This window comes from Mauremys mutica, chromosome 4 (assembly GCF_020497125.1).
Source record: "Mauremys mutica isolate MM-2020 ecotype Southern chromosome 4, ASM2049712v1, whole genome shotgun sequence".
Lineage (NCBI taxonomy): Eukaryota > Metazoa > Chordata > Testudines > Geoemydidae > Mauremys > Mauremys mutica.
In genome coordinates, this window is record NC_059075.1 from 61,962,400 (window position 1) to 62,082,643 (window position 120,244).

Consider the following 120,244-nt stretch of genomic DNA (forward strand, 5'->3'; position numbering starts at 1 on the left):
CCTCCTTGTAACAACCTTTTATGTAATTGAAAACTGTTATCATGGCCCCTCTCAGTCTTCTCTTCTCTAGACTAAACAAACCCTCCCCTGCCCCAATCTTCCCTCATTGGTTAATGAGAAACTGCAACCTCAAAAGGTAAAATGTTTATGCCATTTCCACTGAATAATCCCACCTGAGAATATTCAAAGAGGGAGGGAGAAGAAAACTAAATAACTTAAGACAGACTGAATAATCATTTACCTGGACTACCTAGGAAGAAGTGAGACCCCAGCATGTGGAATAATCCACCCCCAGGAGAGTGCAGAACCTCATGATATTAAGCAGCAATAAAATCTCCTAGAGAGTCACAGCCTAATTTACAGAAGACATCATATGCAGAGGCCCAGCTAAGAAGCACTGTGGAGATTAGGCACCACTAGAAGTACTACCCAAAGGGTCCAAAGTGACAGCACCCTGTGGCCCTCTGATTGGCCTGTGCTCAGTGTTTAGCTAGGTAGGGTAGCTCAGGAAGTTGTTTGAGCAATGACACAGACTTCGGGTCTGCTGCGACTCCAGACTTCACCGCACCTTGCTCTCTGATCTCCAGCCTCCAACCCCAGCCTGACTCTGATCCCAACTCTTGCCTCCCTGATTCCAGCCCGGTACCACCTCTGATCTCCAGTCTCTGACCCCTGCCTGAATCTGATCCTGGCTCTTACTTATGGATCTTGGCTCTAGCGACTACTCTGATCCTTGCTTGCTGTCTACTGCCACGTGGCCATCGCTGATCTGTGGACATCAGGCCAGCTCTGACCGCTAGGCCAGAATTCCTATGCCACAGTCCCTCACACCATGTGCATTTTGCGGGGACTCCTCTGCAATCAGCACATTATTCTCTCTAGTGTCTTATGGATGGTGCCTCCACCACCTCCCTTGGAGGTCGCTTTCACTGCCAAGTTGCTCTGACTGTGAAGGAACAGTTCTTAATGTGGAAGCTTAATTTTTTTTCCCCTTAACTTCAAGCCATTGCTCTTATCCTAGGGTCTTCTGCAGCTGCTTGCTTTGACTGCTCCTAAGGCTGGCTGCAGATGGAAGGCATATTCAATAGGCTGTTCCAGCCAACTGCACCAAATCAGTAGCTCAAAGCTCGTGCAGACACTTTCTTACTGGTTGCTGTAAGTTAGACTTTCCTGGGTGTCTTTTTGGCATGTTTTCTTTGCCAGTCTTTGTAGCACCCTGTCAATTTCATTTCACTCCTTGCATGAAATGGACCAGGAAGACTCAGCATGAAATCATCCTACCTGAGTTGGGTTCCCCTAGCCTGCAAAAGGAGGATGGAATTTCTACCAAAGAGTCCCATAGGAAAAAATAAGTGTCCTGGTGAAGTCCAAATGTTCTAGTCCTACATATACTTTACTAAACAAGTTTCAAATTGGTAAACAGCGTCGTTTTTGAATCCCTTTTGCTAAGCTACTCTTGGCTCTCCTGGCTTTCCTCTAGCCCATGTCAGAAATGGCTCTATAATTTGGACAGTAAATGGACAAGAATCTGTCCTATTATTATTCTCTGTGTGGCTTGATCTTGCTCCCAGGGAGTCAATGACAAAACTCCCATAGGCTACAACTGGAATTAGGGTGACCAGGGGACCGCGCAGGGGGTGCGTTTTTTACACTCACCCATCTGGGAGTTCGGCGGCAATTCGGCAGAGAGCCCTTCAGTTGCGGACAGTCTTCAGCAGTATTTCAGCGGCGGGTAGTAAACCTTGCCACCAAAGGCAGAAGCACCTGCTGCTGAAATACCGCCGAAGACTGAAGGACTCTCTGCCGAAGACCAGGAAAGAAAATATTGGGACAAATGGCATCCCGACCGTATTCTGGTCGGGACGTGGGACAAACTCCTTAAAATCAGAACATATGATGTAAGCACCTAAAGGATAATAGTCAGAATGGATTTATCGAGAACAAATCATGCCAAACTAACCTAATTGTCTTTTTTGACAGAATTATGGGCCTGTGGATGGGGGGAAAGCAGTAGATGTGATATATCTTGATTTTAGTAAGGCTTCTGACACTGTCCCACATGACATTCCCATAAGCAAACGAGGGAAATGTGGTCTAGCTTAAATTACTATAAGGTTGGTGTACAACTGGTTGAAAGATCATACTCAAAAAGTAGTTATCAGTGGTTCACTGTTAAACTGGGAGGGTGCATCTAGTAGGCTCCCACAGGAGTCAGTCCTGGGTCAGGTACTATTCAATATTTTCATTGATGACTTGGATAATGGCGTGGAGAGTGTGCTTATAAAATCAGTAGATGACACCAAGCTGGGAGGGGTATCAAGCACTTCAGAGGACAGGATTAGAATTCAAAACAACCTTGACAAATTGGACAATTGGTCTGAAATCAACAAGAAAAAAAAAATTCAGTAAGACAAGTGCAAAGTACTACACTTTGGAAGAAAAACTCAAAAGCACAGCTACAAAATGGGGAATAACTGCCTAGGCAATAGTATTGCTGAAAAGCATCTGGGGTTACAGTGGATCACAAATTGAATATGAGCAACATTGTGATACAGTTGCAAAAAGGCAAATATCTTTCTGGTGTGTATTAACAGGAGTGTCGTTTGTAAGACACGGGAGGTAATGGTCCCAGTCTACATGGCACACATGGTGAGGCCTCAGCTGGAATAATGTGTCCGATTCTGGGCACCACACTTTGGGAATGAGCAGCATAAATTGGAGATCGTCCAGGGGTGAACAATAAAAACAATGAAAAGTTTAGAAAACCTGACTTAGGAGGAAAGACTTAAAAAAATTAGGCATGTTTAGTCTTGAGAAAAGAAGACTGAGGAGGGACCTGGTAATAGTATTCAACTATGTTAAGAGCTGTAATAAAGAGGGCAGTGATCAATTGTTCTCCAGTCCACTGAAGGTAGGATAAGAAGCAATGGGTTTAATCTCCAGAAAGGGAGATTTGGGTTAGATATTAGGAAAATCTAACTCTAAGGATGGTTAAGCACTGGGCGGTTGTGGAATCCCTAGCACTGGACATTTTTAAGAACAGGTTGGACAAACACCTCTTGGGGATGGTTTAGGTTTATACTTGGTCCTGCCTCAGTGCTGGGGCCTGAATTAGATGATCTCTTGAGGTCCCTTCCAGACCTACATTTCTATTATTCTGGGAGCTTGTGGTATCAAGGGCGCTCCCTGCATGCAACTCTCCATCCCTGATCCCCCATGTGGGGGCCTGTAGGGAGTGGTCACCTGCTCCTGCCTTAAAAGGCTTAAATCAGCCCTGGGAGAGGGCTGAGGCTGCAACACTCTCTCTCTAGATGTGGAGAGGGATGGGCCTGGCTGCTAGGAGCTAAGCAGGGCTGGGGGAAAGCCAGAGGAGCGAGGGAGCTCCGGCCTAGAATCCCCCCTACCCCAAGCTGCAGGCCTTGTTAAAGGCCAAAGAAAGGTACTGGGGTTGCAGAGGGCAGCCCAAGGGTAGGCAGAGGCAGTAGGTCCAAACTCTCCTTGCCAGTGATGAGTGGCACTTACACTGCAGTCTGCCCCAGGGAACGGGGGCTAGTTGATGACTGGCAGTGACCATAGACTGAGGCGAGGTGGGGATAGAGGGTGGGGGTTCCCCAGGGAGGGGAGACCCAGATTTGTGGGGGGTACTGCCAGGGGGAGCAACCCAGCCTGAAAGGGGCACCGGGGTCCAGGAGGGACTCAGGCCCAGTGGCAACGGGACACTGGCCTGCAAAGGGTGCTCCAGAGGCTGGAAACTAATTCCCTGGATGACCCGTAGAAGGTGCTGCATCAGTGAGTCCCACCCCATGACAGGGCCCTTCCCATTATCTTGCGACCACAAACAGGGCCAAGTATCCAACCTCAGGTGCCCTACTTTTACCTCAGAACTTTTTTTCTGTTTTTGCTGAGCTTTGCATACCATTTGAAAGCATGTGAGTTGCTGATAAGATTTCATTGCAAGCATGGTCAGCAAGCCAAGCTTCCCTGTATAAATATTTTAAATATATGAGATATTAAACAAACACAATATTCAATCTTCACACTCCATCACATCTTCCCCTTTTCTTGCACCGCTTTTAAGAGCGAACAGAAAGCAGGGAAACAATGTCAGCTCTTCTCCAAATGGCTCCAGTCACCTGAGCATGATGAAACTGTGGGGGCCTATTGACATCCATGCTAGTGGAAGAGGACCAGCAAAGATGATAAAAACTAGAGTTGCCCCCTGTAGTGTGTTCCTGCTGCAAGGATAGCCTCCATTTTTTAAAGACTAACTTGCTCTGTCAACTCTGAGGGGAGATATATGGTGTTTTCTCAGGGTATGTCTACACTGCAGTCAGAATTGTAACTGTAGCTCAGGTACATCTACATGTGCTAGCTTTGACTTCGCTAAATCAAGTAACAGCAGCAGCGAAGAGGCAGCATGGGGGGCAGAGCAGACCGGCTGCTCGCGTACATACGGTCCCGTGCAGGGAAAGAAAAGCAACTTTTGAGAACCAGGGCAAAGGCTGAGAAATTTCCATAGCACTATTTGCACGAGGAGTATCGGAGGACCAGCTCTGTGAATGGAGAGTTTATGAGAGCTTCTGTGGGGCTGAAGAGAAACAGGTTTTGCCCTAAAAATGGATGAGGTTGGAGCACTTCCTTTATGATAAATTTGTGGATAGGGCTCTCAAAAACTGGGGGAAAGCAAGAGCCCCTCTGCTCAATTTCTAGAAATGTGTTTCATATCTGACAGTGGAGAGGAATATGCAGGGTAATTATTTCCCCAGCTTGCATGGCCTGTGTTATTTGCACATCACTTCACAAACAACATGTGTCTTGGACTATTTTCATATTAAATATCAAGCTGGAATGACAACATGTGACTGTAGAGAATCAGTATGCATCTCTCAACTAACTGCCCCAGTCCAGCATATGGGTCACTAGATACAATGTCATATAAGCATTGACAATGCCCAATATGTAAATTCTTGCAATGAAATTCTGATTTTTAGACTTTTCACATTTTGAACCCTCCATGACTTTCTGCCATGCTAAGTCCAGGCATGTGGCATAGACCTGCCACCAGCTCAGATGGGCACTTCTGCCCTCACTGGGAACTGCCACTCATGCAAATGAAGGATTGTGATTCACCGAGGTAGATTCTACCCTTGGGAATTACAGGGGGACTGAAATGGGTGCTCTGTGGAGAAGGTCAGCATCTGCCACGCATGCTGCAGAGGTAGGAGATGAGTAATGACAAAAAAAGGAGAGAAGCAGACTTTTCCCAACACATGAGAGCTTATTTTCACCCTTACAGAAATGCTAACATCAACATTCACTATCCAAAAACTCCTCCTGAGTCCTTAAGGTTGCACAACCAGCCCTGTGGGTTTACTTTACGATATACAGCTGTATACCTGTTATAGAGGGTCTCTTAGCCCCAGTCAGTTGAGCTGGTCAGTTACAAAGCAGAGTGTATGCTGCAAACTCTTAAAGGTCACCTGCAAAGAATTTTGGAAAAAACTGGATTTTTCCCCATTTTTTATGCTGAAAAATTAAAGCCTGAAAATTTTGTTTCTCTCTTCACCCTTTGCGTGCTTCTTACCTTAGCAATATCAGCAAATCTGGTCTTCCCAAGTTTGTGTTTTTTCAGGACTTACTGAAAGTCTCAGGAATGTTTATTAGGAACTTTAACACTTTAACTGAAGGAGCAAAAGTGCTGAATCTTTAAGAAGTTCTTCCTTTATTCAAAAGCTTAGAATTTAACTAAATAGGTGGTAACAATAAAAACTAAGCCCCCAGTTTTACATGTTTAACGAAAATCCCTGCTCCTCAACTTTCTCTTTTCTACCTCCTCTGCTGACATCTCTTCACTAGCTCTCCAGTAATGAGTCTTCTGGCCTCACCAGAACCAGGATTTCCTAATAGGAAACAAAGTTTTTAAAATGTCAGGCCTTCTTTCTAGAATCTCATATAGAAGCAAAAATAAGCATTAGCCTCATTTCCCCCCCTCACCTTCATTTAAGGTATTTTAACCATCTTTGCTGCTGTCTACATCAAGAGCCACACCTCACCACTCCCAGGATTGGCTCTTACTGCTCTTATGAGACATAAGCACTGGGATGACCCCAAGTAACTTCCAGCCAGCCTCGGCCAGAAGGTGTTTTTATCCTCCCCTGGAAGTAGAAGGTAGCACTAGTTTTTCCCTTTGTCCTCTGATCAGAATTACCAAGCAACATACAGTGCTTGGGTTAGAATGACTTCAACCCCAAAAACGTGATCTGAAATTAAGGCCTTGTTTTAGATGTATAAGCAGAAGCATCAAGATGACCCTCTTTTTGGAGCACCTTTAAACCTCTGGTAAAAACTATGTGTAGAAGGAGTTAAAATATCAAGCCTTGCCCAGTGGTTGACTTGTTTGTTTTTACTTTGTATACTGACCCAACGAAAGACGCCAACACAATAACCAAACCCCTCTAACATGTTATTTTGATGAGGATTAAACTGGATTACCATAACTAGCACATTTCGTCCCTGCTTAAAATGGCAATTTACATTTCAATTTCCATTTACTGTACCAATGGGTACTTCAGAAGTGTTCTCTCTCTCTCTCTCTCTGCTGGCAAAACATTGATTGATCCTTAGCAACCACTCAAAAACTAAAACCAAACACAAAAGCTTTCAAAGACTTTTAAAGAAAACGTAGTGAAAGTTTGCAGCAACCCAAGAAGCAGAAATAATTTTAAACCACCTTCCCCAAACCCAGAATATGCAGCTGCCCAGAAAGATTGGATTTGAAGTAGGTTAAGCAGTGCCCTCTGGTGCTTTGCAGAGGGAATACAGCTACCCAAAGCCTTATAAAATTGAAGCTGTGAAGTTTTGTTACATTTGTGCCATGGCCAATGCCAAGGCATGGTCAAACTTTTTACAGTTATGTAGAGTTGCAGATTGTCAGCATATTCTGTAACACAATGTTGCCTCTGAAGCCATCTACTGTTTCCCACTTCATGGTTGCTACTTGCAATCCAGATCCCCATAAAAAGATGAAGGTGAGCAGGGTGGGAGGGAGAGAGGCAGCAATCACTGGTGATTTAAGGAACCATTGGAGGCAGAGGAAGCCAAAAAATAGGCTGATCCACTTTTTGCAACAAGGACCACTGGAAGACTTCAAGCATGTTTGTGAGTACACCAATACATGCCACCCAACCTCTTCCACCATCATTCACATGTCGCCTCAGTGGTATCATTTCACTGCACACTGTAAGTGGGGAACCTCTTCCAGTGGGGCAAACATTGTGATTTGGATTCAAAACACCTAAACACCTGTTGTTAAAGGCATGAAAGTAAAGCTAGTGCACTAAAAACAGAAGTGTAGCTGCTACAGTGTGAGCAGCGGACTGGGCTAGCAGCTCTGATTATATTCCTAGGGTCTCAGACAGGATTGTACTCGGGGTGGCTAGCCCCCTCCTATGGCTTCCATCATGGTGGCTACACTTCCATTTTTAGTATGCTAACTAGATCAGAGCTAGTGTAGGTATGTCTGCTTGAGTTGGAAATTACACCTTCAAACTCCAATGTAGACATACCTACAGATGACATATTCTAGCAGCTATTCTCTCACACAAACATCACTATTACTGGCTCTTGGAATGGCGAGAGAAGGTCAGTAGAACAAGCAGTGCTTCCCAGAAATAAGTCATGGTCTTCCAGCGAGTCATATGTACACAACCCTCCACTGTATGTGCACCCAAGGTTCAGTACCCAGGTTTCTGAGTACCAGGATTCAAACTCCCCACCTGTAGGCAAGGCAAGCCCCATATACCAGCACAGGGGACTCCAAACCTCTGACTTGAAGAGGAACCCACAGAGTGTTGCTCCATGGCCACCATCATTTCCCATATTGTACGGTATTCCCAATGTATTAACCATCTGCCCGTGACAGGGCCACCCAACCCCATGTAAGAGGTTAAATAAAAAGAGGGAATGAGCATCCCCTTAGTTCCAAAAAAGCTACAGAACTATAAATGTTTATTTATAATTTGTGTATATTCCAAAACTCCACTTTGCATAGAACAAAGGACTGGAAGGGTTTTGGCAAAGGAGGTTGTGCCATCAAGTTATGTGATTAGCTAACTCAATTATCTAATGGGCAACTAGCAGCCCATTAGATAAATTAATCTAATCTTTCTCTTAAATCTTTCTCCATATTTTTCCTGGAAGAGTATGGCTGGGTCTCTTGTCATGGTGAGACACAGAAAGTGGAAAGTGCAAACTCTGTCTGCGTATCTATTCAAGGGACACCATCATAGGACTAACCACATCAGCCACACCATCAGGGGCTCGTTCACCTGCACATCTACCAATGTGATATATGCCATTGTGTGCCAGCAATGCCCCTCTACCATGTACATTGGCCAAACCGGACAGTCTCTACACAAAAGAATAAATGGACACAAATCAGACATCAAGAATTGTAACATTCAAAAACCAATAGGAGAGCACTTCCATCTCCTTGGATACTCCATAACAGACTGAAAAGCAGCCATTCTTCAACAAAAAGAACTTCAAAAACAGATTTCAAAGAGAAACTGCAGAACTAGAATTAATTTGCAAACTTGACACCATCAAATTAGGCCTGAATAAAGACTGGGAGTGACTGCGTCACTACAAAAAATTGTTTTTCCTGTTGATACTCACACCTTCTTGTCAACTGTTGGGAATGGGCCACATCCACCATGGTTGAATTGGCCTCGTTAGCACTGACCCCTCACTTGGTAAGGCAACTCCCATCTTTTCACCTGCTGTATATTTATACCTGCCTACTGTATTTTCAACTCTATGCATCTGATGAAGTGGGTTATAGCCCACGAAAGCTTATGCCCAAATAAATTTGTTAGTCTCTAAGGTGCCACAAGGACTCCTCGTTTGTTTTTTTTTAAAGTGGAAAAGGTTTCAGTAAAAGTTTTATCATAGCTAGCACCTTTAAAAGAAAAAAATCAATACTGACTACTTCTTGCATGTCTGGCTTTATGAGCTATTGATTTTCAGCTGTGAAAGACCTCAGATCAGAAACTGCAACCGAAAAAGGATAAGAATAGAAAAAGGATTAAAAAAGAAACACTAGCACTGCCCAGATCCTGCTTGAAATAAAAGAGGGGGAAACTGCTGCAGGAGAATCTGAGATTTTTACCCTTCTGGGGACTTGGAACTGGGAAGAGAGGCGTACGTATAGGTTACTAGTTCAAATTCAGTCCAGGCTGGCAGCAAGTTACAAAGTCATTACCATCTCACAGCAGCTCAGTGGCCTACACGAAACAAGTTAGTTGCCGCAAGGGAGTGGATTGTTCAGAGCAGTAAGCACAGACTCCAGTGTGACTGCTCATGGTAGTAAGTGCTGTGCCTGGCAATGGGCTCAGTTATTTTTGTCATGACACTGCTAGCCCTGGTAGCTAAGGTTAAAATATAGGATTAGAATAGGGAAGCTAGTCAAAGGTTGGGAGTTTTATTATTAAACATATTGCTCCTTTAGCCTAGTAATTTCCACTTTAAACCTTAGATTCCTTTCACCAAAAGTCGATCAATGCACATTCTAGTCAAACAATCAGATACTTATTTTTTCTTATGGGGAGTGGTAGAAGCTGCTAAACATCTTGCCCTGCAGAGAGATAATTTTGTTAAATCTAGTAAGATTAAAAAATAAGGGGAGAAAAAGCTTCTCTCAGCCCATTCAAGAGAGCGCCACAGGAGGATCTGCGCAGAGCCCAGGTTTCTAGCATAGCTTCCTTAGAAGTTTGACAGAGTACAACTGTGTGGCTTACTGAGTGCATGCAGCACTTTCTGAGAGAGACTGCTGGAGAAAAGGACACTTCCACAGAACCAGCTTCTTCCTTCCCTCATATTGCCAGCATACAGATAAAACCCTGCAAAGCTCAGGATCCAGAAAAGCGAGGGAGAGGCTAGCATTCAGAAAGTGGGGATGGCCATGGAAATCACATTAAGAAAATCAGACTTCCATCAGAAAGGATTGAACTTTATTTCACTTAATTTAGTTTATTAAATCAGTCTGCACTCACATTCCACTACACAGGCATGTTTCTTTCGCACTCTCCAGCCCCAAGCAGCAGCAAGTCAGACAGAATCCAAAAGGATGTTCCAGCACTAGACATACCTAGGCCACGTACAGGTCATCCACATCCTTAGAAGCCATGTGATGTGCCACAGTGCTGAAAGGGTTTATTTGCCTTTCCCTTTGCCAATATGGCAAGGATGCCCAGGCAACATTGCACCCCATGGAGTTCACTTAAATTTTTTCCATCAGCTTGTCTAAAATGACCTTTCCCAGCCCTCAGTCCTCCTGTTGCTGAGATGCTTCATTCTGGATCCGACATCTGCATGTTCTCCTTGGGCTCTTTCTTGGTCACCATTTGCAGGTACTTCAGTCGAATGGGAGGGAGCTGCTCATAAAGGTCGACGCCTATCGGGCTCTCTGGGTTGGGCACTTTGTAGTAGAGAAGATGCTTTTTCAATACCTGAAGAAAGAAGCAGCCATGAAGCGTGGTGGGAGCAAGTGAGATTCTAAAATTCTACCCACTCACGACAGCTAGAAGCCCAGATGTAACTACTACCCCACACCCAACACAAGAGAAAAATCTGTGGAGTGTTAGCTCTTTCTGAGGAAGATTCACTTCCTTCCTCTATGCTCTATTTGCCTGAGGTTACCCTATTTGCATACAACCACCATGCCCACCCCACATCCTAGCTCTCATCAGCACCCAGAGATGGGGTCTGACTGAGTCACAGGGAGCCCACCTTAGACAATGGGTACTAACATTTTATACATTTATCATCTGTGTAATACAAAATATAGCACCACGAACTGGCATCGTGCTTCATGACAAGTCGGGCTGAGAAGGAAGAAGTTTTGTTTCTTTGAAAAGATGACTTCTGATAAGGGGGAAGAACATGTGAACTTATTTTATAAGTCTAGTTTAGAAGGTTAGCAGAGGAGAGTGGGCCATGAAAACCTGTGCTGGCTCCCTGCTCATGGCTGGGCTAGAATGGAACCTCCCCTCAGATCTCGAGGTATCCAGATAGAATAGTGCTCAAGCCAGTTTCATGGAATGAGAGAACAGGAAACCCATCTCACTCCCCCAAAGGCATCTATGCCATTCATTCATTCGTAGGGGGGTCAGTATAGTGCTGTCAGAGCTCAGGTTTAGGCATTAGAAGCCAAAATCCTGTCACTAAATTGTCACTTGCTCAAGACAACAGTGACTCATATTTAATCTGCCAAGGGTGGATAAATGGGGAGTCCAAGAGCTAAAGCTGAATCTATGATGATTCAACACCAGTACAATTCTGCTCCGAGTACAAGAGCTGGGTGCCGAGGAGCCTACCTCATCCACCAACAGCCAGGTCCTCCGCAGCATGCTTTTCCGAGCAGCATCAGCCTCCTGGGAGCAAAAGAGAGATGCTCAGCTCAACGCAGCACTTCAGACTGTGCAGCACTCCTGAGGGAGTCCTGCCTATTATGCTGCATCAGACAACAATTTGTTCTAGAGCAGAACAGCTGAATATGCAGTAGCTGTGACCTGGCCCCACCCCACCTCTCCTCTCCTTCCCCAAGCGAGGAAGATTTTGGAGGCAGTGGGGTCAATAGGGTTGCTCTCAAATTGCCACAGCTGAAACTCTACTCTTGCCTCTTGGAACTTCAACTCTCAGGTCTCATGCATTATATAATAGAGAGGAGCAATCTAGTGCATAGAGCAAGGGACCACGAGCATGGACTGCCCAGCTCCTAGCCCTGTAGCTGAACCCCAAGATTATCTGTGACATACCTCTGTTGTGCTATCCTGAGAGAAAATGAAGCTATTCACATGAGCCACAGCCACAGCATAAAGAACGGGGCACCAGGCATGACGCAGCGCACCAGTGACCAGTGTTCGGAAATACTGTCTCAAGAGGTTCAGGTTGTCCTCGGGAGGCAAGGTGTACCGCTCCAGCGGCACAGGAAACTGCAATAAAGCCAAAACAGCACCATCACCCTTCCCGAAGGGTTTGTGTCACTGACCGACAGGAAAAGCTCCCCTGCAGAGCATCCTCAAATACCTCCTCTGCTTACAGACAAAATAGTCAGATTCCAAGAAGAGAAAGGGCCATTGTGATCATTTAGTCTGACCTTGTGTCTAAGACAGGCCATAGAACTTCCCCAAAATAATTCGTAGAGCAGGTCTTTTAGAAAAACATCCAGTCTTGATTTAAAAATTGCCAGGGATGGAGAATCCAGCACAATTCCAGTTGTTTCAATGGTTAATTAACTTCACTGTTAAAAATGTATCCCTTATATCCAGCCTCAATTCATTAGCTTCAAGTTCTAGCTATTGGATCATGTTATACCTTTGCCTGCTAGGCTGAAGAACATTCTATTGGATACAAAATTTTGGTTGCCTTTATGCTCAGGGATAGTGAATGAAACAGTGAGGAGCTGGCAGGTGAAGCACATTCAAGTTATGAAGGAGAGTCACTTTAGCATCACTGCATCCCGCTAATGTGCCAGTGAGTTAATACATTGATAGATGCATCTAACCAGAAAGGGGCAAGCAGACAATGGGGAAGAGTCTACACTACTGTTGGAAGCTTCAACTTTGCATTTCCTGACTTAACTGTCCACCTTAAAAAAAGCATTAACAAAGCTTCTTGACCTAACTTCCTAGGGTCTTCGAAAATATAATTTTCAGCTGATTTTCCTCAACTATGCAGGGTTAGGAGGGTCATCTCTGTTAAATCAATTCCAATTACTTTTTAAATCAAGTAAAGGCAACAGTCCTCACTGACAAAAAGGGTGTCTGTGCCAAGTTTCAAACTTCAGTCTTTGTTGTGGCAACAGTGTCACTGGAATTTTTCCCCTTGTTTAAAGTATTTTTTCCACCACTCTCCTATAACTTAAAAAAAGGAGGGATTTTGTTCAAACTTTCCAAAACAAAATTAATTTTCGAGCAGTGACAAAGCATGGAAAATATCAACCTAAATATTTAATGCTCCATAAATGTATGAGCATATGAAAACAAGGGATCAGAATTGAAATTTTTCTGTAACCTTTGCTAGTCAGAAGCCCCTGTATTCCATAGTTTTGTGGCTGTGGAATCCATGCCAGACATAGCATTGTGCTCCAAAATTAAAGCCTCCATTTAAAATGGATGACAACTTACATGCCAACATGTTGCTATTGCACTCCTAATCATTTTATTAAAAGAACCAGCGTGTGTGCTCAGGCCACAATCCTAACACGTTTCCAGCTCCTCCCTATTGCTGTAAGCCCCAAACAATCCCTCCCTAGTGGCTAAAACCTCCAGCAGCCCTCAATAAACTTAATCATAGAAGTGGAGTTGTCAATAGAAAAATCTGTGGCATATAATATACCGAAGATATACAGAGTGTAAAATACACTGAAATTAATACAGGTTGTATTGTATTAATGCAACCCTCTATGCAGGTTGTATTATTCAATTTCCCACTGAATTCGGTAAAAACCTCTGATTTGGTTATTTAACTGAAGTTGCTGCAGAATTTCCAGCACTCCAGCAACAGAGTGCCACAGAATCCAGGAACCAGCCCTCCACCCACCTTGAGGTTAGGTTCAGTTTGGCAGAGAGTACCGAGGACCTTGACTACAGCAGGCACCACCGGCAACTGCTACAATAGCCCTGAACTGAAGGAATATCACCTTCAGTCCACGTGACATTTAATGTTCTACATATTGGATTTCTTCAGCAGGAACAAAACTTGCCAACTAAGAAAGTGTAACTGCCACACAGGAAAGAGACAGCTAGACTGCCCAATGCAGAAAGGGAAGAATAATGATAGTGACAATATCCCAGTTTGGGGAATAAAGTGACTGCCAAGTAGTGTGCCTAGAGGTTACCTGTTTGAGTGGCACTCCCAGGGCTCTCAAAGTGCTCACATGTTCCCCGAAAACTGCCAGCCGCAGCTGAACACTGAACCGCCTCTGCAAAGGGAGGAGAACAAAGGCTCCAAAAAGGGGGTCACCGAAGGAGACTCCTTCAAACTGCTCCAGGACACTTATATAGAGGTCATGGAATGATGCCAAGCCAGGGAGAGGAGCATCCAATTCCAGGGAGTCCAGGACCTTGGGTTGGCAATAGAGAGCGAGAAGGGCAGCTGTGTAGCAATGAACAGGTCCTTCCAGGAACAGGTCACCACCTGTGAGGAACACACACATAAGCCGTGCCAGTTTGGCAGCAGCTGGGATGTTCTGAAGTACTCTGGCACGCCACGTTTCCAGGAGCAGGACCCACTGCAGATTCCGGGTCACAGTGTTCACTAGATCAGGTGGAAGAGTGTTCAGTACAGCCCCCCGTGTCTCTGCACCGGTCACTTTGTTGTAGAGGCTGATAAGAGGAAGGAATGGCCAATCAGAAGGTAGGATGGGCCCTTTGACTTCAGGAAGCAGCAACGATTGGACGAGGTAAGTTCGTCCTTGGTAGGCTACCTGGGAACGGGCAAGAGCAGGCTCCAAGTGAACAAACTGAGAGAGGTAACAGGCACGAATGAAAGGGAGATGCTGGTATGATTCTCCCAGCAACACACCGCGGCGGGGTTTGGGGAAACCTGCAGCCACTGAGCCAGGCTGTGCCAGCTTTATGCTTGTGCCCAGATGTAGGATATCGGAGAAATCAACTGCTTCTGGCCCTCCAGTTTTCCCTTCTCTGTAAAATAAAGACAAACAAATATTGGTATTTAGCCCCTGCACACAAAAATCAGACTGTGCGCCTCTATATTTCCTTTCCAAAGTCAGGAACAATGGAGTACCCAGCATCACTGAACCCATCTATGGCTCCCAGCTAGCATGAAATGACACTTCTGGCATAACATGACACTTCTGGCATCCCAGATGCCATTGGCAGGTCGCTGCTGTGAGGAAGATCACACGCTCTCAGCTGGCAAGAGCACAGCCCATTGCCATAAAGAAACACACACACCGGTAGACTTCTTGCTACTCTTAAGGGAAGCAATGATCTTTGGAAACTTGCAGTGCCGGATGACGTGCCAGCAGGTGTTATCTGTCTAGAGAGATAACACGCTTGGCTACGCAGTGCTGTCAGGGCACTGATGTGAGAAAACACACACCGCAGGAGCCCCATTTGCATTGACAGGGCAATACTCTGCTCATTTTGCAGCTGGCTTTGATAAGGGATTGAGAGAGAGAGATGTGCTCTTGTGCTTAGACTACAGGACAGAGAAATCAACCCCCCCCAAGGTCTAATCTCAGATCAGTCCCTGATTCCAACTACAGCTTCCTTAACTGTTAGATGGAGACTACTGGGACGGCTGTTGTGGAGGATTAGATAGTGTTTGTAAAGCACTTTGAACACGAAAAGAACCAGAGAAATCCGAAGTATTTTTAAGGTGGGTTCATCTAGCCTCTTCCAGGGATGTACCATTGTTCCACGGCAAGCTACAAGGAGACACTCAGAAGCAATACAAGGCCCAACTATACCCACTGCCAAACACTGAAAGCCTCACATCTGTGATGCTCAGTCTCCACTAGTTTGAGGTAAAAAATATCAGTGGTTACCTCTTAAACCTTCAGCTTTACCATACTGGAGCAAACTGTGCAGGCAGCCAAACATTAAGGGTGAAAGGGAGATTTAGAAAGGTCTTCCAATGGGGGGCAGAGAACAGTAGTGGGCAAGATTTCCATCTGCTTCACAGATCTTACCAAATCTTGACTCAGCATTGGTGCCTCGCTGCTGTAAGGAAGGTGAGACCACTAGATGGGGATGGAAGGACACCTGCCACTAAGAGGAGGGGGAAAGCAAACCATCATGTCTCTCTCATTACCAGTGTGCTGGGGAGAAACCTGAAGGTCATGCCTCCAGCCTTCACCAACAGGTCCCATTGCAGAGGAACACACTTCGGTGTTTGTCTTCACTCAGGCCATACATGTCTACACTGCAATTAGACATCCAGGGCTACTCCCTGCCAGCCAACTTGGGCTCGTGGGGATCAGGCTAAGGCTGTTTGGGCTTCGGTTGTAGCCCAAACTCTGGGACCTTCCCACCTAGAGATTGGGTGCCAGCCCAAGCCTGAATGTGTACACTGCAATTCAACAGCCCCTTAGCTGGAGTCAGCTGGCACGGGCTGTGGGTTTTTAAACTGCACTGTAGTCACACCCATAAAGGCAGAAAATCATAACTACGATCAAATGTAAAAATCCATTTTTTCCCCTTCTTTTCCAAGATATTTCCCACATCCCAACTACAGGCAGGAATGAGGTTCTTAAGGAAAAAAATGCAAAGCTTACGGAATGAATTCTGGATTAAAGGCGAGACCCAAAAGGAGCTCATGAGCCAGATGCTCACTCCCTGGCAACAGACGGCTTAACAATGCCATGGCAACACAGTGATGGAGCGAGGCATGCTGGGCGTAATCCGGACAAATACCTGCCTGCACAGGAAACAAAAACCCAACAGATGAGGACGTTGCAGCGCGTCTCAAGGAGGCAGTTACAATGAGTCAGGGGCAGTTAGCTGGCCTGGGAGCATCAGTGGAACATCAATTAGATGTTGAGTCAGAGCACGGGAACAGACAGTTTTCATATGGAGGTAGTTTTCCTTCCCTTTTTGTCCTAGACCTTTAGGTAGTGTTTCTATACATTAAACAAACAGTCTCTGTGTTCAAGTCCAGAGGCAGCAGCCTTTCAATAGTAGGTGAAAGGATTCCTGTAGTTACAGTCTGCAAAGTGATTTGGGATCTAAGGCTCTGTATAAGTAACTGTAAAACGATGATACTTTTGGCTAGTAGGTGAGTTGGGCCGTCAGAGGCAAGACAAAGACCAGCTGATTCAATAATTAGTTGCCTGCCTGGTATGTTAGCTGGTAAGGGAGCCAAGGGTGAGGCTAGTTGTCGGGGTAAGAATGATTAAGGTGCTGAGGGGGTTACCATTTTCTGAGCCAAGGCTAGCACAAAGTATTGCAGATGGTATTCATGCCGCAGGATCCAGGTAGATGAAGAGGTTATGGAGGGAGGTCCGGTGGGCCAGCTCTGGAGCAGATAGTCCTTCAGACCTTTGAAGTCTAGCACAGGGGTGTACTGTAGAACCAGAAATGGAGGCAAATACCATCAACACCACCCCGCTCAGGGAGAGAATCCTCTCCCGTATCTGTCACCTCGTCCCCCACGGAGAATAGCTGTAGGCTACTTCAGACAAGGGTATTCATATGCACTCGGATGACCTGATGAAACCTCCCTCCTCTCCACTGCAGAAAGAGGCTCTACTTCAGAGATTCCCAGTCTTTTGACTTCTTTACCTTGCATACATCCAATCACAACTAGGCCTCCTTGTATGAGCATCAGAATCATCTGTACCAGATCCCATAGTGCTTCAAAAGAAGGCACATGGGGAAAATCAGCATAATAGTTTACATGGCTTCTGTTGTTATATGAGGAGGATGCAGCTGCAAAGTCACTTGTGAGCAGAAGACCAGAAAGCAGATTTGAGGTGGGCCTGTACCATAATTTTTTCTCCAGCAAAGTACAGAGTATGGTTTGGGGGATGTCTTCACCTGCTCACATGCATCTGAATTTACTCACTGCCACTATCTTTTCATTCACGGAAATCAGAGTTAGAAGAAACCTATTAGGTCACACAGTTCATCCCCAGGGAGCTAATATAGAGTAAATCTCAACACAATATATTCTCCAGTGCTTTAGGCTACTTTTAGATGTCTCTGGCCATGAACTGCTGCTTCTTTAAGGAGATTATTCCACAAATTAGTGGCTTAGCTGGAAGAAAGGTTTTCTTGATACCCATCCTAAGTCTCTCTTTAATTTCTTCCCTTACTCCAGTTATATCTCCTTTGACAACCTTAAACAATTATTCTCTATCCCTACTCCACACTGTTTAGATTATTCAAATATTCAGGTATATCCTGCACCTTAGCCATCACTTAGCTGAACTACAAATGTTTATCTGTTCTGATCTTTTCCTATAAATCAATCCTTTGAGCACTGTGATCATTTTTTCGCTAAGTTATTTCCAGCATCTCTAAGTCCTTCGGGTACTGAGGATCCCACGACTGAACATGCTATTTGAGGTGTCGTCTCACAGGATCTGAATAGAGAGGGGACTCCTTGCCACTAACTACTTTGTTTTCTCTTCAGCAAAACGAAACTATTGTTCAGCCTAAGTTACTTGACACTATTACCCTTGAATCACGTGTGCAGTTCCTACCCCTTGCTGGGCTATCACTTATTCAGCATTCATAGCCAGAAGCCACTACTCACCTTGCTGACCAGCCCTTTGTGGATATGGGTGACGTTGTTGATGAGGAAGAGGAGGGCAGTGAGGAAGGGGAAGGGTGACTTGGAGCCAACTAAACTCATCTGGGGTTTCCCTCCAGTGCAACTCAAAGACACAATGCTGGGGACAGACTCTGGTCCTGGGCAACAGGACAGGGGATTGCATAGAGCAGAGCACGGCCTGTGTGAAGAGAGACAGGGAGATCAAGTCATGGGCATTCATTTCACTGACAGCTTTGGTAGTAAGTTGCAGATAGAATCCCACATCTCAGAAACACCCATACAATAAACTGTAGCCAAATGGAGTATCCCAGGGATTGCGTGCATGTACAATACCCAGCAATATGGGGCATTAATTGGAGCTGTTAGGCAGTACTGCAATACCAAATAATGTAACATGTTGGTTCTAATGGATTCCAATCTTTTGCTGAACTGTTCACAGAGTCAAGGAACACGGAGCACAAAACCGCATCTCTTATGTTGTGCATTCAGAACTACTAGCCATAGGTACCCAAACAGACTAACATTTTTCCATAGGTAAGCGTGACCCAGATTGCCAAAGAAAATCCTACCCACAAAGACTGAGGAAGCCAGCCCCAACCTAGAACACAGGAATTGGAAAATATGCTGGATTTTTCAGAGTGCCTCCTCACACATCTCTGGTGTGCAAGAAGTAAGCGCTTCAGCATTCTCTCATTCCTTTAAAATAAATCTTCATCGTAGAATTTTGTTTAAGAAGGCTGTTTGCACATCACCCACCTTCCAAACTAATGGATCACAAGGGTATACTCATGACACAAAATTGCTAAGCTCTGCACTTTCAGCAGAGTAGGAATTTGTAACCCTCTTAAAACTACACTTTTCACATATTCAAGGCACATGCTAGGGGGTTTCTTTATTTTTATAAGAAATGTTGTCAGTCACACAACTGCGCCTCTCCCTGCACTGTTGCTCAAACAGGTCAGAAATGAGATTGCACCTAACTTCTCAAGCTGTAGCAGCAGTCTGGCTTAGAGTGGTTTTACCTGAGCAGATCCCACATTCTGTGCATGGCAGGCTGGCTGAGGAGAGGCAGCAGCACCTCAGATGTCAAATGCTCTACTTCCTCCAGGCAGTCAATTGGATTGAGTGACGGCTGAAGAAATCATTGAAAAAAGGGCATATCTGAAGACATTCAAATGAAGTGAACAAACTATTCTTGGGGAAGAGACAGCTAGATTTCTACCCCCACCACCCACCTTTTGTTTAAAATAGCTCTTTGCCCTATACACACAGATTTTTGCTTAGCGATAATACCATGGGTTACAGTAAGTTGCTACAGGTGGATAAGCCTCCCACTACACCAATGAGAGACCCCAATGTGCTGACCTTTCCATTAAACACACCGATACAAAACTATGTTGCCTGTTTCAGGACTGAAGGACTGCAATTACAACACAAGAGCTAATGTAACTGCCTTGTTATTTAAAGGTGGGTAGCTCTAGTGCAGTGTTATCAAAGACTTCAAGAGAATCAGCAGCACACAAGGAGATCAGTTTAGCCACGGAGGCTGAATAGTTCCCAGTATGGCCAAACATCATCCTAGATGAGCAATGCACATGATAACATTTTACATTCCCAACGCAGGGCCTTTAGGGGACCTTTCCATTTCTCCTGCCCTCAAGAAGGAACACTTGAGATTAAAGAAGCATTGCAGAGAATTTTGCATCTCCTTCACCTCATCAGAATGCAGTCACCCCACAAAGAACAAACTAAATCCCTCTCAAGAAAGAGACTCAGCTGATTATTTAGTGAAGTGGAGATGCACACCTCAGTTCTGCGCCTTCTAATGGGCATGGCATAAGGAAGCCATGATAGTCAGCACTGTATCATTGCTACTAAGACAGATATGACAATATCCTTCAATATCCCAGACAAACCTTATGGAATTAAGTATTTGAAGAGTCCATTGTATTAAAAATGAAAATATTTTTGTACTATTGTGGACTATACAGAACTTCTTAAGGAGGAACACAGGATTCATACAATTTCAGGGAAGTACTGGGGACTTCAAAGGACTTTTGTGGACAATTCATGTGAAGTGGATTGCCTAGAAAACACTTGGGGTCAGGGGAATGTAAATGATTCACCTTGAAATCCATCCTTTCGAAGCTGCACCTTGAGCAGAAAACCATTGTTTAGCTGATTACCTATTCACGGTGTCTTCAAAGGCCCAAATCAGATAACTGAGTAACTCTCGGAGTCATGAGGGTTCTTATTCTGAGCAAAGGGTCTTACGAACTTGAAGCTACAGGAAAACTTCTGCACGGGGGTTTGAAGCACTGCTGACCTGTCAGAAGACTTGTTCTTGGAGTGATCTGTGGTAAGCTTATTAGCATGCGTATAGGTTCTTTTATTGTTTTCTGTATGTTTTCTCTGTAATGCTTTTACCTTAAGAGTAAAATGTGCTTGCTTATACAGAGCCTGTGTGGTAACTGATAACTAGCAATTACATGGTCTACTGTCTCTAAAGAGAAGGCAAAAGAAGTCTGCATAAGCAGCCTGTCTTTTGTGGGGGATATCATAGTATAGTCAGGGGACTGCGCAGCCTGGAAATACCCTCGTCAGAAGGGAGAAAGAGACATGTCTCCCTCCAAGAGAGGGAATGTCTGGGGAGCTAGATGAGGTGCCCTTGCTACACCACAGAAGGGGAAAATAAAGGTGCAACTGCCGTGAACTGTGACTATAACAGAGACAGATTTTCATACCAGCCAATTACTGTTTTGCGTATTTTTTCATCTCATGTAACCACAAGAACATTATTGGGGGTAAGTAATCTTTGTACTGGCAGGGTCTTACACACAATTTTCTTTCTTTCTAGAATTAGAATTCAAGAGTCTAAAAAAAAATATTTTTAAATATCCCAGGACTGGATGGCATAAATGTCTGACAATGAGTGCTGGAGATGTCAAAAACACTAATGCCACCAATTCAAATCCAAACCCAAGTTTGTAGTGACTGACAGTCATTAGCATCTTTTGGCTATTTGGTGGCCTATTTGAAGTGAGCTTCCAAGGTCTCCATCCACTTCCTAGTGGATAAGTCTCCACACCACTTGAACAGGCACTACAGTAGCAAAGACTGAATGGCCAGAGATACCAAATTATCCCACACTCTTAAGAGATATTTCTTCCAGGCCAGGGTTGAGGCCTTTTGGCGGGACAGTGCAGAGGATGCTTACACTGTGGTTGCCTGATACATTTTCTGTGAATAAATGTAAGATGTCAGGCTGATGTATTTTGGGGCTTGACATGTTTCAGAAAATTCACTTTAAAGATGGTCATACACCATGTCAGTTATTGGGTTCCTCTCCCTGTCTTTACAGAACTTTACCTCAAATGCCCTTTGGGCAGCAAATACACTAATCTTCATTGTTCCTATACTCCAAATACTGATGGGCTGACACTCAGTCACAGGGCAAACAGGATTGTGGGCACTGCTGAATGTGAAGGACAATGGCAGTTCAGCCAATGGTTGCCTGCAGTTTAAAGACTGGCCAACCTGGATTTAAGGACTGGCGATCAGTGTATAGTCCTGAACATGCTGTCAGCTACATTTCCTTCCAACTTGCTCTCGTTTCAAGGCTTGCTTGGAATTCAGGAGTTAGGAAGAAAACACACAGGCAGGTAACATGGAAGGATGTCCTGGCTCTTTAACAGGCCTTACCTGTTGGCTGCAAACGCTGTAGTAAACCCCCAAGTAGATGATGTATGTTGTTGTAAGAGGCTGGAGAGCTTGCCAGGTCTCCAGCCGGGATATTTCCTGGACAGACCTCCTCAGATTGGTCTCCAGGAAGGGTCTCAGGCCTGACACCTGATTCCAGGTGACTGGTGGAGGAGGAATCTGTTCTCCATCTCCTGGACCACTGCTGCAATGTAACAGAAGGATGATAGCAAAGGGGAATTTCTCAGCAAGAATCTTATCCTTGAACCATCACAGCTAAAAATAGACTTTCCAGTTATGTGCAGTCTTAAAGACTGGCAGATACTAGGGAAAGGTACCAGCTCAGAGCCACCACAAACCTGCCCAATCTGCTTCATGGATGTACACAGTGCCAGCATTATGTGTGTCTGCTCCTTTACTAGCAGCTTTTTAACTGCTGGTGTGCCTTGAGCAGATGCCTTCGTGGAATGATCTGTAACAACTTCAGATCTCTCTTAAGGGGCTCCAGCTAATTCAGAACGTACCCTTCTACTTATCTACTTTAAATTTATCTGCCATGCTGACCCAATCATCCAATTTGGATAGATCATTCTGGAGCTCCTGGCTCTCTTCCAACCAACCACCTTCAGGAAATTCTACTACTTCACTGTCTACTCTTCCGCTATGAGACACTGGACTCAATATTGATTCCCTGGGGGAACCCATTATTAATTTTTTTCCGCTATGAGATTTAGCTATTTACTCCCACTCATCCTCATAGAAATAAGGGGAAGGAGATAGACAGTAATAGTCTGGTATTCAGTCAAATAAGGGAGAGCTGTGGAGAATACACACAGCAGAATGCATTGCCAGCTCATGGAACAATACTCATTGCAAAAAATTGAGATGGGCAGGAGGCAGATTTGTAGCAGTGGTGAGGAATGTAGTAAAAGGTTTAGCTCATTCCCCCTGAGGAACTTTGATATGGTCTTGAAATGAGGTGTTTTATCCCTATGGAATTTGCAAACAAGAATACTCATGTCATTGTCAAAGTTAAAATTCATATACCTTTTTCTCACATCTCTGTCACTCAGATTCTGAAAGGTGAAGGAATTTCTAAAATTTAATTTGCTTTCCACCGTTCACTTTCTGCACCTCACTCAGTTTGGACCAGTGATTCTCAACCTGTGGCCCGCGGGCTGCTTGTGGCCCAATCAGCAAAGAGCTGCGGCCCATGTGACATCCTCAGGGCCATAGAGATAGTAGTGGATGCATCCCATAATGGTAAGTTGAGAATCACAGGTTTGGACAATAAAATGAGACAGGTCAGTTTCACTTTGTTACTGCTCATCAAGTGCCTGGTTCTCACATACACTAATGCAAGCTGTTGCAGCTGAATCTCCAACCCTTACAGGGAGCAATCGAAGGGAATCCAAAAGAGACATAAAAATCTTGCTTTTCATTAAAAACAAAACCACCATGGAAGGACCAAATGCTGCTTTATTAATGATGCCCATTTCCCCTCATGAGTCCTCAGGTATTACTTTTTAAACTACAGCTGACCAGCACCACCATGGGAATTCACTTAAGAACATAAGAACAGTCATACTGGGTCAGACCAAAGGTCCATCTAGCCCAGTATCCTGTCTTCCAACAGGCCAATGCCAGGTGCCCCGGAGGGAACAGGTAATCATCAAGTGATCCACTCCCTGTCACTCATTCCCAGCTTCTGGCAAACAGAAGCTAGAGGACACCATCCCTGCCCATCCTGGTTAATAGCCATTGCTGCACCTATCTTCCAGGAATTTATCTAGTTCTTTTTTGAACCCTGTTATAGTCTTGGCCTTCACAACATCCTCTAGCAAAGAGTTCTTGAGGTTGACTGTGCATTGTATGAAGAAATACTTACTTCTGTTTGTTTTAAACCTGCTGCATATTAATTTCATTTGGTGCCCTCTAGTTCTTGTGTTATGAGGAGTAAATAACACTTCCTTATTTACTTTCTCCACACCAATCATGATTTTATAGACCTCAATCATATCCCCCTTAGTCATCTCTTTTCCAAGTTGAAAAGTCCCAATCTTATTAATCTCTCCTCATATGGAAGCCGTTCCATCCCTCTAATCATTTTTGTTGCCCTTTTCTGAACCTTTTCCAATTCCAATACATCTTTTTTGAGATGGGGCAACCACATCTGCACACAGTATTCAAGATGTGGGCGTACCATGGATTTATATAGAGGCAATGTGATATTTTCTCTCTTCTTAATGACTCCCAACATTCTGTTAGCTTTTTTGACTGCTGCTACACATTGAGGGGATGTTTTCAGAAAACTATCCACAATGGCTCCAAGATCTCTTTCTTAATTGGTAATAACTAATTTAGACCCCATCATTTTATGTGTATAGTTGGGATTATGTTTTCCAATATGCATTACTTTGCATTTATCAACATTGAATTTCATCTGCCATTTTGTTGCCCAGTTTGAGAGATCCTTTAGTAGCTCTTCGCAGTCTGCCTGGGATTTAACTATCCTGAGTAGTTTTATATCAGCTGCAAATTTTTTCCCCTCACTGTTTACCCCTTTTTTCTAAATCATTTATGAATAATGTTGAACAGGACTGGTCCCAGTACAGACCCCTGGGGGACACCACTATTTACCTCTCCCCATTCTGAAAACTGACCATTTATTCCAACCCTTTGTTTCCTATCTTAACTACTCCTGCACAGGTGACCTTCAGTATGCATAAGCAGCACTCTCACCTGTGGAGTGATGGGAGGACAATAACCAGGTCCTCAATGGGAGAAACTACTGTTCCTGGGAAAGTGCTTCGATGATGCACTTTTTAAATTCAGTTGACTACAACTTTCATTACACAGAAGTACCAGGTACAGGACAGATCAACTCTGTCTCTAATCTCCACATACATCCCCATCTCTAGTTACTGTCTTGTTCCTCCTTATGTCACACCCAATGCACTAGATAACCTACTTCAGCTACTCTCAAAACATGTGTCCTTTTGCAGAATTTCTGCAAAACCCAGTAACATCTTTGGGACAGGGATCCTGCTTTCTTCTATGTACTACACACTTTTGAGCACACTGATGGTACCTCTGGAAAACATGACTGTTAAGAGGACACTGTCACATAGTTTAGGCTCCAAACATGACCTATCTAAAGTGAAGGTTAAACAAAGTGGGAGGGTAGGCCATTCTACATCCATGCTTCTGCGATGGTACTGCACACAATGCCCTGGAGAGAACTGGACAGTGTCCCTTTCAAAACCACAGCTGACAGAAAGTGACAGGCCTACCTGCTGAGCCGGGCCTGCAGCTCTGCCGTGCAGCCTGCAGTTTGAGTCACGTGGGTCAGCAGGGTGATCACAGCTGTAGCTCGCTGGATGGAAAGTGGAAATGTGGGGTTTTCCTGGCAATCACTAAGCAAGTGGGGCAGGGACTGGAGAATCTTCACCAGCACGGGGTAGAGATCCCTGCAGTTTGTGATGGGGAGGATGAGTAAAAGAACAAAACCAGGAGAATGTCATTCCAAGCTCAGCAGAATGGGAATGTTCAATTAATGCAAAGCTCTTCCTGATAGATAGGGCAGTGTCCTAGCATAACGAAGTATTTATGCCACACTCACTGCTCTAACATTCAATCACCTGCCCAAAGTAACATACGTACAGACATGCAGCTTTAAGGAATCCTCTTCGGTTTCTCACCCCACTCCGCCTTTAAAGATAATCCTAAACTTCCTGATCTTAGTCTGTGGGTTTGGAGTATTGGGGGATGGATGTTGTGGAAGCATTATTATGAAGCAGCAAGTCCCCCACCAGGGCTTGAAGACCGTGAAATTTCCTATTATCCTAATCTCTTCTGAAAGGGAGCTCCACAGCAAAGCCCTGCCACTGAAAAAGCTCTGTCCTCCACTCCTACCAACTGCATTCCTCTGGGCTGCAGGATAGCACAGTTATCAGAAGAAGACTGTAGATGAAGAGGAAGAGTTGATCCCTGAGGTAGACTGGACCCAGCCCATTAATGACCTTGAAGGTCAGGTACAAGGACAGAGAATTTGACCCTCTAGTGGATTGAGAGCAGAATGCAGTCAGCAGAGCACCAATTTGCATTGGCCTGTGTCATTTAGCAGGCATGCTGCTGCTTGTTGGACCATTCAGAGCTTTCTTACAGATGTCAGGTTCATTCCTAGGTGTGTTGCAACAACTGAGCCTGGAGGTAATGAATGCATAGGCCACCCATGTTACATGAAAGAGCTGAATCCAGTTGTGAACTGCTGGGAGAGTGGGAATTTCTTGTCGTGTGGAGAAGGAGCAGCATGATGCTGGTGCTAATACTCATTTAAATGAGGGAAATCATGAAAGGACAGAAGAAGTTGAGGTCACAACAGAGAAATCAATGGAAGCTAGGTTTTACAGCACCCTGGGGAGGCTCCACAGATCCCTGCAATTACCTGCTGTGGAACAGGCAGCTCATTTCTTCATTACACAAACACTGAGTCCCCATTTCTCCAGGTTTGGGCCATACCTGTAGAGATCACAGGACTGACCGTAGCCAGCAGCCACAGCCCACAGCCGGAAAGCCTCAGTGCTCAGCCTTATGGCTTCCTCCCTGTGCAGAGGCAGGTCCTGGGGATCTTCAGCTATAAACCGACTCAGTCGACTCTTCAGCTCAAATTTATTAAGCTGGAAAGAAGAAGCATACAAATAAAGTAGTAAGATGTGTCTCGTCTTTGGGTCTTATCACTAGAGCGTCATGCACTGAGACAGCTGCAGCCTCCATTCATAGATTCAAAGGGCATAAGGGACTATTGTGATCATCTAGTCTGATGTCCCATATAACAGAAGCCATAGAACTTCCCAAAAATAATTCTGAGAGTGACCTTTTCAAAAAACATGCAATCTTGATTTAAAAGTTATTGGTGATGGGGAATCTACCAAGACACTCTGGTCCAATGGTTAATTACCCTCACCATTAAAAATGTATGCCTCATTACCAGTCTGAATTTGTCTAGCTTCAACTTCCAGCCACAGGACCACGTTATACCTTTCTCTGCTTCATTGAAGAGCCCATTATCAAATATTTGTTCCTCACCTACATAGTTACAGACTGTAATCAAATTACCCATTAATCTCCTTTTTAAGATAAATAGATCCACTTCCTTGAGTCTGTCACTATAAGACACGTTTTCTAATCCTTTGATCTTTCTCGGGCATCTTCTGTACCCTCTCCAATTTATCAACATCCTCCTTGAATTGCAGGCACCAGAACTGGACACAGTATTCGAGCAGATGCACCAGTGCCAAATACAAAGGTAAAATAACCTCTCTCTTACTCGATTTGCCCGTTTACATATCCAAGGACTGCATTAGTCCTTGTTGGCCACAGAGGCACACTGGGAGCTCACATTCAGCTGATTATCCACCATGATCTCAAAATCTTTTTCAGAGTCACTGCTTCTTGGGTCCCCCATTCTGTAAAGATGGCCCCCAATCTTGGTTCCTAGATGTATACATTTACATTTAGCCATATTAAAACACACATTGTTTGCTTGTGCCCAGGTTACCATACAGTGATGTAGATCACTCTGTATCAGTGGCCTGTCCTCTTCATTATTTCCCAGTCCTCCAATTTGTGTGTCATCGGCAAATATTCTCAGTGATTATTTTGTGGTTTTTTCCAGGTCACTGATCAAAATGTTAAATAGCATAGGGCCAACAACCGATCCCTGTGGAACCCTATTAAGAATACCTCATTCTATGATGATTCCCTGTTTACAATTACATTTTGAGACCTATCAGTTCGCCAGTTTCTTATTCATTTAATGAGTGCAATGCTAATTTTAATTCAACCCATTCTAAACTCCCCTTTATAATCACACAGCTCATTGTAACATTCAAAGCTATCGGTTTAGTTTGTGTTACATTAAGGCTCCATTTATAAGGGGTTAATAAATGATCAACAGATGTTACAAACATGTTATAGATGTCATAAGCAACCCACTGTGGGACACTAACATTCTATAACAACCGATTAACCTTTTATTAAAAGCCTACTAATCCTTTATAAGCCATTTATAAATGAAACCTTAATATAAAAGAGTGACTTACTTTTTGATATTTGGTGCTTGTTCAATAGGTTTTCCTCTTTCAAAATAGGGTATCTCGTGTCTGTTCAGGTGCTTTATTTGATAATGGGCTCTTGCTCTCTTGGAAACATTCAGGTTTTAATTTAGTTTCTTGGATCTCAATCTACTAGGAGCCTCTATAAATACTGAATTGAAAACTCCAAGAGGTGCCTGCTGTATTATGATGGATACCTGCCAGCCATGCTGACTTCACATGCTGCCTTGCATAACTGACTTCATTTGTTTTCTGATTGGTTGTTGGAAGTGAGGTCATCAGTTTAATAGGCAGGGATAGCATAAGGGAAGAATGACTATTTCTGAAGGCAGATTACCTGCCAAGTATCCAGTCCCCTTCATCCTCTTTATGTGGTTTCATTAAGTAATGGACTCAAGGAGGAATGCGAGAAAGCACCTGGTACCTTCTTGGGTGGGACACAGAGATGGACCCAACACACGTCCCCACACACACACTCTTGGCCTCCTATGAGGATTGTCTGACCTTCAGAGACATCTCTTAACAGTCAATCAAATTATGTAGAACATATGCATTTGGCAGCATACAACTGAGAGACACAGAGATGGAGGGGCTGGGAGTTACACTGCTAATGTTTAAGTGTTTGGAAGCCAGCTGCTTTTCTTCATTCCAGAGATGGATCCAAATCAGAACCCAGATCCAACCTTCCCTCCACATGAACTCTGGGTCCAACTCTACAGCTCAGACCCATCCCTAGTTAATTCCCTTCCTTTATTTAGAAAACAAGGCATATTAAACCAGTGCTACCACTTCTGCCCCTTGTGAGCAGAAAGGCCATGCTGAATCATACTGCTTACCAGTCTGGCTGTTGCATTCCTCCCCCCAGATGCCAGGACTCTGATTAACTTCATGGCGGTGGCACACGCAACGCCATGGAGGCTGGTGAGCAAGTGGCCTGGTTCAGCTACCCGGGGATCCCACTGAATAGGGAGAAACTCTCTAACGATGGTCTCAATCAGCCGAGGACAGGCCAGGAGCTGTACAAAAGCAAACAACACAGACATTGACTCTCAGGGCAGGAAAGCAACTCTGGCAGTTTGATTGTCAGCAGGAGCAAGTAGCACAACAATACCAACAGTCACCCCATCCCCTCTCCATTTCTCCATCTTCTTCCTCACCGTTCCCCCTCCTCACCCGTGGCCCCCTTCTCTCTAACGATCTGCATAGGTGGGTACCTGACTGCATGCTTCAGAGGAGTGCCTTGCTACCCGGGTGAGAATATCCAGGATGTCCAGAACTACAGCAGGGACTGGTCGCACCACCTCAAGGATGTACCTCAGTCGATGAAGAAACTGTGTCTTCAGAAGCCCCTGCAAGACAAAGAAAACAAAAACAAACCCATCACATTCCTAACATTAGCTCTACACACAATGTTCATGCTACAGCTGCTGGAGAGAAAGTCCTGTGAAATAGGCGCCTATTTATAAGAACAGGATTTAAAACCATCCTTTGTTTTAAAGGGAGAACTCTCCGCTAAGAGCAGCCAGTGTGAAGACAAACAAGTATAAGTTGGGATAGAGAGAGAAAGAGCAACTGGACTTTCATATGGGATCAGACCAGTGCACAAGGGATTCAAACCCACATGCTTCAGCGCATAAGCCAACTACTGACTGATGGGGGATAGGAAGACATTTCCACCATAACAATTATGAAATAATGTGCCTGTACAGGTTCTCCCACCTTTTTTTGACATAGCTGAAACTGGCCATTGATCCCCGTCTAGTCCAGTGTCCTGTCTCTGACAATGGCCAGTACCAGAAACTGAGAATGGACAATTAATCCCATTTTATAGGTAGGAAAATGAAGGCACAGAAAGATTAGGTGACCTTTTTAGGGTTAAACAGTGGGAGATCAGAGTCAGTGTCAAAGGCAGGAACAGAATCTGAAGTTCAAGTGACATTTATTCATTTTTGGACCTGGAAAGCAGGCATTTCTAAAAACATGTGGATTTACTACTCCTGTTTATGGTAACATCTTGGCGATCTGTTCTGGCATTTAATATAAAATGCACTTGCAATAAAAACAGAGGGAACTGAATTTCAAAGAAGCAGCAGATTCATATGTAGGTGCTTAGAATGGACTTGTATCTTGAAAGATCCCTTACAAATCATCTTCCTTTGGTAAGAGTCAGTATGGGAGGATGCAGGCTTCTTAAATCCCTCAAAATTGCACCTTCCAACCTCATTCATGGTCATCCTCATGCTCTACTTCTTGTGACTGCAGCTCTATAAATGTTCTGTAAAAGCATACCACCATCTTACGCACATTGGACATGACCCTACCACTGCAGTCGTCTTGTTCCCAACTAGTGCAAGTCTGCAACTTGCTGGGATTGTCTAAGTATCTCCTAGTTTGTTACAAAAATCAAATCAACAGATGTTAAGAAGCTGCCGTAATTTTTGGCACTGAAAACAGTTTAATTTCCTCTCCTCAGCTATTTTTAACAGCCATGTTTCTGCTCATCAGTTGTCATCAGTATCATGTTGAACACTCCTATCTCAGTTGTCACAAAGACATGCATCCAGCCAAGCAGACCTCTGAAGATGCTAAAATGCCACTGACAAGACCAATCAAACGTATGACTTCTTTGGCTATAGAACCTCCTGCTATCAACCGACAACTCGGATAGATAAAACAATTTAACCATTCAATGTCACTGCCATCTACATACAGTATCGGCAGGTCATTCATTTCTGTTTTACAGGAGGCATGCATAGCTTTGGTTTTATCACCATTGGTCTTAAATCCAGAGTTTTTCGCCGCTCTTTCAGCATTAACTGTGGTTGGCCAGTACTCTCTCCATGTAAGGCAACTTCATCCACATACGAGATCTTCTAAAGATGAATCTTTAAAATTTCAGACCTCCTACTTTGGCCTCAACCAGCTTTGTCATCAGACAGTCTATTAGAACAGTAAATAACACCGGGGAGCGAACGCACACCTGGCACATCCCTGATTCTACCGAAAAATCAAACTAATACAACTGTTGACACTCAAACCTCTAAACATACTGTGGTACAACTCCACCACTAGGCACACTAAAACCTCAGGCATCCCATACTAGCATAGCAGTACCCTCAGTGCTGATTGATGCACTGAGTCAAGAATGGCCGCAGAGTCTATAAACACAATCCGAACTTTCTCTTGTCACTCTAGTCGTTTGTCAATAACATTCCACAAAGCATATATAGCATGGATTGACCTGTACGGAAACCACACTGGTTGTCTCTCATTTTGTACAAACTGATTGCTGTCCTTTTTTTAAAAGGGGATGAAGCAGCCCTTTTTCCAATCTTCTGGAATGTGACTGGTTTCCCAAACTTTTAAGACAATTAAAAGCTGGACCTCCACTCTTGAGCAGTTTTGATGAAATATTGTTAAGACCAGGTACTTTATTATTTTGTAACTGTTGGATTGCAAACAGCATTTCCTTTAATGTCATCAGCCTGTTTCTCCTAGGCTCATTTTTGGATTAAGGTTGTAGCTAACATCTTGTCGCCATATTATCATTACCTAGAAGGTTGACTCTCAGATAACAAAAATGACTGTTTCTAGGTCTCATATCAGTAGGACAGGGATGAAGAGAAGTGCATGGAGAATTCACATTAAAGTTATAAGGGTTTAATTGCAAGACGCAAGTGTAAGAGGGAGGTGAATGAATTATTAGGTGGTCTCACTTAGGTGACATGCCATAAATGATGGTGACATCAAGGTCACCAATGTTCCAGAAATCACATTGGAATTTCAATGTACAGGTCCGTCTAGCTAGCTTTAACAGCACATACAGCCTTCATGCAGATATGGTTTTGCTGGCGAGATTCCAGACATAGCTATGGGTTTACCTTTATGACATCATACCGGGCCACATCTGGATCTGGCTTGTTTTCAACCTTTGATTTTTTCCCTCGTGTTTTTTCCATTAGAGTTAATTCTTCCTCTTCCTCCTCCTCTTCACTGCTGGGGGTGAAGGGGAACACAGCCATCCCCTGGTACCATGAGAAAGTCTGGTCAAGATACTCCTGTAAGGAAAAGAAAAGCACATATGTAAATTATAGCAAAGGGAGGGTGGAAAGGGAAGCATTTTAAAAATGCTTTTGAATACAAGCCAGTGCAGCCCAAAATGGGAACAAGAAATCATGGTGTATTCACAAAGCCTAAGTCTAAGCTAACGGGACCAGGGGAGGATGCCAAGCTCAGACTGGTCCAAATTCCACTGAGACAAAAGCATTCTAAACAGATATGCAGGATGGGTAGTAACAGTTATCTAGTGGTTACCTGGAAGGTGAGATTCTTGGGTTCTATTCCGGTTTCTACCGCTGGCTCACTGTTGACCTCAAATGGGTCACTTAGAGAGGCATTCGAGTTAAAACGTATGTTAAAATAAGTGTTATCTATTTTCTTCTACATGAAACTTTGTTTATTTTTTGCACCTTTCTCAGCTTGGGCAATGAACATATAGACTAGACAGCTTTACTTTTGTTTCTATCCCATTTCACATTCAGGTTCTTCTGCTCTAGAACAAGGCTGTAACTATTTGAGCTTCCATCACTTCAGAGAAATGTTTCCAACCAGCCAGACCTGTTTTCCCAAGAATATTTTTAACTGCAGAAAAACTTATTTTTTTAAACGAAAACTAAATTTAAGGCTTCAAACTACTTGACAGAGTCCCTTTAAACTCATATCACTTGGTCTGCCAATCAGTAAAACAAAGGTGTAGTGCGAATTAGTTAATGCTTGTAAAGTTCTTGAACAATCTCGGATGAAAGGTGCTATAGAAGTTTGAACTATTATTAGGCACAAAAAGCAATGCTGACAAGATGAAGGGAAAACTGTGACGTCAAGGGCTCAGAGAGAAGGCTGGGATTCCAGCTGGAAACCCTGAAATTGGGATCCACTCTTGTAAACCTAGAAGTTAAAAAGCTCTAGATAGATTATTTCAGTCTTCAAATAATTAATAAGAAATAAGTTACCTCCCTTAGGCAAGACCTAATTTATGGATGAAGGGAAGATTTAGCTAGAATGATAAAGACCTGAAATTATAACAGAGATAACAGATATATTAACAGACCCTTAACTAGGCAGAAACCTAGCACACCTGGAAAAGCTGGAGTACTCCTCAAGAGTGAGGTCATGCACAGATGAAGGTGAGACAAGTTAATGATGACATATTTGTGGAGCATTCCCCTTGGATAACAAGTTCTTTGCACATGTAAATTATCTTCCAGCTAATGATCTCAGAGTGCTTGATAATTATTAATAAATGGAGCCTCCAAACATCCCTGGTAGACAAGGCAGATTGTTTATCCCGATTTGACATAGGCAGACTGAGGCTGTGAGACTTGTCAAAGATCACGCCACAGGTCTGTGGCAGAGCCAAGGACATGATGGCAGATGCCCAGTCTAGAGCTCTACACACAAGACCATCCTTTCTTCGTAGGTCTGGAGCCACCCTCCGAAGCCTGATAACATGAGTGACACACTGAGGATGTTCAAAATGAGAAATCATAACACAGACAGATGCCTTTATAGTGCAATTGTTGGTAGAGTTTCTGGACTTGCATATGCAAAGACATCATACCAGAAGTCAAGGCGGCAATGTTCCTTCTTTTATGGCTCCAGCAGAGAGCACCTTGACTACGACATTTTGCTCTGGGCACCTAGTTACCAGAAACATGCAGACAATTCAAAAGGGAGTCAGAGAAAAAAAATCATTGAGAGGCTGGATTGGTTTATAGCACTGCTTCCAATGCAGGGGGCAGGGCCCACCCAGGAGAGCATAATCAGACCAAGGGATGACAGAGCAGAGGAAGCAAACAGTAGATGGGAGGGATAGCTCAGTGGTTTGAGCATTGGCCTGCTAAACCCAGGGTTGTGAGTTCAATCCTTCAGGGGGCCATTTAGGGATCTGGGGCAAAAATCTGTCTGGGGATTGGTCCTGGACTAGATGACCTCCTGAGGTCCCTTCCAACCCTGACATTCTATGATTCTATGAAAGAGAAAGCTACATGACCCTCCATTCACCTCACTTTCTCCACTGTGACTACACTCCTGTGATTGGAGGAAGTTGCAGGGGACTGCTTGAAAGCTACCTGCTTTCCTTGCCTACTTCAATGGCAGTCCTACTGCAGCCCCCCTAGGGGAGCAGCTCCTGGTCAAAAGGCTGCAGATTCAGGCAGCAGGGCTCACCCATGCTCCTTCTGCAGGGTAAGCCCAGCCAGGAGGGCATGTGGGTCTTTACCCCAGAGGGTTATCAATGATATCTACACTGCAAAAAAACCCTGTAGTCTTCTGGTGAAAGGGGGACAAAGGCAGGAAAGAATGAGAAACAAGACCAAGAAAACAGAGCAAAAGGGCCCAGGAGAGGGAACCAGAGAAAATAAACAGATGAATGGAGTGAGAGCAGCAACTGTGCTGGGTTAAGGCATGAGGGGGAGAGCATCCAGCAGCCAGTCCACTGGCTGGAAGGCATCACAATAAAGGGCTGGAAACCACTGATGTAAGAGGTCAGATTAAAAGAACTAGATACATTTAGCTTGAAAACGGGGCTGTGAAATAACACAGTGTACATGAACACCAGAAAAGGAGAGAAGTTCAACAGCCCTGAGATGAATTTAGGGCAAAGCAGAGTTAGTCTGAACAGCAGGAACAAATTCTGAATAGTCAGATCTATTAGAGTAATTAGGCCAAGGAAAAGGAGTGGTGGAAGCCCCATTGCTTACAGCGAGACTGAATCAAGTATGAAAACAGTGTTCTGTGGAGAATAATGTGACATTGACCACCATATGGCTTGGTCCAAATGACTTACTAGGCCCCTTCCTTCTGATTCCCACACCCTAATCGGTATTACACCCAGCACCACTCTCTCACCTCATCTTCAGGGGACACCAGCAGTGCATGGAGAGCCCGGACAGATGCCGCAATGACATTATCCACCGTATCATCCAAGGAGAAGCGCAACAAGAAGAGGAATCCAGCATCAAGCAGCAAGCGCAGGACACTACCCTTCAGGGAGGAGGCAAACTCCCCAGCCTTGGCCTGAAAGAAATGCCATCCACAACCTCAGCATCAACAACAGGGTCACCCCATTAAAGCCAGGTGTGTGTTAACATGCACCACACTTACTGTTGCCTATGTTAAATGTAAAGCAGCTAAGAGGGCTGTGTTTGGTCAGTGACAACGATGGAGCACCCTGTCCAGCGGGAGCTGCACAGCAAGGCTGGAACATTACATAGTGGCTACACAATTTCACACTATTTAATCCAAAGCTAATTAACTCCAGAATGACCCTAGCAGCTGCCCACAAGGAGACTTTAGAACCAATTAAAAAGGGAATCCAGCAGCCATCCTGGACTCCAATGGACATGCAAGATGCAGAGAAATTCAGTAGGGTCATATTCAGTTTAGATACCCACCATGCTGTGCACTTTGGGAATGTTTTCAACTAACAACCTGCCATGGCTTCTTTTGAACCTTCCCCTCTACTCCCCTCTCTGCATAGGAGGGTTATCAAAATGCCCCGACTGGATAAATATACATGAGCAATTACACTACAAACACACGGAGATCCATGAGGAAGGTCGTGCTGCCATGGCACATCATGAACACCAGACTGATTGCAGCTTCATAAGCCACAGTTCCCCCCAAAATACTCCTTTTGTACCTCCACTAGAGGGGAGTGGTCCCACATTCCTCATGCCATTCCACCATTTGCTGACATTTCACACTTAGTTTGAGGGATCACAACTCCTCTCCTATTTAAGCATGAGAAAGTATCCCTATGACTGAACTAATGCTCTCCCACTGTGGTCTAGTCCCTCTGCACTAACCCTATCAATGTGTGGGGCAGGGAGAGTGAAAAGCAAGTACAGCAGGAGTAGGAAGACTCAATCCTTTGGTTTCTATTCTTTTCTTTTCTGTATGCGAATGGCTCCCCTTCCCTCACCTCAGAAATCATACTTTTTAATTCTGGACCAAACTCCTGCTCCTCACCCCATCCCACAAAGTTCTTCACATTAAGCCATCTCTGCATCATTCATTGCTGACATCCCCTGCAGTACATTCCCTGTGAGCCAGGTAGGAAGTTGTGCTGCTTTCCACTGAGGCAGACAATTCATTCTGCCACAGGTGCTGGTGCATTGCTTTAGGAGTAGGATGGTTTATTCTCACCTGCTATAAGAACAAGCACGTCACAGATCTAGCTCAGCCAATGGGAGAGAAAGTGCAATAAAATAGCTTATGTCAGATGTAAGGCTGCCGATTAATCGCGGTTAACTCATGTGATTAACTCAAAAAAAAATTGTGATTAATCGCAGTTTTATTTGCACTGTTAAACAATAGAATACCAATTGAAATTTATTAAATATTTTGGATGTTTTTCATATATGTTATATTCTGTGTTGTAATTGGAATCAAAGTGTGTATTATTTTTTATTACAAATATTTTAACTTTAAAGTGATAAACAAAAGAAAAAGTATTTTTCAATTCACCTCAGACAAGTATTGTAGCGCAATCTTTGTCCTGAAAGAGACAAATGTAGATTTTTTTTGTTACATACCTGCACTCAAAACCAAAACAAAGTCCAAAATCACTAAGACAAACAAGTCTGTTTGCATTTACCGGACATAATGCTACCCTCTTCTTATTCACAATGTCACCAGAAAATGAGAACAGGTATTTGCATGGCACTTTTGTAGCCAGCATTGCAAGGTATTTACGTGCCAGATATGCTAAACATTCATATGCTCCCTTCATGCTTCAGCCACCATTCCAGAGGACATGCTTCCATGCTGATGATGCTCGTTAAAAAAATGTGCTAATTAAATTTGTGACTGAACTCGTTGGGGGAGAATTGTATGTCTCCTGCTCTGTTTTACCCACATTCTGCCATATATTTCATGCGATAGCAGTCTCAGATGATGACCCAGCACCTGTTGTTCATTTTAAAAATACTTTCACTGCAGATTTCACAAAACGCAAAGAAGGTACCAATGTGAGATTTCTAAAGATAGCTACAGCACTTGACCCAAGATTTAAGAATCTGAAGTGCCTTCCAAAATCTGAGAGGGATGAGGTGTGGAGCATGCTTTCAGAAGTCTTAAAAGAGCAACACTCCGATGCGGAAACTACAGAACCCGAACCACCAAAAAAGAAAATCAACCTTGTGCTGGTGGCATCTGACTCAGATACTGAAAATGAGCATGGGTTAGTCCGCACTGCTTTGGATGGTTATCGAGCAGAACCCATCATCAGCATGGACGCATGTCCCCTGGAATGGTGGTTGAAGCATGAAGGGACATATGAATCTTTGGTGCTTCTGGCACATAAGTATCTTGCGATTCCGGCTACAACAGCGCCATGAGAATGCCTGTTCTCACTGTCAGGTGACACTGTAAACAAAAATCGGGCAGTATTATTTCCTGCAAATGTAAACAAACTTGTTTGTCTGAGCGATTGGCTTAACAAGAAGTAGGACTGAGTGTACTTGCAGGCTCTAAAATTTTACACTGTTTTATTTATGAATGCAGGTTTTTTTGTATTTAATTCTACATTTCTAAGTTCATCTTTCATGATAAAGAGATTGCACTACCGTACTTGTATTAGGTGAACTTAAAAATACTATTTCTGTTTTTTTACAGTGCAAATACTTGTAATCAAAAATAAATATAAAGTGAGCACTGTACACTTTGTATTCTGTGTTGGAACTGAAATTATTATATTTGAAAATGTAGAAAACATCCAAAAATATTTAAATAAATGGTATTCTAGTGTTTAATCACGCGATTAATCGCAATTAATTTTTTTAATTGCTTGACAGCCCTAGTCAGATGAAACCATGTAACGACCAAATATGCAATCTCTGTGACACTGCTGAACAGCACTTTTGAGATAGCGGGGGCTCAGTTCTCCCATAGCACAATTCCACTTGGATTCACACAGGCCTACACCTGACATGTCCATGCACACACCCTGCCCCTTTGCCACGGCAGCAGGGACAGGTGATACAGGAGTTGGCTCTGCCAGCTTCACACCTGTGAGGGGTTGGGGAATTTTCTGCTGGTGACTTCTGGCTGGAATCCATCCACTTTGTGCTGCCTGAGCAGTGCAAAGCGAACGCATCACATTAGAGAATCTGGGCCCTGACATTGCCAGCAGTGTAAACTAGGAGGAAGAACTTCATACAAAGGTCACTCACCTTCTGGACAACATGGCCTAGCACCTGTAGTGCCAATGTCCTCTGCTGAATGATCTGACTGCGGCACAAGTGGAAGAGCTCTTGGAGGGAGTAACCAGCCCTCTACACAGAGGGGGAGGGGAAAGGAAAAAAAAAAGACAGATAAAACAGGATCCTTAGAGTAGTTACAAAATACTACATAGCACGAGGGATAAACTGCATTGCAAAAGAGTTATGGGTGCTGCTTTATGCAAATGACTGAAGAGATTCTACTTCATTGAGAGACTGGCTAAAGGGAGGCTTCACCTTGATAGGGTGTGGGGATATTCTTTTGCAAGTAGATACATTTTAAAATGGGATGGGGGAGGGTCGGGGGGAAAAGAGCGGCTCAGTATGTTCTGATTTCTCTCCTGGGTCCTATTTCAACTCAAAATTATCAACGCATTCCTAAGGTACACATCACTAGGATATCCAGACACAAAGAATCTGAGAATTAAACATGGAAATCAGAATAAGGTGTACTCTCTTTCCATTTCCACTTTATTCTGGTATCTCCCTTACTTCTGCTTCTTCTCCATGGTGGTGTAGACCAAGATGAGTAGGTAAATCTGCATCGGGAGGAATCAATTCTCCTTTCAAACTGAATCGTGCTTGCATTCCCTATTTAAAAAAAAAAAAAGTTATTTTACTGCCTTCCACTCCACTCCATCCAGCTTTTATATCTTATTTCCTCAATACAGTTTCAAGCTCTTAGCTCACGAAGTCCCAAGTTCTCTAGAACTTATCTCCATTGCCCTGGTTTCTTAACTTCCAGAGCTATTTCCCCACATATGCCAGTTTCCAAACTTCAAATTCCCAGGTCTCTCAGCCACTAGACACTAAATTGCCATCTCAATCCCTGGTCCCCTCTAATTCCAGATCTACCCTGCATAGTATTATGGAAAAGGCTAGGACTGGATGAACATGGTAACTGGATTCTCATCACACTCAGAGGACAGGGACAGATCTGGAAAGATGCCATTGTTAGCATCATTTATAGTTTGAAGAAGAGAAGTCTCATTTTCCAGCAATGTCAGTCTCTAAAGACTTCACCAGCATAAACCACATGTCCCACCAACAAACGAAAAGGGAGAAAATCAGTTTCTACTTTTCAAACCTTTTTGGTTCTCCTCTGCCGGGGGTGGGGCAGATCCTTTATCCACTCTAGCTTCTCAAACTCCACATTGTTCATGTGGATCCATTCCTTCTGGGGCTTGATGGGAAGGTCAACTTCTTTGAGGAGGGAGAGAAAGCATCAGAGGCATTATCTTTCCTGGGCATAGAGAGAGACAGCCAAATATTTGGCTTTGAGAGTATTTCATGTGCAGTTTTCATGTAAAGTAACAAAAAAAAAATCTTCAAATTGACTCATAGCTAGTGCATAAACATCAAAGATTTACTGCTGTTTTAATCTTTCATAAGCTCTAGAAGAGGAAGTAAACAGCACTGTAATGAAATTCACAGACGATGCTAATTTGGGAGGAGCTGAACACCAGACAGGATACAAACAAAGATTAGAAACATGGACAGAAAAAAAAATTAGATTCAAGTTTGAGAACTGCAAGCTAACATCATCTTGGGGGAAATAATCTGAAACAAAGAGGTAGAAAGCTAGGAAGCAGTAATGCTGAAAGAAACAGATGAGAACGGACAGTAAATTATTAGCCTGCAGTAAATTATGGTAACAAAAAGGTCAGTGCAATATTGAGCTGCTTAGAGACATCACGTCACAGGACAGAGAGGTAACAGTCCCTCACTACACAGATCTGATGCACCCACACCTGCAATGTTGTATTCAGTTCTGGCTACCTAGTCAGAAGCTGAAGCGACTGACTTCTGAGAACAGATTACAAACTTGCGACGGCGTGCAAATCCCACACCGGCCCTGAGCGGGTCAGTGTGAGCCTGAGAAGCCAGTTATGTTACCTGGCTGCTCCTGGAGGGGGAGCCAAACTTAACTGACCATGAAGCCCAGCTGGGCAAGAGCAGGCTGGCTAGAATAAAGAGCAGAAATCTGTAGCAGAAGGGGGCTGCAGGGAGAGAGTCAGGGTAGGGTGGGGATAAACCCTGGGATCCTAGCCTGGCTAGAGAAGGCTCGTAAGCAGCTGGGGAGGCATCTCTTGTGTGTGGGAGTACACAGACCTTGGTTGCTGGTTACAGGGTCCCTGGGCTGGAATCCAGCGTAGTGGGAGGGCCTGGTTTCCCCACCCAGCCCCTGGGAAAGTGGCAGGAGCCTAGAGCTGGGGCCAAAAGACCTTCTGGTGAAGGCACTAAACTATTCTAGGTCAGACTTTGTTACCCCAGAAGGGGTGGATGAAATCATGACCTGGCCAGAGGACTGAGTTACAAGAAGAGAGGCCACCGGAGCAACCATCAGCAGAGGGCACCATGTGGGGAAACCACTAGTATGCCACACATCTGGCCACGAAGAGGTGATCCTGAGGCAAGCGAACACCCTTCACAAAGCTAAATACATCTAGAGAGAGAGCTTGGCTGAGCCATGACTCAGTGGAGAAGCACGACAACAGCTGACAAGTATTTGAAAGATGTAAACACCACGGAGGAAGATCAATTATTTAGCATAATAAACAGAGCTTTAAACTAGAAGAAACTGAGAGAGGGGAAATTTAGGCTCAACATCATGGAAAACTTTTTGTCAGAGAGATGAATTAAGCTGCAAGTTGCTCTCCAAAGGGAAGGGGTGCTTGGGACATGTAACTGGAGCCAACTAAACACTAGCAAAGGTACAGTAGAAATCTGTCCCATACTGGCTTGAGGATGGATGAGCTACCAGGCTTTTCCATCTCCAGATTCCACCCAGAAAACCGCACAAACGTTAGCTCAAGGTAGCCTGGACATGGACTGGTTGTTGTGACCAGAGGGCATTGAAGAGTAGCAGCCTTGTTTCTGATTGAACAAAACAAGAGCAGGACATGGAGACATTTAAATTACTGCTGTAATCCTGAGCACTGAAGCACCCTTGCGAAGAACAACAGATACACATAAATCCTTTTTCCTGATCAGTCCTTTCCCCACAGATAACTGGCCCAGCCTGAAGCCTAACCTTTTCCTGGCTCATGTCTCCTGTTAGCCCTTTAATCTTCAGAAAGGGCCTCCATAATTTCTGAGACACAGCCACAGACTCATGATTAGTATAGTATTGAATAAGGCAAGGAACCAAGTGCAGAGTTATCTACCCCAACGAGAAAACTGTTCCACAGAACTTCACCCAAAGGCCCAGTACACATTTTAATTAAAGAAAAAAAGCATATGAAATGAAAGAAGATGGCATGTTTGTGGGTGGTGGGTGTGAAACAAGAGGAAGTAAAATCATCAGAAAACTGAAATCTATTGACATTTCTAATTCAACAAGTTGTTTTCCCCCCTCTCCATTAATCACTAAATGGAAAGGGCTAATTTAATCATGCCATGAACAGGATTATTAATATTACTGATGGCCCTTGCATTACAATCTTGTCAACAGGAAAAGACAGATACATATTCCAAGGCATCAGCAGATTGTTCAATTACTGAGAAATCCCTTTACAGAAACACAAGCTGGTAGCCCAAATGCAACATATGTACTGAATTTTGCAGGGCTTCCATTGCTTTAAGGGTTACAAACCCAACTCTCCTTCTCTCCACTCTCCTTCCTAGAGCCTGTAGGCACTTTTTTCCTCTGATGAGAGTACAGCCTCTGGGCAAAGGACTTGGAACCTCGTTTACCAGAAATCGAAGCCTTTTATTCTCATTAAGAAGGAAGTTTCCACTATTGAATGAATGCCTCCCCTAGTGCTGTTGAACCAGGCTGTTTTTTGTCCTGTGGGATTCAGGGCTACCATTTCTGCGAGTTTACTCATGATGAATATACTCCTTGACATCTGCAGTGGCAGCTTCCCAACGTTAAGTGCTAATGGAACATTAATATTACATCTCCTACCAGGCACAGTGCATTGCGTGCATAACCTCATGCAGTTGGAAATGCCTCACTGATTTTTAGAATTGCTTCTTTCTGTAAAATTGCTCTCCTGCTCCTCTCCTCCTTGAAATATGAAGTTTCCCATAGAAAATTCCCTTTTCCCCATTCCAACACTGGCTTCTATGGGGAGCAAAGCACCCTCCCCAACCAACATACTTTTCCCAAGAGCTCCTGTACAACCCTGCCCACCCTTTAAAGACCACTTCTCCTAAGCAACTAATTTGTGCTGGTGCCTGGTATGGAGTGGGGCAAGCGAGTGTCACTTATTAAGGTACAGCTTGTGCACTCCATTGTTCTGGAACTGAAGAGCTAAAAATAACCTTTATATTAAGGCTGATGGAGATAAAGAAGCAGAGAGGGAGAAAACTGTTGTGGAGAAACAGCAGAAGGATTGTTGGGCGAGGCGTTTTCTTCAATAGATGCTAAAACAGCTTTCCTTCACCTCCACACACACAAGCTTCTCTCTCACCAAAGAAATGGTAAACACCATCGTTATCTTCCCAAAACACACTGCTGAAATCCAAGAGCAATTCAAAGATCTCATTAAGCCGCCTGCACGCTGCACTGTGACCCAGAGAAAACATCAGAAGAGAGGATCGGGAGATGGAGACAGCAAAGGAACAATGTGAAATTGGGGAGAGGAACACCAGCAAGGGGGCGATCTAAACAAAGGCACAGTGTTGGGAAAGAAATGGGCAACAAGATGGAGAAAAGGAAAAGGCACAAACAAAAGGGAGGAAAGCAGGACTGGGAACAGAAATTTAAGGCAGAAGTAGTCCTGTTCTCAAAGAGAATACAGTGCTGATGTAAGACTCCTGGAGACAGAGGTCTTCTTGTTGTCAAGAGGACAGGGACAGCAGCAGGTGCAGTAGCAGTGCTGGCTTCCCCACAGTGCCCTCCCATAGTGCCCCAACAAGGACCTACAGCCGGAGGGTGTTTCTGTCTCCCTGTCCATTCTCTCCTTGGCCTCTCTGCTGAGACTGGAAATAAGGGGACAATTACCACCAGTTGCATTGGTACTTTGGTGAGGACCACTAGCAGCTCAGCTGAGACCCATCAATTCATTTAACTTTTAAAAAAAGGAGAATAGGAATAGGAATTAAAGTATGCAGAGGACACACAGATTGGTGATCTCAGCAAATCCAGTAGCCATGCATCTGATCTGCACTGTGGCTCTGCTGGGAATAGGACTCTGGCTAGACTGAGGCCAGATTCAGTGGGCACTTTTTCTGCACTGGCAGCACCATAGCTCCCAATATCTCACCCTCCTCCCAGCCTGGAAGGCCACAGCCCCTTTTAATGCACAATGGATAGAAATTAGCCTCCTTTTGGGAGAGCAGAAAGGGTGGAGACTTACTCCTGTCCCCAGTTCCCGTTTCCCTTCTATGGGGTTTGGTGAGAAAAGGAGACACCCTCCCCCTCCCCCACCCATTCTGAAAGAGGAAGAAAAACTGAACCTTGACTGGTGCCCCTCATCTACTTTTTCTCCTGTCCATGGAGAAGACCTTGAGGACAGAGTGGGGGGGAAAGAGATGTTTGCTAGTAGGGGGTTGGGGAGAATATGACCCAAGGGAACACTATAGAGTGCCCCTGAAACACTGCTCAGAGGGGAACCAGAAACAATACTTGATTACTTGACAGCAAAACATCTGCTGAGCCAGGGTAGGAGACACCTGAGTGGGAACTCAAGGGGCTGAGGGGATTGTTGCTGACCCAGGAACCAAGATATTCATTGACAGGAAACTGCCATTTCCACACCCTCTCCCATACACACTTTGCCTCCTCTCTGTCTGAACTTCAAAGACCAGCCCTGGCAAAGCAAAACACAGGAAACACCACAGAGAAGTTAGTAGGATTCTCTTTGAAAGCTTCACTCTGTAAATGACAATTATACAGCACCATTGCTCCCTTGCTGCTTTGTACCATTCTGTCACCCAAAGAATGGTGGAGCACCCTGACAACTACCACCCCTGCGTGAGCACCAGGCAGGCATCTGCTGGAAATCCACTCAGTTGGTTCTCAGCTCCAAGCCATACAGTAAGATCATGGGAAGTAAGGTAAGAAAAGACCAACTAGGTCACCCAACCTGACCAAGACTATTTACAGCAGAATTCCCACTGACATCTTGTCTTATAAGTAGGGCCTGCACCTTCCACAAGAGCTGAACTCTTGAAGGCAGAAGCCGAGCCCCAAAGGCTGTAAATACCCACCCTGTAGTTGTGCGGATTCACTGCGCTTCAACAGTGGTTGCTGACATCCCTGGGCCATGCTACAAATGAATCAGCAGCAAAGGGCATCAGTCATCCCCAGAGAAAGCAGCTCTTCATGAAGTAGCGGTGCCATTTAAAGAAAGCTATTCCAGCAGCAGCTGCCTCTCTGTTTCTTTTTGCCACACTCTGACCTTTCCTTTCCCTACTCAGAAGATCAAGGAGGCTCACCCTATAAAACGCATTTCCTCTCAATGCATCTTTGAATGAGTTACAGAGATTAATGGGTTCTCCCCATTTACCGGCCACATTGTATTAAAAAAAAGCACCCTTGCAATGCATGGAGCTCAAATTAAAATAAGTGGTGGTGTTCCACTTGGACCCAAAATTTGATTTCTTCAAAAACTTCTGAGCAAAGGCTAATTTGGGTATTTAACGAATTGCTGCAGAATTCAGCACTGGAATGATTCAGAAAAACAGACAATCTTGCCACATAATTAGGTCTAGCATGCCACCAAGTACAAGTTTTGTTACCTGTGATTTCCATTCTTGTATCTTTTTCAGGCCGCACAGACTCCTCCATGCCTGACGCCCCTACAGAGAAATCCTTCACAGTCTCCTCTGCACCATGCTGAGATTCAGTCCCAGGTTCTGGATGTCCAGGCTTCGCTCGTCTCTCCTGGCCTTCGTCAACACCATGTCGTGACTTTAAGAAAGCAACTAAGCTGGGATCTGAAAGTAATCACAGACAAATAGAACAGCGAAATTGAGTCATCAAAACGCTTCTTGGTCTAACTCCTACTATTTATGTTCTAGTCTTTTTTACTCCAGTCCCAAATGCTCTTGGTGATCCTCTGTAAGGCACTTACTGCTTCAGGACCTCTTGATCATGTAAGATGGGGACAACTGGTTGTCAAAATGACAGGAAGAACTGATCTGATAAATGTCTTTCAAGGCAGGGAAAAGACCCAAAATTCTATTAATTCTCCCAGTTTGCAAATATAAACAAAGTAATTTGCCCCCTGTATTACAAAAAAGGCACATACAAGTCACACTATTAATCACGGAGAAAACTTTGCTCTCAGATCCACCTGGTAATCTCAGTTCTGACATTCTGCTCTCCCTATATATGGATTTCTCATTGACATCAACCTGAGTTCCACATGAATAGGAAGCACAGAACATAGTAAGAAGAATTATTCATGTTTTATTGAACCACAACAAAGTTTAAGTTCAAGTTCTGGGTATAAGTTGAGAAGAGTTCTCTTTATCTGAACTGGATCACCATCCCTAGTATCAGCCATGGACTTCACATCCAGAGAATCATAGGAACAAAAGGGACCTCAAGAGGTCATCTAGTCCAGTCCCCTGTACTCATGGCAAGACTAAGTATTGTCTAGACCAGCCCTGACAGGTGTTTGTCTAACCTGCTCTTAAAAATCTCCAATGAATGGAGATTCCACAACCTTCCTAGACAATTTATTCCAGTGCTTTATTCTCCAGTTGAGAATTTTTTCCTAATGTCCATCCTAAACCGCCCTGCTGCAATTTAAGCCCATTGCTTCTTGTCCTACCCTCAGAGGTTAAGGAGAACAATTTTTCTCCCTCCTCCTTGTAACAACCTTTTATGTGCTTGGAAACTGTTATGTCCCCTCTCAGTCTTCTCTTATCCAGACTAAACAAACCCAATTTTTTCAATCTTCCCTAACAGATCATGTTTTCTAGACCTTTAATCATTTTTGTTGCTCTTCTCTGGACTTTCTCCAATTTGTTCACATCTTTCCTGAAACCTGGCACCCAGAACGGGACACAACACTCCAATTGAGGCCTAATCAATGCAGAGTAGAGCGGAATTACTTCTCGTGTCTTGCTTACAACACCCCTGCTAATACAGCCCAGAATAATGTTTGCCTTTTTTTTTTTTTTGGCAACAGTGTTACACTGTTGACACATATTTACCTTGTGATCCACTATGACCCCCAAATCCCTTTCTGCAGTACCCCTTCCTAGGCAGTCATTTTCCATTTTGTATGTGTGCAACTGATTACTCCACTTAGGAAGGAACACTTTCCATTTGTCCTTATTGCATTTCATCCTATTTACTTCAGACCATTTCTCCAGATCATTTTGAATTTTAATCCTATCCTCCAAAGCACTTGCAGCCCCTCCCAGCTTGGTATCATCCTAGGATGACCAGATGTCCCGATTTTATAGGGACAGTCCCGATTTTGGGGTCTTTTTCTTATATAGGCTTCTATTACCCCCCACCCCGTCCCGATTTTTCACATTTGCTGTCTGGTCACCCTATATCATCCGCAAACTTTATAAGCAGCGAAGAATCCTGTGGCACCTTATAGACTAACAGACGTTTTGCAGCATGAGCTTTCATCATGCACTTGCATCCGAAGAAGTGGGTATTCACCCACGAAAGCTCATGCTGCAAAACGTCTGTTAGTCTATAAGGTGCCACAGGATTCTTTGCTGCTTCTACAGAACCAGACTAACACGGCTACCCCTCTGATACTAAACTTTATAAGTGTACTCTCCAAGCCATTATCTAAATCATTGATGAAGATATTGAACAGAATCGGACCCAGGACTGATCCCTGCGGGACCCCTCTCGATATGCCCTTCCAGCTTGACTGTGAACTATTAATAACTACTCTCTGGGAATGGGTTTCCAAACAGTTATTCAACCACCTTATAGTAACTCCATCTAGGTCAGTGGGTCTCAAACTTTTTTACTGGCGACCCCTTTTAAATCGTAAGCCTCTGAGTGCGACCCCCCCTAATAAATTAAACACCCTTTTTAATACATTTAACACCATTATAAATGCTGGAGGCAAGTGGGGCTTGGGGTGAAGGCTGACAGCTCATGACCCCCCAAGTAATGACCTCGCGACCCTCTGAGGGGTCCCAACCCCCAGTTTGAGAACCCCTGATCTAGGTTGTATTTCCCTAGTTTGTTTATGAGAAGATCATGCAAGACAGTATCAAAAACCTTACTAGTGTCAAGATATACCACATATAAACACTGGCAGCTCTCTTCATGATTTGGGGGGAAAGGGTGCTTGGAAGGGGAAGGTGTTTGGAGGGGAGAGAATATTCTTCAGACTAAAACTCAGATCACCTGACTCTGACCTGTGTTTTACCCCTAGCCCTGCCACTGACGTCATATAATCGTGTGCCAGGCACATAACCTCTCTATGTGAGAGATTCCACATCTGTCAAGTGGTAACAATGATAATTACATCCCTCATGGGGGCATGGTGAGATTCAGTTCATTAAGTGTTTATCAAGTGCAGAGAGATCCTCCAACAGACGGTAACAGAAGTGAAATGTTATTAGAGAACAACAACAATCACACTGATTACTACTCAGGGAGAGGAGGCACAAGGTATTAGGAAATTCTCTAACCCTGCAGAGAGTTATACTGTTAGATTAACATTGGCTTGTGGAAATTTCACTCTGGTAAATGTACTCCATGTTTTGAAATCAGTTTATAGAAAGGAACAGAAGAAATCGGGACACAACAAGCTACCCTTTGCCCCTGTCTGCCATAGCCTGTCCATGTCTCTCTCTCTCTCTCTCTCTCTCTCTCTCTCAGGCTACGTCTACACTACCCGCCGTATCGGCGGGTAGCGATCGATTTTTCAGGGATCGATATATCGCGTCTCATCTAGACGCGATATATTGATCCCCGAACGCGCTTCTATCGATTCCGGAACTCCACCGCCGGCGGCGTCGACATGGAGAGCCCCGGACATCGATCCCGCGCCGTGAGGACGGGTAAGTTATCGATATAAGATACTTCGACTTCAGCTACGTTATTCACGTAGCTGAAGTTGCGTATCTTATATCGATTTTTCCCCTTAGTGTAGACCAGCCCTCACACACCCCACAATTCAATCTAAACCTCCCTTAGTGAGGGATCCCTCTGGATCAAACACTGTGTGTCGGGTCCGACCATCTTATAACACCCATTATTTCTATTAACGCGAGTAGAGTTGTGCTTTCCTGTACTTCACTGCACAGAAAGGAAAAAGGGTTTTCTTAATAATTCTAGAGTGATGTGTATAAATATTATTCAAAGACACTGATTACGAAGACACAGTGGTCAAAATCATGCTCTGCCTCAGCATAGTCTCTCCGGTGATAGAATCAATATAGTCCTGCTGCAAAGATCCCTACAATCTGAAGGGGCTATACAGGGTACAGTGCAGCTGGGCATGAAGCTTTATGATCTCCTCCCACACCAAGGACACAGATGCTAACCTAGCTACTGGGCTGCACTAGCCCTCACAGTGTCCCTCTGCAGTGAAGGGGAGGATTCTTTTCTTCCACTCCTGTGTGTCTGACCAGCATCGGGCCACAAACTGAGGCTGGAGCCTGGGCTTAGGATTTGCCTCCATGCGAGCCATTCTTCATGGACAATTCACTATATTTTGGGGGCATAAAATTCAACCCACAGATCTGACCGGTTTCATTCCCTGAAACCAGAGGACTGAAAGTCCTGGTAATTTTATCCTGCTTGGCGTAAACATAGATACTACAGGTATTTTTATTCCAAAAATAAATAAATAAATAAATAAATGCTTTTTGAAACGTATTAAGTCTTCTGCCTCACTAATACTCTGTGGGGGCGAGTTCCACAGTGCAGAAAGAAAGGTTTCCTTTTACACAGTCTTGTTAAAAGCGATAGAAATAAAGACTAATTTCATCTCAGAGGTTTGGTCAGTGCAGCTCTCTGAATTAAGGGTGCCCCCAAGATACTGGCTGCAACTGCTTTACTCCATCCCTTTGTGGCCTATCCAGTACACTCTATATCTCCTTCACCCTCCTCCAGCCTGGAATAGGCAGCAAGGTGTTCATGTGCAGGATACTGGTGTTCATACCCAGCTGAACCAGCAGCCTCCTCTGCTCCTGTAGGATCTCCTCCTGGGTCATGGAGTGCAACTTCTGTAGGTTCTCCTCATGGATAGCCAGAGCTTCCCGCTCACTCTCCAAGCTTCCAAGACCCTCTCCAGTTATGATACGAGGTCGCAGAATGCTCACATCATCATCAGGTTTGCCTAGAAAATCCAGCAACAGAAGTCATTAGTGAGTCAAATGTCTGTAGCATTATTAATTCATCCAAATCTGAAAAAAAAAAATCAAAAAAATCAAAAACATGTCACTGCACAGATATCAACTACTCTCCAGTTGTTTCAGATAAAAACAGTACTTAACAATGGATTATTATCCAAGGTAACAGTGAATATAACATATTACAGCTTTTCCAGCCACTGTTACCTGACGTTTAGGTTCCTGCTCCAGGTTTAATAGTTCTCTGCTAAGCCCTGGTACACTACCACTGCCCCCAGCCTGTCCATTTTTGCAATCTCCAACACTCACACTGTTCTCATGATTGTAAAATATGGAGCACTACCCAAACCACACTGCAGGTTAGAGTGCACATAAACAAACAGCACATAAATTAACAGGTGAAAGTCTGCTAAACAGACACATTTGCCCTAAAAGGTTGGGGACTGCTAATCTACTGATTTTCTTCTCCTTGATTACAGAATTATAGAAGCATAGAACTGGAATGGACCTCGAGAGGTCATCTAGTCCAGTCCTCTGCATTCAAGGCAGGATGAAGTATTATCTAGACCATCCCTGACAGGTGTTTGTCCAACCTGCTCTTAAAAATCCCCAATGATGAAGATTCTATAACCTCCCTAGGCAATTTATTCCAGTGCATAACCACCCTGACAGTTAGGAAGTTTTTCCTAATGTCCAACCTAAACTGTCCTTGCTTCAATTTAAGCCCATTGCTTCTTGTCCTATCCTCAGAGATTAAGAACAATTTTTCTCCCTCTTCCTTGTAACAACCTTTTATGTGCTTGAAAACTATTTTGTCCCCTCTCAGTCTTCTCTTCTCCAGACTAAACAAACCCAATTTTTTCAGTTGGTCATGTTTTCTAGACCTTTAATCACTTTTGTAGCTCTTCTCTGGACTTTCGCCAATTTGTCCAAATCTTTCCTGAAAGGTGGCACCCAGAACTGGACACAATACTCCACGCTGATTAGGCCTCAACTGAAGTAGAGCAGAAGAATTACTTCTCATGTCTTGCTTACCCCACAGTTGCTAATACATCCCAGAATAATGTTCACTTTTTTTTGCAACAGTGTTACACTATTGACTCATATTTAGCTTGTGATAAACATAAAATACCATTAAAAACATGAAATACTGTTTTCAACTGGGTCTGAGCCACTACTACAAACTGGAAATAGACAAACTGATCCCCAAAATAGGGCATTTTGTCATAGACAAGGAACATTTTCACACCAAAGCGCTACTGACTTCATTCTTCTGTTTTGGTGCTATCTTAGGTTAAAGTTACTTAGAGAGGAAAAGCTATTGATTTGACACTGTTTGCAGACTTCTGGGATGAGCCAAATGGATACACTTTTCTGTTTACTGTTTTTTGAATGTCAGATATTGTATCTGGCCCTTGTGCAGATAGAAAGAAATGCTACAAGAACTTTCTATCCTCTTGCATCCGAAGAAGTGGGTATTCACCCACGAAAGCTCATGCTGCAAAACGTCTGTTAGTCTATAAGGTGCCACAGGATTATTTGCTGCTTCTATCCTCTTGCATTCCTGTTTGAGGGCCAGGAAATGCTATCTCATACTATCTCTTGAGGCACAAATCACAAGGCAGGCACAGAAAGAAAGACGACAAGTCCATGGCTCTGTCCCACTCTGCATCAGTCCATGGGATCCCTTAGCAGTGGGAAAAAATGCCCATGCGCACCAAAGAGCTGGGAGAAGGAATTTGCTTTTTGAGGCACATTTTGTGCACATGCGCATTCACACACACATGCTCTGCACTAGAGCCTGCCAAAATTTAAAAAATATATATATTGTCAGAGCTCTAAGTATGCAGATGGATCATGCCCTGAGCAAACTCCAGCTATCTGCCAATCTAACTCCCTTCTTAAAGAAAGAGTTAAATGGAATGAGCCTAACAGTGGTATAAAATTCTCATTTTATCAGATAGTGAATTAGATCCTTCAACTGGTCCATCCCACAAGGACATGGCCTCAAGGATTCAATTATTTTTGTCTGGAAGGACAGCACATTCTATCTGCTCCATACAATACCAAAGCATCTCTAATACTGTAAACTGGAAATCCTGCAGGCATTGGACTGCTCTTCAAACAGTTTTAAGTAATATCTCTGTAACAGTACCAATCATGTTTTGTACTGTCTCCACAGCGGCTAAAAGCCTTGTGTATTGAGCATTTGGGAGTGGGGGGAGGGGGAGGAGGCAGATGGAGAGGAGCTAAGTATGGGCAGAATGGCCTATCGGAAGAAACCCTAGGCTTCCCACCACTACAGCTGACCATCTGAGAGTCACCAGCCATTTAACATTAGACACACAGAAGAACAACCCAATCTATATTACTGGCGGCTATTTCAGTATGACAGTTGAGACAGACAGAGGCTTCATGACTCACTATCCTTAGTGCTGTGGAGTGGCTCCTCCTCTGCTGATCCAGGGGAACAGATGGCACCTGGAACTGCTAATTTTCTGTGTGTATGCCTAGTCTCAACAGCAGGTGGAGCTGTCACAGCCTCTTCAGCTGCTCTCTTAGCAGCTATCTTCTGTGCAAAGATACTTTTTCTTCCAGATTCCACCTTCACCTGTAGGAAGATAAATTCCCAGATCAACACTACCTCGTCTCCAGATGCCCTCACCCTCATATCACAGACAACCGGGTATACACTCTACAAACATGTTTCCAAAACAGGGGGTTTAGAACAGGACATTTATGAGGGAAATAAATACCAGTGTCTGCTCTCTCTCCTGCACATGCATGACAGTTTTCTACTGTATTGTTTGAAGGTAGAACAGAAGGAGAAAAATAATTGCCCTGGTTGTTTGCTGATTAGAGGTAACTGGGTTTAATTATAGGTGAACTCTGGCAAATCAGAAAGCAGATACACCTCAATATCAATGAGCACAACAGCTCACGATGTCCAGTTAATCTGAAACCCTGCTTATCTGAATGCTTTGCATTTCTGAGGATAAGTGGGGGTTGTACTGTACTCACCACATGCCTGGAACAGGCTTCTTACAAGATTATTGGACTGCAGTGGGGTGAGAAGATTTACACAGTAATAAGTGGGCGAGTGATGCTAAAATAATCCTGGCTAAATTAATGCGCTGCTTGTGCTAAGGAAGGCAATCCATGCACACTAAGGAAACAGGACTCCTGCACTTCTCTTGCCCAGTGACGGGAGAAGAGTGCCTAAAAAATGAGAGTCCATTAAAATAAAGCTCTAAGAAGTTGCTTCCATATGCTTACATATTTATAGTAAAAAACTTGATGGTTTAATAGAAGCTATTCCTTTTTAATAGGCTTCCCTCTAAAACGCCATCTCTTCAGATGCACCAGCACATCCATCATGTGTCATCGCCCCAGAAACTGGATCCCACTCTCGCTCAATTTTGTTTTCTTAGCCTGCGCCTCCTGTTACTGCAAAACTAGGTTGACAGAAGCTACTGCTCCTGATTCTAGCTTCTCTAGCAGATTTCAGGCCAAACTAAATCAAAACCCAGAAAGCTGCAACAGATACAAATGCAAATGACCTGACAAGAGGGTTTGTGAAGAAGTACCACCCCCTGGAGAACTGGTATAAATCCAATCATTAAAGTCTTTTATACTTTATTAATAGAATATGGTGTTTTCGCTGATTAAAAAACAAAACAGAACAGAACAGGCCATGTACATGGTGAGACCTGGATTCTCCCACGCTTCCTCAGCAAACAGCTCTGAAGGGACCTCTCTCTTTCTAGATTAGGGGAATTCAGTCTCATTTAGTTGTAGGATACAAGGCAACCCCTGACTCTGATTTGGCAGGACAGCTCTTTCTTGTGATAAGGAGGAAATTCAGTAGATATGGGAGTTAGCTCCTGATCTCCAGCATGCTGAGCTGCCTGCTTATAGCACAGAGAAGCACCAATACTGTTGGCAGGCATTCTGCTCTACAGTGGGAAATTCTGGTAGTTAAAGAAGAAAGTGAGGGAAGACTCGGGTGAAGCTGCATTTCTGACCTCATTTTTTATTTCAGACCGGTGAAACGCTCTGGGAAACGGGTCTCCAGTGGGCACTGGCATGGTCACAGCTGCCACGCTTGTGTCTCGTTCCTGCAGACAAGAAAAACAGAAGGAACTAAACAAACTACTTCTTGCCTGTGCACACACAAACAGTTCGCTCTTCTCAAGGTGCTCCAGGATACTGCAGTGCCACAGCTACTGGATTCACCACACTCTAGGACAGCAAGGGCTTCCTCCCATCTGATAACACTCCCTCCCTAGTGCTCTATTCACAGCAACCTGACACACTATTACAACACACAATCACATAACGCACAATGATTTTGCTGAAGACTGCCGTGATGTGTCGATCATGACACTCCAATCGCTCCTCTGGATCCTCATCATCAAAGCGGACACAGGCATTTTTGAACTTGGACTTCTTTGGGGGTGCTGGAGTTAGGGCCGGGAGCACATCAGGAAAGTCTGAAGAGGCAAAAACAACAACAACAAAAGAACCCCAATGCACATTCCATGAGGCTATTTATGATGCGCGGGAGTTACTCATATCTTCTAGGGACTAGATATGTACTAGGAAATCTTGCTCTGGTATTTTAAGGTGCCTATTACCTTGGCAAGAATTAAACATGATGAAGCAGTAAGTTTTGAATTCTTAACTTCTCTGAGAAGCAGAGGGTTTGAACTTATGTATTCAAAGATTTTATTGCTGATTTATTTACAGGCATCACTCCTGGGGAAAGGCTTTAAAGAACTGTGTGCACAGGGAAGAGCACTGAGTTCAAAATTGCAGGTCACAAGGGAAAGCTAGAGGTACAAAGGCAATACACACAAATGCTAAGACAACATACTGAAACAAAGAGGAAGCACTGTTCTGCAGTTAGAGCACAGGCTGAGGAGTCCAGAGACCAAGCTTCTAGTCCCAGCTCTGCCAGTGACTCTCTGTGGGACCTTGAACAAGTCAATGTCTCAGTCTCTCCATCTCTAAAAGTGGGAACAATATTTCCCTACCTCACCAATGGCTGAGAGGTTTAAACCATTGATGTTATAAAAGCACCTGGAACTTCGATGATCGAAGGTACTATAGAACTGCTTATTGTTACCAGTGCAGTGGCAGGCTGATGGATGTTAGAGGAAGGAATATATAGCACACTAAAACAGCTGGATGCCGGCAGGACTGTGTGGAGAATTTAACAGAGGCGCTGAGGAGAGAGTCTAAATGCAGGGTAAAACAGCTGGTGCTATGTACATGAGACAGCTGAGGTAGCTACTACAAATATGAGTCCAAGCAAATGGAATATTGCAGGGATAATGGATGTACGATGCCAGGATTGCACTTGAGGCAGACATGTATTGCAGGGATAACTCTGATGGATGCTGTTGGAGGACAGGTGCAAGCAAAAGCACAGATCGTAAGAGAAGCACTTTATCCTAGATATAGGCGTAAGGATGAAGAATACCACAAGCAGGATACAAATGCAGGGGAAAAGCAAATGGATGTTGAGGGCAAGGAGGTAGAAAGCATAAAGCATACAAGTGCTGAGGTGGGGGTGATTACCCAAAGATAAAGGGGGAAGATGTCCATATTAACATAAAGTAACAACACCCCAAAGAAAGTTACCGTCTAGTAACACCACATCCCTGCTGTCCTGCAGTGGGGGTCTCTCCTCATCTCCACTGCCACCAGCTCCTCGCCTCTTGTCTGCTTTCTTCACAACCTTCACTGCCGGGGAAGCCCTTGCTGCCAGGAACTGATTCTGAAATCGCAGCAGATCTGCTTCAGACTCTCCAGGCTTTGGCCTTGACAACATCCTGCTTCCTCACTCTTGCTGCCTGCCCTAGAGCTGTGTGTCACTCCTAGGGTACCTGGTGCACATAAAGGAAACAAATTAGAGACTTGGATTCTGGGGAGGAACCCCCCCCCATTTCCTTCTGACACACGCAGCTCTCCTACACTCTTACTGCAGTACCCCACCCTCTTGAATTCACCCCAACCACCATTCTTCCCATTAATGGCGAAAATGAACTGTGACCTTGTCTTCACTACCAGTCAATGCACCACCAGACAAGCAGATATCTGCTCTGCCAGACATTTGGGAGCAAAACACCACCAGTCCAACAAACACAGCCAGCCAACAGGCATTGCTCTTTTCCAAGATATTTAAAAACAAACTTTGCATGCAGCCTTTAATTGTGTAAGGCTGTTAGCGTTTAACCTGAGGTGGTGTAGTTGGATTTAGCCTACTTTCCAGCATCAAAATTAGTGCAAGGTCACTCAGAAGGTGCAAACAAACATAAAATCCCCTCTTGGGAATCAATCACCTCTCTCCACCCATCTAGCATTGACCTCCTCTCAGAATCTTACCATTCTCTGTCCACCTTTGGTGCAAGAGCCATCTCCTCTGCAGCTCCTGCAAACTGGAACAACTTTCCTATATCTTCCTGCCTCTTTCACTCTCCATCTCACCTGAAGAATGATTTCTCCCTTGATTATCCCTCTTAATTTTGCCCACCCTCTGTCACTGGCCTTCAGCCTGGGATTTAATGTTTGGGGAGAAGGATGCTATAGGAAATAACTCAACTCTATATTTACAATCTAAATAATCTATATTTGGATCACCTGTATTGAATCTATTAGAAGGAAATAGCTGGAATAGGGGACACAGTTCACCCTGGTAGAACACCATTGACTTCAATGGCATTAGACTAGGGATGGATCCATCCCATTCTCTCACTGTTCTTTATCCAAAGACCCATATAAATGCAGCCATTATGTGGGGGAGGGGGGCTAAAACCTCTCTATTTTGAAAAAAAAAAGACAAGAAGTTAGGCAAAAATGTTTAGATTCAAGTGGCTATCTTTAGGTGCCTAATAAAGTAGATTTTCAGAGGTGCTGAGGACCCTCAGATCCCATTAACTTCAATGGTACTTGTGAGTGCTCAGCACCTCTGACTGTCAGACCCCTTTGATGCCTAAAGGAGGATTTTGGTGCCAAATTTTAGACACCCAAGTTTGAACACAATGGCCTACAGCATAGGCAACAGCAGGGTGAAATTCCCTGTGCTACCCTGCCAACAGAACCATCTCTAGGAGCAAGGAGGAAATTCCTTGGCTTCTCCTCTGAGACTGCCAGCAAAGGTCCCATGAGTGGCTGCTGGCAGGTTTTTGGGGGCCCTGGAATGAGGCTGCCCGATATTAGGCAATAGGGAGGTAACATTGTGCTATGTTCTTTGTAAACACAAGAGAGCATGATTTTATATCACAAAACAGCATGTATTGGTGCTGGATTGCCTTTAAAGGGAGAAGGCAGAATGCTGCCTTACAGTCTGGCTTCCTTCCAACGGCACTACAACACCTGTGACTTATTTAGACACTTCTTCACTTCATGACACAAGCACACATGCTTGTAGTTTATTTATGGAGCTCTCTGCCACAGCAAGGGCTGCAATAATCTCATTTTGATTGACTGGTTCTCCCTATGATATGCATAAGCAGCACCACATGACATCAGAAATCCAGGACTTCATGCTCTACCATAATGGACTTCAAAGACCATCAAAGCCCAAATTATAATGGTGCTAGAGTATCAGAAACAAACTGGTTAGAATCAAAATGTGTTGCAGATGCCCCTCAAATAAATCCCTCACCAATTCCTCCATCCTTGCCCTGCCTTCAGCACTCAGATTTACACATGCCTACCTGGCTATTCTGTGCATTACTTTCACCATCTGAAAATAATGGGGTCACATAGTCACTTTAGAACAGTCCAGACAAAAAACATCAGACACTGTGGGGTGAAAGCCAGCCACAGAAGACATTCAGAAAGAGAGAGGGGTTTCTGGAACAAGCCAAAGCCACTCCCCTCAGCATGGGTGTAACTACCGCTCCTTAGAGTGCTGAGTAACAATATAACATCACAGATATCGTGTGGATGAGAATTTAATCTTGTTCTGGAACCAGGCTTAAGCCTTGAACACCCACATTCCCTATTCTATCCATGTTGTAACCAGTTTGCCCAGTTTGGTGTGGATGAGCCAGAAATGGTTTAAATACATTTGATGTTCGGAGGTGGGCAGGAGTAGCGAGCACGGGATTATTTTTTCCCAATACTTTTATTCTATCTAGACCAGGGGTAGGCAACCTATGGCATGTGTGCCGAAGGCGGCACGTGAGCTAATTTTGTGGCACTCATACTGCCTGGGTCCTGTTTTAAAAAACGTATTTACTTTACATACACCAATAGTTTAGTTATATATTACAGACTTATAGAATGAGATCTTCTAAAACGTTAACATGTATTACTGGCACACGAAACCTTAAATTACAGTGAATAAATGAAGACTGGGCACACCGCTTCTGAAAGGTTGCCGACCCCTGATCTAGACCATTCACCAGACTACCTACAGGAGGACTGCAGTACAGTTTGGTTTGCACAGCTGTCAGAGAGTAAGGAAGCCCTTCTCTCAGCTGGCAGAAAAAGCATGCTAGAACATTGCCAGCAATAACCATATTGCTGCTAGTGGAGCTCTGAACCCAGTGCAGCAGGGACTTAAAGACTGGTCCCAATTGCCTTGCAACTCAGGCCTCCATCTGCACTACAAGAACCTTAATACACAGTTATCTGCCACACTTAGGAATGTCCATATATACATTTTTTTATTATAATTATTATTGGTAAAACACCTACCAGCACTGTTGATAGAAAGTAATGATCTATAAACGTCCTGGAGACCAGTGCTTTAGACTAGATATGACAGGAGGGATGGGAACAGGTGTAGGAGATTCATAGAACTGGAAAGGACCTTGAGAGGTCATCTAGTGCAGTCCTCTGCACTCAAGGCAGGATGAAGTATTATCTAGACCATCCCTGACAGGTGTTTGTCCAACCTGCTCTTAAAAATCCCCAATGATGGAGATTCCACAACCTCCCTAGGCAGTTTATTCCAATGCTTAACCACTCTGACAATCAGGAAGTTTTTGCTAATGTCCAACCTAAACTGCCCTTGATGCAATTTAAGCCCATTGCTTCTTGTCCTACCCTCAGAGGTTAAGAAGAACAATCTCCCTCCTTGTAACAACCTTTTATGTACTTGAAAACTGTTATCATGTCCCCTCTGTCTTCTATTCTGCAGTTTAAACAAACCCAATTGTTTCAATCTTCCCTCATAGATCATGTTTTCTAGACCTTTAATCATTTTTTGTTGATCTTCTCTGGACTTTCTCCAATTTGTCCACATCCTTCTTGAAATGTGGTGCCCAGACTGGACACAATACTCCAGCTGAGGCCTAATCAGCGTGGAGTAGAGCAGAAGAATTACTTCTTGTGTCTTCCTTAGAATACTTCTGCTAATACATCTCAGAATGACGTTTGCTTTTTTTTGCAACAGCATTACACCATTGACTCATATTTAGGTTGTGATCCACTATGGCCCCCAGATCCCTTTCCACAGTACTCCTTCCTAGGCAGTCATTTCCCATTTTGTATGTGTGCAACTGATTGTTCCTTCCTAAATGGAGTAATCTGCATTTGTCCTTACTGAATTTCATCCTATTTACTTCAGACCATTTCTCCAGTTTGTCCAGATCATTTTGAATTTTAATTCTATCCTCCAAAGCACTTGCAACCCCTCCCAGCTTGGTATCGTCTGCAAACTTTATAAGTGTACTCTCTATTCCATAATCTAAATCATTGACGGAGATATTGAACAGAACCAGACCCAGGACTGATCCCTGCGGGACCCCACTCGTTATGTCCTTCCAACATGACTGTGAACCACTGATAACTACTCTCTGGAATGATTTTCCAACCACTTATGCACCCACCTTATAGTAGCTCCATCTAGGTTGTATTTCCCTAGTTTAACGATGTTTTGTTACAGGTGTTGAAGTGAGCCAACCAGGTCTCTTCTGTTAGGATCGCCAAGCATGTGAGTGGAGAGTAAGGCTAGTAGGAGCCATATTTGACACCAAAAGTAGATCCATGTATCTTTGCTGTAGATGATGAGTACGTCCCTACCAATTTCACAGCCCTGAAAGAGGTGTCCCTGACCATGAAATAAGACCTTCCCAGTGAAATCTGATCTCTCCCTTGCTGCTGGGAGCACCCCAGCTGTGGGGCTCCTAGCTGCAAGTCCTCACCAGGCTGGGGGAGAGCAGGACTTGTCCTTCTCCTTCACAACCATTCTCAGGGAGAGACCAGACCCACCTCTATGTGCCTCCCCCAGCTGCAGGAAGCTGTGGGGCTGGGCAGCAGACCCAGAGGTTCCTGCAGCTGGAGAAGACTTGTGATTTCCCCCTGCTGCTGGAAGCACCCCAGCTGCGGGGGCTCCTAGCTGCGAATCCCCACTGCCAGAAAAGGGACCCCCCCCCCCCCCCGCTTACAACACCCTGAAATTTCAGATGTAAACATCTGAAACTGATCAATTTTAGAATCCTCTGGCCATGAAACTGATCAAAATGGACTGTGAATTTGGTAGGGCCCCAATGATGAGGCAATATTTACCATTATAATGGTAAATGGATATGTTTCTAAGGGTACGTCTTCACTACCCGCCGGATCGGCGGGTAGCAATCAATTTCTCGGAGTTCGATATATTGCGTCTCATCTAGACGCGATATATCGAACCCCGAACGCGCTCCCGTCGACTCCGGAACTCCACCGGAGCGAGTGGCGGTAGCGGAGTCAACGGGGGAGCCACGGACGTCGACCCCGCGCCGTGAGGACGGGTAAGTAATTCGAGCTAAGGTACTTCGACTTCAGCTACGCTATTCACGTAGTTGAAATTGCGTACCTTAGATCGTCTTCCCCCCCCCCCCCAGTGTAGACCAGGCCTAAGAGTTGCAAAGCTTCCCAGAATCAGCATTGAAGTCTGTTAAGTGAGCGGGTCCATCTGTCCCTCCTCTCACTGGATACAAAACAATTGGAAGTTGTTGATTTGAGAGGTTTTTGTGTAGCATACAACTTCATTACTGGAGCATCCCATACTTAGAAAATTTCTTCCAGCAACTCCTAAATTCACCTCCCACTTTGGTGATAGGTACTGACTCAGTTTAAGACATCTGTCTGAAAATATTTGCTGATTTGATGTGAGCCACTACCATGGTGATTTCTGATTAGGTGCCAGATGAACTGTACTTATACTGTGGGAGCATGAACAGAAGGAAAACTATAAGCGGCCTGTAAGTGGTAAGACAGCAGCTCTGATTTAGATGTAGCTAATAAATGAGGAAGGGCACCCCATACATACCGGAGTGTAGGAAAATTCCTCTCTGATTGTGAGGAGTCTCTGAACCCCAAGGTCTCTTATTTTCCCCAGCCCCAATATGACATTGTTAACTCCTTTCAATGGAGATTACCATCTTAGTCACCAAAGTGGACCAGAAGAGACCCGCCCCTCAATCACAGCTTCTAAATCAGACAAAGGATCACTACAGGGCAACATAAAGTGCTTCCTCCAGCCAGAGGCTGAGCACGCTCTCTCCACAACACCTCCAGCCCTGTCCTGCTGGGCTTGAAGTGGGGGAGTGAAGGGAGCGAGGCAGAGAACTGCACTCAGGCAGGCCTCCCTCATGGCAGTGCAGAGATCAAGGAAGGTCACAGCATTAGTGCTCTAAATCAAAGTCAATGAAAGACTAACTGAGCTATTTATCTATCAAAATGGCCATCTACGCGACCAGGGAGAGGCGGTTGGCCAATGGAGACTCCTGTGACTGTGGGGCTTGTTTCCGGTCCTTAGTCCGTTCACATATCCGGGCGGAGCTCCTCTGGGCGGCGTCCACTGGCTCCCTTGACGCCTTTGAGGAGCAGTGGGCGCTGTCCGGGGTTCTCTGCTCGGTGTCCCCGTCAGGCTCCCTTCTTATGACCCTTTGACCGCACTCCTGTCCCTGTTCTTTTATTAGTTGTCCCCCAAAATTAGTGGGTTTCTGAGGCCTTGTGGATCCTCACCTTAGGCTGGGGGGGAGGGGGATCCTTTAGCATTGGGCGGGCTTCTGCCCGCCCAGTTTCCCGGAAACCCAATAGATACTAAACCAATGTGTGCTGTGTCGTATTGCCCCTCATGAAAGGCTTTTTTCATCCCACAGACTGTGGCAACTGACTCCAAAAAAAAAACCCATGACAGATATGGAGAGGGGGGTGGTAATTGTAGCCTGTAATCAACAGTATAGGTAGCCAAATATCCTGGGCTATAACCAGTCTAACTCTGGAAGAGGGCCTGCTGAATGGGCCACCTGCAGGAGAAAAAATGAGGTTTATATTGGTCACAGAATATTTAATACCTGCATTTGGACCAGGTAACAGTGAATGCCTTAGGAAAAATTAGTGCCCCTACACTATCGATTGGGTCTTTGGGGTAACGGAAGCCTCAAAAGTTACTGCAGAGGGCCAAATGTTCAAATAAAGGAAGAGATCTGCTGTTAATAGATTACAGTAGAATAAACTAAAGTACTCAGCAGTTTTTTCAGAGTACGCAACATTGATGGGGTTTTGGTAAACAAGTCATTCTATGTGAAGATTTTGAGACCGATTATAAAAATAGGCTTAGGTTAGAACATGTAGAAGTAAATGGCTCTTGGTCTGAAAAATAATTTGTCAAAATAACTCACAGACAGGTTAGTTATGATTATATAATGATATTCACCATATGGTGAAATTTATTGCTACTGTATGTGCTGGAGGTTGCTGCTGGTTGGAGGAAGAGGGTGGTTAATGTTTTGTTGTGCTTTCAAAACATTGTCCGTGGCACCAAAAATTTAGGATAAGTGCCCATTTTCCAACTATTTGTTGTAAATCTAAACATACATAACATTCCAACATACATTCATAAGCCAGGGCAAAACTGATATGTCCTAGCAAGCTTTATTTCTCACATCTGTGACTACATGTCCCTTTTAGGTCAACATGTGTCCAAGATAGTAGCTAGGTATGTCTACACCAGTGGTCGGCAACCTTTCAGAAGTGGTGTACCGAATCATCATTTATTCACTCTGATTTAAGGTTTTGCGCGCCAGTAATACATTTTAACATTTTTAGAAGGTCTCTTTCTATAAGTCTATAATATATAACTAAACTATTGTTGTATGTAAAGTAAATAAGGTTTTTAAAATGCTTAAGAAGCTTCATTTAAAATTAAATTAAAATGCAGAGCCCCCCCGGATCAGTGGCCAGGACCCAGGCAGTGTGAGTGCCACTGAAAATCAGCTCATGTGCCACCTTCAGCACCCATGCCATAGGTTGCCTACCCCTGGTCTACACTGTAATTAAACACCCACTGCATGCCCACGCCAGCTGACTCAGGCTCAGCCTAAGGAGCTGTTCAACTGTGGTCTGGGCTCAAGCCCAAACTCTGGGACCCTCAGCCCTGACAGGGTCCTATAGGTTGGGCTCCAGCGTGAGTCCAAACATCTACACCACAATTAAACAGCTCCTTAGCCCTCACAAGCCTGAATCAGCTGGCAGGGGACCAGCTATGGGTTTTTAACTGCAGTGTGAACATACCCTAAGCATCTCCAATTTCTCAGTAATAGCAGAGAGTGCCTATATAATCTTCAATAGCACTTTTATATCCCTTAAAGGGTCCCCTGGTGGTGATGGGGGAGGGAGGGTTAGAATTTTTCCTTCCCTTGGCGGGTCACTTCCAATTTATCTCTGAAAGGATAACCCTAAATCTCAGACTTTTGCCGGCTTTGACCCAGCACTCTCCCACCACAGCATTACTGCGAACCACTGTGTTTCTGGTGGTTACTAGGCACATGGGTGTCTCTCCGGGTGGTGGGGGGCGGCGGGGAGGACTGGCCCCTGGCTGCGATCTGCTGGGGGCCGGGCGGGCGGGCGGCAGGGAAGGAAGGAAACGGGCAGCATCAGGGCGCTCCGCTCCGGAATGAGACGCGGGGCGGGGGGGGTGGTTTCTAACAAGGAACGAAGTGAAACTTTCTGTCTCTGTCTGACACACGCTTCCCGGGCGCAGGACGGACGGACGGAAACCCCCCCCCCGCGGGGTTTTACTGCTGCCCACGCACCGGTGACCCAGGCCGCGTGCGGAGCGGGAGATCTGCTCCTGTTGCCTGTCCCCTCTCAGCCCCGCCCTTCGCCCCCTGGGCAAACGCGGCTCCCCGCCGCCCCGAGGGGAACAGCCCTGGACCAGCCCCTGCCCCGGTCACCGGCTGACACTAACCTGAGCATGTGGGCCGCCCCTGCTATCCCGCCAGCCGCAGCACTTCCGCCCCGCAGCACTCGTCACTTCCGCCCCGCGGCCGCGCCCTTTCACCCCGGGCTAGAGCGGGTTTCCAAAGCTCTTGTCCCCGCCCACCCCCGCCATATTGGAGCCGTGCGAGAAGAATCGCCCGAGGCAGGGCGGCGGGCTCACGTGGGCTGATGGGCTGGGCGGTCCGAATGTGTGACGCAAGCAGCGTATGTCGCCGGGAGTCCGCCTCCCTGACGTAGGGCTGTCAGTCAACGCCCGCTGGGGAGCTGCCGCCTGCGCCCGCGAGTGAGACTTGCACGTGGCTAGGCCCTCGCCCCGACAGCGTATCCCTGCCGCCTGGGCCGCGCAGCGCGTGCCTGGCTCCTCCCACTGCCCCGCGCGAGCCCAACGCGGCCACTCGCCGCCGCTGCCCAGAGCCCGCTTGGCTGGCGGAACGCCCGGGGCGGGGAGGTCCTCGCGCTCCCAGGGAGCCAGAGCCCCGCTCCCAGCGGAAGGGAGGAGATACCAACTGTGGCCGTAGCCAGCCTGCAAATCCCTCCCTGGGGAAGGTGCTTAACTTCCTGCGCCTGGGAGTTCAGCCGGGCTGCTCCCCTGTGCGTGACTCTGTGAACATTTGGAGCCCAGGCAGGGGCAGTAAAGGGGACTGAATTCCCCATTGCAGTGTGTCGGATTCGCGGCAGGTTAAATTAATGTTAATTAAAGCTGATCTCCTGGGTACGCCCCTGAAGCGCTGCCAAGTCTCTTGCTTCTCCCAGTAGACAGTTGCTTTTTGGCCTGGCACACTAGCCTACTGGCAAAAACTCAATCTGCTAGTGTTGGCCTGCAAGTTCAGTGAGAGACAGTGGCACTAAAATATTTCCCTGAATCCTCTTATGATGTAGATTGTCCCAATTCAGGTTCTTGGTATTCAAGACGTTAAGGACCCAGGGTTTTAATACTTGCGCCTGGGTTTATGTAAATCCTTTAAAAATTATGCAAATTTACAATCTTGCTTTTTATGTTGTTGCATGGGGAGACTGGAAACACTAAAGGAGAAAAGGTGTCTATAGCAATATGACTGTAACTGATGGTGTAGCTGTGTTGGTCCCAGGATATTAGAGAAGGTGAGTGAGGTAATATCTTTTATTGAACCAACTTCTGTTGATGAGAGTTAAAAAAAAAAAGGGAGTAACTGCCATTAGAGCTGAGGCTTATTCAGCTTTCCTTGTTTTCCACTTTGTAGAGGTATTGTGTGGGGGTGGGATTATAAATGCCAATCAAAGGATTTAGATCAGGGATGCTCATACTGTGCCCTGAGGGGCAAATGCAAGCTGTAGAATTCTAATTTGCTCCTCATGGCCACCCTGTCCCTCCAGGGTCTGAACCAAGTTGATTGCAGGATTTTAACATTCTTTCCAGCATATAAAGGAGGCTAAAAGTAAAAGCAAAGATTGAGTGTGTATGAATTACTGAAACATGTACATCTATATGCAAAGAGCCCCTTGTCTCCTGGCAGGCAACCAGCGTGACTGTCAGTGTTGCAGATTTGGGACACTTCTTGGCCTAAAACCAAGGTCATGATAAACTTAAAATATCAGAAGTGGAGAAATTCAGTTGTGCACCAAAAACACTAAACAGAGAACTTCCTTCTCCTCAGCCATTAAAGTCCTCCAAAAGGCCATGCTGCTTCTAGGAATGGCAAAGTTAAGAACCCCTCCATTGTGGTTCTTTGAGGGTATTTTTTTAAATAAAAGAGTGGCCAGCACAGAAAATATCCTATAGATGCACAGTCCAACCCACCAGCTAGGCAGAGAGATCACAGGCACAAGTTTGATTCTGACCCAAGGATCTGACACCCTTCTACAGTCTGCTTCTGGAACTAACATTGCCTGATTCTGATTAAGGCCAACATGGCTGTTGGCCTTTGCATGTTGAGCAGTTAATACTACATCTAGTGTACTTAGGAGCTGCTATATTTATCCATCATGTTAGGAACACGTAACTACCTGTGTGGGTTCCCAGGAAAGGAAACCCCTGAATCTTTGAAGCTCCTCTGATGCTGCCCTATCAGAGTGCAGCTTTTCTGCTGGCAGAGCTGTGCTTTGCATTTGCTAAAGGAACTAGAAGAGAGTGAAAGATGATCCTCGTTCACAGAGAACTATGTTGCTTCTAGAAGCCTGGACATTGCAGCACAGGCTAGCTACCTGAGTATAAACCCAGAGGGTTGGGCTGTTGCTTGTGCCATGGTGTTCACACTGCTAGTTTTAGTGTGCTAGCTTGAGCAGAGCTAGTGTATGTCTGTGTACCCAGGCTGGGAGGCATGCTCCCAGTTGCACCCTGGGAGACAAGGCCTTATTCTGCACTGCCTTGAAACCTTCCTAGTTACACCAGTGTAAAACTGAATGGACAATCAGGTTCTTACCTTTAGTTTGTAGTTCCCAGTTTCTGCTGTCCTGGGGATGGGGGAGCAGATAAATCAGCTTGGGTAGGGGGGCATGTAGATGGAGTTTGAAATAATTTTTTCAGTTGCTTGGTATTGGACCTCTAGGACCAAAATCTGTACCCATTGACTTTAATTGGTTTTGGATTATGCCCCTAGTTCAGGGGGTCGGCAACCTTTCAGAAGTGGTGTGCCGGGTCTTCATTTATTCACTTTAAGGTTTCGCCTGCTAGTCATACATTTTAACTTTTTAAAAGGTCTCTTTCTATAAGTCTATAATAGAAAACTAAACTATTATTGTATGTAAAGTAAATAAGGCTTTTAAAATGTTTAAGAAGCTTTATTTAAAATTAAATTAAAATGCAGAGCCCCCCGGACCAGTGGGCAGGACCCAGGCAATTGCCTACCCCTGCCCAGGTTCATTTGAAGTCAGGAGGCTGCATTTTAGTTTGTTATAAGGCTTTAGTTAATCTCTAGAATAGACTGGTCAAAGCATGGCTAACAATCTGCAGAGAGCAATACTATGCTGAAAAAGGGATGGATAAGGTGACCTAACAGGAATAAGTATTTTTCATCTCTGATTTATCTCAAATCTTCTGTACAAGTTCTGAGGTCTGTATGGTATGACAGGTACTGTAGGCATGAAATAGGGAAGTGTCCATAATATTTTCTGCCAGATAGGTATAAAAAAATACTCAGTATTTAATTATAAATTTCTCCCAGACAAGATGACTTCCTGTCAAAGCTGCCAGAGTTGTATGTATCCTCCCCGCTCATTATTTTTGTATCATCAGTTTTAATAATACAGTCAGATGCTATATATAGTCTATGCTCTATCAATAAATCATGCCCATGCATCTTCATATTTGTCCTATAATTTATAAGTACCAGCTTACTTTTGTGCATTGTTAAATTATTCTGGCTAACAAAATGTCCCTACTCCAGTTCCAGGAGTCATGAGAGGTGAACTTCAATGCTTTTTAACTTAGAATTAAAGAAAGACATTGTACTAGACTTTATGGACTCATTCCCTTCAGTCACAAACCTGGATAAACATCTTCATTCCCAGTTCTAGCCCACCACAAGCCCCCAGTTCAACACCTTGTAGTAGAAGCTATTCATCTTCTGATCAAGGGATGGCTATGACAGTCTGTCCCTAAGGGCCATATGCTTCCCCTCCATTGAGTGACAGGGAAGAGAGCAGAATGACAAAGATCTCTTGGAAACGGGCTTGGAGGATTGTACAAAAGAGAAGGCAATGGAGATATACAGTATGTCCACCAATAGTCTGTCACAGAGCTGCAACATGGTAAAAATAGTGACAGGCTGCCTGAAAGGGGGCTGGCTGGGAGATACAGCCACAGTTGGGGTGTTCTTCCTCCAAAAAGATGGAAGTTATGCAGCACTAGTCAGCCCTCTCCTCTGTGGAGTTAATCCTGCAAGGTGCTGAGTGCCATCAGTTCCCATTGAAGTCAGTAACAATGAAGGCACTGAAGACTGCAGAGGAGTGCTCAGCACTTCACAGAAAAAGCCATACATGAACCCCCTGGGAACACTTATAACCCAGTCCAGCAAAGCACACAAGTATGTGTGTAACTTAAAGAATGAGTAGCCCCCCATGAAGTCAAAAGGGACTACTCATATGCTTAAAGTTATGCACATTGTTACAGGGTCTCACCACACTGGCACCTCCTGCTGGCTGTTTCAGGAATTAGCTCTGGTCAGCAGGTATACTCTCCAGTGGTAGGGGCTCACCCATCCTAATCTTTGCCTGCAGACTCACTGCCTCTGCTTTGTGGCACAGTCCTCCAGCTGTGTCACAATCCAGGTTCTCACCTTCCAGGGGACTCCTTCCACAACAGTCTAGTTGCTCCTCACAGTGACTTGGCAGTCCATAGCCTGGCCACCTTTTCAGTGGCAAGTGGGGGAAGATAACCCAGCCTCACCCACAATTCTGGGTCCCAGCCCAGGGACCCTGTAAACAACAGCTTCCCACTGCCAGCACCTGCTTCAGGCTCCTTCACTCTCTTCCCAGGGCCTAAGGCCTGCAAGTCCTAGCCCTGTTCACAGTACTAGTCCCCCATCTTTGGGCTTCCTGTAGCACAGTCACTTGGTTTGGCCTGCAGCTTCCTTTTATATAGGCCAGCTGGGCCCTGATTGCCTAGGCCAGCTGCTGCCCTAATTGGCTCTTTCCTTGCAGCCCTCCAGCCTGTTTTAACCCTATCAGGGCCAGTGTAGGGCAGACTCCCTGTCGCACACATCCATATGAGCATAGCTGGAGTCAATGACAGCTTTGTTGCAAGTGGGACAAATTAAGAGGCAAGCAAAGCCAGTGTGCATGTCCATATATACCCAGAGATCCACCTACAGAGTTATGGATGGCTTTTGTTTTAGATCTCCAGCCTTCATGGGGATTTGAACTCAGGCCTACTGTACTAATCCCAACAGGTACACCTCACCAAACAGACTGTTGTGGATTTATAGGCCCATGTAAGACAGGGATGTTTTCTGTAAAATTTCTACTTAACTCACTTCAAAAAAAAAAAATCCATGGCCAAAGTGAATTAATGTAAACATATGAATGGGGATGTGTGGATTTTTTTTTAAACAATATTTGCTCATATCTAGCAATGCATCTGCCAAGCAGTATGTTGGCTTCTGAGAATTAGTGTGGGATTTCCTCTTAGTTGTTTGTTTTATTGGATTCCTGTATATAATGTTATCAGGTTACGAGGACAGGCTCTGAAATAATATAAGTCTTTAAAAACAAAATATAATATTTCTGGAGAAGTTGATTTAATTTACTCTTAACAAATTAAGGTATCTTCATTGCCTTATCACCATCCCCATCATAATCCCAAAATAACTCCCACTTAGGAAAGAGTTTTCCTCCAAAATCAGCCTATAGCTGAGACTCCTGAGGGCTGACTCCCTTGCAAACAGGAAGGTGTAATCAAAGTGGATTTACTTCTCTTATACTGTACATCATAAGTCAAGCACTTGATTTGGAGAGAACTGTAGGTGAAATTCTACATTTGTACAGATGGCGAACACATCCTCATCAATACACAGAATGACTAAAGGAAAAATCTGTGAACTGAGGGTTGAGTCACTTTTTTTTACTGGCAACACACCCCAAAATACCACTAATGAAATAGATGCTTCTAAATTTCATCCTCTTGTGCACAGGAGGTTTTCCCTCATTGCTACTGCCATTGGACCTGTCTGCCAAAGTCTGAGTAATGTAACGGATGTATTTAAGTCTACTGTGGCTGATTTTTAAAGGAATCCTGTCAAAGTGCCTAAGCCTGACATTTCATACAACTTAAAATAGTTTAATGCACTGGGCTTGCTCCCTGTATCAAATTATCCTTGGGGATCTCTTGAAGAACTTTTCATTTTGGAGGTACTCCAGGATTCTTCCCATTCTCCTTCTGTTACTTTGTCTCACACATCATAGAAATCCATTCTCCAGCTGATTAGGGTGATAAGAGGTCTAAATGCTGCTCCCACCATAACCCATTAATGTTACTCAGAGTGTAAGATGGAGTGGCTTAAGAGGTGAACCCACATACACACACAGTAAAATTGCATTGCCGTTACAACACTCTCAGTGCAGGAAGCTCAGTAATGAATGTAGATCCCCTTTGTGACGGCTATATTGTATTGTGACTAGGCTCAAGCCATCAGAAAGTATTTAATACTGTACAACTACGCTAATGCTGTTAGATCTGGCAAGAGCCACTGACATTGCTGATCATGAAGTGCTGACTTAAGCGACCTCGCAAAACTGACTGTGGAATCACACAAAATGGGCTTTGCTCAGTCATTTTTGAGAACTCAGAGGGTTGTGATGGGCAACTGTGTCTCCTCCTCATGTCTGCTCATCCATGTTGTCCCACAAGCCTCAAGCTGATCTCACCTCCCGTTTACATATATGTTAGTCACCTTGGGGAAACCGTGAGATGCTGTAGCCTTCTCCAGCAATACGCATGGAAATACGCATCTGTACTTCTTTACGTCAGCTGCACACAATGCCATCACCCAGACCTTTAGGCCTAGAAGAGATAAGCAGTTGCATGAAAAAATAGCTGGCTAAAATGAAACCCAGGCAAGATGGAGGTGATGGTTGGAAGAGGAAGATTGCTTAAAATTGCCATTACCTTAAAGGGTGTCTACTCTCATGTCTGTTACACAGTCTCAGGATACTACTGTGTTCTTGGTTGCTTCTGGGATACCTAAATAGCAATAGTAAATGCCCTTCTCCATCTTGCACTGAGTAGATGCAAACCTAGTCATGGTGATCTACATATTCATCACATCCAGACTGCAGTATTGCCATGCACTATGCCTGGGGAGGAAAATGAAAGTCACAGGGAAGCTCCAGCTAGTTCAAAACACAGTAATTCATCTACCAAGCTACACTGATTGATGGGAGCACATTTTTCCAGTGCACTGCTTGCTACATTAGCCTCCTGTCCAATACCAGAGCCACTTCAAAGCTCAGTTCTTAATTTTCGAAGCCATCAGTGGGTTGGCTATGACTAGCTTAGTGACTCATTATGACAGCTGCATCCATCAGGAACTATGGAGCAGATAGTGTCCAGAGGGAAACTCACAGGCGTTGGACCAGATGTCTTTACCTACAGATTTCCTTCAGAAATCAGATTGACACCAACTCTTGACCCCTTCAGAGTGCAAGGTACATCTCCTCTCTTTGCTATTAGCTTCACACAACAATAACACTGGAGAATAGCCAAGCAATGCTTCCCTCAAGTTAATCAGCAAAGATTACCCAGTACACAAACAAAATTAAAATTAGAAGGCTCTTTTCCCTATAGCAGTGTAACGAGGAGCACCAGAGAGAGTACAGTCCTTCTGACCGCATGTTGCTCTCCATAATTCTGTTAGAGCCTTGATTGCTATGTGTGTTAATAGTTAAATTAAGTAGTAACTTTTAGTCTCATCTTATTACTGAGGGAGATTCTATTTTAAAACTGAAGTCTGTTTGGCAGCGGATACTCTGAGGGCTGGCATGTTGCCTTTGAGAGAAATAAAAGCAGCAGCAACTGCCCTGCTTTCTTCCCTGGGGCACAATCTTAGGAACACTCCAAGCTATCAGCTTGGCTACTGGATGGCATTGTCCAGATTGCTCTTTCTGGATCAGAAACCTTGGGCCCAGGTCATCCCTGATGTAACTCTGCTGAGGTCTAAAGGTAGATTTGGCCTTTTGAGTTTAGTCTGGGATGGTGTTTGGCCAAACAGCACCTGGTATGAACCACAATTCAGCATCCCTCCCCAGAGATGCAAAACAGGATGAATATTCACCCATAACTGCTGAAGTCCACTTGTTTTTAGTGTCTTGAGTAGGGTGACCAGATGTCCTGATTTTATAGGGACAATCCTGATTTTGGGGGCTTTTTCTTCTATAGGCACCTATTACCCCTCACTCCTGTCCCAATTTTTCACACTTGCTATCTGGTCACCCAAGTCTTGAGCCACTGGCAGTTCATCTACCCCTTTGGCTGTTCCTCTGGTGAGACTTTTGGCTTGACTACTCTATTTGTTATTTAGTTGTGCTTTTGGCTCTTCCCAGCTCCCTTGTCACAGCCCCTGAGTTAACTATACCTCTAACCCCATGCCCCCTCTTTGTTTCCATATGGGCCCCCAACTCTAGTCTCAGGCCTCCAGCCATCCCCTTTCTCGGGACAGAATCCTACAGTCCTCTCCCCCCATAGATGGAGACCTTACACTGGAGACTCCTGCAATTCACTATGATTGCCTCAGCAACTTTGATTGCAGTTGAGCACCTACAGTCCTGTTTTCTCAGAGGCAATGACAGGGTTATCCAGTGACCAGCCAGTTTTGTGTTTATTCAGAACAAAAGAATGTCAACAAAAACACATCTTCAAAACAATAATCACCTTATATGCATGCTTAGCTTATCAGGTGGTCAGTCATCTTCCACATAGCATCCTGAAAGATCTAAAATACTTCAGGTGCTTTTGCAGGGCCTGATTCTGCTAGACAATCTCATGCTTGCCAGTTCTTAGATGGAGTGAGAATAACCCTCCCCTCAGGTCAGGGCAGTTTTTATACAATTTCAAGTCTTTTGTCTGACAAGGCCTTTGAACCAGGTCAAACCAGTCTGCATGCAATTCCCCAAGGGAAACAAAACTTTAAAAAAAAAAAAAAAGCTTATTACCTGCATTGTTTCAGTATGGGGAATTTGCATTAATTACCAGCCCTCCGTTATCTTTAGTTCCAGCAGAAAACATTCATTATCTTATCCATTTAGCCAGGAATACAATCACTAGCCAGCTCGTAAAGATACATATAATATTTATACCATTAACACAATAGTCTTTGAATATTCCATGATTCCATAGCATCATGTTTGTCACACTCCTATGTCCATAAGTTTCAACTTGGTTTCACTACATGTGAGTCTAATGCTCATGGAATGTGATGTGTTGGCATCTGTGGAGAACAAAGTCCTCTTTGCAGAGAGCAGGTATCACATGGGCAGTGACTTTCCTCATTCGAGCTCACCTGTGCAACTCTATCCTGCCTGGAGCTAGAGTGATCAGATAGAAAATATGAAAAATCGGGAAAAGGGGTGGGAGGTAATAGGCGCCTATATAAGAAAAAGCCCCAAATACCAGGACTGTCCCTATAAAATCGGGACATCTGGTCACCCTTTCTGGAGCTGAGAGAATAGTTCACTTTCCATCTCTGTTGTAGGGTATGTTCTCCCTTTCCAGCAGTGTGAGCAGCACACCTTGAAAGAGGGGAGAGGACCTATAGTCTGAAGGAGTAGGAACAGGGAGGGATTGGAAGCAGCAGGACTAGGAGAGGAGTATCCCTTCCCCACTACAATGTACCTCTGGAGATTACTCATGGCAGGGAGTATGTGAGGAGAGGCTGCTCTTAGTGAGAGCAGCTCAGAGGCAGTGTCAAAAGGGGTGATCCAAGTTTCTGTGAGTGCAAGATGGAGGGAGCGAGAGAGGAAGAGGTCATGGCTGGTGGGGATCTTTTTAGTGATGTAGTTGGGGTGGGCATTCCAGAGAGAGCAAGAGAAGCGGGGGAAGGAAGTGGAAGTGTGTGGATGAGTTTTGGAAAGGAAGGGCCAGAGGAGAGGAGATGAAGGAGGGACCAGAGTTGGAGTAGTTGTCACAAGAACCAAGGAAGAAGTGGCAGAAAAAAATGAGGTGAGATAGACATTTGTAGAGGTGGGAAGGGAGGCACAGGGATGGAAAGGAGAAAAGAGAAGGTAGAGTTGATATGAACTGCAAAGAGGGGAAGGTTGAAGAGGTGGGAGATGCAGCTGCCAGGAGATGGGAGAGGAGAGAGGCGCATTCCACACCCCTCCAGAATGGACAGGGAAAATACAATTGTGGGCTTTAGTCCTACCTGGGCAGCCCCAGCGCAGCCACTCAGGGCCTCATGGGACCCACACAGAGAATACATCCTGTCACATTTGCTATTAAATCCCAAGCCTCTCTACTGAGATTTCCAACAGGGTTCCAGTTAGTGGTATTTGTGATAAGGACACACCTGTCCACCAGAAACTGGACTGAGCCATGCCCCTCCCCCTTCCCCCTCTCCCCGGTACATTTTACATAGTTCATTGAAAAGTCGTCATATGACAACAACCAACCCAATGATCATATTCCATTACCAATCCCTTCAACTATACAGCTCCTCAATATTCAGAATGGTTAATATTGGGATCAGAAAATCCCTCATAATGGATGCATCCTTTCCCAGTGCCAGCCCATGAGAAAATAGGAAGTCTTTACAGACTAAGAGGGAATATTGCACTTGTCCTCTTTTGCTCCAAAGAGGCAGCAAGGTAAAAGCAATAGAGGATGCAATTCAAGTTCTGATAAATTATTGATGCCCCCCTTCTGCTTTTTACTTACAAAAAGAATATCAAAGTTCATTTTGTAAATCAGGGGTAGGCAACCTCTGGCACGTGTGCCGAAGGCAGCACGCAAGCTGATTTTCAGTGGCACACACACTGCCCGGGTCCTGGCCACTGGTCCGGGGGCCTCTGCTTTTTAATTTAATTTTAAATGAAGCTTCTTAAACATTTAAAAAACCTAGTTTACTTTACACGTCTGACGAAGTGGGTATTCACCCACGAAAGCTTATGCTCCAATACATCTGTTAGTCTATAAGGTGCCACAGGACTCTTCGTTGCTTTTTACAGATCCAGACTAACACGGCTACCCCTCTGATACTTGACAACAATAGTTTAGTTATATATTATAGACTTATAGAAAGAGACCTTCTAAAAATGTTAAAATGTATTACTGGCACGTGAAATCTTAAATTAGAATGAATAAACGAAGACTCGGCACACCACTTCTGAAAGGTTGCCGACCCCTGTTGTAAATCATCCAGACAGATTTTCTTTGGACATATCCACAATTTGATTAACAGATATTGCATTAAGGTATGTAGGTGCCTAACTCACATTGATTTCAATAGGAGTTAGGTGCCAAAATGCCTTTGAGGCTCTGGGCCCAAGTGTTAGCATTGCAGCAATTTTACTGTCTTTGCAAATAGTAAGAGACATGTTTTGGGTTATGCTCTGATAAAGAGACAAAGGTTAAAGGCGGCTCCACTGTCACCCAAAGTAATTGCTTTAACATGTAATTAAGACCAGATACTCATCCCTACACTAAGGCCGCGATCCAAAGCCTGTTGAAGTTAATGGAAAGACTCTCACTGACTTTAACAGGCTGCAGATCAGGCCCTACAGTTCCTATGACTGCTAATGCAACACTTGTAGAACAATGTGATGTAATCTACTTGTAATAATAGCACCTCTCATCCAGGATGATCCCGATATACCTGTATACATATGTCAATTTACAGACCACACATATAGAAATTACTCTGCCCCCTACTGAAATGCAGCTACCTCTGGGGCAGAAAGTGGTAGCTGTTTAGCAGTGCACAACAAGTTCTCACCAGTATTCCGAGGAGGGAAAAAATTAAGTAGTCATAATTTAATTATCCAAATTGGAACTGGATCAGGACAGAAGGTTTCACACCTCTCTTTTGATGAAGTTCTAGAAGAGGATCTCTAATAATCATAAGTGGTCAGGAACTCTGATTTCTGTCTCATCTGAAAGGCAGAAAACAAACATGCATGCTCAAAGCGACTTAAGACAGTGATATAGCTCTGCAAATTTAGCCCCAAAATTCTCTAACTAAAATATAGAACAACATGCTACCTATTAAATTGTGAAATAACCTCTGGCTAATCTTGGAGGAAGGGTCATCAAAACTTTAATTAACACATGCTCTGTGTTCCCACTCTTGAGTGGTTGATTCTGACCTTACAGTAGCAGCAGATACTGACTGCACCCACTTCTTATTTCTCTCCAGAGAGGAGGTGTCACTGAGAATGCATTTTGTTCCTTGTTATGCTAGCCTTATAAAGAGAAAGAGTCTAGGCATCAAGCCCAGATAGAGGGGGCAAACGTTAGGGTAGGGCATGTGAGTTTTGTGTATCTGCCTGTAAAGCGCTTATCATACTTTGGCACTATATACATAATTATGCATATTTAATGTGTGATAAAATAGAGAGAAAGGCTTATAAAAGGAAAAAATAGCCCCTTCAGGCAGATAGCGCCAGTGACACTGATCCTCTGATTTATGGAATTGCAGAATGAGCTTCTTTGCATGGATTTTGCTGTCTTCTCTAGAATTTAAGCTTTGGGGGTTTTTTTCTGTCCCTTCTGGTTGTGAAGACAACCTTGATAACAAACTGATGGACTGAGTTTGCAGCTAGCAAGACTGAAGAAATAAGTGTGATGTGACCACTTTCTGAAGCTTAATTATCAGGGACAGTAACAGCCATTCCTTCCACCCCTCCTCCCCAATCTCAGTTTTTCTCTTGTCTTTCGACTTTTTATATACTTTGCTTCAACTGCAGCCAGAGCACTGACAGTATGCCAGGATGCCCACGTCTGTGCCTCAGACCAAGAACCCTGGGCTTAGGTGCAGAATCTCTACTTCTTTTGCACCCGATCCCTTCGGTTACCAGCCCTTGTGGTCAGCTGGCAGCAATAATCCTAGAAACCACCAGGTTAATTTAAGCAAATCAAAGTTTATTCAACATACAAAACTATATGAGAGAATCTATGGAAATGAAAGCAAATTACTATGCTTCATACCACTGTCCAAGGCTGCCCCAACCCTCATTGGGTAGGTTCTTGCTTAGTACAGGTGAATGAATATTCAGTAAGTTGGGGGAATATACATCTTATATTCAGAATTCAGCCAGGTCCTTGTTTTTCCTTCCAGTCTGACAGCTTTCAACTCAGAGGTAGCTCTCCCCTATGCCGCTTGGCCCACCTGGGCTGATGCCTTTCAAGTATGTCAGGGGTATGTACACTGCAGCTCTGATCCAAAGTCCATAGATCTCAAGAAGAGTCCTTCCCCTGACTTCCCTGGGCTTTGATCAGACCTGAAACCAGGTGGACCTCCCCATCTTGGTGGGATAATACGCATGACTGGAAGATTGGTATAGAAGGGCACAGCTTGCTCAGGATGGACAGGAAAAGAAAAAAGGGAGGAGGTATTGCCTTATATATTAAAAATGTACACACTTGGACTGATGTTGAGATAGAAATAAGAGACAGACTTGTTGAAAGTCTCTGATTAAGAATAAAAGGGGTAAAAACCAAGGGTGATGTCATGGTAGGGGTCTACTAGAGACCACCAAACCAGGAAGAAGAGGTGGATGAGGCTTTTTTTAAACAACTAACAAAATCATCCAAAGCACAGGACTTGGTGATGATGCGGGACTTCAACTACCCAGACTTCTGTTGGGAAAACAACACAGCGGGGCACAGATTACCCAACAAGTTCTTGGAATGAATTGGAGACAATTTTTTATTTCAGAAGGTGGAGAAAGGTACTGGGGGGAGGCTGTTCTAGATTTGATTTTGACAAATAGGGAGGAAGTGGTTGAGAATTTGAAAGCGGAAGGCAACTTGGGTGAAAGTGAACATTAAATGGTAGAGTTCATGATTCTAAGGAATGGTAGGAGGGAGAACAGCACAATAAAGACAATGGATTTCCAGAAAGTAGACATTAGCAAACTCAGGGAGTTGGTAGGTAAAATCCCATGGGAAGCAAGTCTAAAGGGAAAAACAATTGAAGACAGTTGGCAGTTTTTCAAAGAGACATTATTAAGGGCACAAGAGCAAATTATCCCACTGCATAGGAAAGATAGGAAGTCTGGCAAGAGACCACCGTGGCTTAACCAGGAGATCTTCAATGATCTAAAACTCAAAAAAGAGTTCTACAAAAAGTGAAAACTCGATCAAATTACAAAGGATTAATAGAAACAAATAACACAAGTATGTAGGGACAAAATTAGAAAGGCCAAGGCATAAAACAAGATCAAATTAGCTAGGGACATAAAGTGTACAAGAAAATATTCTACAAATACATTCAAAGCAAGAGGAAGACCAAGGACAGAGTAGGCCCGTTACTCAATGAGGGGGGAAAGACAAAAACAGAAAGTGTGGAAATGGCAGAGGTGCTTAATGACTTCTTTATTTTGGTTTTCATCATCAAGAAGGTTGGTGGCGATTGGACATCTAACATAGTGAATGCCAGTGAAAATGAGGTAGGATCAGAGTCTAAAATAGAGAAAGAACAAGTCTTCAAATCACCAGGGACTGATGAAATGCAGCCTAGAATACTCAAGGAGCTGACTAAGGAGATATCTGAGCCATTAGCAATTATCTTTGAAAAGTCATGGAAGACGGGAGACAGTCCAGAAGACTGGAAAAGAGCAAATATAGTGCCCATCTATAAAAAAGGAAATAAGGACAACCCGGGGAATTACAGACCAGTCTTCTTCGGTTCTGTACCCGGAAAGATAATGGAGCAAATAATTAAGAAATCAATTTGCAAACACCTAGAAGATAATGAGGTGATAACTAACAATCAGCATGGATTTGTCAAGAACAAATCATGTCAAACCAACCTGATAACTTTCTTTGACAGGGTAACAAGCCTTGTGGACGGGGGGAAGCGGTAGATGTGGTATATCTTGACTTTAGTAAAGCTTTTGATATTGTCTCCCATGACCTTCTCATAAACAAACTAGGGAAATACAACCTAGATGGAGCTACTTCACAGTCATGCTGGAAGGACATAACGAGTTGGGTCCCACAGGAATTGGTTCTGGGACTGCTTCTGTTCAATATCTTCATCAATGATTTAGATAATGGCATAGAGAGTACACTTACAAAGTTTGTGGACGATACCAAGCTGGGAGGGGTTGCAAGTGCTTTGGAGGATAGGATTGTGATGGGTTGAATCACAGAAATCCCTTTGGTACTGCCACCTGATGTGCTTAGACTATCTCTGAGCCTGTTTTCCCTGCCAGCTTGGGACTTCAGTGCCCTGCCTGGTTTGAGCCAGACACACTAGCCTGCTACAAACACAGACCCAGGTCTGAACTACGTTCCCCAAAAGCTGTAGGCTTAACTGAAAACAGCTTAAGAAGTGCTCCTGTCTCCAGCACTCAGATACCCAACTCCCAATGGGGTCCAAACCCAAATAAATCTGTTTTACCCTGTATAAAGCTTATACTGGGTAAACTCATAAATTGTTCACCCTCTATAACACTGATAGATATGCACAGCTGTTTGCCCCCTGACCCCCAGGTATTAATACATACTCTGGGTTAATTAATAAGGACAATTATTTTATTAAATACAAAAAGTAGGATTTAAGTGGTTCCATGTAATAACAGACAGAACAAAGTGAATTAATACAGTAAGAATGTGATTACAGATGAAATCTCACCCTCAGAGATGTTCCAGTAAGCTTCTTTTACAGACTAGTCTTCTAGTCTGGGTCCAGCAATCACTCATACCCCTGTAGTTACTGTCCTTTGTTCCAGTTTCTTTCAGGTACCCTTTGTGGGTGGAGAGGCTACCTCTTGAGCCAGCTGAAGACAAAATCGAGGGGGTCTCCCAGGACTTCATATAGTTTCTCTCTTGGGGTGGAAACCCCTCCCTCCCCCGTCTAGAATCCCTGCTACAAGATGGAGTCTTAGAGTCACATGGGCAAGTCACATGTCTATGCATGACTTAGTTCTCTACAGGGATGTTCCCAGGAAAGCTCAGATGTGGACTGGTGTCTATCAAGGTCCATTGTTCGCCAGGTACTTCCATTTACTTTAATAAGCCCTTCATACTATGTTGATCAAATCTGCATTAGGTGCTTTCTACAGCAAACACTTTAAATACAAGCATAGAGCTGACGCTCATAACTTCAGATATAAAAATGAAACATGCATACGAATAGGATGAATACATGCAGTAGAACAAACTTTGCAAAGATATGTTACATGGCATATCTAGCATAAAACATATTCCAGTTATGCCATATTTACATTCATACGCATATTTCTATAAAGCATTATGGGGTACATCACAAGGATTAAAATTTAAAATGATCTGGACAAACTGGAGAAATGCTCTGAAGTAAATTGGATGAAATTCAATAAGCACAAATGCAAAGTACTCCACTTAGGAAGAAACAATCAGTTGCACACATACAAAATGGAAAATGACTGCCTAGGAAGGAGTACTGCGGTAAGGGATCTGGGGGTCATAGTGGATCATAAGCTAAATATGAGTCAACAGTGTAACATTGTTGCAAAAAAAGCAAACTTCATTCTGCGATGTATTAGCAGGAGTGTTGTAAGCAAGACACGAGAAGTAATTCTTCCGCTTTACTCCACGCTGATTAGGCCTCATCTGGAGTATTGTGTCCAGTCCTGGGTGCCACATTTCAGGAAAGATGTGGACAAATTGGAGAAAGTCCAGAGAAGAGCAACAAAAATGATTAAAGGTCTAGAAAACATGACCTATGAGGGAAGATTGAAAAAAATGGATTTGTTTAGTCTGGAGAAGAGAAGACTGAGAGGGGACATGATAATTTTCAAGTACATAAAAGGTTGTTACAAGGAGGGAGATTATTCTTCTTAACCTCTGAGGATAGGACAAGAAGCAAATGGGCTTAAATTGCAGCAAGGGTGGTTAGGTTGGACATTAGGAAAAACTTCCTAACTGTCAGAGTGGTTAAGCACTAGAATAAATTGCCTAGGGAGATTCTAGAATCTCCATCATTGGGGATTTTTAAAAGCAGGTTGGACAAACACCTGTCAGGGATGGTCTAAATCAGTGGTTCTTAACCTTTACTGCAGCCTTTGGTTCTCAAAAATATGTTCTCGCACCCCTTATAAAAAATCATTGAAGTAGGTCAGTTATTTAAACCCAGATATATCAAAACTATAGAATGAAAGAGAGAGAATTATATATTTATTTTAATTTTGCAGTTAAAATTTAATGCAGTAATCGTTAAAAAATTTATAATGTTAATAAATACATAGGTTTGATGAAACAAAGTAGTTGTGCTTACATGCCTGTGCTTAATTTGTGTTTTTGATGATTTACCTTCTAAAAAAATCTGGCATGTCTCGCACCGAGAAAGGGCATCTCGCACCCCAGGTTAAGAACCACTGATCTAGATAATACTTAGTCCTGCCTTGAGTGCAGCAGACTGGACTAGATGACCTCTCGAGGTCTTTTCTAGAAACAACACTCCATAGCCGGGTCTCCAGAGTTAGCTGGAGCAGTTCTGTGCCTCACACTTGCCCTTCTAGCAGACTCTTGTTAGATATGCAAGGAGTGTACAGCTAGTGCTTGACCCACACTGAATGAACAAGTACCCTTAACCCATTTAGGTCATTCAGACTAACTCTTCTAGGAAATCCCAGCACCACTCACTGCTTTCAGTTGTGCAAGTGAACTCACCCACCAAGCATCCCTCTCTGCTCCAGAACCCTCCTGGCCCTGGTCCACCACCTGATGGACCCGCCAACTTCTTTAAACTGGACTGGAGTTTATCAGAAAGGGAGCCAGCTTTAAAAAAGTAACATTATATGGCAGGACTGGGTGTGGGGATACTAAAGCCAATAGAGATGCTTTATGTTTGCTCACTTGCCTGCTTGTGAGACTTTAAAAGGCATTTAAAAAAATATACACCTCCAGGGCACAAAGGGAGAAAGGGATCCCAGGAGATGAGTCTCACAGGCGGGGAGCCTAATGAAACATACAGCAAACATGCAGGGATGCAGCATGACACCCCTGGTCAGACTGAGGGAAGTACTGTACGGAGTGAACGCCCTGACCTCCGGCTGCAGGGAGCAGGAAGAAATATGGACAGGGGCAGCCAGTTTGCAGGAGGCTGCAGTTGTATGGAGGGGAATGGGGGACCAAGGATCTGTTGGAAACTAATGCGAACAAGAGAGGCTAAGGAAGCAGATGTGTGGTGGGGGAAGGGAGGAGGCAGAAGCGAGCCTAGGGGCCTTTCCTTGCAGGCTCGCATGTCAGGTGAAAGGAGGCAGAGGTGATGGGCGCCTGAGTGTGGTGCAGCTGAATGAAAGCGCTCGTGCTGCAGAACAATCAAGGCCACCGCCGTGGGGAGAAGGCGGAGAACAAGCCCAGGGCTGGGCTGGTTATTGTAGGGGGCGCAGGTGTGTGATCCCAGAGTTAGGCATGGGATCTTTCGTGGGGCGTGTTAATACCGCTCCAAACAGCAAATCCCTCGCGCAGCGCTGAGAGCCCCGCGCCTCGCGGCAGGAGGGAACAACTCACCCTAACAGGCTGGAGCTGTGCTGTGCTCGGACCAAGGCGGCCCACGATATTCCCGGGTCACTGGCGGCTGGCTGGCCCGGTGCACAGCGAGACGCTAGCAGGACACTGGGATTTCTGGGCGCGGGGAAGATTCCCGCGCACTGTACTCCCGGCAAACAGGAGCTGTGGCTTGTTGATCCAGGTGGCGACACATGCAGAAGGTTGTTTTTAAAACCAGGGAGGCTGCCCAAGCGCGACACCCCTCCTGCTGACCGGCCAGCGGCCCGAGGAGGAACGTGACGGCCCGTCTCAGGGAAGCCAAGGGTGGGCTTGGGAAAGGACGCTCCGAAGTTGGCAGGGACTAGCTCCGCTGCAGGCTCCGGGGCTGCACGCGCTGAGGCGATGCACTGACAGGGAGCGCAGGCGGGGAGGCTGCACACCCCCCACCCCCCAGGGAAAGGAGACCCTGGCTGCCTGCAAAGCAACCTCCCCAACTCCGAGAGCGGCCTGCGTTGTCCTGGCTTTTGATCCCTCGGGTTAACGATCCGCGGCTGTACTGGATTGCCAGGCGGACTTCTCACGCCGGTTGCTGGGAGGCACTTCCCTAAATGCGGCTTCTGGCGTTGGCTGATAAAGTGACCGTGCTTGCAACGCCAAGGGAGTGCGAGTGACTTACACACGCACACACACTCCCCCCCCTCCCCCTCCCCTCTTCATTCGGATTGTGGCGGCTGATGCGTGTGTGGGGACCCGGCTCTGAATCGTGTGGATTCTGCAGGAGCAGAACTCTGCTTTGGGGATGGGGAGAAACCTGCCGTCCCAGGGCTTCCTTACTGGTAAATTCCGACTGTCCTGCTGGGAGGAGGAACTTGGAAACCCTGCGGCCCCCGGGTTTATTTGAGGTGAGGGGGGCTGGGAGACAGGAATGGCAAAGAATGTCTTCGGAGGTGGAAACAGAACCAGCTGCTGAAACAACTTCGAGCAGCCCAGGGGGAAGAACAGCAGCACCTGCAGATGTTCGAGAGGAGGTGAGCAACCCAGGGCGTTTCCGTGCCGGGGGCTGGGCTGGGGGTATCATTGGTGTACCTGTGTGGATATATATGCGTGTGTGTGACAGCCCCAGCTGGGCGGCTGGAGACACACGTATGCATTGTATGCAAACCCGAGGGAAAAGTGATCGGTAATTGGTCTTGGTTCCTGAACTCGGCGGGAAAACCCGGACTGCGGGCAGGGCTCGATCACTTGCGGGGTTTGGTGTTTCTTCGTCCGAATTGGATTAAACAAATGAAACGGCGAGCGGCAATAGGGGGGGATTTCGGTGCAAGAAAAACAGTCGGGAGCGAACGGAAGGAGCTGTCGCTGCTTAAGTCTAGCCAGCTAGACGGGCATTTGGGGACCTGTATGTGGTTTGTAATGCAAAGGAGAGAAAAAATAAGTGATTGTAATGCAACCTCGCTTGGCTTCTTGCAGCCCCTTTACTGAGGCAGTAACCAGCCAGCCGGTATCAGTGGACAAGCCGGTGCAGGGAGATTTAATCCCACCCTACACAATAGAGAATATCCTCCCATGCCCCCAGCAGGCTCCGGGAGCTCTCCACGGTGCTGGGGTTCTCCCCATGACAGCATCGGATTTACCCTCCACCACACCCTGCAGGACGAGAGAGCTGAGAAAGGGGCAGTGCTTTCCCCACCACCCGCCCCAAAAGACAAGGCAGGATCACCCAGTGCTCCTTTGCAGACCCAAGCACCAGGTCCCTAGAAGGGATTGGAGTCTCGCCCAGCTTCTCCTGTAAGGGAGTCACAAGAATAGCTCTATGGTTGTCTGGCTGACATTACAGTTTCTTTTTTTTCCCCTAACCATTGGCTGCTGCAGATTTATAGACTGTCCTGAACAAATCACTGTCTCCAGACAGAATCATGAAACTGTCTCCAGACGTTTCAATGTGTCTTGCTGTGATCTCTCTGAAACATGGATACCCTGCAGAACAAGCACTGGTTAACTTTAATGCCTGCTGACCCTAACCACTAACATTTGCATTTTTAATTGGCCTCTACACAATTACAATACACGGCACCTTTAGGCAAGTACTAAAAATATGAGTGTTCTAAAAAACTCCTAAAGATCAAACAATATCAAAACCCATACTACACTCTCACATGATTATTGTTATAACATTACAGTGATGCAATATAATGTACTGGGTATTTGGAATGCAAACCAGAAAGTTTCAAATAGAAACATTTAAGCTTTGTGTTTAAATATCTAGCAATATAATATAGAACCAAATCCTGAAGTTCTTATTATGGCAAAACTCACCGAGTTCAATGGGAATTTTGCCTAAGTAAGGATTTCAGGATTTGGCCTACAAAAAACATACTTTCCCCCCACACCTTTTTCAATTTCCAAGCAACAATCCAATTGGCTGAGGCCTCAGGTGACTTAAAATAGCTTTGTACTATTGCCCTCCAGGATGATCATCTCTTATCAACTTGTGCTGTCTATTTGAAGCTTGACATAAAACTTACTGACCCATAACCCATTGGCCGAGACAGTCATATGACTCAATGATTGTAAATATAAGCACCAGAGCATCATCCTATGTTAGAATACATTTAGAGTAAAGAGATAGTTAAGCTTTTTTTGTCACACTTAGTGCAGCATTTGGTGTATACTTCTTTGCTCTGCTGCAGTTTCATAGGCTTGTCATCCCCATTATGGGACATGAATTATAGGAGGGAGAGGAAGTTTTAAAGTAGTATGAAGTTAACAAATTTAAGTGCTACCTCCTCCCCAAAGGAAATTAATATGAGAGGCATACACTATCAATCAAGGAACATTTCCACTTTTATTCAGGATAGCTGAGGCTCTGTCCCTGATTCAGAGGGCCACATGATCTTGTAAGTTTAAATAGAGCAGCCTCAGCAAACCCTAATTAAGTTCAGGTATATTTAGAGTAAACCATCAAAAACAAACATTTCTAAAGAGTATAAAACTGACCTTTCAGCTTAGGTTGAAAAAGTTACTACAGGACAATAATGTCATCAGTCAGTGACTTCAAGTATTTTATCCCCATAGTGTCACTTTTAAACTTGAGGCATAGTTCACAACTGTAAACTTCAACTATTATCATTCTACAATTGCTGATATCACTAGAACTCCCCAATGTAATTACAGCCTAATAGGAGGTCAATAACTGGGTAGAGCTGGGAAGGAATTCTTGATTTAGCCAGTCTGTGCTCCTGAACCAGAGAGGGTTTTCACTGTATTAATCCCACCACAAAAATGTCTAGACTCTTACTGGACATTTCTGAAGATGAGAGTACTTGATCTCCACACTTACATCATGCTTAAATGATCCCCACTCTTAAATTTTTCCTCTGGTCCAATACAAACATTCTGTGTTTAAGTTTACACTAACTCCTTGTCTCATTATTTTAGCCTTATGTAATGAGTCCTTTCCTCCCCCTTCTGCCTGCACAGACAGTTTCTGTGTAATGTTCTTAGGTCCCCCACAGCCTCTTAAGTGTCTGGTATAACATGAGTGCTTATCTATTATTCACACAATTTGTATGTTCCGGTTTCTTTATAAATCATGGAAGAAAATCTTAACGGGGACTAGAAAAGCTTTTAATTGAAAAGACAAAACAAAACTGGTAAGTTCCCAAGCTAGTAATAGATGTTTGAAACAGCTGAGTCTAAACAAATACCATTTAAAACAGACCCTTTGACGAATAATGTGTTCTCAGTTACCTACTGTGACCCTGATCCTGCCTTATTTAAGTCAGTGGATCTTCACCATTGACTTCAATGAGTGTAGAAACAAGCCCTAGGACTTAAGACCAATATTCTGTGGTTTACCTGCATGGTATTGACAATTAAAGCAAGACCTAGAGTTGGCACTCTGCATTGTTTAGTAATGCCATCAGCTGTTGCAAAAAAAACACAGACTCATTAACAAAGGTTTTGGTAGGGAAGGAGAAATTATTTTCCAGATATTTCAGAAAGTGTTTCCATATCTACATGGATTCTCCAGAAATATTTTCCTTCTTTCTTGACTGCCTTTCCTGCTCTAACCCACCCTCCTCCATTGTTATGTTTTAACTGCTGGCTGGCCAGGTTTCCCAGATTGGAAATTACTGTGAGATCCAGACCCATACCTGGTGCAAATCAATGTATTTCCATTGATTTCAATGTAGCAATGCCAATTTACACCAGCTCAGGATTTGGCCTTAAATACCTTAATTTTAAAAGCTTAATTGGAAGTTTTATTTTAGCCAGTTAAACTTCATGAATAAAAAGTTATCTATAACCTTCCACAGCTAAATAATTGCCAAGGAATCAGGATACCAGCAGGTAACTGGCATTTTGAAATATTTGTCTCATCCATTCCTGCAGATTTAAATAGTGCTTGTCCATTACTGCTTTTAACTTGTCCTTTGTATTAAAAAACTTTAATTGAGTGTGATACAATGTAATCAGTTAAACTCTCCAGGTGACAGAGAAAACTACAAGAAGCCATGAGCAGACATTACTGAAATCCACAGACTCAAAGCTGTGTGACATGATTGTAACATTACAGATAAGAGACCGCTTAGGTCATCTCATTCATCTCCTGGTGCCAGTGCAGGTACATGGAGAGCTTATTTCTTATAACATCAAAGAGTGCCATTTATGGTCATGACAGCACCATTTAGTATTGCTACCTTTAAAAATACGGTATTGCAACTTTTTAAAATATTGCTTATGTGTGAGCTTCTGTCTCTCTCTAGAGCAGCCAGCATGTTGTGTGACTCTTTTCTCTCACACACATAAAAGGCCATACAACATTTTCCATTTTGGGGTTTATTTTAATCACAGCATCCTGATTTTTCACCATACCCCCCTCTCTGACATAAATCTAGGCATCTCAAATGCACTTATAATATTTATTTGCCCACTCTCTCCCTGTCTTATCATAGTCCCTTGTGTATCCTAATTTATGTCATTTAATAAATTTTAGGTTGAATGCCCTAAATTTTCAGTCACGTATAGTGTTAATGTTAACAATCCCATTTCACAGCCTTGGAAATGCTATGAATTGGATCAACTCCCTTTACCTTTCTTTATTACTTAGATTTAGACCTAATATTCTCATGTTCTAAATTTGTACCCTGTTTATGGACTGAATCATAATCAAGGGAAGGTGACAAGAGGCCCAGGAAATTCATGGCATTTTCATCAAATCTTCCCTTTCGGAGAAAGGTTTATGGGCCCTGTAGAGTAAACTGGGAGTACAGCCCCCCCCCCAACACTGTAGATCTCCAGAATATGCAGGGATGGGAACCCCCTTAGTTCCACAGAGGGACATTTCCTCCATGCTCCCCTCTTGTCCTCCTCCTTCTAAACTTAAAGGAAGGAGCTGTGCTACATTCTCTCTTTTCTCTGCTCAGTAGAAACAATGCTGAGGGAGGGGGGAAGATTCGTGCTGCTCCCAATCAGGTATCACAAGGGTCAGTAGGTAACAATCTTGCAGACAGCAGTTGGTGTCTTTCTCATCTTTGCCCCCTCCAAAATTCCAAAAAGCACCATCCCCACAGAGTTCTGACAGAGGAGCTTTTGGGGGTTCCCAGATCAGGGGCAGGGGGTGATGATGCCAGAGAAGCACCATTCCCTCCTTGGCCCCTTCTGAATCCCACTGGCAAGATCTACCAAAGTAACATCCACGATACTAGCAGGGGCCTCACCAGAGCATCATACAGCAACAGCATCACCCTTTGTTTCATATTCTATCCCTTTGCTAACGTGTCCTAGTAACTGGTTCATTTTTGTTTTATTTATATAAACACAGCTGCTACAGACTAGGCTGAGATTTCCACCTCTCCAATTCCCTTACCTGATTGCTTTGCCAGAAGACTGTCCCATGTTAGCACAAGCAGCAAAGAGTCCTGTGGCACCTTATAGACTAACAGACGTATTGGAGCATGAGCTTTCGTGGGTGAATACCCACTTCGTCGGATGCATGTAGTGGAAATTTCCACAGGCAAGTATATATACACAAGCAAGAATCAGGCTGGAGATAACAAGGTTAGTTCAGTCAGGGAGGATGAGGCCCGCTTCTAGCAGTTGAGGTGTGAACACCAAGGGAGGAGAAACTGCTTTTGTAGTTGGCTAGCCATTCACAGTCTTTGTTTAATTCTGAGCTGATGGTGTCAAATTTGCAGATGAACTGGAGCTCAGCAGTTTCTCTTTGAAGTCTGGTCCTGAAGTTTTTTTGCTGCAGGATGGCTACCTTTAAATCTGCTATTGTGTGGCCAGAGAGGTTGAAGTGTTCTCCTACAGGTTTTTGTATATTGCCATTCCTAGTGTCTGATTTGTGTCCATTAATCCTTTTATGTAGGGACTGTCCAGTTTGGTCGATGTACATAGCAGAGGGGCATTGCTGGCATATGATGGTGTATATTACATTGGTGAACATGCAGGTGAATGAACCAGTGATGTTGTGGCTGATCTGGTTAGGTCCTGTGATGGTGTCGCTGGTGTACATATGTGGGCAGAGTTGTCATCGAGGTTTGTTGCATGGATTGGTTCCTGAGTTAGTTACTATGGTGCAGTGCGTAGTTACTGGTGAGAATATGCTTCAGGTTGGCGGGTTGTCTGTGTCCTAAGATCCAAGGGTTTGGATCTGTGTTCACCAGGACTAATTGGTGAGGGGATTACCAAGTCTTCTCAGGGAAAGGGGTGTAGGGGCTTGGGGGGATATTTCTCAAGCCTACCCAGGAAAAGGGGTGTAAGGGCTTCGGGGGATATTTTGGGGGAAGAGGAACTCCAAGTGGTCCTTTCCCTGTTTCTTGTTAAAGCTCTTGGTGGTGGCAGAGTACCAGGTTTTAACCTAAGCTGGTAGAAATACGCTTAAGGGGCTTTCATGAGGGACCCCACATCTGTATCCTAGAGTTCAGAGTGAGGAAGGAACCTTGACAATCATATACTAATTCTACATTTTCTGACACTGAAGTGTATTTGCCACCTGCTGGCCCAATCACCTCACTCATCCAAATGCTTTTGAATCAGGACGGAAGAGGAAAGATCCCTTCCCCTCCCCACCTCTATTCCCCAAGCAAACATAATGCAAGGAATAAACTTGCTTTATGGATACGGATAACCTCACTGTAAATGCAGTTCAAAGTACCAACCATAGCAGCAATGCAGGAAAATGGAACACCCTTCTTTACAGTTCTTGTAGTTCAAGGGAATATTTGCACTGCATATCCTGTCAACAGCTAGTCCTAGCTTTGCCATTGTGTCTTTTCACATCCTCACTCAGAGTTTCTGGGTTTTTTTTTAACTTTTCTTATGTCCTGTATTTTTGTCCTGCTTTGTTTTCTAATCATGTGTCTATGCTCTGTGTTCTGGGGTTGGCTCTGGACTCTGTCCTCCTCACCAAAAGTTTATGATAGTGGAAAAAAAAACAACCAAGAAACTGCACTTGCCTGTGTCTGAGCTTCAAATGGCAGCTATAATTCCAGCAACATGTGCATTTTAACAGTAGTGTCCTGCCACAGGACTCTAGCAGCGTGGGCTTCCTCCTAGCAGTGTGCTTTTTAGTACCTATGAAATTCTATCAGTTTGGATTTCCTTTCAATAATGCTCTGCTATGGATACCACTCAGAAGAAAAAAACATGAGAAACCATCTGATGGAACTACATGATCAAAATTGCACTAGCCCCTGAAAACCTCATTAATGTAATAAACAATGTTCATTGCTTCATCTGTCTGGTTTTTTTAGGACTAAAGTTCATTGTGCCCTTCTAATTGACTCTCCACATTCTTCCAAGCATTAAAATATAAAGTACAAAATAAGGGCTGGTGTACACAGAAAAGTTACATTGGCATAGCAACATCTCTCAGGAGTGTGAAAAAATCCACACCCCAGAGCAACGTAGTGTAGCTAACCTAATCCCTGGTGTAGACAGCACTAGATTGATGGAAGAATTAGCTACCACCCATCAGGGAGATGGATTACCTACAGTGATGGAGAACCCCTCCTGTCACTGTAGTAATTGTCTACACTGAAGCATTACAGTGCTGCAGCTGTGTAGCTGTTGCATTTTAAGTGTAGACATAGCCTAAGACTCAAAGAAACATATAAGGTAGGTCCTTAAATACATGTGGTCAAATCTTCAGCTGGTGTAAATGGAGTAGCTACATTGACTTTAATGGATCTAGGTCAGTTTAAACCAGCTGAAGATCGGGCTCATGAATTTAAATGGTATAGGACTGAATCAAATTGATTGTAACCACTGTGTGACAATGGATAGGAATAACTGCTACTTATTGGATACTCAAAGGAGCAGTAAATTTTCTTACTGGGCCATATCCAACAATGCAACATCAATACGACCCTTGTGGAAGGCCTGGTTTTCCCCAATCATGAGTGATCTTGGAATATATCCCTGAAGGAGAAATGGAATCACAATAAATAAAAGTGAAGACAATATTATGCCCTGCTAACCCCTCTTCTCCCACCACTTCAGATGGAGAAAGCTCTCCATGCTTGAAACCCCAAGAATGCTACTTGTTTTTCTCTTTACTTTCCCCTGCTTCATCAGGGGCCTCATACTGTGGCTAACCTTTCTCTGGCAGAGAACAGCTGGACCAGTCTCCCTCTGATGCTCACAAAGGCTGCTTCTCAAGCCAGTGGAAGTTTTTGCTAGAAAGTGGTGTAAGGTACATCTTTTCCCTGGGAGCAGAGCATGCTGCCTCTGCTGGGATCCCAGCCTTTGCTTACCTCAGTGCAAGGGACCCACCTTGGGTCCCCTGAATAAGAGTGTATCAATCATTTCCTTATTTTAATCCTTCCAGCCAGTACAATTTGTATCTGTGCCTGATATTGCTTTTCTTGCCATCTCCGTCTGCCTCTTTGCAAAAGATGGTAGCTACATTTTTTTTTAATCTCATCAGGAGATGTTGCAAAAAATGGAGGCAAAAAGACTGAGAAGCTCTGAAGTAGCACCTAGTGAGTAGCACGAGTCTTTAGGTGAGTTTCTAGTATATTGTAGCAAATTAACACTGACAAATGTTAGATGACAATTGAAACAATAACCATTGAAAGGTTTGTTGAGTCATTATGACAACACAGTTGCAGTGCCATAGCTAACATTGTGTTCACTTAAATAAGGAATTCAAGCACTTTGCTTTTTATGAACAAGCCAGTGCATCTTCCCCAAATTTTATGTACATAATCTCTGAGGAAAACTTGAAGTTTCTTAGAAGTTTCAAGAAAATCAGTTAATTAGTTTCCAAATTCTAATAAATGAAAAATTGATCCACAAAAGAGTGTGCTGAGTCTTGTGGTTTTTCAGGCCCTACGAGCTTAAAAATTACAACCTGTAGAAAAAACGAGGAGTCCTTGTGGCACCTTAGAGACTAACACATTTATTTGGGCATAAGCTTTCGTGGACTAGAACCCACTTCATCAGATGCATGGAGTGAAAAATACAGAGGCAGGTATAAATACACAGCACATGAAAAGGTGGAAAGATACATGTGCTATGTATTTATACCTGCCTCTGTATTTTTCACTCCATGCATCTGATGAAGTGGGTTTTAGCCCACCAAAGCTTATGCCCAAATAAATTTTGTTAGTCTCTAAGGTGCCGCAAGGACTCCTCATTGTTTTTGCTGATACAGATTAACACAGCTACCACTCTGAAACCTGTCAATCTGTAGAAAGTAAATTTAAAAATAGTACCCAGACGACTTGGTGACTCCAGAACTGGATGACCACTGTGACAGAGCTCCTGGTCCAAGATGGGTACCTTCACTTTTCACCTTCACTTTTCAGTTCAGTGAGGTCTCTGGGTTATGTAATTATGTTATTAATTTAAAAAGAAAAATGTGGTTTTATATTAAAACTGTTGGTTTACATGGCCATGAGCCGAGTTAGCCGGTAGTTTATGATGACCAGGACCTTCTATCAAGCAGTAGCTGTTGGTTCATCTTGGACCAGGAGCTCTGTCACAGTGGTCATCCAGTTCTGGAGTCACCAAGTCATCTGGGTACTATGTAACTGAGCAATGGCTACTTTAAATCTCAATATCCCTGGGAAATTAATACACACTTTTGTGCATCAGTCAAGGTTGTTCTGTACATAACATACCTAACATAAAACCACAAAAGCATGGAAATGAAAAGTGAAGGTACCCAGCAGTACACACCTTCTACTCCTCCTCTTCCACCCAGAGATACAACACCCCACCATTGGAACAATCACTATACACCACAGACAACATACATCACAACCTTTACTCCACTCCAGTAGGGATCCCAGCCCTCCGTTCCCCAAACATGAGAGAGTCTGGTGTTCCAGAAACATGCAGAATGTAGTACAGGGTGAGGACTGGCAGAAAGCTGGTGATGGGTTTGGGGAAGGGAATGCTGGAAGGCTGGCATCCCTACTGGGGCAGAGTTAAGGTTGTGACATGTTGTCTGTGGTGTATGGTGGTGGTTCCGCTGGTGCGTGGATGTCTGGGAGGAGGAGTAGAGGGGGTGTACTGTTAGGTGCCTTAACATTTTATTCCTTTGCTTTTGTGATTTTTCGATTAGGTATGTTATATGCAGAGCAACCTAACTCACAACAATGTTGTGGTTCTGAGTACTAATATAATACCTGCTGGCTCATTACAGAGCACTATGTTAATCCCCAATTCAACTTCCAGCCCTCTGAGGGCTCCATAATCTCCAAAGCACAGGAAAGGGAAGTGACATCTGAGTTCAGAGAGGAGGGAGCAGAGGCTGCATGGGAGCTAGAGCAGTGGGCTGGAAGCAGCCTGGGAACTGGGACTGAAGGGCTGAGAACCAAGCTGGGAAGCAGCCAGTTACAGGCAAAGGGACTAGTGGTATCTACAGCTTGTGGCCAGCCAGAAAGAGCCTGCAGATTGGGGCAGCTATGTGGAGTGGCCTGAATGAGACCACAGGTGCTGAACAAGGGGACTGGACTCTGGCTGGAGGATGTGCCGGCCAGTGTGTGATTGTCTGCAGGAAAGGGGAGGGCTGGGGTGATTATTCCTGGCATGAGAAGCCCCACTTTGACACCACTGGACTGCACCTAGGGGCTGCATTAGGACCTGTAGAGTACCATCTCTTTTGTGCTGTAACTTAAAGCAATGGTGCCTAGGTAATCTGCAGCCTATTTCCAGCAGCTCTAGTAAAGAAATCCTCTGTTACCAAAGCCATCAGTGTTCTAGGGGTTAGAGCTGGAAAAGCCTAATGCTTGGCGCACCTACAGCACTTGCCCCTGACCATGTGGAACCCGCCACCAGCCACCCTAGGAACTGGTGTATCCCCAACAAACTGGTGGAAGCACTGAGATCCCACCAATAGCTAGCTCAAAAGAGAGGAGAAGAAACCCTTCCAATTGGCAAGAGGTTGAATGGCTGGCCAGAAGTACAAGTACCAGGTGCAGGAAGCAAACCTCCAGAGGACTGTTCTTTGGATGAAATGAGACAGCGGGGTAACAGTAGGTGTGTCCTAGGAGGGGGAGAATGACATCCTACCTCCATGCTCAAGGTGTACAATAGAGTGGACCCTACTACCCTACTGGGATTTCAACACCAAAGAAAGATGGTTTATAACAGTCTGCTGGCACCACCACAAGGTCCTGTGGCTTTGGGGGTGTGGGTTGGAGTCCCATAGCTACCACAAGTTTGTAACTGACCCCATTGCAGGATATGACTGCTCCCAAGCTGCCTGGCCTTCTCTTCATAGCCAGCTCCCAGGCTGATGATTTGCATTTTCCGGGTGCCTTTAATATGGTGATTTTAAATCACTTCACAAACATGAATTCTCAATGTCCCTTTGAGGCAGGTGGTGTGTGTTCTATTTTATGGATGGGTATATTCAGTCACAGCAAGATTAATTGAGGACACAATGAGTCAGTGGCAACAAAACCCAAGACTCCTGGCTCGGACACACTGGATAAAATTAAACTGCTACGTGGATGTGCCTCAGCTGAAGTCCTCTAAGTGCTATACTGTCAGAATCTTTGGCAGAACTTGTCTGTGTGACCTTCCTTTGGGAGGCAATATTTACCTTTCAATTCTCTTTTCTCCCAGAGAAGTGTTGACTGCAGAGATTCTAGCTGGTATTAACGGGGGCACTGTTATAATTACCACACTGCCAGGGTCCTTGCTACATTTGACAAGGTGTGGATGCAAGGAAACGTACTCCTTAAACCCCACTTTTCTGTGGCAGCATTGCTGATGCTGTAACAATGGCCAAACACTACTGTGAGGATCACACACTGCTAGCACTGTGAGGAAGCTACCACAGCTGATGCCTGACCCTTGTAGACACTTCAGTGATAGAAGTTTCCTTACAGTAGCCTTAGCTGCCACAAACAGGTTATTACTGTGAGGAAGCTGTTACATGGATTCACAAGACAGGTGCGTGTGGAGTCTAACCAGAGAGTCATCACATAGGGTAAAAATTGAAAACTGTCCAGTTAAAAAGAGGAAATAACTGCAGAGGTGTGAATAAAAACTACGTGAAAACAGAACAATTATTCTTATAGGGCCTGAGCCAAAGCTCACTGAAATGAATACACATACTAACATTGACTTCAGTGGGGTGTGGATCAGTCCCATAGAATACTACTTTTGAGGATTTCACCAAGCTTTATATTCACAAATTAAGTCCTACAGGATTCCCATGATGTAGAAAGGTATTATTATGATGATGATGATGATTATTATTATTTTTATTCTAAGTGTCTAGGTAAATTGAGGCACAAGAGGTCAAATGACTGGTCTAAGGATAGTGAATTGATGGTAAGGTGAGGCACAGAGCCTTGCAGTTGTATTTTCCACACCCCTGTGAAACCCACAAGCCAATTTTACTTCCTTTGAAAGCTATAGTGACAGTCTTGAACAGATATGTATGACACCGGCAGGTGTAGAGACCATGCATCCCAGTTTAACTGGTACAGTCCTCATTTTTTCATATAACATCCTGGTGTCTCAGGAATTTCTTTCAGATCATCTTACATTTCCTGTTTGTTTGTTTTTTCATTTCATCAATCAAATCTCTTTTAATGCAAAATCTTTGTTCAAGACACAGTGCTATATAAATAATAAAACTTGCTCTGTCCTTATCAGAGATAACAAACAGTCCCGTGGAATGAGAGTTCAGTCTGATGAGCAGAATTTGGACTGAAAATTTAAGTGAGTGTCGTCACTATCAGCATCTACTTTGAGTAAAAGAGTAGCTTTAACAGTTGTTTAGCACTGGATGATGAACTCATTCAGAATACAAAATTACTGGAAAAAGTCCTCCTCCTAGAAATATACAAGTTGTGTTGCTGCTGAGTCAGAATGCAGCAGCAGCAGCAGCACACATTTTAAAAGGTGGTACTTTTCTGTGCATTCATGTTTTGTGACCATGTAAAAAGTTGCCACAGAAGTGGGCCTTTTATAAAATTCTGAAAAATCACGGTCACCTTATTGATCAGGATCCTCTGCTTAGACAGCTACCTAATTTTTTGGCCCTCGCTACTGTAGAATCTGAATGCCTTAAACTCAAAAATGGATTTTGGGCCAAATTATTTTCTTCATGGCATTGGTGTTGAAGTAGGGGGCATCCCCACCTGTTCTTAATATATTACATACACTGGCTAAGATCCAAATTTACTTCTCTCCTGGGTTTTCCTTTACTTCTAATTTGAAAAACAAACAAGCACCCCGCAAGAGCTTGCCCATTAACTTGACTGTTTTCAGGGTTGGAGGCTCCTTCTGTCCCTGCCTCTGGTTCCCTCTTCTTCAGAGGGAGGCTCAAATGTTTTTATAAACTAGGTTGAAGTCAATAGGGCCCATCTGGGATGGTGGCCAGTGTGAGTCAGTAGAACAGCTTTGTGCATTTATGGAAGGTCCTAGAGCCTGCCACTCGGACCAATCAGCAGAAGAGCTCTGCCTCTCTCTGCTGGGTACTATAACCTGCCCTCTTGTTTCAGGCTATTACTGAGGAGAGAATTTGCCCCCCTCCATTTTTCATGGCCTTCTCTCTCTCTAAACAATCAGACTGATAACTTGATTTAATGAGAGGCAGGGCCGCCCAGAGGGGGGGCAAGAGGGGCAATTTGCCCCAGGCCCCGAGCCCCACGGGGGCCCCCCACCAGAGTTTTTCGGGGCCCCTGGAGCGGGGTCCCTCACTCGCTCCGGGGTGCCCGGCAAACTCTCGCGGGGCCGGGCGCAGGAGCTTCTGCCGCTCCCGGTCTTCGCCGGCGGGGGGTCCTTCCGCTCCGGGGCGGAAGGACCCCCCCTGGCGAATTACCGCCGAAGACGGAGTGGGACCCGCCGCCGAAGTTTAGCTCGGTCTTCGGCGGTATTTCGGCGGCGGGGGGCCCTTCCGTTCCGGGACCCGCCGCCGAAGTGCCCCGAAGACCCGCGTCGGGGGCCCCCCTCTGCCGAATTACTGCCGAAGACCGGGCTGCGCTTCGGCGGCGGGTCCCACTTCAGCGGTAATTCAGCGGCGGGGGGTCCCCGCCATGGGTCTTCGGGGCACTTCGGCGGCGGGTCCAGGAACGGAAGGGCCCCCCGCCGCCGAAGACCCCGGGCCCCCGGAATCCTCTGGGGGGCCCTGATGAGAGGAAAACAGAAGCTGCAGAGATTTAAAACCAAAAGAGATTCAGGAGCACAAGAAGCAGATGGGAGTGATAAGGATTAAATCTTCTGCAGAAATAAATACCTCTAGGTTTGTGACACTACAAAGGCACGGAGTGTGTGAAGACTTTTTTTTTAGATCAAAGGAAAGAACATTTCTGAGCAGCATTTGACACCACAGCTTTTAAAAGGAGAGTTATTGAACAAAGATTTCACTTTGATTGGAATTCCATCCCAGAAGAGCAAACAGTGCATTTTTAACATATACCCAATAACAAACAGGTGATGTGGGGAAATCCTCCTGGATGCTATATGACTCTTTCCATTAAATTCGCCCCTTATATTTTCCTCTCTATACACTTTGGCAGCTATGCTTTCAGCACTTCCTGTTGGCTGAAGGCCATGACATATGGGTCCACACCTTGAAATTCAGGAGTGGTCAGCTTCCTAATTCAGGGATGTTGGGAGCTAGAATTTTGGTTCAGGATCTTCTCTAGTTATATGGATGTCAAATTAGACCTGATATAGGGGTTCAGCTGGAACTAGATTGAAAAAGGAGCATGTGCACTGATTTTGAAAGGTTCACAGTCAGTTAACTTTCTTCTCTAGACATCCCCACCTCCACAGCATTAGACCACAGTTATGCCAACTCCCAAATGGTCAGAAGAAAAGTGGATTGTACTGCAATTCTCATTGGCAGCTTCACAGGGAGTTTTCTGTCTCTCTTTTCCAAAGCCCAACTGAAGCAAGCTGAGAATATTTCTCTAAAGGGTGGGACACTTTGGAATACTGCAGCACCTTGCTGCATGTACAGTGCCACTGTGCTGGACAATATCATTTTATTAACACCCTGGTCATCAAACAGGTAGCCTTGCACAACATTTCTCTTCTCAGGTAAAGCATTTCCACAGCTCTCTCTAGATCAAGGTGAAAAGACTCACAGAATTATAGCAAAAATCCATCTCCACCCAGGCATGTCACGCACCATCCTGCTGTAGAGCGTAATGTTTGGTAATCCAGTGTCCTTTCCTCATCTCACTGCCCTCATCCTCTGGGCCACATTCATCCCAGATGTACACCCACTAAAGTCAGTAGAATTACACCTGGGATTAATTTAGCCCATCATATTTTTCTTTATTTGCTTGTTCCCTATCTAGCTCTGTTTCCTCTTCTCTGATTTCCTTTGTTTGTGTCCTCAATCTTTTACTTATTTGCCTCTTATCCGGTATATAAAAAAAAGGGCTCCCCCATGTAAACAGTAACATTGGATCACTGCCCACATGAGTAATCCTTAGCCTTGCTGAGTTGTTGAGTTGTTTTACCATTGAATGGCGTCATAAAGGCACTGTGGAGTGATGTCCTGACTTTGCATGAGGCTCGGAAGGGGATGTGGCCACACAATCAATCCATATTTCTGCAACGCTGTGATGCAAACATCACAGTGGAATGCAGAGGCATCCCAGTATGACTGATTGTTATGAGGCTCTCTGACTCCATTTGCCACAATCTCTCCCCACTGCTCACGTCTGCTAAAATGGAATTTGTAGGAAAGAGTTTCTTTTTTTCTCTTTCTTTCAAAGCTCTTATCCAGCAAATTCCACAGGAACCATATGTGGTACCTGGAAAGGCCACATGCAACGTTACAGCTACACATTGAGGATCACTACAGTATATCATGCTTTAGTGGTGTAATCTTCATTGCCATCCAATTAATTCTTACCTGCACCCCAGCTCTGTGCTATATTCCAGTCTCTCCCTGTGTAGGTTAGTTGCTCGCTCTCTCCACAGTCTGTCTTTGCTATTTCCCTGCCTTTGTTCCATTTACATTCTGCCCACGTCTGGGTTATCCTTTCTCCCTCCTCTCGCTCACTTCCCTCTCTCTCCTTTCTTCTCCGTTTCCCTGTCATTTTTGCTATTTCCATTCAGGCCACGTCTGGGTTACCCTATGTTTTTTCCCTCAATCTTTCATTTTAGACATGATAGCAGTTTGCTTCAGCAAAATTACAGCTCTTGAGGTCAGCCATCAAAGGCATGCATAGTTTTTAAAAGGGACAGAGGTCTATTTTAGGAATGTTTTGCAGTGATTTTTTTTAATTAAGTGTGAATTTTAATGCTTTTGAAAGTGGGGAACCAACAGATCTGGCTTCGAGTCAGGTACAGCACAGTCAGCACTGGGCCCCAAACTATCCACAAAAGAAATGTAATGGGTCATTGAATTTACCTGCAGCACATTTTCTGCAAATAGACCCACTGCAAGAGTTCTCAAGATTTAAGATGTGGAAAATTTGAATTGGTAGTAACAAGGCGGTTTTTAACTAGAGAGAGAAAAAGAAATAAACATAGGTCATCATTGTTAGGATAACATATTTAATGACCTATAACTCAAAACCAGTTTGATCAATTTCCTTTGAATTTTGCAGAAAATGTCTCTCCAGCCTTCAGAGTAAGAATGGTAATTTCAGGTCAAATTTATTTTGCCGGCCAGAGTTACAACTGGACTAAATATAAGGCTTATAATGGAAGCTGCTTGCAACCTTAGCTATCCTCTCTCTATAAGCTGCACTTAGCTAGAAAAAGATATACAGAGAGGGATTGCTTCATGCATCACCAAAATGCAATTGTTTCTGGAGTAGAACACTACTACTGTCAAACAGCATATAGCAACATTAAATAACAGTTTAGAACAGAAAGTAAATAAAAAGTTATTCAGTTAAACATAGGCTCCATCTTTATGAGTTAGTTGCCAGGGGGTGCTCGACCCCCTGCTCTTCCCCAGGCTCTGCCCCCACTCCACGCCTTCCTCCCAGCCCCACCTCTTCCCGCCCTAGCCCTGCCTCTTCCTGCCCCTGCTCCACCCAGTTCCATCCCCTCCCCTGAGCACACACCCCCTCATACATCTAGGAACAACGAGTGAAGGCCATACCTACAGAGTGGGCGACTGTATCCTGGAAAGCGGTGATTCTGAAAAGGTCTGGTGTCCTCATTTTAAGAATGATGTTGAGGTACTGGAGAGGGGGCAGAGGAGACCCACAAGAATGATTCAAAAGCTGGAGAAAATGCCTTACAGTGAGAGACTTAAAGAGCTCCATCTGGGTTGCTTGTCAAAAAGAAGATGGAAAAGGCATTTGATTACAGTGGATATGAAGCTTCATGGAGAGACAATACTAAAGGGCTCTTTAATCTAGAGGAGAAAGGTGTAACGAGAACTAATGGCTGGAAGATGAAGCCAGACACATTCCAGTTAGAAATTATGCACAATTGTTAACAGTGAAGGTGATTAACTGTTGGAACAAATTACGAAGAAGAGGTGGATTCGCCATCACTTGATGTCTTTGAATTAAGGCTGGATGCCTTTTTGGAAGTTATGCTTTAGTCAAACACAATTGGGCTCAGTACAGAGGTAACTGGATGAAATTTAATGGCTTGTGATATATAGGAGGTTAGTCTAGGTGATCCAATGATCCCTTCTGGCCTTAAACTCTATGAATCTGCTTTTAGTTTTAATGGAGGCTGAAGCTCCCTGGTCCAGAATATCCCTACAAAACCAGGAATATTCATAAATATTTTAGATGCCTAAGAATATCCTTAAATATCCAAGAATAATTGAGAATATCCTTGATTATTATTTACATGATAAAAATCCTAGCTCATTGTTAGCTGGGACCTGTCATGTGGTCATTTGGTCAACATTTTCACATCAGCCAACATTTTCAGTTGTCTGCTAATTTTGGATGACAAACTTGACACACAGTGGACCTTGTTTTCAGAGGTGCTGCATGCTCCTACCTCCAAAGTGAAGTCAATGGCAGCTGTGGATCCTCAGCACCTCTGAAAATCAGGCCCAAAATGTTTCAAGTTGGGCACCCAAAAAGTGAGGATCTCAAAATCAGTGAAAGCTTTTGAAAATATTATCCTACATTTTGACTTTTTTCCTCAGAAGTCAATGATTCTGACCACTCAGCTAGCATATGAAAATGAGTGCATCCTTCTGGGCTATTGCTCAGCTCCATTAAAACTCTACCTCTCATGAGACTGTCAGGAAGCAGAATTACAAAGACACTTCCTGACTGGAATAAATATTTTTCCTGAACCTCTAACTTCCATCTCATCTTTGGACTGTATCTTTTAAAGAGACAACAGCTATACTTTTGGAATTCATGGCCATGCTAGAGACATTTCTGCTGAAGACATTCAGAATGAGTGTAACAATGCACACCTTAACAGGCTCCTAACTACTTACTCAAGGACAATAGACATCAGGAAAAGAATCCAGGTGCCCTGGTACCCAGTTCCTTGCTCTAGCCAACAGAGTACACTCCATCCCTGATAGGCAAGTGGAAGAATATGCCAGCTTGTATATTCAGACTCTCTTTTTCCTTCACTTGTCATTGGTATCTAGGAGTAAAAGCCAAAGTCTGACCCCAAGCTTGTTACAACACAAAATATTGTTTAAAAAGGGGTGGAGCTGGGGCAAGTACTAAGTTACTGCTGCAGAAGCAAAAGGACTAACATGCTGTAGCTGCAGTTCAGCAAGGAACATGAAGCACTGGGTGTGCCCGGTAAACCAAAACCATTTCCATAGCTGCCACCCCACAGAATCTTTGAAGGCAACTGCCCATCAAGTCAGGGCTTTGATACTTTATGATTTAAAAATGAAACTGCACACAGGATTCTCTAGGTGTGTCCTGAAGCGGAAAATTAATGTAATTGTAGATTCACACACCTGCCCCACCTCTGGTAATCTCTTCAAGTGCCAACCTAGAAACACCTGTTTGGTACATGTACCAGAAGTTCCAGTTCTTAATCTGCAGATTGTGACTTTCCAGGCTATTTTCTAATAACCACAGGAACAAATTAAATAACATCTATCACATAAAGCAATGGTCCAAAGATACCAACAGATAGTAAACAAGCCATGACAGCATATGAAGCTCATTGATTGTAGTTTAATATATAATGAATTTGTATGAAAGAAGGGTGTTTCTTTATTAGATTTTGAGAGTGGGTGATACTTTATTACTATTATTATTGTTTTTTATTCTTTATTATATCTAGCATCTTTCATACAAGCTGAGCCAAAATGCTCATATGCCAATAGAATTACAACATTAAATAATTGTAATACCAAAGGAAGGGAGAAATGAAAATATATAGGCCAGGGCAAATATATTTGGGATTTGAGATAAAATGAACAGCTGAGGAGATAGAAAGATACAAGGGAGCTGCAGAGAGAATTGGGACAAAAAGAAGGAATAAGACAGTGAACAAAAGGAGAGAAATAATGACAAGGTTCCCTGAGCAGTTCCATGGAGAGTTTTGAACACACAGACCATTTTGAACTGGATTCTGAAGTGAATGAGGAGTCGGGGAGCTGTTTGAGGATGGGAGTGATATAGCTGCACTTCTTTGTGCCTGTGAGGAGGGGGGGAAGAGGGCAGCAGCAATCTGTACCTGCTGGTGTGTGGAGAGTGGGCCCTTGAGAACAGAATTGTAGACAATCAAGGGAAGAGATGGAGGCGTGATTGGGGATTACAGCTGAGCTGCTGTGGAAGCATTGGCATGTATGGGCAATGGTACAGGGACAGTGATAGGCTGTAGGGATGGACAAAATGAGCTTGCCAAACAGCATGAATATCGGCCATTTTTTGGTGATTCTGGTATTTCCAGTATCACTGGGAACATATTAGGCATTCAGGTATCATAGCCAGCCTTAAACAATCCTAGTCCACCCTTGCATTGTGCTCAAGCCCAGACTGGGGATTTGGAGAGGTGTTGGGACTACTGAGGAGGGCTGAGATTTTCAAAGCTGTGCAGGGGATTTAGCTACACATCTTCCATTACAATAGATGGCTGGAGCCCCTGCACTGCTTTGAAAATCTCCTCCAGAATTCACACGTAACTGCCTCATTTTACACAAAAAGTGCCTGTGTGTGCAGGTGAGTGTGGATTTGAAGTTCCATCATGGCCTTCTGCTGTAGAAGGAAAGCCCAGCTGCTGCTTCAGTCTAAGCCTAGAGAGTGGTTTATAGACGTTTACAGTCCCCTCACAAAGAAGAGGGCTAGAAACTTATTTTAAAATATAGAAAAGACACCTGAGATTCTTCATGAGGTTCCCACCATAGTTCCCACATATCAGGAGAGCCTAGGGCTGTGGGCTTTGCTGGGCCTAAAGGCTGGGCTGTGCAGAAATGCACTGCAGAGTGATAATGGGATTAGGGTTTAGAGATAGGTGCTCTAGAGGGAGTTTCACAAGACTGTTCCACCCACTCAGGGTACATCTGCACTGCAATGTAAGCCCAGGGTTAGTGGGACTTGAGTCAGCGGACTCTGGGTCTGAGAACTCAGGGCTTGAGCATATACAATGATTGCCAAATTTAGGTTAAGAATTTTTTAACCCAGGCCCAGACCTGAAGCTCTGGCATCCACACTGGAGTACACAGACATGAATCCAACCAACTGTATCTCAAGCTTCCTAGCGCTCTCCCAAAATGTGAGGCACTGGTGGGCAGCTCAGCAGTGTTTTCTGACCCACGGAAGGTATCTGACAGAGATAATGACAGAGCAGGAGGAGGAGGAGGACACAGACATAGCAAACTTGAACTGGCTGATGCTGCTTATGACACTCGGTATAGCCACTGATATCCCTTCCATAGACCAGCACTTCTAGAGCAAGGCAACAAGCACAATCGGGGCGGCTCCAGGCACCAGCACAGCAAGCGCGTGCCTAGGTGGGGCAAGCCGTGGGGGGCGGCCTGCCAGTTGCTGTGAGGGCGGCAGTCAGGCAGCCTTTGGCGGCATGCCTGCAGGAGGTCCACCAGTCCCACAGTTTCGGCGGCAATTTGGAGGCGGCTATGCCGAAGGCGTGGGACCGGGAGATCACCCACAGAAACGCCGCCGAATCCGTGTGACCCTGTGCTTGGGGCGGCAAAAAACATTGAGCCGCCTCTGGGTAGGATCACATTGTCATGCAGCCCTGGGATGACCAGCAGTGGGTCCAGAACTTTCACACAAAACCCCCTGTATTTCTGGAGCTTTCTGAGCAGCTTGCCCTAACCTTACAGCGTAAAGATACATGCATGAGCCTGGCCATGACAGTCCACAAGCAGCTTGCTATAATCATCTGGAAGATGGTTACCCCAACCCGCTACAGGTCTGTGGCCAATCAGTTTGGTATTGGAAGGTCGACTGTGGGTAAGTGGCAGTGGAGGTTTCTGAGGCAATCAGGCATGTGGTTTACCACAAGATGGTAGGTATAAAAGATATTCCTGAGGTAATTGCTGGCTTTCAGAGAATGGGGTTTCCAAACTGTGCCAGGGCCACTGATGGGACCCATGTGCCCATAGTTTGCCCTCATCATGGAGCATATGAGTACATAAACCACAAAGGGTACTGTTCCATTGTTATGCAGGCCCTCATGGACCACAGAGGTCGATTTGTGAACATCAGTGTTGGCTGCACTGGAAAAGTTCATGATGCCACGGTTTTCTGCTGATTGAGAGAGTCTATATTCATGGACAGGCTGGGACATGATTTCCACCACATGACATTATTGCATATGAAGTTCCATCCTCACTGTTATTCTGGGGGATGCTGTGTACACCCTTTTGCCTTGGCTTATGAAACCATATTCTGATCTCAGATGCCCCGGCAAAAGAAGGTTTAATTACACTCTTAGCAGGTATATAATGGTGGCTGAATGTGCATATGGCAGTGTAGCAAAGCGGTGGGATACCCCACAGCCCCGCCGAGGGACGGACCTCCCCTAACACCAATGTGGGCGGAGTCACTGGGTCCTGCGACCGCCCCTCAGAGGTCACGGCGCAGACCCGGAAGTATAAAAGCTCAACGGCAGAGCTCAGTTGGGAACCAGCCGCCGGAGAGGCCAGACGTCTGCGACCGAGCTCCCCTCTGGGGAGACAGCAGAAGGCCGCAGCCGGCCTGAGGTCGCACCGGGCCGGCTGAGCCTACCCCTCGCTCATTACCCCAGAGAGGACTGGCCGAGCCTACCCCTCGCACGTTACCCCGAGGAGGACTGGCCGAGCCTGCCTCTTGGCCGCTACCCCGAGGAGGAGCCGAGCCTACCATCTGCTACTTACTCAGAGGAACGGATGGTGTTTGAGACCGCCGGCAACGCTACGACGACTCAGGTACCCTACGAGGGGGAGTGTGGAAGTAGCCCGGGGACAGTTGACCCCAGTCTGGCTGCAACACTGCCAAAGCCGATGTCAGTGTGTTGCGGCCAGGATCCCCACTGACAGCAGCGAGTTTCTGCCGCTGCTAGGACCCCGGGCTGGGACGCAGTGGAGTGGGAGGGCCTGCATCCCCCCTGTCACTCACTCCTTGGGTGGCAGACTCCCCCTTTTCCCTGGCCTGGAGAGGCTAGGACCTCCTGTTATGAACTACTGACTCAGCCCCTGCCTAAAGGCCTGAGTCTTTGACTATTTGCTTGCTGCCCCGCCCTGACTTAGGGCCTGGGCTGCTCTAGAACTCTTGGCTCAGCCCCGGCTTAAAGGGCCTGCGGCCCTAACCGTGTGTCCGCGGTCCCCCACTAGCGCAGAGCCCAGATGGACAGCGAGCTAGAAGAGGCAGTGGGATACCCCACAGCCCCGCCGAGGGACGGACCTCGGCCGGACTCCTTTACAGGCAGACTGAAATCCCGCAGATGATATCTATAGACCTATTTGGATGCTAGTGTCATCAATGCTGTCCGCATTTCTGTGGCTTGCTGAGCTCTTCACGATCGTTGTGAAGCCAATGGTGAGCCATTTTCCCCTGAATGAACCTGTGACTGAAAGGCCCTCTGAACTGATAAACTCATAGGGTGACCAGATGTCCCGATTTTATAGGGACAGTCCTGATTTTTGGGTCTTTTTCTTATATAGGCTCCTATCGCCCCCCCCCCCCCCCGATTTTTCACATTTGCTGTCTGGTCACCCTATACACTCAGCCAGAAAGTGCATCTACCACAGCTGGAGCTGGATGCACCCAGGCAACAGAAGTCAGAGAGGCTTTGTGCTCCATGGGCCAACTGTAGAGAGAGAATAGCACCTCTGTGTGCTTGTGGGGCATTGATTGCCCTGCATTGTAGTTTTGAATGACGTGACTGTTTATGTAATGGGGTGGGGTGGAGAAACCAGAATGGATTGATGTTAATAGCTGTAGTGAGACATGGGTTTTGCATACAACCTCCCACTTGTCCCTGCTCCTCTGTTTATCTTTATTATTTGAAATACACATTACATGATGTGTTGCAGTGATGGCAATACGTCTTCTTTATGAAATAAAAAACTTTATTTTTACACAGTTAGTGGAAAAGTACAATATTCAACCACTGCCTGGCAGGCCAGCTGCCATTAGCCCACCATAACACCAGCAACACCAAAAGCTTTAAAAGTATCCAAGAGCATAAACATGTGCAAACAGTGAAACAATGTACAAGACACCCTATACACACACTATTGTGTTTCCCCTGGCGCACCATTCTCCTTTCACTTTTGCCATGCACTTGGTGCCGGAGCAGGGGTGTGGAGGCATCCACAGAGGGGTTCAGCACTGAAGACTGCACAGGGCACATTTGCCCAGCCCAGCAGCTGATAGGGCTCAATTGCATGGCCCACCCAGCCATGGAGTTGTCCAGGCTGTTCCTGGAATGCAGGCCAGGATACCATGAAGCGGACGCAAGCCAGTGGAGCCTTTACTTTTGCGGCCATTTGAGACAGCCGCTGCTCAAAGAGTTCTCTCTGTTGTGCTCAGTTGTCCTCCCTTCACCGCCTTTCCTGTTCCAGGAACTGTGAAGCAAATGCCTGCTCCTGCACCACTACCCTGTCCTCAAGCTGCGCAGCCAAACCGAGCCTTGCTGCTTGCCTTTCAGATTGTCTTTCCTCTTGGAATAGGATGAGACTCTGAGGGTTACTGTCTCAAATAGCTCAGTGCAGGAGCCCAGAAAACATCATCTCGGAATTTCAAGGACTGAATTTCAGTGTATTGGCAGAGGGCTGCTTCACACCACTGATGCTCCATAGACACAGCCAGGCAAGCCCCCTCGCCCCGACCCTGCTCTACAGTGGGAGTGCCGGGAAGGCAGGCAAAGGGGGGCAAGTCCCGTGCCCCGATCCTGCTCCCCGGCAGGAACGCCAGGCAGGGGGTCAGAGCAGGGCAAGCCACTGCCCCCTGACCCTGCTCACTGGCAGGAACACCGAGGGGTGGGGGGGACTGCAGACGGAACGGGTGGGGAGGGGCCCCCCTTTGTCCTGGCCCAGGGCCCCACAAACTGTAATCCGCCTCTGCTTCCCAGTAAAAACTCACTTTTACATGTTTGTTTTACTGTTTGTGTTTCCCTGTCTCCATTTTGAATTCCACAGTGTGGGGAGGGGGGATGCATTAGCAGATATACACTGCTTCCCAGGGTTTGGATTGGTTCATAGAGCCAAAATCCATCTCATTCCTACAGTAAGAAATATACAAATAGAGTCAGAAACTTACCAGGCTCCAGGGCAGCTTCTCCCTCTTCCATTTCTGCTGCCGGATCCACAGTGGGCTGTTCCTCTGGGCCAGGAGAGCATCAAAAAGCTCCTCTGAGTATGGCCCCAGGGTGAGTTGCTCCTGCAGCAAAACCTCCTCTGGGACTGGTTTCATCAGCAGAGTCACTTCATTTGCCTCATTCGGTGCCTACTGCTGACTCTCATCAATTCCCATGCTGGCTACAGGGGCCAGCAGGACATCATCCCAGCTGACCAGGTCATCGTGCACCGCTGATGGCCCAGTGCTCAGTGTAATCCCCAGCACTGGGTCAAACTCATCGTAAAATAGGTACAATGCTGGTGAGTTGCCATAGGCACATTTGTGATCTCTGGTTTTCTGGTATTTGGTCTTGATCCACTTAATCCATTCCCTGCACTGATCACCCCTACGGTAAATTTCCAGAACCACCAGCTTCTTTGCCGTTTGCTGGTATGTGTGGTCATTTCTGGTACTCTTACTAATAAAATTAATTGTTTGGTTAATCTCTCATGGCCTCACACAATAGATTAACCAAAATCAGACTGTGCTCCTGTAACCACAATGCAGCATGCTTTGGAAAGGACTTCTGGTCAGTATCCATGGCAATCACTGTAGGTCCTCCGATGGTTTGTTTGCAGGTTGGCTGTCAGAATAAAATGCTAAGCTGTTGTATTAGAACAAGGTGGGGTGCTTCCTTTTCCCTGGAGTCGACTGACTATTCTTGGGAGAGAGAGGACAAATGAAGTCTGCCCACATCAGTGTGGAGACTTTTGGTGGACTCCAAGAACCTGAGTGCAGGGGGGTTGCATCTACACTGCAAAATGATAGGGCTCAAACCCTGGGTCCTACTTTGACTTGGGCTCAGACCCTCTACCTTCACAGGCTCCTAGGACCCTGGGTCCAAGCCTGAGAGATTTGAGTGTAGATGGAAGGGGGCTTAAGGCTTGAACCTGAGTCATAGCCTGGGCTGACATTGCAGTGTAGACATACCCTCAGTGGTTGGATCTGGACTCAATCATATACCTACATGGCTCCAGCTGTTTTGCAGTTATCGTTCAGAGTTCTGGGTGCTGGTTGTAACCATTTTACTGCTCTCTTCAGAGTTCCCTAAAGGAGATGAGGAAAAATGGGCCTGATTTACATTTGTAATAAGGTCCCTTTACACCACTATGGCAGCATAACAGGGCCTTAAAGTGGATGTAAATTACATTTTTATAAATTTGGTCCTTTTACACTGCCAGTGGTTGTCATAATTTCTTCCTGGAAGCATTCTGATCTCAGATACTCTAGATTTACACTGGTGTAATTCCACTGAAATCACTGGAGTTACTCTGAGTTTACACCAGAGTGAGATGAGAATCTATGAAATTAGAATCTAGTCCCATGAGTCCAACTGTACAGGGCTCAGCCTCAAAGAAAGCAATAAAGACCTCTAAAAATGACCTAAAATAGCTCTTTCATGCCTAAAAATGAATGACTTTAAAGTCAAACCTCAGCCTTGCAACGTTAAAAGCAAATGTTGCTGTCCCACTGGGAAAAGGGCAAACTCTTTTTTCAAATGGCATAAAGCTCCCATTTCTAGCTCTGCAGGGTCATGAAACATTGGACCTTAAACTCATCACTGGTCCAGAACTGAATCTTGCCTGTTGTGGGCCTCAGGCAACCAATATTAAGGGGAAACAAAAACATGGCATCTGTTGGAAGCTGTTAAGAAGTTTGGGAATGTTAGAGGGGGCCTCTTGGGAGATAAATTGGTTCTATTTTTGCATCAGAGGTGGAAAAGCAGAGAGATGGTGTATGTGTCTTGGTGTGTTTCACTGTTTTTATTGCTGCAACACCCTTACTATAGAGTGGGGTCAAATGGCATCAGTAGCAAGAGGGAGGCCAGGACAGAGACACATCAGGTGTAAGGCTCTTGCTGAGTGTGCTCCTCCCAGCCTGTACACTGGAGCCAGCGGGTACTGGAACTCTCGCTGCTGCTGCTCTTTATAAAGAGACAGCTCAGTTGCTACAGTTTCTGGCTACTTGGCTTGATTTGTTTCTTATTACAGCCCAGCACAGCATGACATGCAACAGATTCATTGCAACATCATCAGGGTGAGGACGCTAATCCTGTCCTCTCACGGAACACAGGTGGGAGTGTACGAGTGTAAATTGTAAACACTTGTGATATGTGTCCTGCCTTTTGAGCCCCAAAAGCAGGGGGATCTCCTGGATTTGAACTATTCACATATATACCATTAGCTACATAGCATAAGCCCTTTTTTTTTGCTTCTAGCCAATATTGTTTTCAGCTTGTTACCATGCCACCTGGAACTGTGATTCTGTCAGAACTGAAAGTAAACATGGTTGAATCTAGTCAGTTTCTGGATGGGAGACCTTCAAGACAACACTGCTGCACACATGGTGTTGATAATTTGGTAGGTGTCGCTCTTACCTCTGAGTCAGCTCCGTGCTGCTGGAGGCACAGGCCCTGGTTCTGGTTTACATTCCTCCGGCTTCATGCTGCTCTGGCAGGTCTCTGCCGACTCTGGGGCGTGGCCAGAATGAGTGGGTGCAAAACCACTAAAGAAGAGTGCTCCCAAGGCTTCTCAGCAACAGAGCATGGATTCAGAAATTTAGCAGTTGCAGAATGTAAGGGCCGAGACAGCAGCCAAATTGTCTTTTCATTCATACGCTGTGCAACCCTATTGATTTCAGTGGGATTGCACAGGATGTACATGAAAGCAGAAGTTGGACTATGTGTCCTTATAGGGGAGTAACAGAGAATAAGAACCCTGTGTGGGCTATTGGATCTGGGGCCTAGGCACACAGGAGTGAGCAGGTATTGTGCCTCTGCTTATCCTCACCCCTGAGCACATGGGCGAGGTGAGAATGGGTGAAGCGTTGGCTCTGCCCCTAACACATGAGGATAGTACAAGGACACAGTGAGACAGTATTGGTCAGCATGATCGACGCTGGCCTCAGCACACCGGCAGCCTAACCATTGTCATGTCTTTTGCAGGCATCACAGCACAGTAAAGTTTTAAGGAAGGGTTTGCAGATGGCTACAGAGAGCATCTCCCAGGCATGAGGGACAACAGGGGAGAAAGCACAAAAGGTGCTTTTTTTGAAATGTAACACATGGGTGATGGAGGCTGGCCTCGGGCTGGTCAGAGGCAGGAGATGACTTTTCCATACTGAATAAGAGATGACAGGTAGTGTGCTTAATTTGTGCCAGGGCTGAGCCCCGGCACCTCTAGGCTTGGCAGTTCATAGCCCCCGTGCCTCTGGGGTTGCTGCATCTGTTGTGAATGTAAAAAAATTGCTTGAGCCACAGCACCTCTTCCATTACAAATTAAACCCTAGGTAGGGCTCTGTCATGAAGGGCCTGAAAGTGAAGACAAGCAGCTTGCGTTTGATACAACAGAGAAGAGGGAGTCCATGAAAGGATACGAAGAGAGGGGTGACATGGTCAAAGAGACAGGGCAGGAAATGATCTTTGCCTTCTGAATGGATATGAAAAGGGCACAATTGCCTTTGTCAAGGCCAGAGAAAAGGATGTGGCAGTAATTGGGACGCGAGATGATAAGAAGACTGGATGAGAGTTTTAGCTGTGTGTATGGATAGGAATGGCCATATCTTAGAGATGTTAAGCAGAAAGAATGTACAAACCTGGATATGAGGACCTAGACAGAAGTCTGAATCGAAGATGACATCTGGGCTATAGGCATGAGTGACAGGAAGAATGGTGGTGTCCTCGGAGACTGTGAAAGGAGGTAGCGGGGAGAATTTTGGAAGAAAGATCTGGTTTAGCCATATTTGGCCTGAGCTGAAGGCTAGACCTCCATAAGGAGATGTCAGAGAGACAGGCTGCGATTTTAGTTTGACCAGAAGGAGAGAGGTCTGCAGTAGATTTCCTGTCGGTATAGGCCAGCCGCATGTTACTCCCATTGCGAAGCAAGGAAAGAAAAGGGAAGGTGTTGTGCCTTGGAGAGACATTTCTGAGGCACAGTGCTTCCTGGGGCTACTCCTGTGACTGCAGTTTATAAACCACACCTTACTGAGGGCTCTGCCTATAGGCCCAAGCTAGCAACACAATCTTGAAAGTAAGAGTCATGTATTATGTAAAATGATGCCACTGACATAAATTACTCTTTCTCTTGCTTCTCAGCAACGCCCTGTCAAGCAGTCCTTGAGTGCCTCCATGTGCAGAGAATCCCACTGGAAATGCCTCCTTCTTTCCATCCTTATGTATGGCTGCGTGGGTGCTGTGGCCTGGTGTCAGCTAGCCCGAGTCACCAAGCTCAGCTTTGATAGCTCCTTCAAAGGCAAGTCTATGATCTACCATGATAGCCCGTGCTCTGATGGCTATGTCTACATCCCCCTAGCCTTCCTCACCATGCTGTACGTGGCCTACCTGGTGGAATGTTGGCACTGCCATGCCAAAAGCGAACTCCAGTACAAGGCAGATGTGGACAGCGTCTATGACCGTATCAACCGCATGCAGCAAGCCACTCCCTGTATCTGGTGGAAGGCCATCAGCTACCACTTTGTGCGACGCACCCGGCAGGTGACCCAGTACCGCAATGGTGATGCTTATACCACCACGCAGGTCTACCATGAGCGGGTCAACACACATGTGGCTGAAGCTGAGTTTGACTACTCTCACTGTGGATTCAAGGACATCTCCAAGGAGCTGCTAGGCCTAGAATGCTACACAGCCACGAAGCTGAAGTTCACCAAGTGCTTCAGCTTTGCCAACACAGAGTCAGAGAACTCCTACCTGACCCAGAGGACTCACTTTTTCACAGAGATTGAGGGGCTGGATGACTACATGGAGGTCAGGGAAGGCATGCAGCTCAAAAACATAGACTTCAAAGAGCTTATGATGGCCTATGGGGACCCAGAGCATCTCCCATGGTACGTGTCCCACTATACTTTCTGGGTGGCAGCTGTCTTGATGATTTCCTGGCCACTGCGGGTGCTCATAGAGTATCGGACTGCGTACGTGCACTACCATGTTGAGAAGCTCCTAGGCCTAGAGTACACAGTGCCTGGCATAGCAGAGGAGCCCCTGTATAGGTATCGCATGCCCCGGGATAACACTCAGGACAGCACTGAACTGGAATGGCACATCTGTACCAACCGACAGCTGATCCCCAGCTACTCGGAGGCCATGCTCCTGGACCTGACACACTCCCCTGTGTACAACGGCTACTCCATGTGTGGGTACAGTGAAATAGCTCATGGCTGTGAATGCTGCAACCAGGCCTCCAGCAACTCCTCCATCTTCTCCCGCTACGCCTTCCACAGTGGCAGCGGAAACTCACGCCTCTCCCTCAACACCAGCCGCTTCTCTTTGTGCCGGGTTCATGGCTCCCACAGGACAGGCCTCGGGAGGAGCTGCAGCAGCAGCATTGCGGACCGTGGCTGCCAGGATGAACAATGTTGCTCTTACTCTAGCCAGTTAGCCATCAATGAAAACCCACCCACCTACCAGGATGCCCGCTTTTTCCCAGTGTTAATTGTGCACAGGCCTGAAGGGCACGAGGGGAGGCGCTTCTACATCCGGCGCTCATCCTGCCTGGAGACGGCTCTGTGATCAGACCTTATAGTTCTATGGCTCCTCCCTCCCCAGGACAGCTCCATTGCACTAGTGCTGTTTGACAGAGATGCTATCAGCAGGGAAACTGTTAACTTCAAGACTGTGCCATCACACACTAGCTCCACAGGGCAAACTCTCCAATTCTAATTCCCCTCACTGCCAATGCAAGAAAATATATCCTCTCTGACAAGCAGCTACTCATTTCTCTTCCTCACACTTTCCATTACTTCCCCATTACTGGGTGTCCCCTCTCTTTTTTCCTCTTTCCTCCCCTTCTTCCGCTCATCAGTCACCCTTTTCCTTTCATCCCCTGTTCCTGTCTCCTCTCTCATTCCCATCTCCATCCTCCCCTCACATTTCAGTCATTATACTTTGCACCACAACATCAATTTTCACCTGAGGATCTCAAAGTGCTTTGCAAACACTGATGCATTTAGCCTCTCAAGTCTCTTTTAAGAAAGGAAACTGAGGCCCAGAGAGGTTAAGTGATTCGCCCAAGATCACACAGCAAGTCAGTGGCAGAGCCAGAAGCAGAATTCAAATCTGCAGACTCCCAGTCACCTGCTATTACCACCAGACCAGGCTTATCTTTCCCTTCTCCTTCTCTCATTTACTCCCTCCCTCTTTCACTGTCTCCTGTTCTTCTCTGTCCATGCCTGTCTTTCTTTCGGCTGTTTCAGTTCTGCTCCCTAAGTTCTCATCCTTCCTTCCCAGGGACTTAGAGAGCTGGATCTTGCCTAATCAAAGTGTCTTCCTTGCTTTCTGGGTACAGCCAGGGCCGGCGCTTCCATTAGGCGACCCTAGACGATCGCCTAGGGTGCCAGGATTCAGGGGGCGGCATTTTGTGCGCTCCCCAGGGGGCACACGGGAGCTTCTGGTTCTGCTCCCGTCGCGCCGCCGAAGAAGGACCTTTTGCCGATGTGCCGTGGAAAACAGCGGCAGCCAACTGAGCAGCTCAATGACTGCTGCTGTCGCCTGCGGCATTTCGGCGGAGGGTCCTTCTTCGGCGGTGCGATGGGAGTGGAACCGGAAGCTCCCGCACGCCCCGTGGGGGGCGCACAAAATGCCGCCCCCCGAATTCTGCCTAGGGCACCAGAAACCCTGGTGCCGCTCCTGGGTACAGCCATTTAGTACTGGTAAGAAATTATATCTACACAGCACAAGTTTAATGGTCCATTTGTATAAACAAAGGGCTTGATACTTAAAGATGCTGCACACCCAGCACTTTCGCTGAAGGGTCAAGCCCCAAAATACTGAAGATTACCAGTAAAAGGAAAGAACGTGCTCCATCCCACCTTTCCTCCTGGGCCTTGTCATGCTCCTGGGCCTTGTCAATAAAATTTCCTCTTGTTGCTAGCCCCATTTCCACCCTTCAAAGTTAGCAATGTTGGGGGCGCTAATGTAGACTGAGTGCTGGTTGGCACCACCATTTTTAGCATTGTGACCCCGTTTCCCAGTTACTCCATTCCCACACCTGGCACAGGAATGGGGTGGCCAAAAGGCAATGGTGGTCTTTTGTCACCTTTGTGCTCCCCATATTCTGGGGCTGTTTGGGGGTTGCCACAGCCCTCAGCGTAAGTTAGAGCAACCTCAGAGCTGCTCTAACTTAAACTCTGCTTCCCATGCCTTCTGTGAGCCCTGGGAAACAAAGAACAGCTGTAGCTCTGTTTACTAAGCTACATCCCCTGCCCCATTCTCAGCATCCCACTCCATGACCCCAACATCAGGGGCTGGGATCACAGCTGTATCAGGCTAGTTCTATGCTGGCTAGGAGACCCATTTTGCAGGGGTATCCTTGGGGTGCTGTTTCTGCTCCCCATAAGGCCCCTTTATGCTGCCAGACCATGGTAAAGGTGCCTTAGTGTAATGCCAGATTGGCCCCGTGTCATCTAATCCTGCTCAGAGACGGTCTAAATGACACACTGGTTAAAACAGCGGTGGCACCCCATGACACATCTACAACAGAGTACTCTAATATTTGTGGAGCTGAACTGTGGTTAGCAACACTAGACAAGGCTCTAGGCTCTGTCAGTGGCATTCCTGCTTTCCCATCTGGGGAGTCAGCATTTTTTAAACATTTCCTAGCTCCAAGATCTGAACGAATCAAAGGCGGCTGGCCGTTCTCAGGAACTGCGAGGGGATCATCTCAGAATGCAACCCTGCATCCAATGAGTGATCGTCTAACACTGAACAAGACCTAGAAATGTTGTTGGGTGGATCACAGACATCATGATTATCAGTGGCTTACAGTGGAGATCAGAATGCAATACGGTATTTTTCAGAAACAAGGTGTTTTAATACCACATGGCAAATAAATAAGAAGCATTGTCCACTAAGGGACTGTTAAAAATGCTTACTCCCAAATCAGTTTCTTATATATCTACTTGTAATTTGAAATCTGTACTGTCTGTTTGGTATGTGTAGATCATATCTGTATCTATACATATACAGTGATTTCTTATGGCATTGACTGTTGCATCATGTAAAAATCCTTTTGGTTTAATTATTCTGTTTTGTAATATTGCATTTATTTCAACACAAGAGAGATAGGGATTGCTTTCACATATGCAACACAAAGTTAATCTGTAAATGATGGTGACTGCAATCAAAAGGTTGTCTCAGTCTACAGGAATTTATCTATTTCTATAAATATTTTATGTAAGTGCCTGCCACTCTGACAGCTAGGCACTAATTATAAAAGTTAGGAAACATACTTGATGCTTTTAGTTTATTACCTTAAAAAAAGTGCATAGAGTTACCTGCCCCAATGCTTTGAAGAGCCAGATCTAGGTTTGGGGGAGTTTTTAGAGATGAACTCAACCCAAAATCTCAGTTGTGATAAACCTCAAACCTAGGAAGAATTCAGACCTAGATTCATACTATAATGAGCCACCCAAACCTCAGATCTGAACAACGGCATACCCCACCACCACTCAGAACAGGGGGAGATTTTAAATCCAGATCAAGAGTCAGATCTGAGCTCTATAGCTTGAGCTCATCTCTAATTATTTTTAGATGGAGTAGTTGAGACTGTTTAATATGATTCCCTTTCTCCTTTACATACACACACGCACAGAGTTAAACTGAGAGCATATGAAAGACTTAAGAACTGGAGGAGGCTGCAGCTTCCACAAATACAGGAACTGGACACATTTCAGCATTATTTCCTACTAGAAGAAGTGATGGAGAGGTAGAGGAGAGGGAGAAGGGAACACGAAAGGAGACAGAAAAGGGATGATAGAGGCATACACACTAAGTGAAAGGAAGGGGCTCAGATGTGGATAAAGATAGCTCTCAGCCTGCGATCACAGCCATGTCAGATAACAGGGTTACAGTGCGAGTACCCCCAACACAGTTAAAATGTGGTTCAGTCTTGGAGCGTAGCTGGAGCCTACATCTCTGAACTGTGTGAGAGCCTCAGTCATGTCCAAGGCTCTAGCGCAGTGAGTTTGGGGGCATGGTTAAAAGGATATTTAGGTGCAAGACTGAGACTGACCCGTGTTTCAACTATGTCAAGGGACAGCCGTATTGTAAGTGGGTCCCTAGACGTGGTTATTACTGTGCAAAGTTATTATATGATGTAAACAAGATGTAACAAATCCATTATTTTGATGGGTTGGGCAGAACATGGGAGACAACTGTTGCCAAACCAATGAATTTAATCTTTTCAGTGATGTGTTCGCTAGGTATATGCACTACCTCCATCAGAATGTCCCTCATCTCCTTGGTTATATCTTTGGCAGGGCTTGAAAAGCCCTAAGGATTCCCACCAAATTTTCCTCCCCCCGCTTTGAACATGCTTTGGGGAATAATCGAGGAAGCTATACCTTAGCTTAGCAGGCCCACACAGCTGGGCTAGTTTCAGAGCTCACTATTTGACAAAACAAAAAGCCCGATGCAGCTCCCATTCTGACCTGGGGCTGAACATGCTGGTTCAACCATCCCCAGCCAGCTCAGGAAGCATTTGAACAGTCATCCTGGATCTCCTTCCCCACAGAGCAGAGCTACTCCTGCTACTTGAATGTCACTTCACTGTCACTCTTGCCAGCACTTCAATTTACTAATGCAGGATGACAGGCCTGTCTTCTAATGACTATGGGAACAACTTGTGCCCTTTGAAGCTAAAGTCACAGAATGGAAAGAACTGGACATTCACATCTGAGTGTGAACTAGGTCAGCTGTTTGGAGACCACCTCATTTAAAACACGGGGAATGTGCATACAACTGCAGGGGGATAATGGCAGCAACGACACAGATGGATGTAATCTAGTAGTCTTTGCAGAACTTGATCCCTTTTGACATACAACAGGGACACTGTGTGACACTATAGTGAGGTCTTTATTTTGAAGCCATCAGAGAAAGGCTGCAATGGTAATGAAGACAAAGCTGCTTTGTCTTTTGATGGCCAGTTCTTCTTTTGTAGGCTAATTTCTCAGCAACCATTGTAATTAGAGCTGGTTGAAAAACAGAGCAAAAAAATCTGGCCAATATTTAAAAGAAAAATTTCCCCCTTACTTTTAGAAATTTGTCAACACTTTGACCAGCTCTGTAGTTGCTCAAAAAAAGGAGGGGGGGGGGAATCATGAAAATTTCATCATTAAATTTTTCACCAACATTTTAAAATTCAAAATATTTCAACATGCTCTATTGGCACGTGACTCTTTGTAGGGCTGAGCTGTTTCTGCCTTTGCCAAAATGCATATAAAGCATCCAATGGGTCAGGTGAAACATAACACCACAATATCAAAATAGAGGAAGGAAGGAGATAGATTAATTATGAGTCATTGTGGTGTGTGCTTTATAAATTGATGTGTAATGAACATTGTCATTGGTAGTCTAGGGCCAATACTACAAGGGCACCAGTACCCAAAATCATTGATGCTGAAAAGCAAGGAACATTTGTTCATGATCCTTTGAATTTTAAAAGCATTCTAAAGTCACCAGTTCTTTTTGATTTCTTCATGGTAATATAGCACTCCCCCGTACGTTTTCCCACAGCAGTCTGCAGTCCAACTGGCAAAGCATCCAGGATTTCAGTCCAATTTTCACATAGTTCTCCCTCCTTATCATTGCGGATATAACCGACTTCTGAGACAATCTGAGGCCAGATCCTCAGCTGGTGTAAGTCAGAGTAGTTCTGTTGAATTCAATAGAGCTATGCCGAATTATTCCAGCTGAGAGTCAGGCCTATGGCCCTTAACAAAAAGTTCATATCACATACTCACGTTTGCAGAAAAAGCTGCTCCTGTAGGCTCATTTTTAGGGACCCAGCAGTTCTTACGTGCATTCTCTATAGTTTCCTTGCCTTTACCTGAACTCACTGCCAAGATGAGGAGACAGGGCTGTGTGTAAGATAGCACATCAGATAAAAATCTGTATGTACAATTGTTTATCTCTCATATAAAACTCTTGGGCAGCAGATCTCTTTTTCTGTGTGTCAGTTTTTCTATTATTCCATCTTGTTCTCTGTTCAGCTGCAGTTTGTTTCTATTATCTTGGCCCTGAGCACACTTGTATGTGAAACATTGTCTAATAATTACAGCATGGGACTGGGAATCAGGAAAAATGAGTCAGACCTCAACTATGCCACTGACTCTCTGTGTGACTTTGATCAACTCACTTCATTTATCTATATCTGAATTTCCCATTTATCACTGCCTCAATTCCCCCTTCTCTAAATTGGGAATATTTATACCCACTCAGAGGGATATTGTGACATTTGTAAACCTCAACAGTTGAAATCCTTAGATGAAAGATGCTGTAGAAATACAGAGTTCATATAATGCCCATTACTCTTCACATGAGGCTGCTAAACCTTGAGACTATAGTTACTTTCTATAAGCAATGACCCACATAAATGTGTGCATCAATATACAGCGTATATAGCTAGATCTGTACATATGGATTTAAGGGAGAGATAGAGATTAGCTACAGTGATTATACTGGAAATGCTTTATGCTTTTAGCAATCATATACACTGAGCATCATAGCCCAAGAACTGACAAGAGCACCATAGTTCCCACAAAGGATCTGCCATAGATTCCTCACCCCAAGAGCACCATGGCTCCCTGCTAGCTATTTGATATACCTGATTTGTCAGTGTCTCCTCCTTGCCTTTTCATTTCAGATTGTAGAAACAGAGGAGGGAGAGAAAACACATTTTCATTCCAGTCATGCACCCCCACTTGGCATTGTTCCAACACCTTAGGGATTCCTAACAGAAATGCAAATGGATGAGGATTAGTATGAGTGCAGAGACCAGAGCCCAGGGCTTGGGAAACACTGACATAAGTTATGTAACCCTGTTGTGCCTCAGTTTCCTCATCTGTAGAATGGGGATAGCAATACCTCTCTTCCTCACAGGGGACTTAATTCACAAATGCTTGCTGGGGAAGCCTGAGATGGAAGGCACCATATAAGTGCCACACATATTAACTATGATTACTAATTGAAAATTGCACTGTGCTATAATGATACTTATGATGCCTTTCAGCTATGGTTCGCAGAGTGATTATGATGAAAGTACAGTGTCAGGGCAGGGGTGCTGGAACAATTTGTATAGTGGGGGTGCTGAGAGCCATTGAACCAAACTGTAAACCCTGGATAGGATGGAAACCACTTCAAGCCAGGGGTGAGGCAGCATCCCTAGTTCCAGCACCTATGTGTCAGGCTATTTGTTATAACCTTTACAGGATTCTTTTCCGGTTCACAAAAATAGCTCCATGGAAACTGGAAGCTAAAATCGGTTCCCTTTTCATAGGCTACATCATCCCTTACATTTTGACAAGCAAAGGGGGCCCTAATCAAGCCGACCAGAACTGGGGGACACAGAATATCCCCCAACTGTGCCAAAGCTCCTCTGCAGACGAGATGCAGGGACTAGGCTTCACATATTGGGAGGAGGTTGGCCTTGGTATCATTTCCCCACCATAAGCCTTGTGGGGAAATACCTCTCTAGCATAATGCCTCATCAGTCAGCATTACCTTCTGTGCCTCACTGCTGCAGGCACTCCTAGAGGGGAAGGTTGAGGGCTTTGCTATGAGGAGATGCAGGTCCCAAAAGCAGTGCAGAAGCACAAGTGCACGGTGTGGATGACCAGGCCTCTTCAGTGTTTGGGAGATCTTCTGGGCTTGGGTCTGACCCACCTAGTTGTGCTTGTGTCAGCACAATCCATTCCCTCGCTCCCAGAGAGTGCAAGTCAGAGGAACTTCTGCAGGAGGAAACCGAGGCCAAAACTTTCAGACAAAGTTACCTAGTAAAATTAGTCTCCTAAAGCCATAGTTAGACACCAAAATTAGTGGCCTGATTTTCACATGCACTGACTAAGCCCCCAGTGACTCTCACTGATTTCATTAAGAGGTATGAGTGCTCAGCACCTCTGAAAATCAGGCCACTTATTTAGGAGTGTATATATGGGCTTAGGACCCTAATGAGCACACAAATTTGAATATTTTTTGCTTTTAATCTCCTTCTCCTAAATGTTTTTTCCCCCTGTGTAGTGGACAAGCTAACCACAAAATGGTTTTCCTCCACCCCATAAGCGTTGTAGGGTTGC

At 44.9% G+C, this 120,244-nt stretch overlaps 2 protein-coding genes and 1 long non-coding RNA gene across 8 annotated transcripts; 1 reads left to right on the forward strand and 2 right to left on the reverse strand.

Annotated features, from left to right (window-relative positions):
* Positions 1 to 9,970: 9,970 nt before the first annotated feature.
* Positions 9,971 to 63,982, reverse strand: RPAP1 (RNA polymerase II associated protein 1). Of its 3 annotated transcripts, none has more exons than XM_045015749.1 (25): positions 63,837 to 63,982; positions 55,286 to 55,530; positions 53,984 to 54,132; positions 53,665 to 53,757; positions 52,064 to 52,250; positions 49,450 to 49,626; positions 45,089 to 45,286; positions 39,486 to 39,601; positions 38,891 to 38,989; positions 38,351 to 38,452; positions 35,025 to 35,192; positions 32,000 to 32,176; positions 29,333 to 29,467; positions 28,955 to 29,134; positions 26,524 to 26,681; positions 25,296 to 25,472; positions 22,006 to 22,204; positions 19,326 to 19,435; positions 18,286 to 18,481; positions 16,942 to 17,091; positions 16,304 to 16,446; positions 13,901 to 14,705; positions 11,817 to 11,993; positions 11,376 to 11,432; positions 9,971 to 10,508 (listed from the first exon to the last, which is right to left on the reverse strand). In XM_045015749.1, exons 2-25 carry the CDS (start codon positions 55,473 to 55,475, stop codon positions 10,350 to 10,352), a joined length of 4,302 nt encoding a protein of 1,433 aa, XP_044871684.1. In that variant the 5' UTR covers positions 55,476 to 55,530; positions 63,837 to 63,982; the 3' UTR covers positions 9,971 to 10,349. The 3 variants fall into 3 exon arrangements, with proteins under 3 accessions (XP_044871684.1, XP_044871682.1, XP_044871683.1); XM_045015747.1 differs by having other exon boundaries at positions 22,006 to 22,207; XM_045015748.1 differs by lacking the exon at positions 63,837 to 63,982 and adding an exon at positions 56,030 to 56,051 and having other exon boundaries at positions 22,006 to 22,207.
* Positions 63,983 to 69,477: 5,495 nt separating this feature from the next.
* LOC123370384 lies at positions 69,478 to 82,365 on the reverse strand. Of its 2 annotated transcripts, XR_006579396.1 has the most exons (4): positions 81,993 to 82,365; positions 75,268 to 75,424; positions 70,449 to 70,636; positions 69,478 to 70,343 (listed from the first exon to the last, which is right to left on the reverse strand). It is a non-coding gene; the product is annotated as an uncharacterized LOC123370384 (long non-coding RNA). The 2 variants fall into 2 exon arrangements; XR_006579397.1 differs by lacking the exons at positions 69,478 to 70,343; positions 70,449 to 70,636 and adding an exon at positions 72,244 to 72,862.
* Positions 82,366 to 82,509: 144 nt separating this feature from the next.
* On the forward strand, positions 82,510 to 113,372 carry LOC123368456 (transmembrane protein 151B-like). Of its 3 annotated transcripts, XM_045013252.1 has the most exons (3): positions 82,510 to 82,999; positions 109,153 to 109,234; positions 111,255 to 113,372. In XM_045013252.1, exons 1-3 carry the CDS (start codon positions 82,986 to 82,988, stop codon positions 112,683 to 112,685), a joined length of 1,527 nt encoding a protein of 508 aa, XP_044869187.1. In that variant the 5' UTR covers positions 82,510 to 82,985; the 3' UTR covers positions 112,686 to 113,372. The 3 variants fall into 3 exon arrangements, 2 of the variants coding, with proteins under 2 accessions (XP_044869187.1, XP_044869186.1); XM_045013251.1 differs by lacking the exon at positions 109,153 to 109,234; XR_006578787.1 differs by lacking the exons at positions 82,510 to 82,999; positions 109,153 to 109,234 and adding an exon at positions 86,267 to 86,324 and having other exon boundaries at positions 111,255 to 111,375.
* The last annotated feature ends 6,872 nt before the right edge of the window (positions 113,373 to 120,244 follow it).

Excerpts from the sequence above, each read along its gene's own strand:
- RPAP1 (XM_045015747.1), bottom strand. The coding sequence starts at position 55,475 with ATGTTGTCAAGGCCAAAGCCTGGAGAGTCTGAAGCAGATCTGCTGCGA. Across the intron at positions 49,627-52,063 it reads ACTCCACAGCACTAAGGATA|GCAAACCTGATGATGATGTG; the intron begins GTGAGTCATGAA and ends TGGATTTTCTAG. Across the intron at positions 38,453-38,890 it reads ACCATGGAGAAGAAGCAGAA|AGGGCTGGTTACTCCCTCCA; the intron begins GTAAGGGAGATA and ends CCCTCTGTGTAG.
- LOC123368456 (XM_045013251.1), top strand. The coding sequence starts at position 82,706 with ATGCGTGTGTGGGGACCCGGCTCTGAATCGTGTGGATTCTGCAGGAGC. Across the intron at positions 83,000-111,254 it reads CTGCAGATGTTCGAGAGGAG|CAACGCCCTGTCAAGCAGTC; the intron begins GTGAGCAACCCA and ends CTTGCTTCTCAG.